Consider the following 144,179-nt stretch of genomic DNA (forward strand, 5'->3'; position numbering starts at 1 on the left):
TAGCAAATGTCTCGGTTAGTGACACCAGCCGTGGCCCTTTCCAATTTACGTGAAAAAGCTCTGCCCATTGGAATTACTTTACAGGCCCAGGAGGGATTGCGCCTGCCGCAGGGTAATTCTACTGGAAGCCGTGCATTCCGCTATGGCATTACGCAACTTGACAGGCTTATTGAGAGGAAAGTGACAAGAACCCGCCGAGGTACAGATCTCGATACCCAGGAATGACAAGGGGAAGGGCCCTCCGTTTTGTCCGCAGCAACGGGAACTCCAAATGAGAAAACAGCGCTCGTAAAGAAAACAAAAGATAACTGCATCTGCCTGAACCGGAAAGGGCCGACACACAGAAAGTCATCGAGATAGTGGGCTATTTCATGACTACCGCAAAAATTAAATAAATAAATTCCGCGCACCAGTGTAGGAAGGTGCTAAAATGCTCGAAAAACGCACAGGACACAGAACACCCCATAGGCAAGCATTTGTCTATGCAATATCCGTTGTCCAAGCTAAAAACCCATAAACTGGAATGACTCTGGGTGCAAAGGAAGTAGACGGAAAACTGACTCAACATCTATCTTAGCCATCAGTGCGCCCGGACCATAACACCTAATGACGTCCAAAGCATCGTCAAAAGACTGGTACACCACCGAGGAAACCTCAACTGGTATGGCATAATTTACTGACGAGCCTGGCGGATAAGACAGATGTTGCATGAGCCTGTATTTTCCTGGAATTTTCTTGGGAACCACTCCCACCGGGGAATCACAAGATCCCTAATGGGGGTTCTGCAAAAGGCCCTGCAATGCGCCTGACGCTAACCTCGCCAGCCACTTTTTTCCTAAGAATGTGAGGCAATTCAAAGGCAGACTTCAAATTTCTAGGCGAATATGTGTCGACATCCCTGCAAATAGGTAAACGAAAACCAAAACTGAAGCCTTTTAACGAAAATTCTGCGTCCTGCAGAACCGGGTACCAACTCAACCATTTTGCTATCGCTGTGACACGGACAGGGGATGGAACTTTACTTAGCACTTGTGCCTTTTGCTGGCTGTGCAGGCTGCTGCTGGGCACCCCCCTTGAAACACTTGGCAACTGGGTGATTGCCACCACATCGCAAGCAGAGGTGACGAAAACGACATTTTCGTCCCTGCGTACAGGTGGAATTATTAAAGGCGAAGCATTTTCCCCAGACGCCTGCTGTTAGCCCTGACGAACTGAACTAGCTGCTTTGCTCGCGTTGTACCCCTCATAGGCAGGACGCGAAGGCTGCGTGACCTCCAGCAATGTATATTTGTGGAAGTAGGAGCATAGCTGAGAATGGAGCTTCCCGGTGATAGCTGCTTGGGGCAGTGATTGCAATAATAAGCTGTGCACCCTGTAGAAATTCACTGTAGCACATGTATTCTGTCTATTTTGTAAGTTAAATGCTCAGAATACAGTATATAATACAATCTCCTCTATTGACTGATAATATGATTCAAAGGAGATAAAAGCTAGATCTAAGGTGCCATACATAAATAAAGCAGTGTCAAAGCCATTACCCCTTACTGTAAGATAACGCATCACTAAAGCATTCTATTCCAATGATACCTCAATGCCCAGCATAATACTGACACTGTTTGCTGCAACTGTTTTCTACCATTAAGAGGGCATAATCAGCACTTAGACCATCTATAAAATACATCATACGAATGTACTGAATGATATAATTCTGGCATATACAGGACCAGCAAACACAGTAAGCAATTATATGTAGAAGTAGGGCCATCCTGTCTGAGCTGAATCTTTTTATTTCATGTGCAGGCTCCATTACAGATCATATGAGCAAGTTGGGGAATCTGGGGGAGGGCAGAAAAAGAAACCATGCACTGTCCTGGACATAGATGCACAGATTGGTCCCCTTATGTACTGGATGGTGTATTATCCAGTATTAATAATTGATCCAATAGGTGATCAATATCAGTGCACCCCGTACAGTGCATGTTTTCCAGATCTAGTTGGTGCACAACAATATTCATTACTGGCTTTTTAACTTTTTCTACTGGCTGACAAATTTAAAAGATCAACAGGGACTGTAGTGCTAGTTATTTCATTTGTGACACTGAGGGGATCCTAAAAAACATGCAACTTTAGTATTATATGCTATTTCTATTGTAGTCATCATGGTGTGGGCTGAGGGGGGGTTTAGGCAAGGCACTCATAAACCCCTCCTGCATTTGCCTATGGTGCTGGCCACTGCAGCCACAAAGATGATATTGACCAGGGGCATTAAGGACTAAAGGGAAGCACCCCTCCCCCGCACTGGCACACCTTCCACAAAGCTGCTGCAGCAGCCTGAGGGGGGATAGAACTATCAATAGGGGAACCACACCTGCAGCCCCTAATAACATGGGGGCACTGTGGAGCCAGGGACCAGGGTCTGGGGAGGCTCATTACTAGGCAGGACATAGCCACCCCACCCCCCAGCAGAACAAGAAATCAGAAAAGACAGTGATTGAGGACAGAAAGGAAAAGTAAAAGCAATGATATGAAGTAAATGAAAAGAATGACTAAATACAATAAGGAAAAGGAGGAGAGAAGGAGGAGAAGCACTAAGAGAGTTTTATTAAGGAAAATGACAACTGACAAAATGCACTTCCCTGTCCTGGAGGAATCTGGAACAAAGAGGCTTTGGCCCACACTTTTATCCCACTATATAATGTTCCTGTTACAAACCCGCCCCTGCTTGCCATAGGCTAACTCCCACAAGTAATTTGCATACATGCCTGCCCCCATCCTAGAGGTTTAAAACACCTCTTTTCTTATGCAATCTTTTGGTTTCTCATCTTGGCAAACTAATCAGCTCTTTCAGATTTCAGTATCATTTGTATGTGGATGATACTCAAATCTACCTGTCCTCCCCAGATTTGTCACCATCTATACTGGTCTGTGTACTGAATGTCTTTCTGCTATTTCATCTTGGATGTCATCTCGCCACTTGAAATTTAATATTTCCAAAACAGAATTAATTATATTTCCACTGCCCAATAGTAGTTACTAACCTATATCTATATCACCATTGATAACTTCACAATCAACCTCATTCCACAAGCCTGCTGCCTAGGTGCCATCCTTGACTCTGAACTGTCCTTTGTTCCCCACATTCAATCTGTTTATAAATCATGTTACATACATCTAAAAAACATATCCAGAATACGCTCATATCTTACACAAGACACTGCAAAAACTCTAATCCATGCACTCATTATCTGCTGCATTGATTATTGCAATAGTCTCCTTACTGGTCTTCCCCAAAACAGACTCTCACCACTACAACCCATTTTGAATGCAGCTGCGAGGGTGATCTTCCTCGTTAAATGTTCATCATCTGCTGCTCCGCTCTATCAGTCCCTCCATTGGTTACCTGCATTCTACCAAATTCAATGTAAAATACATTTACTTACTCATAAGGCTGTTATAACCAAACTACACTAAAATACCTTTCTTCGCTTATCTCAAAATATCTCCTAATCTGACCTCTCCGCTTTGCACAAGATCTGCGTCTCTTATCCACACTCATTATTCACGGTTGCAGGACTTTTTCCGGATGCACCCACTCTGTGTAATGTCCTACCAAGCACAATAAGACTTTGCTCTAGTCTCCAAACCTTCAAGCGTTCCCTGATAACTCACCTCTTCAGACAAGCTTTTCAAATCCCCGGACCGCCCACTTGACCTCCATAAGCTATCCTACCCAATTACACCCCCTCTATTATAGTCTACGCATAACTTTACATATTTTCTGTTTCTTCACTTCACATCCTTCTAGCCCTTGCCCTACATTCCTGTATGATTAGAAAATACAGCCCACCAAGAACCTCTGCAATCTGGCTGGGCCATTATGCAATAGGTAGAGCTTTTCCTTGTGTATCAATGCCCATCTCCCCAAAGATTGTAAGCTTGCGAGCAGGGCCCTCTTACCTCTATGTCTGTCTGTCATTACCCAGCCTTGTTTTACTACTGTTTGTTCCCAATTGTAAAGTGCAATGGAATATGCTGGCGTTATATAAGTAACAGTTAATAATAATTCTTCTAATAATGTACTGGTCCGAGGTGAAAATTAACCTACAAATACTATTACCTGCAGGTCCGGATTTACAGCTACCCATCCTAGGCGGCCACCTAGGGTTCCCCTGAAATCCTGCCCTGGAGAAGTACCTGATGGTTGCGATGTTTGTTTTGAGCATACCATCCGGGGAGAGGAGGCACACACAGGCATTCTGTAAGTAGCAGCACGGGGGAGGAGGAGGGGAAAGGGGGCGGGTACCCCAGAAACCTCCAAATGGCACTATACGGACCAGCACATCCTCCCAATGCTGGCTCCCTTCATGACTCTCAGAACTGCAAATAAAAATATAGTGGTCGCTCACATCCTGTGCCAACTACCCAATGAGAGCTAGCTGACACAGGAGTCTCAGGGGCAGACTAATCCACCATGGCTGTGTTACACCCAGCTGATCCCCATTCCTGTCGATTCCCAGCAATATTAAGCAGTGCTTGGAGGTACAGTTAGGGGCCTATTCTTCATGACATAATTACCACTAGTGCCTCCCTAACAAAAGTATCACTTTCGAAAAGCAGATCTTTTTGCGGAGTCAGATTTCGGAAAAGTGATACTTTTCCCCTGCAGCTGAGGTATCCACAAGGATGTCCTCACTGCTGCATGTCTCTCCCACCCTCCCTCACTCTCTATACCCCTGCTGTGTCTCACCTCCTCCCCCGCGCGGCACCTAATTTCTGATCCGCCCCCCGGGTGTCCGGTGCCCCCCGCGGGTGTCCGGGTCCCCCCCACAGGTGTCTGGTGCCCCAACCGTGGGTGTCCGATGCCCCCCCTGTGGGTGTCCATAACCCCCCTCCCCCGCCGCATCCCCTGTCACCTCTTCCGTCTGTGTCTTCAGCCAGTGAGTGTGGCCACATGTCTGCGGTGCCCCGTAGCTCTCAGCTCTGGGGCTCGGCAGTGCAGACACAGCAGGGAGGGATCTTAATAGATTCCTGTGCTGTGGCTGGCAGGTTATTTCTTCACAGGCTGCCGTGTAAACAGCAGCCTATGAAAATTATCGGGAGCTCAATGCCATCTCAGAGTGACGTTCAGTAACATCAAGTTCTGAAAAAAATGCTTTTTCGGAACTTGATGAATGGCCCTGACACTTAATTTTTACAAAAGTATGTGAAAATGTTAATTTTCACATGCTTTTCTGAAAAATAAGTGATGATGAATAGGCCCCTTAGTGTTATCATGTTATCCGGCTCCCCGCTGGTAGTGTTGGTCTGCGCTACAGCCCCGGCATTGCAACCACCTATGCTCAGCAGTATAGTAGCGACAGAATAGAAGACTAATCAATGTTAGCACCATCCCCTCTGCTGATTGTCTACCCCATCTGTGTCACCCCTGTCTGTCTGCCCCTCGTCTCTGGAATGTAAGCTCTCACGTGCAGGACCCTCTTCCTTCATATGCTTCTCCTTCCCTTACTTATACTATAATTTACTCTTAACTCCCCACAAGGGCACCTAACACTAATGGTGCATACAGACGTAGTGATCAGCCAGTGATACGATATCGCTGGCTGATCATCATGCACCCTCCTTGGTGTGCTGGATGATTGATATCGATCACCCAGCACATCACATACTTACCGGCGACTACAGCGACCCACGATCAACGATCGCAGATCCCTTTAGTAACTTGCAAGTTGAGCAAGTTGACCGACATGCACGGCCGATGGACGATATCGCTATCGTCCATATGTGGCTGCGCATCGCTGGTCGATGGTAAGTTGGTAGGGTCCTTATAAATGAGTGATTTGAACAATAACGGTAATGATAACGATATCGTTGCAACAGTGACTGTGTGCACCAACGTTACTGTGGCCAAACCAGGACAATCATTTATAGGCTACCTCAGCATTGTTTGGAAATAGTCCATTATTCACTGGTACCAGTGTTTACACAATTATTTTAAAGTGATATTTGAGAGAGAAAGAGTATGGAATGCGATTGGTGTGGGGGGGATCTTTACTGGTATAGGGTATATGTTTATGTTAGATAAAAGCACTAGCTAGGGCAGTGGTTCTTAACCTGGGTTCGATCGAACCCCAGGGGTTCGTTGAGTCAATCTCAGGGGTTCGGCGGAGGTGTGTGTCCATTCCGTTCGCCAGGGTTGCCAGGTGCATTAATATACTTTTGGCATTCACACAATACTTTTATGGCATTTTTGTTTTGTTGGTTTTGTTCTTTGAACACAGTGATTTTATGTGCAACTGATGCATGGTTCATTTTGTGCACTAATAAAATATATATCTCTATGTTTTGAATTTGAAAAAAAAAACATTTTATTTTTACAACTATGAAGGGTTCAGTGAATGCACCTATGAAACTTGCGGGGTTCAGTACCTCCAACAAGGTTAAGAAGATCCACTGAACTAGGGCATTACTTAGGAAGTATTTTGGGAACAGTGATCACATCTTAATAAAATTGTGATACATGTATATTCCACTGGGGGGAGTTACTTTACAGTTGTAGTGGTTTGGAGGGAACACATTTTAGTTAAAACTAAGCTTGTCTACACATACACCTGTATGAGGAAAGTGCTCATAGAGTATAGTATGCAAAGGGATTTTCTGAATATTTTATCGGTGATGACCAATTTAACATGTACATATATGCTGAAAGGACCCTGTGAATTCTACAAGCTTCAGAAAAATAAATGATTAATTTCATAGTTTTTGTTTCCTTCGTCCTTGTGTTGTTATGCCATGAGTCCCAGTATAAGAGGAGATACCCTAGCACCCAAGAGTTTTCCCCAAGCCATTCCCTGGTAGACAGAATACAACATAGAGGCTTGGATGTAGGTAATGATAAAAGGAGTGAAAGATGGAGGTAATCTGTTCTACACATAACCACCTGGCATTGTAGGTGATCCAGCGTTACATTTGTAAAATTAAACCACAAGCCGCGCTCCTCCCCTTGATGTGTTTCGCCTTCTCAGATCATTTTCCAGGGGTCTCATTTCCACCTTATACTCCTTATTAGGGGCCTATTCATCATCACTTAATTGTCACAAAAGCAGGTGAAAAAGCACATTTTCACCTGCAATTGTGACAATTAAGTATTCGGGCCATTCATTAAGAAGGTGTCCCCATACACTAGAATCACAGATATCTCCTACTTACCTTCTGTTTGCTGAATGGCCCGCTGTCCCCATACACTAATATCACAGATATCTCCTATTTACCTTCCTCTCCCAGAATGGCCTGCTGTCCCCATACACTAGAATCACAGATATCTCCTACTTACCTTCTGTTTACGGAATGGCCCGCTGTCCCCATACACTAGAATCACAGATATCTCCTACTTACCTTCTGTTTGCGGAATGTCCCGCTGTCCCCATACACTAGTATCACAGATATCTCCTACTTACCTTCTCTTTACGGAATGGCCCGCTGTCCCCATACACTAGAATCACAGATATCTCCTGCTTACCTTCTGTTTACGGAATGGCCCACTGTCCCCATACACTAGAATCACAGATATCTCCTACTTACCTTCTGTTTGCGGAATGGCCCGCTGTCCCCATACACTAGTATCACAGATATCTCCTACTTACCTTCTGTTTACGGAATGGCCCGCTGTCCCCATACACTAGAATCACAGATATCTCCTACTTACCTTCTGTTTGCGGAATGGCCCGCTGTCCCCATACACTAGTATCACAGATAGCTCCTACTTACCTTCTGTTTGCGGAATGGCTCACTGTCCCCATACACTAGTATGGGGACAGTATTCATCAAGCTCCAAAAATATAAAATTTTCGGAGCTTGACTGCGTGGGCATTCGCAATCTTCAGATGGCGAATACCCCCGCTTGGGGTTCGCAACCCGCTCTTCCCTATGGGAAGTAGGTCCAGGTTACGAGAAGGGATCCTTACGGATCCCTCCGCCCCTGTCCGGCTCCTTCGCCGGACGTCGGGGCTATTGTGCGCATGCATGACCTATAGGTCGCGCATGCGCACGGCCATCACTGCTCCAGCAGGAGCAGTAAAAGATTCACTGCTCCGAAAAGGAGCAGTGAAACCGCTCGCGGGGGCAGCTGATTTCACATCAGCTGCCACCACGCCGGAGCAATGCTGAATTGCTCCGGTGGCCGCGGCGAATTACAATCCCCGATAATTAACATCATGAATAGGCCCCTTAACCACTTAATAGATTTTTTTTTTTTTCCCCAAAAACCAGACTGAAATTGTAATTTTTTTTTGTATTTAATACAATTTACAATGTATCTTTAAAACTATATTCAAATATTTTATTTTAAAAAATATGCCTATACCTAGGTTTTTTTTTAACCCCCACCCCTTCCCCAACCATGTCCATAGGCAATCTTTGTAATATCATCTCTCACCTACCCATTACAAATAACAAAAGATCCCCAATATTATGACCCTTCGCCCTGCTAGCAGTAATAGATCCCAGTGGTGGAGCCCCCAATCTCACCCACAGTGTCAATGGGCCCCTACTGTAGTCCCCCTCCTCATGTGTCACTGTATATGTAATTTACGGCCGGTGCCTCCTCATAGGGCGGAATCCTCCAGCGGCACCGGCCACACACTTCTCTGCGCCGGAGGTCTGCAGGAAGAGACCTCCGGCAGTGGAGGGCGCCGCACAGTGAAAGTCGACGTAGGATCTCGCCCTCCCTCCTCCCCTCAGAAGGAAAGGTAAGCACTCAGGGGGGGAGGAGGGGGGCAGAGAGTGAGCGAGAGGAGCAGCAGTGCTGCACAGGGCGCACTGCCGTCCAGCTACGGCGGTGACTCTCTCGGCCATTAATAAGAAAGTATGGGTGGTATACAAACTGTGACATAAAACCAGTATACTTTCATCATCAGCTTCATCTATTTCAAGGTGTTTGGGGTCCACGCATTTCTTGTAAATGGCAATTCTGTGCTCATCTGGCACGGTTACACATTTTCGATGCAAGACCATGGCCCCTTCTTTCTGTTTGCACAAACAATGCTGGGGCCTATTTTTAGCATCAGTAAGTCCATGGGTCCATGGATTGACCATTTGGAGACATGAGAAATCCATTCCCTTAGCCACTAGTTTATACCATGGTTCTGTGGTTCTTCTTTATCGACTCTCTGTCTTTTTTTCCTTCCTGAGCACCATCTATCTTCTTAAATTAAATAAGAACAGTCTACACCTCTGTTCGCTGGTAGAGGTAGATAGACAAATTCCTCTCTACTTCACCCTAAATTTCAATGAAAATATACAAATATTGGTTAAATCACCACCATGACAGCCACCGAACCAAACTCCAAATGTCCTTTTATCATGGAATGTCAAAGATCTAGGGGTACATTTACTAAAGTGAGAGTTTTTAGAAGTGGAGATGTTGCCCATAGCAACCGATTAAGATTCTAGCTATTATCTTTTAGAAGGTTCTAGAAAAGTGTTAAGTAGAATCTAATTGGTTGCTGTGGGCAACATCTAAACTTCTAAAAACTCTCACTTTAGTAAATTTACCCCCTAAACTTTAAAGGAAAATAATGCCCTAATCCATCCACATAGAATAAAACAGTTTACTATTAAAGGATCTTGGATTGAGGAATGTATAGTCTCTTTATATGTTCATATGAACGGCGGTGCAGTTATTATACAATAGAAAACTGTAAATTACAGGACTGAGCACCAAATATTAGATGAAAACGACAGATTTGCCATAGTAAAAATGAAAACGGTAATAACAGATATTTTATATTCATTATCATGTATGGCGAATGCTCATAATCATACTTATTGTCCGATTTCTTTAGATGTGAACTCATCATTCGTGCTATCTACTTCTTTATCCTCCCTTAGTCACTGTCACACTCTGACGTGGCACCACCAGGCTTTCTCTTACCGGGTCTTCTCTCAGCTCTCTCCGCTATGCCAGCGCAGTCCTCTTTATAGGGGTGAGCATGGAGAACTCCGACTGTACTTGTGCAAGCTGCTAGAGTATAAGGCTCCCAAACATACTGTAGCTCCAGCTCTGTTGTTCTCAGTGATCTGCTACTATTCTGTGTCTGACCTTTGGCTTGTTTCTGACCTCCCTCCTGTGTAATCCCAGTGGCTGTTCCAAGATTTTCCAGTGTATGACCATCATCTTGCATAGACTTCTCTTAAGCTGGGTACACGGTAGATGGTTTTTTGAGCGATTTGCCCGATTCTGTCTGTACTCACTATGTCAGGTGGTGTGCACTCCCATGAGGTCGTCAGCCGCATCATCAGGTCGGCCCTACATGCAGCCCAACCTGACGATGTGGCTGACGAGCCCATGCAGTGGAATGCGGCAGTGGCCGACATATCGGGCAATCAAGAACCGGATCATCTATTGTGTACCAGCTGCCCCATATGTCGGCCCGTTGATGAGAGGTCGCCTGTTGGATTGCTGGATACACATGTCGTTTAGTGTGTACCCAGCATTAGGACCTCATTTATCAACGAGTTTTATCATTCACAACGAGTGATAAAACTCGATGCGTATGATAATGGTGTTCCAGCCAATCAGCTCCCAGCTATCATCTGTTTGAAAATCACAGTTGGGAGCTGATTGGCTGGAGCACCATTTATCATACGCATCGAGTTTTATCACTCATTGTGAATGATAAAACTAATTGATAATGAGACCCTTAGTGTTTTACCCTGTAGCTTTAATGCAACCTCACGTGCAGCAGTCCCCGACTGTTGACTATTTTTTAAGCTAGATTGCCACCAGCCTTTCACGCTAGGTACATGTATGGAGTGCTGCTACCTGCATCCAGGGACAAGACTGTAACCTGGGGGCCCACTTATCAATGATCGCTTTTGCAATGCGATCAAGACATGCCAGTAACGCCCCTGATCGCATTGCAAAAAGCGATCCTATTGGCCGGATGTATCATCTGGGACATGGGCTCTGAAATGGGTATGGGCAAAGGTGCCCATCCCTGTGATGTCTCCGGAGAGCTGCCAGCCAGTGCAGGGGGTGGTGTCGGCTAATAGCGCGTAGTGTAGCCCATAGGCTACAGCTGGCTAATGTTATCTTCAGATGGTGTTAGCTGCGGGGGCCAATATCAAGAATGCATCGCATTCCGGATATTGGTAAATTTGGCAGCATCGCATCCCCCATAGAAACCTATGGGATAGACGGCTGCCAGCAGTAATGGAGGGATCATAGGTCCCTCCTTCATACATATGGGAGAGACTTTGTATTTGAGGTAAATCCCCAAGAACGTGTGTTTTCAGGGATTTTACCTCAAATATACTTTGATAAATAGGCCCCTAAGTGCGTGCAAGCAGTGCCACCGCCCAAGGTGCAAGGCACTGCCCCATGGCACCTGCATTTAGATGAGCTGCTGCAGAGCTGAAATAGGACCCTCTGGGCATGGACTCTAAGGATGCCCTGGGCAGTGCTCTCTTCCTGGTTGTTGCCCATTTAGCGTGACATCATTACGTCACATGTTTGGGTGAGCACACAGGGTGCATAGTTACACTGCTACGGTGCGCTCCAGAGTGCAGCAAAGACCAAACCCTCTTGCACATGTCCCTGTCGAGAAAACCACCAAGACGTTAAACTCCATTACAGCTAGCGCTAATACTAGCTGAAAACCTTGGGGGAAATCCCTGCACCTTTCTGCTGCTGTGTCACTGCGGAGTGGCGATCTGTAGTACATACAGTGCTTCATATGTTTATTCCTGATGTGCAACTAGTTTGATAACTTCTCCCTGCATGTCTGAAGATATGATGGAACCTTAATCTGTGGGCACGGCTTAGAGGAGAGTTGAACTGAAGGGTCTGTGACAGCTGTGGGTTGGAGTGAAAGAACAGCTGAGAGAAGAGGGCGACAGCTGTGGAGAGACAGAAGCTAATGAAAGACAGAAGCTGCAAAGACCTCTGAACAATGAGGGCATTATATACTGTAAGAGTGACACCATAGTGTCACCTGGACATCTAGGTATAGGGACTCTAAAAATCATACTATATAGCACATAGAGAGCCTGATTCTGAGTTGCACGCAGCTGTGACCACTTTAGCGTGCAGCTGCGACTTTCTGCTAATGCTAGTATCAGCCCTTCCCCTGGTGTACAAGCCTGCTTCTGACTGTGCAAGGAGACGTCCACTTTGAGTGTCTTCAGTACTGTATTACATTTTGCCTTGTCTTTACACGCACACCATTAAGACTTGGACCAGTCCCACACTATGTGCAGAATCTCCGTCAGAGCATAGTTCCAATGTGAGAGATTTCGCAAACCACTTCAGCGATACGCCTGCAACACGCCCATAAGATTGACCATCTCCCTGAAAAGTCACCTCCAGTCACCACCCAAGAACGCCTCGATCTCAACTGCACCTCTGTGCTTACACACTATACAACACTTGCGCCTTAAGGGTTTTTAGGGATCGTTGCGCACAGGAAAATGCACAGTTCCTTGCGCATCAGCATTGCCTGCAATACAGAATCAAGCACAAAATGGTGAAGCAGAGTTCTGCAGCTTGCCGGCCACTGACTCAAATGAAAACAGCCAGTTGACGCGTTTTACCTCCCAAATGCAGATAACTCAAAATACAGAAGTGGAAACGCCAATGTGTTCAAACAGAAAGGGCCTCAATCTGAGTTTATAACAAAATTGTGAACCGGACATACAGGTAAAAAACATGTCATTTTTTGGGGTTAAAAAAAATGGCCTCAAATTGCCCCAAAATAAACTTTTTTTGTTAGTTTAAGCACCCAAAATTTAATGACAGTAATTTTTGTATTGAAAAATAATTATTTTTTTTGTTTTAATAATGTTTTAAAAAATTTTCAAAGTGCCCTCAAAGTACCCCAAAATAAACTTTTTTCCTATTTTGTTCTGCATTTTTCGTTTCATTCGTTTGAGATTAAACTACATAAATTGTCTTTTTATAATTTTTTGGCATTTTTTTTTTAAAAAGCACAAATCAGCCGTTTGACACCATATAAAAACCTTCAGTACTTTCCTAATGCCCACAAACAGCCTTGTATACGGTCCTACCAAAAAAAATGATCAATTTTGGGGGGTCCAGGATGGTCTCTCCACTTTTTCATCCACTTCTCTCACATCTGCGATTACTGCGAATAGGCATTTTTAATTGGATTGGAGAATTGTCGGGTGCGCGCATTCATGCAAAGTAGTCGAGTTTCATGAAACAAAGTTGCTACTCGCAATTTGCACCTAATTGGTGTGACCCCTAAGTTTATAGCGTATAAAGCTAGATTTAAAGCAGATGCGTTCTCATACCAAATACATCAGTCATGGCAAAAAATAGTGTTCCCCGAACATAACCAGGGCTGCCAGGGTCTGTTAGAACATGGTGGCGCTTGTAGACCAAAAGAAGGAGACGTGGCCACTGCACTTTGATGAATAGGAACTGTTGGCTATCCACCCCTCTCCTAAAAACACACCCACAGTGATTGGCACACTTGGCGCTGGTATATGCATCACTGAAGGGACATCCACCAGTTTGGAATACCTGTTTCTGCCTTGCTCCTTTAACAAACCTATACTTGAACGGGGCATTGCTGGCTTACTGTGAACCACACCTTAGACTGTATATGACGTCATGCTGTACCTGGTTTTAAGACATGTTACTGGTGAGCAGCATTCTATTAAGATATTACTTGGTTGCTCACTGTTGTTTCCATATATTTATTAACATCTATCACAGGGTTCTAATCAATGTTTTTTGTGTATTATACTCATATATCCTTGTAACATAGGGCCTGATTCTGATGGATGGTATTGCACAGCCGCTCTCCTACAATACAATATGCAAAGGCAGCAGGAGGCATCTGTAGTAGGGAGACAACCACTGCAGGCTTTTGTGATCTGCTGCACCTAAGGTTACTCGGGATGGCTGATGTTTTAATGATGCTTCGGGCAGTTAAGCTCCGTCTGAAGAAGCAGACCCTGGCCTCGGCACACCTACAAACTGGGGCTGACGCCACTGTTTTGTAAAACGCTTCCTGTTGCCTCCCCGTCCCCTCCCCTAATCAACTGCAAACTGTTATTCACTTGACATCTGCAGCCGCGGCCCGCGCTGCATCCAACAACGCAGGACCCAATCAGAGCATGCGCCGTATGTGTCCTGTGCGCGCACAGTTCAACAAACATCGGAGATGAACGTCAGTGGCGTAACCAGGGGGGCCAAGCGGGGAATGTGCCCTGTGTCGGACCCAACGGGGTGGGGGGGGGATGTGTATGGGGAGCTGACAGTGAGTGTACTACCCGGCGCAGGTGTGTTTGTTTTACTGTGTAGTGCGTGCACTACACTACTCTGGACCAAACTGATCCGGACCACGGACATGTGAACGGTCGATCGAGGTGAACATCCAGGAGCAGCCAATAGGAGTCAAGCAGAATCTTATTGGCTGCTGCACCAAGGGCCGACACCGGGCTGGAGAGGCGCCACCGCTGCCTATTCCATTTGCTGGGCACCCGCTGAGATTTTTTTTATCAGCGGGCGCCCAGCAGCTCCTTCCATGGAGCTGGAGGCAGAGGCTAGAGCTCACTCCTGAGCTCCGTCTTCCGGTTCCCACAGTGGGTGAATGGAAAGACGTCATTACATCTTTCCAATAGTGCAGAGCGGGAGGAGCAGTAGGACGGCGGCTGACGCAGGAGCGGAGATTCAGACAAGTATAGTGTTGTGTGTGTGTGTCTGTGTTTTTATGTGTAAGGGACTCTACTACTGGGGCACTGCATAAGGGGCACTACTACTGTGGGCACTGCATAAGGGGCACTATTACATGGGACATTGCATAAGGGGCACTACTACTGGGGGCATTAAGGTGTATGTGAAATGGAAAGGAATGTTCCCAGAGTGATGAGAAACGGTGGCATGTCATATTGAATACCCATTTTTCAGTACACGCCCCTTGTGGCATGTTGCACACCCATTTTTTGGCGCACACACAGTTGCAGGGGCGGTGCCATTTCTCATCTTGCCCTGGGTGCCAAGACCCTAGTTACGCCACCAATGAATGTAAACCAATGGGTTTGTGTACATCTCTGAATCAAGCTCACAGGGCCTGATTCAACAGAAGACGCAGATATGGAGACTGAAGATGGATCATTGCCAATGGGATGACTGAAGCAACAATACATTGGTCGCCCATACACGCAAAACATTATAGCGCACAACATATTGTCCAGTGGCCGCATTCAGGAGCATGCCGTCGGCCGCCGGATCATCATATCTTCTGTGAACAACAGCAGACTTGACGACATCACTGACAACCCAAGGGAGCGTGCAATCACATGTAGATATTAGACAATGTGTCCAATATATTGTTCTGATCTGCGTCAGAACGATATATCAGACGATATATCATCTAATGTGTACCCAGCTTAAGGGTATGAGCCCGAATAAAAATGTATCTAAAAGCTCCATCCTAAGGGCCATATTCAATTAGAGGCGAAAAGTCCGAATCCGCGGAAAAGTATCGCGGATGACGTCATTTCACCAGGCGGACAGTTTCCGCCGTATTCAATTCCAAAGACTATTTGTGTACGCGAAAAGTAAATACAATGGAATCAGCGGAAAAGTTTCGCCTATGAATAGCAGGCGGAAAAAAGTGCAGAATTGCGGTTTTGGGGTGCACCCTTGGGACAGTCCCCCAAAGATAAACTATGTAAAAAATGTTTAAAAAGACTTTAGAACACCCCAAAAAAGTACTTTAATTTTGGGGCCGAAAAAGTGCAAAGTTGGGGGACAAACTTAAAAACTAGCAAAATAGACTTATGGGGGGTCCCCAAGTATGGGGCAGGAGTTTTTATGATTGCAGGTGCTTGTGGCAGGTGGATTTTTTACACAATTTAAAAGTTCACTTTAGCAACTTAAAAATATGCCATTTTCATGTACCCCAAATTTGCTGGGAGTAGTTATTTCCACAAAAAAATACTGCTTAATGCTATTCTTCACCACTTGTGTTAAGGCACTAATTGGAACCAATTGCCGCAACTTAAGTACCCCAAATACCTTCATTAGGGCTAATCGGGGGCATCTATAGTGATCCCCAATGTTAGTGCATCTTTTGGGGGGTGTCAGGTTTATTTCCCCATTTTTTACAGGACTTTTCGTTCTGTTTAAGTTTCGCCGGGTGCCGTTTTCGCATCCTTTCTAATTGAATACGGGGAATAGCGGGAGCACGCCCGATACTTTTTCGCATGCAAAACATGCGATGTAGGCGAAAAGTCTGACATGCGAAAAAGTATCACGGTGGCAAAACGAATTGAATAATACAGCCCTTTATCTACTATATATAATAGATGCAGCCCTGCAGATCACTATGGACTATTAATGCACATACTGTAATCCTGCACTTTATAGTAAGTGAAAGTGTCTCCATCCTATACATTAACAATATGTTGCATGAAGTTACAGCCTGCAACTGCAGATACAGGGTCTGCATGCCATGCAATGATGGAAGACCAGCAGAGCACTCAGGGAGTCTGGTCCTCCCCTTCCCAGAATTCACATTAGGAATCGATGGGAGCAACCAGGGGCTGCAGGCCTGTGAGATCACAGTGACGACTGAGACTGCAGCAGCTGCTGGGGTGTGGGAGGGAGGAGGAGGACAGTCCGACAGAGAGTCTCCTGTCTCCTCTTATCCTCCGGGGCTGCACCAGTCTCTCTCCCTGCCAGCCAAGGTCTCTGCCACATCACCCCCTGCCATCCACCTCTGAAAAGTAAGTTCTCATCTCATTCTTTGTTCCTGCAACCACATAATGGGCAGCTCTGCTGCTGGCACCCAGCCTAAACTCCAAGAGGGCATTTACAGGACCTCTCCTGTGTTCTTTGTGGTCCTGCCACACACTGGTGTCACTACTTACAGCGATGTGTCTATTACAGGAAAGGAAACTATCACATATTTGCAAGTTTCTTGAGTGTTTAGTCTTCTGCTTTTCTTATTTTGCAAAAGGATCTATCATCATAAAAATATTGAGAATGGTGCAGTTTAGAGTGAATATATCATGCTCTAGGAAAACAATAGCAAGTATGATATAAAGAAAAATATTTTATTATATTAGTTATGTTTTGTTGTATATTAGAAAACTTCTATAGCATGTCGGGATAAAGCCGTGGCTTGTGCAAGTGCAACTATATTTAACAATATTAAAGTGTTGTTGTTTTATGTTCATTTATCTTTTAAGCGCTGATCATCTACAAATGTAAGTTTTGTTCGCCAGGATGGAGACAATGAAACACCTTGAGATACTGTGATAGACTGGGTGTGTCTCAGGACTATATATTGCACAAAGCACAGAGCTCACTGGGACAACACTAATCAAAGTGACATGAGAGCATTGTGACCTTGTAACGCAGAAGAATTCAAGCTTTTTATATTTTTAATTTTCAAATATTGCATTGTATCCCCAAGGCTTAGTACATAGGAGTCTACGTATCCAGCCTTGGAGAGAGAGAAAGAGGACGGAGGTACCAACCAATCAGCTCCTGTCACTTTGCAGTCTGTGTTTGAAAAATGACTGGAGTTGATTGGTTGGTATTTTGTCTCTCTCCAAGGCTTAGTACATAGAAACCTAAAGGTGCATACACACGTAACGATTTTTTGAATGATTTAACTGTACTGACATCGTTATCGTTCAAAAAATCGTTCAGTTTCTGAGTTATAACGATGAACGATAATCGTCATGCACATTCCCGTGTGTAGTTCATCGTCCATTTCAGATTGACCAACTTAACGATTTTCATTAAGGGAAGGAACATTTTTCGTTTATCGTTGAAAAAAATCATTCACTTTTTCAAAGGAAAAACTGAATGAAAATCGTTCATTAACAACATCGTTAAGTGTGTATGCACCTTTACTCTTATATGTATGCAACCCTAGCCGATGATGGCCCACCCCACCAATACATGCCACACTGTGAGCAAATATGAGGGTAAAAGGTCACACACTATTTCTTTTACTATTGCAGTCACTTCGTTAAATTATTTTGGGAAAGTTTCATACAATAATGTTCAGAGAAGTTTTCAGCTGGGGCCAAACCTTGGGTTAATATTTAGGGGCAAATGTATCAAAGCTTGATGTGAGATAAAATTGTGAGATCTATATCACCAACCAATCAGCTTCTAACTTACATTTTGCAGGCTGTGTTTAAGAAATGATAGTTTGGAGCTGATTGGTTGGTGATATATATTTCACAATTTATCTCACATCAAGCTTTGATACATATGCCCCTTAATCTCATACCCCTCTGCACGTACCTATCCTAATAATAACTAATGATTGGTCATAATGCACTTTTATAGATTGCCATTGTCATTCTACGTCTGCCAGCACTACACAAAAAAGGAGATTATGTTGTATGATCTTATGGCGTGATTATGTGGGTCTTATCTGCAGTCATTTCATGCTCTGCCTTGCATGATGGTGGGACATGGGAAGGGTGGGGTTCCTGAGTGATCCTGAGCCAAACCTTGTTATTTAGACGGATACTGTACCTGGTGCTTTTACAAAACATCTACATGCCAAGGGAAATCTCATCTAGCTGGCTGTGTTATGTACCGTACACCGCAGACTAATGTATTTTGGAATTAGCAGTATTTTAGTTATTGTGTTGCATAACTGCCCAAGTGTATATATATATATATATATATTACACACACAAACACACATGAATTTCACAAGCTGCATACTGTAGCTGCACTGTTACCCAGGGCCGTAGCTAGGGTGGTGCGGCCGGTGCCATCTCACAGGGCAACACAGGTCAGGGGACGCAGTTTGGGCCTGTCAAATTTCTGTTTATAATCATTCTTGCTTGTAGCTTCCTCTTATTTTATCCCCAGCATCTCCTGGCCGCCTCTCCAATCTCTTCCCTGGCCCTTCCCTGTGAAGCCATGGCCCTTTTTTGGGTGCATCATGTCCCTTTGAAATATGAGGGGCGCCAATGCTCTTTCTGGCACAGGGCACCAAAAAACCTAGTTACGGCTCTGCTGCATTCCCCATGCTTGCTGCATGACTTCAGTGCTTACTGTGCAGGCTTGTGAACGTATAGCAGTGTAGCCATGCAGCATGTGTAGTTTATGTGGGTCAGGGTTTGTGTGACTGATTTAGTGACTGTACAGTATATTGCAAAAAATCCATGTTAATGATATACCAGAATTACCTGGAATACATCATCATTAAGGAAGTACTGCAACCCTCTCTATGCAGTCTGATGGACGTCTCCATATTGCTTATAGGAAAACCCTGCTCTTGCTCTGGGGGGAATGGTTGGAGTGTTATTGTGTACCATCATCATTTTAAAATAGTGTAAAGTGATGTTTCTGGAGTGTATGTTAGTGCATACTGTCGTGTTCCTTTGAATCCCAAGGTACCACACCCCTAATGTAAAGCAAAAGCTTTGCAGCCATTAAAGACTGCCTGCGTTTGCTCTTTTGTAAATTTCAAGGCATTTCTGCACGTACTGTATTGATTGTGCTCAGGTTTTTCCTGACATGACCCCAGGACAGGTGGCTTCGTGTGACAGGTGCTGCTTCCAAAAGAACCTTATAAATTATTGCTGTGTTTGGAGGTGGTCTGGCAGGGCGGAGTGATTATGCCTAAGAATCCCTGTGTTAAATAATGCAGCAGAGAATTTACCTGTACATCTCTCAGCAGCTGCGCGTGTGAGTACTCTATACACGCCGTGCATGGATTCACTGGGTGACCTGTGGTATAGTACAATGATTTACATGACTACTCAGGTTTCTCATAGTTGGCAACATTTCAGTTCCAGGGACACTTACCGGCTGTCTTAAGGTGCGTACACACTGGGCGATCAGGAAAGAAAGTGCGATTACGACATCGTAATCGTACCGTCTTTCCTGATCCCATATAGTGCCAACACTGAACGATCAGTCGTTCAATGTAGGCTCCCTCCCTCATCACTGAAAATGCACAATCTGTCATTATCGATAGATTGCGGTGCATGTTCAGCCGATGGATAATGTCGGAAACGACCAGCATGGGCGCGCATCGCTGGTCGTTTCTGTCATTATAGTGCACGATTTGTGCACGATTACTGAGCGATTGCACGATTACGATGTCGTAATCGTGCCATCGCTCAGTAATATCGCCCAGTGTGTACACACCTGTAGTGCTGTCCTAGCAGTCCTTGGATCCCTACAATCCACATTATGACTTATTGGGGATGATTTGGAGTTGGAAACAAATCAAAAAAGAAAAGCAAGTAACTTTGCACTAGGAACCATTGATGAATAAAAATCATCTATGGTTAACCACCGATGGTCAATGGTTTTGCCATCGATAGTGGAGACTCAATTGTTCACCGTTATCGATGGCACAGAGTAGCTCCGCCCCCACTGCTACTTGCGAAGTCCCGCCCCCAAATCTGATTAGCCTGCTGCCCAATAGAGCATGACTGACTAATAGAGTAGGGCTAACCATCGGTGGGCAAAACACGGTCGATGTTAATCACTGATGGTACCATCGACGGATAGCCCAACGATGGCCAGCCCTTCTTTGCACCTTAACAAAACCATGTTGCGCTCAGGTGGGGCAGATGTACAATGTGCAGAGAGATTTAGATTTGGGAGGGGCATGTCCAAATGTTAATTTGTTCATCTAAATTGCAGTGTATAAATAAAGCTGTCCAGCATCTGTGGGCTACATGCAGAAGCAGCCAGTATTTACCCTGCATGAAAAAAACGTATTTGCCATTGATGTGCGGTCAGGTGAGGCAGAGCCTTTCCTGTCATACTTAGGTATACTCCAGAGTTTTGACTATAAAAATTATCCGAAAAATGTAAAGAAAATATTATAAATATCTTCTTTGTACTATCATTTTTATAGTCAGGACTCTGGAGTAAAAAGTTATCGACAGGTGAGGCACTGCCTCCCCTGTCTATCTTTACTACACATCCCTGATCAAAACTCACCAAATTTCCAGCACTATATACTGCTGCACCTTTGTATAATGCCCGCAGGAACCCTCGGGTTCATATATGTATGTGTAAATCTGGCTCTGACACTAGCCTGTGCCTACCCAGCCATTTACCTCACCGCACGTCACTAGTATTTGCAACATGGTTTGTCCAGGTGCAAAACTACTTTTTTTTGTTTTGATTAGCTTTAGAATCAGCCCCATTGACTATAGGGGGTGATTCAAAGTCCCACGCTATTGCTATCGCAGCTGCTACCATTGTAACATCTGCGATAGCACTGTTATGATAATGCAGCAGGAGGCATCACATCTCCTGCATTTATTACTGTTCCCGAGCTGCGTCCATGGATGCTTCATCAGAACATCTGCCTGATCTTCTGCCGGCTGAGTGACCATGGGGTGACCAGCTGTAACACTCTTCCTGAATTTCATTCCCCCTCACACCCGTAGTGTAGCCTGCCCTCCCGGAACTTCCTCACTCCAATTCGCACCCTCCCGGGACTTGCTCACTCCAATTCATCACTGTAGCCCTGATGCCGTGAATCACATAATTTACAATGGGGTCCTAGGCCGTGGTGATGGTAAGCAGCGCCATGCCTGCCCCCTGGACCCCCTCCCCCCTGGGCATCTCACAGGGGACGCATCAGAACGTAGTTAAGTATGAGTACTTCCAAACAAAATTTTTATTCCCCCAATATTTCAAATGCTTTAATACAAAGCTGTAGTAGGGTCTCAAGGGCTCCCTGTGCCCACCCCTGGATCATGTCACAGAACAGCGCACCGGGGAAGCAGAAAGTTTGGCGACATTGCGTGCTATTGACACGCCCTGCACCTTACTAGGTAATGGAGCGCCTCTCCGGGCACCTTTCAAGCTGCAAAAGGGTACCATTGGCTCAGTGAGAGTGGGCCGTCTGCTTGCCATTGCACCCTGTGCCACCTGCTTGCCCATGAGCCATAGGTGGCGGCACCAGACGCACACCCCTCATTATGCCCCTGCTCTAATGCTTTGTATACACTCCAGATATTAGTTTTAAAAACTTATCCATTCACTTTTAATAAAAAAAAAAAAAATGTAAATGCCTCAGAGTATTTTTTTTCTTTTAAGAAAATGTATAGGAGTGGAAACTTTGGTCTACCTCATAGTTCATGCTCCGTCCTGGTTGGGACATGAGTTAAAACGAAACTGGCAGATGAGAGGTGAAAGCAAAAATATTCTTCCACCTTAGCGTTAAAAATGCCACATGCAACTTCCACTATTTTGTGTGCTGTCAAAGCGTAGACTGATTGTACTGGCAGGTTTGTGGGGAACTGCGTTTTTCGCATAGAGCTGCCGGGTATTTTCGCTGTGGTTGCCCTTTATTGGAACGTTTCCCGATGAGCTGAAACATACTGTAGGCCACATGTCTATAAATAGCTTTCCTCTCGGGCTGATTCTTTGCCTAATCTCCTGTGCTGCGTGTATGAGTCTGCAAATCTGGACACTTAAGACACGCAATACACTGCAGTAGGCAACACACCAGATGGAACAATCCCTGTATGTATATATATATATATATATATATATATATATATATATACTGCTCACACATATTACAATTACTATCCAGGGAAATATTACGTAAATGCAGGCCAATTTGATTTCTCAATGTACTGCACCAGTTTCTGTTTGAAGCCACATTGCCACCCAGGAAATGTTTTCCTAAATTGGCCTCTCTCCCAGGTGGAGCCCCGGGGGGCTACCACCTCATGCAGCTAATGTTCTGTAATACAAGAATGGCAAATTAATATTGTTAACCAACATTAAATGGCCGCAGGGGGTGGTAAAAGTGGAAGAAGCAATCACAAGCTACAATCGCTTGATAATGATGAGTGATTGGTCCTACCTCTCACATCTACCCTGGTGTACCCGCAAGCGCAGTAGCGAGACAGGGTTCCAATGGAGAAGTGAAGTGATTGCTAATGCACTTTTTTTTTTAAAGTGGAATGCGCAACTGCGTACACTCCAAAATAATTCTCCAGGGAGATTTCATTCCCTCTTCCAGGGTGGCCCCCGACCTAAGTACTGCGCATGTGCGGTGCGATCTTGTCACTGTGTTAGAGCGCCACAGTGGGAGATAGTAGTTTTTCACTTAGCTCCGCTGAGACCTGTCTTTACTTGCAATCCACAACGTCATCCAGAGACTCTGTACTGCTAATTGCTACCGTCATACACTCACCGGCTGGTGAGCTGTATAACACTCCGCTCAATTCTACCAGTGTATGTAACAGTGAGTACTGCTGTACCTGCAGTAAACCATCACATTGGTTAAGCAATATGAGGTGAACATTGGTGACAACAATATGTCTTTTTTTATTTCATATATATTTGCTGTCACTTATGATATAGAATATGTGCAGCATATTTTATTTAATGCAATTGCACTTATTTTTTCTATGCACAAAATTGCAGCATTCCCGTTCCACATGTTTATGGTCCAACCGCTCAGTCGCTCTACATGACATTTTGAAAATATTTGATCTGAGTCTGAGGTGTGTATATTGGCAACAGTAAAAAAGTCAAAGTAATGTAACTTTTTTCTTAACCCCTAATTAATTTTGGATATTATAGTTACTTTTCCAATGTTACAATTTTTATTCACATTTGATTGTACATATAACTGTTCTATGTTCCTGAATGGCGCATTGAATGTCCTGCAAGGCGCTTAGGACTGATCGCTGTCATATATGAGGTAAGCTATTGTAAAAAAGGTACTTGGGTACTTTATAGACTCAACGTCATCAGCCAGTGTCCAGCGTCATTCCCTACCATCCAAGTGAGCGTAGAGGGGGAATATAACCTTGTGGCGAGCGTAGCGAGCCACCGTGCCCGAAGCGTGGAGTGCACAGAGAGCCCGCGAGGGGACAACTTTCTTCTTTAGGTGGGTACACAAGTACCATTTAAAATATTCATTGGGTTCTCTCTGCAACGAGTCCGTAAAGTACACATGTACCATAAAAAAATATGTTAAATGTGAAGACATCCAGTGTGAAGAGCGTCCAGGAGGACGCTCCATGAAAATGGAGCCCGGCCCTCATGCAGAGCGTGCGCTCTGCTCAGAGCGTACGGCTCTGAATGAGGGCCTAAGAGGTCTATTTACTATAAAGTCTCTGCTTTTAGCCTGCGTGTACCGAATCACAATCTCGCTAGAACACCACAATCCTCTCCTGTCTAACCAGCGATGTCCATTAAAAGACACAAAAAATGGTATCCTCAGCCCCAAATTGCCTCTCTGATTCATTAGTTTGTCTGGACTGGTACAATGCACATTGCAAAGCAGATAGCAGGCAGCTTTTACTGTGCATCTCTGCAGTTATCGCAGCCATAATGTGACTTGCTGTGCATATTTCTGTTTATAAGCAGCGCCATAATGTTTTCATCCTAGGTAAGTTGTAAACAGTTTTGTAAATTGCTATTTGTCCTCATCACCTATAGAGAAGGCAATGTTTTTTGGTTAAAAAAACACTATTTTTTTTTTTACTAAAGAACTAAGGGCCTGATTCAGACCCACTCGCGAGCGGCTGTCCGCTCGCAAGTGGGTCGATGGTCTGCACTGAGCATGCGCACGACGGAGGGAGCTCCGTCGTGCGCATGCGCCAGACACGACGAGCGAAGGACTTTCCTTCGCTCGTTGTGTCCGATCAAAGGGGGCGTGCTGTCAATGTTGATTGACAGCACGCCCCCTTTGGTGGGCGTGCCGGGGGCGTGCCTCCCTGACGGGGGCGTTCCCACGGGAACGCCTCCCGTCAGAAGCCGGCCCACTGACATCACTAGTGATGTCAGTGGGAGTGATTTTGGCTCTGATAGAGCCAAAATCACTCCGGAGCTTGCGGTTGAAAACCTCAACCGCAGGCTCCGGCTCGCAATTTCGATGGTCGCGATGGTCACGACCATCGCGGCCATCAAAATGCACGCTCGTATAGCCTGTGGGTGGTGACCCACAGCTATACGAGCGTCCAGGAGGACGCTCCATGAAAATGGAGCCCGGCCCTCATGCAGAGCGTGCGCTCTGCTCAGAGCGTACGGCTCTGAATGAGGGCCTAAGAGGTCTATTTACTAAGCAGTGTTAGGAGACAGAGTGAAAAGTGATAAGGTGCCAGCCAATCCGCTCCCAACTGTCATCTCACAGGCTGTGTTTGAAAAAACAGTTGGGAGCTGATTGGCTGGCACCTTATCACTTTTCACTCTGTCTCCTAACACTGCTTAGTAACTAGACCCCTAAATATTTTAGTTATTTTGTAAATCTGGCCATTGGGAACCTGATATTTTATTTTTATTATCATTTCTCATTTAAAGTGTCGTGTCTTTACTATAACTGGCATTCATTTGTTAGGTCAATAATCCATCCTGGCCGTAGGTTACCTATAATTCTGTAAATGAGAAGATGAGCTGATTATCATTGTATACAATAGCAGTACTAAATATTTCATTTGCTGTTGCCAGTTATCTTTGTGCTCTTGTCTTTCACACTCAGCTGTTTCAGGATATCAGGAATAGACCCACAGATCACCTGACTCATTCCTCAGAGGGGGGAGTAAGGGGCTGTAGTGAAGGACTATGGGGGTGGGTGTGGTATGGGGGGTGACTGAGGCAGAAAGAATTAAGTGTTAATTCCTGGGATAGCAATGTGAGCACCAGTGATTAAGCACATTAGACTGTTATATCCTATTACTACAAAACAATCTTTGCAATATGTATTAATGGTATAGATTGCATTGATCTCGATTTGTGTTTGATACAGAACTAAACAGTAAAAAATGTGATATCTTTTCAATGTAAAGACATCTTGAATATGCTGTCACTGGGTCATACTTTTAGGGATCATTTTAGAAATTTGCAAATAAGTCAGTCTTATTTTAAGGTTAGAAGCCCTGTATCTAGGAGGGTGGTCTGACTGCTATCCTGGGAGCCAGGGGGTTTTGATGTGGTGACATAACTAGCCTTGTGTGTATTTGTACTGCGGGAGTGGGGGTACATTTTTTTTCTAAAATATTATGTGTTATGAAGGTTGACTTCATCTGTCGTTGTCACACATATTAATGAATGTGCCGGAGAGGAGAAAAAGTATTGGGGGCTAAAAATCTATCCACCCACAAAGATGAAGGTGTCAATTGGGTGTGAATGTTTTAATTACCATATTTTCATGCATATATACGTCATACCAGTATCAATGTCGCACTCCAAGAAAAGACCTTCCCCAAAAATGTATTTTAAACGCTGCACCCCACTATGCAATGTAATGCAACGCAGAGTATCTTTCTGTGCACAACTGTACAAGTCACTTAAAAAAAAGTTCAATTGTTTTTTCGCGCCCGATCTCCAGTCTAAAGTGACGCGTAAAACAGCTAAACTCATGCAAAGTCCTCGTTAGTGCTCCTAAACGGCAATTTAAGCATCCGAAAACCAATTTTTGCAGATTTCTGCCTATGACCTCAGGAGGGTGCGTTACAGAAGTCTGTGCCGTCGTGGCATTTGCACCGGATCAGACCAACAATTGAATTACTCTGTCGGACGCCCAATACTAACAGCCCCATGCAATAACAATTGAATTCCTTCCAATTGGTTAAAAAACTTAAAAGGAAAAGTGCACCTGTAAAGGTAACTATATTGTCTATAATGTACAATCAAAGTTTGGCCCTGATTCAGAGCCGGACGCTCTGACAGAGCGCTCGCTTTGAATCAGGGCCGGCCCTCCTACCTTTTGGAGCGGCCTCCTGGATGCTCGCATAGCTGTGGGTGACCACCCACAGCTATAGCGAGCGGCCAAAATGATGATCGCGATGGTCAAGACCATCGCGACCATCGGGCTTGCGACGAGACCCTGCGGTAGAGTCTCGCTGCCGCAAGCCCAGGAGTGCTTTTGGCTCTATCAGAGCCAAAAGCACTCCCACTGGAGAGGCAATCGGGAAGCCGACTGCCTAAATACCGGCAGCCGTCTTTCCGACTGTCATTTCCCGGCAAGGGTGAAATGCCGGGCGTCTAGATGTAGACGCCCGCATTTCCCCGATGCCGGGAGACCGGCGCCCGGCATCCCGATCGTAGGGGAGGGAGGGTTAGGCACCCCCGGGGGGGACTTAGGTTTAGGCAGCGGGGAAGGGGGTGGTTAGGGTTAGGCACTTGGGGGGGAAGTTAGGGTTAGGCACCCCTAAGGAGGGTTAGGGGGGGTTAGGTTAGTAAATACTTACCTATCCACGATCGGGATTTCCAGCGCTGTCGGGCTTCCGCTGCTTCGAACTCTGCTCCTGTCGGGCTGCCGCTGACCGGAATCGAACCATGCGGCCGGCGGTATTTCATACCAATTCCCTCCCACTGATATCACTAGTGATGTCAGTGGGGTCGGCCCCAGACGGTAGGCGTTCCCATGGGAACGCCTCCGTCTGGGCAGCCACGCCCCCGGCACGCCCACCAAAGGGGGCATGCTGTCAATCACCATCGACAGCACGCCCTCTTTGGTGCGAGACCCATAACGACGGTTTGGCCATCGTTATTCAGGTCTCGCGCATGCGCACTTGGGCACCATCGACCCGCTTGCGAGCGCTCAGCGCTCTCGAGCGGGTCTGAATCAGGCCCACTGTTTGTTCTCTGGTATACCCATTCACTGTCCGAATATAGGGCAGCAGAGTCAAAGGCTAATAGAAAGCTGTATCCTTTAGTTGCCCAGTGATCATTTAGAGGGCCCCTATTTACCAACGAATGTAAATACCAGCAACATTTTTCATTTAGTATCACTGTGATACTAACGAAAAATTCACTGGTATTTACCAAAACTTCCCCCTCCGGCAAGGTCCCGCGAAGTCCTCCTCCTCAGCCAGGTCCTCCACTGAGCTGCCGGCAGTCTATTGCCACCAGTGACGGGGGTCCGGCGTTGTGCAATGGTCCGTCTGCGTATGTGCATGACAGGGGGACCCAGCAGTGCCATGAAGGCTTTGTTGAAGCCAGAGAGGCACCGCTGGGTCTCCATTGCTGGCAATGGGGACCGCATCGCTTTCGCCATCTAAAAGCTGGTTAGAGCGATGTTGTGACAAACAGCGGTAATCTTAGATTACCGCTGTTTGTTAAATGCAGAAACGAGGACATAACCTCTTTTAGCGAGCTCTGAAGGGGTTATGCTACGTTGGTAAATGGGGGCCTCTGTTTTTGTTTTTTAAAGAAAGTAAATCTAGGCACACACCCTGTGCACTGTCCATGTGCTCCAGCGTTTTGCAGGGTTCTGTTGGAACGTCTGGTATTGGATGTGGAACGACACCCTGTGCACTGTCCATGTGCTCAGGCGTTTTGCAGGGTTCTGTTGGAACATCTGGTATTGGATGTGGAACGACACCCTGTGCACTGTCCATGTGCTCCAGCGTTTTGCAGGGTTCTGTTGGAACGTCTGGTATTGGATGTGGAACGACACCCTGTGCACTGTCCATGTGCTCCAGCGTTTTGCAGGGTTCTGTTGGAACGTCTGGTATTGGATGTGGAACGACACCCTGTGCACTGTCCATGTGCTCCAGCGTTTTGCAGGGTTCTGTTGGAACGTCTGATATTGGATGTGGAACGACACCCTGTGCACTGTCCATGTGCTCCAGCGTTTTGCAGGGTTCTGTTGGAACGTCTGGTATTGGATGTGGAACGACACCCTGTGCACTGTCCATGTGCCCCAGCGTTTTGTAGGGTTCTGTTGGAGCGTCTGGTATTGGATGTGGAACGACACCCTGTGCACTGTCCATGTGCTCCAGTGTTTTACAGAGTTCTGTTGGAGCGTCTGGTATTGGATGTGGAACGACACCCTGTGCACTGTCCATGTGCTCCAGCGTTTTGCAGGGTTCTGTTGGAGCGTCTGGTATTGGATGTGGAACGACACCCTGTGCACTGCCCATGTGCTCCAGCGTCTGCTATTGGATGTTGCAAGCACATGCCCTTTCAAAGCCGTAGTCTCATAGCCAGATTTAATGTCAGGTTTACTCCTTACCCTCATTCATTTGAGTATATACATTTGTACATGTGTTTTTTTAATATATTCTGTTAATGGTATAACATAAGAATGTAGGGAGACTGTACGAATACTCTTTCTTTCTGTAATAAACATATGTACTGCATTTGTATTTCTGCCATGGACCTATGTGTCTTTTTTTTTTTAGCGGAAAATGTTTTTGTACCGCACATATGCCCGCAAAAGATTCGCTCTTCTGTCCATGTGCAAATTTGGTTGTATCTTACACTTAAGTCTCTTTACACCTGGAGAGGTGGAATGGAGATGAGACACACTTGCCTACCCTGAATCTCGGGTGGCACTCCCAGTCTCCCTGAGGATGCCCACTGCCGTCCACTTCTTGAGTGAAGCGGGCACTCCAGGAAGCCCCCCCCCGCCCACACACACACATATATCACTCACATACAGTGCCAGTAATTGCTGCTTTGTTTAGTGAAGACGAGACCATGATGACGCAGTCAAAATGTCAGCAACTATGAAATAGGAAGGGGTTAACAGGCGTAGGCATGATTGTAAATACGACTGAAGTAGAACTAGAAACAAGCGCTTATGTGCTGTCAGAAGGAGGATCTCTTGCGGGTTTTCAACCTCTGTTGCAAAGTACGCTGCCGCTTCTGATTGGCTGATTGTGTCTGGACCTCTCCCACGGTATATAAATCATTAGTGTGTCAGTTAAGAATATTCCCATTTGATGTTTAAGGGAAGAGACCAAGGAAGTTTGCATTTAACAGAATTTAATTTGTACCTTTATTTTGTATTTGTTAACCATTATCAACATATTAATAAAAGTTCTTAACATAGGGCCTCAGAGATGTACGCTAATCGAATAGGCTGTATGATAATATGCTAATGCCACACAATGTTACAGAGCTCCCAGAAAACGGGGGCATCAGGCCCCCGCTTTCTGCAACGCTGCCTACTGCCACCTGCACACTGGCCCCCAACAGCCGCAGCCAGGCAATCAGGCTGCAGCATCCAGGGCACCACGAGCGATCTCACAGAACAAGACATGTGCAGATCTCCCACCATCGGAGATGTAAGTAAGCCATCGGATTTGCGTACATCTTTGAATTAGGCCAATAATACAGAATAATACACAACACTTCACAGAGACTGCTTCAGGCACTCACATCAGTCCCTTCCCCAGTGGAGCTTACAATCTATATTCCCTATCGTATTGACGCACAAACACAATAGGGTTATATTTTTTGTTTTTTGTCAGAAGCCAATTAACCTACCAGTTTGTTTTTGGATTGAGGGAGGAAACTGTACCCCACAAAAAAATCGGGGAGAACATACAAACTCCACACAAATAGTGCAGTGGCAGGATCTGAACTCTTGACTTTAGGGCTTTCATATTTATTAATAGCATTGCCCAGACACTATTCTATATGTAACTTCATGACAGGATTATAGTAAAATTGTGTGATGGAAATGAAGGATTACTTACTAACCTGGCCAAACCAGCATATACACAGATATTTGTTTCGGAAACATTTTACCCCTGTGCTGTTCACATAAAATATGTCCAACATGAGCCCCTGTATCTCTCCTATGGATCCCATAGGGGTCCATTTTTTCAGTTTTCAGGGGGTTTACCTCAAAAATGTAATTTCAACCAGATGTATTGAGGAGGGACCGCAGCAGGTATCTCCGATGGAATGGGATTGTATTGCCGGCGGCTGGCCGAAGGGAGGAAATCCCGACAGCAGAGGTAAGTACAGCTAACCCTCCCCTCTTCCCCCTAACCCTCCTTTAGGGGCGCCTAACCCTTATCTCCTTCCCTAGTGCCTAACCCTAGCCTCCCCCTCTTAATGCCTAAACCTAATGCCCCTTCCCTTAGCCTAACCCACCCCGGGGGGGTGCCTAACCCTAAGTGCCCCTGGGGTGCTCTAAACCTAACCCCCCCCCCCCCCCCCGGGGCTAAGAGGACAGGCGCTCCTACTAACCTCATTCGGGCCCACATCGTTCTGCATTCCGGCGTCGGGATTATGACAGGCGTCGGTACCTTGACGCCTGTCATAAATCCCTAGCTGGCATTCCTCTCCGATACCTGCTACGATCCCTCCATTCCCGCTGGCAGCCACATCCCCCATAGGTTTCTACGGGCGATGCGATATATTTACCAATATCGGGAATGCGATACATTCCCAATGTTGGCCTCCTCAGCTAAGCATCTGAGATGGCATTAACCGCTGTACCCTATGGGCTACACTGCACATAATTATCCGACAAACGGTTCCTCCGGAAACCTCTCCGGCTGTGGTCGGCGCACATGTGCAGTCGGCTGGACTGCGCATGCACGGCAGCCCCAGCACTGGCCAGCAGCTCTCCGAGCATATCACAGTGTCCCTGCATGTGCCGGATGACACATCCAGACAATATTGTCGCATATTGCAATGCGATCATGGGCGGTACTGACATGCCCTGATCACGGTGCAGGTGCGATCATTAACAAATGGGACCAGTGAAGAATGTGCAGAAGGCAGCAGTCCTGTCCTTCTAGTGTCTATGGAGAAATAAAAAACTGCTTGTCACTCTTCACAGTTCTTTGGAAGAAGACTGTGCAGGAAAATGAATGGCTGTATAGGGTCCAGCCAGGCTAAGGTTACAGTTCTGTCTGAGCCACCTTTATGCAGCAAGTAGAGCAGAGGCTCTGAGACACTGGGGTCGAACACAAACCCTCTGTCTGTAATCTACCGCAGGGTCTCCAGGAAGACAGCTGAGGCTGAGCCAAGAATTTCCACAGTGTGGAATTATATTCCATATAAGGGTTCACGTGCCTATCGCAGACCCTGGAAGACAGAACTTTTAAACAGTGATCCCAAGCAGTGCACACTTATTACAGGCACAGAATTGGGAAATGGGGGTTACACTGTCTAATTACTTTTTTGACGTCTGTCTTTATTTTTAAGGCAAATTGTCCAAACAGATGTAATAATTTACAGGTCTGTACAATGAAATATATTTCGGGAGTCTCCTGGAGAGTAAGGACTTGATTCTGAGTCGCACGCAGTGTGGATGCCATGCGCTGTTGGCGGATGTTTTAATTCTGCGTATGTGTCCAGGTTGTTAACGCTCAGGAAGGCAGTACAGAATTCGAAGCACGGTCTCTGGAATTCAGTGGGCTTTCCTGGGAGATAACGGGGGGGGCGGCTAAGCAGACACGGCCGCGTCCAATGATGCTCAGCCGCTTACACGGGAGGCCATCCTCGGATGGAGAAACTGCGTCTGCCATAAGGCTGGTGCAGGTTTCGATGATGTATCTAAAGAAGCACCGTGACGGAACTGCGCCACAGCAAGTGGGCGTCTCAGTATTAAGGAAATCGGCTGCAGCGTTAGCATAAGATGAAGACGCGACTGCAGCATATACTTAGGGCAGCATTCAGTTTGGAGCGATGACGTCATTTTCGCCTATTTCAATTATCCCCGTATTCAATTTCAAAGACTTTTCGCCCAAGTGCAAAAAGTCTTTGTTAAAAAATGGGGATAAGTTTTCTTCACTGAATAGCTGGCGAAAAAAAGTGCACAATTGGAGTTTAGGGTTTCAGGCTTAAAAAAAATAGCCTGCACCCCTGGGAGTGTCCCCTAAAAGTAAACTGTGTAAAAAAAAAAAAAATCCTTAGGACCCCTCCAAAAATGTACTTTAATTTTGAGGGTGAAAAAAAATAATAGGGGAACAAAGTTGCAAACTAGCGAAATTGATTCCAGAGGGGTTCCCAAGTATGCGGGAGGTGTTTTCTAGAATGCGGGAGTAGCGGAAGTGCTATTCTTCACCCCTTCTTCACAGGCGAATTTATGCACCTGCCGCGGCTATTTAAAAACCCGACTTTCCTTCAGCAGTCCAAAACGGGGGTACCCATAGTGATCCCCCATATCAGACCATCTTTAGGGGGGCCAGGATGATTTCCCGAAAATTCCCAGGACTTTTCGTTATTTACCTTTCCGCAAGGTACAGTTTTCGCCGGATCCTAATTGAAAACTGGGATAAAGCAGGCACGCGCCTGATACTTTATCCCCAGAAAAAGCAGCGATGACTGCGAAAAGTCTGACCTCTGACTTTTCGCCTGTAAGTGAATACCCCTCACAGCCTTAGTCGTGTCTCAGTATGACTCAGAAACAGCCCTTCCGTGAGCGTAGACAAGTGTGTACTCTATATGAGTAAGTATAGGATGTATACGTGGATTTTGGTGATATTTGTTTCCTACCAATCAGATGCCAGTATAGTAATTTAAATATTCGCCCATATGACCTAAAATAATATAAAATTGAAAATTGAAATTCCTGGAGAAAACGATGCAGCAGAAAGCCATGAACAAGAGTCTGGTTATATGGTTGTAAGTTGTAACGGGCTTGATTAGAAATCTACCTATGTATTGTTTTGTTATGATACCTGCTTAAATTTATTAATATATCTAATATGTGTGTATATATGTAATATTATGCTTTTAATCCACCAGCCAAGGCATTTATATATATATATATATATATATATATATATATACATATATTAGGGGTGAGCGGGTTCAGATTTCTGAAATCCGAACCCCCCCGGGCCCCCCGATCCGAGGCCGATCCGAGTCAGGCTCGACTTTTCCCGCCTGACTTGGATCTGAAATCGAGGCAAAACGTCATCATCCCGCCTTCCGGGTCTCGCGGGTTTTGGATTCTATATAAGGTACCTGCGTCGGCGCCATTTTCTCACTCGGCTGTGGACAGTGAAGAGGGAGGGTGGGAGTTAGGGCTGGCTGGGCTGTGTAGTGTAGTGTAGTGCAGAGTAGTGTTGTGCTGTGCTGTGCTGTGCTGCTGTTGTCCATAGGGGCTGTGTCCACTCCTCCAAAGTCCATAGGGGCTGGCTGTGTTGTGCTGTGCTGCTGTTGTCCATAGGGGCTGTGTCCACTCCTCCAAAGTCCATAGGGGCTGGCTGTGTTGTGCTGTTCTGCTGTTGTCCATAGGGGCTGTGTCCACTCCTCCAAAGTCCATAGGGGCTGGCTGGACTGTGTTGTGCAGTCAGTTGTCCATAGGAGCTGTGTCCACTCCTCCAAAGTCCTGTGTAGTGTCCCAGTCCTAAAGGGGTGCTGTAGTGTTTTTTTTTCTGTGTTTGTGAATTGTGTGCGCAGTAGCCGCACGTGCATCAGCAAAGTAGCGCCAAGCGTGCGCCTGTGTCATAAGTAAAGGGCCGGCTGGCTTGACCGTTAAAGGGTGCTGTAACCCCCAAAGTGCACTCCAAACAAAATAAAAATATATTTTCTGTGTTTGTGAATTGTGTGCACTGTGGCTGCACGTGCATCAACAAAGGAGCAGCGCCAAGCGTGCGCCTGTGTCCCATAAGTAGAAGGCCGGATGGCTTGTCCGTTAAAGGGTGCTGTAACCCCCAAAGTACACTCCAAACAAAATAAAAAAATATATTTTTTTGTGTTTGTGAATTGTGTGCGCAGTAGCCGCACGTGCATCAACAAAGTAGTGCCAAGCGTGCGCCTGTGTCATAGGTAAAGGGCCGGCTGGCTTGACTGTTAAAGGGTGCTGTAACCCCCAATGGGCACTCCAAACAAAATAAAAAAATATATTTTTTTGTGTTTGTGAATTGTGTGCGCAGTAGCCGCACGTGCATCAACAAAGTAGTGCCAAGCGTGCGCCTGTGTCATAAGTAAAGGGCCGGCTGTCTTGACCGTTAAAGGGTGCTGTAACCCCCAAAGGGCACTCCAAACAAAATAAAAATATATTTTCTGTGTTTGTGAATTGTGTGCACTGTGGCTGCACGTGCATCAACAAAGGAGCAGCGCCAAGCGTGCGCCTGTGTCCCATAAGTAAAGGGCCGGCTGGCTTGTCCATTAAAGGGTGCTGTAACCCCAAAGGGCACTCCAAACAAAATAAAAAAATATTTTCTGTGTTTGTGAATTGTGTGCACTGTGGCTGCACGTGCATCAACAAAGGAGCAGCGCCAAGCGTGCGCCTGTGTCCCATAAGTAAAGGGCCGGCTGGCTCATTTCTTAAAGGGTGGTGTAACCCACAAAGTGCACTAGTCTCCAACAAAAATAAAAAATTATTTTCTGTGTTTGTGTGCGCCTTAGCCGCACGTATATATCAATATAACATAAATGGAGGACCAAACTTTCTCCGATAAAAATAAAATAGGGAAAGATCAAGAACCACTTCCTCTTAGTGCTGAAGCTGCTGCCACTAGTCATGACATAGACGATAACATGCCATCAACGTCGTCTGCCAAGACCGATGCCCAATGTCATAGTAGAGGGCACATACAATCCCAAATGACAAAGTTCAGGAAAATGAACTTGAAAAAAACATTTAAATCATCTGAAGAGAAACGTAAACTTGCCAATATGCCATTTACGACACAGAGTGGCAAGGAACGGCTAAGGTCTTTCCCTATGTTCATGACTAGTGGTTCAGCTTCACATGACGATGGAAGCCCTCCTCCCGCTAAAAAAATCAAACGAGTTAAGGCCCTCATTCAGAGCCGCTCGTTAGCGGCAGTACGCTCGTTCCGAGCGATGTTTGCACATCTGCGCATGCGTACGCTTTTTAGTACGCATGCGCGAACCAGTCAGTGCGGTCGAAAATCCTTTGTACGCTATATAGCGAGTGCCTGCTATTTTGAGTGACAGAATGAGGCGTATGTGGGTGGTAACAGGGGAAGGTGCTTGAAAATGGGGAGTGGAGATCCGAACGCAGGCGTGCTTAAAGGTCAAAACGGGCGTTTTATGGGTGTGTATATTTAAAACAGCAGCGTCATTGACCACGTCACTGGGTTATTTTATAGCCAGAACTGCACGCAAATTTGTGGTAGCAAACACCGGCCCTCATTCAGAGCCGCACGCTATTTGCGGTCGTTCGTTTAAAAACAAGGGGTGGCTATTTAAATGATCCGTACGCACATTGCAGTGTGTTCACACCTCTAAGTCTGAACGAACGAGCAAAACATACGCTCGTTTATTTGTTAAAAACGCCCCCTGGCCGCACGCATCCTACGTCATGTCCGCTATTTATTAGATTAATCGAGTACATCGACCAGCGTATGAACTGCTCGCTATTCTTGTGGTTGGTGTTTGCTACCACAAATTTGCGTGCAGTTCTGGCTATAAAATAACCCAGTGACGTGGTCAATGACGCTGCTGTTTTAAATATACACACCCATAAAACGCCCGTTTTGACCTTTAAGCACGCCTGCGTTCGGATCTCCACTCCCCATTTTCAAGCACCTTCCCCTGTTACCACCCACATACGCCTCATTCTGTCACTCAAAATAGCAGGCACTCGCTATATAGCGTACAAAGGATTTTCGGCCGCACTGACTGGTTCGCGCATGCGTACTAAAAAGCGTACGCATGCGCAGATGTGCAAACATCGCTCGGAACGAGCGTACTGCCGCTAACGAGCGGCTCTGAATGAGGGCCACCAACCACAATAATAGCGAGCAGTTCATACGCTGGTCGATGTACTCGATTAATCTAATAAATAGCGGACATGACGTAGGATGCGTGCGGCCAGGGGGCGTTTTTAAAAAATAAACGAGCGTATGTTTTGCTCGTTCGTTCAGACTTAGAGGTGTGAACACACTGCAATGTGCGTACGGATCATTTAAATAGCCACCCCTTGTTTTTAAACGAACGACCGCAAATAGCGTGCGGCTCTGAATGAGGGCCTAAGCTGGCAAAAGCACAGCGAAGAACTGTGCGTTCTAAGAAGATATCACAAATCTCCAAGGAGAGTCCAAGTGTGGTGGCGGTTGCGATGCCTGACCTTCCCAGCACTGGACGGGAAGAGGTGGCTCTTTCCACCATTTGCACGCCCCCTGCAAGTGCTGAAAGGAGCACCCACAGTCCACTTGCTGATATGCAAATTGAAGATTTCACTGTTGAAGTACAACAGGATGAGGATACTGGTGTAGCTGGCGCTGAGGAGGAAGTTGGCGAGGAGGATTCTGATGGTGATGTGGTTTGTTTAAATCAGGCTCCGGGGGAGACAGTTGTTGTCCGTGGGATGAAAAAGCCCATCACGGTCATGCCTGGGCAGAAGACCAAACATTCCACCTCTTTGGTCTGGCAATATTTCTATCCAAATCCGGACAACAACTGTCTTGCCATATGTACCATAATGTAAAGGTGAAATAAGTAGGGGTAGGGACGTTAACCACCTAGGAACATCCTCCCTTATACGGCACCTGCAGCGCGTTCATAAAAAGTTACTGTCAAGTTCAGAAACTTTGGCTAAGACCGTAAGCAGTCCAGGGACACCTAAATCCCGTTGTCCTGTTGTATCCAAGCGCCTGCAAACCACACCGTCAACTCCCTCCTCGTCAATTTCCTCCTTTGTCAGGATCGGAAGTAGTCCTGCAGGCATACATGCCTACCCTCCCGGTTTTCGCGGGAGGCTCCCGAATTTTCGGGTAACCCCCCGCACCCCTGGAAGGGTAGGCAATTCTCCCGCATTCTGCCCACTTCCTAGTGAAGTGGGCAGAATTAGGAGAATACCCGCGGCAATCGCGGGTCTCTGTGAAAGGGGCGGGGCTTAAGCTGTGATTCTGCATGAATCACAGCATTTGGGCCCGCCCCCTATGTAACTTGTGCCCAATCGCGGCAATTTTACCGCTTAATGACGCGAATCGTCAAGCCCCGCCCCCGTCGGCCCCCTGCTGCTTCTCTTACCCGGGCTTCTCCCGGGAAGAGAATATTAAAGGTAGGCAACCCTGCCTGCAGGTCATGTCACTGGCATGACTGACTCTCCTATCCGGGATTCCTCCGGAGGATCCTGCACTGCTACTCCTCCTACTGTCGCTGCTGCTGGGAGTCATTCATCATCCCAGAGAGGAAGTAGGAACACCACTACTTTTACTAAACAATTGACCCTCCAACAGTCCTTAGCGAGGAGGATGAAGTACGACAGCAGTCATCCTGAAGCAAAACATATAACTGAGGCCTTGACTGCTATGTTGGTGTTAGACATGCGTCCGGTATCCGCCATTAGTGCAGTGGGATTTAGACAATTGATGGAGGTAGTGTGTCCCCGGTTCCAAATCCCGTCTAGTGTCCTCAGTGTCCTGAAAAATGCGGTTGTACCCAATGTCCACTTAACCACGGACATGTGGACAAGTGGAACAGGGCAGACTAAGGACTATATGACTGTGACAGCCCACTGGGTAGATGTATCACCTTACGCAGCAACAACAGCAGCGTCACCAGTAGCAGCATCTCAGAAACGCCAGCTCGTTCCAAGGCAGGCTATGCTGTGTATCACTGGTTTCAGTAAGAGGCACACCGCCGACAACCTCTTAGAGAAACTTAGGGAAATCATCGCCCAGTGGCTTACCCCACTTAGACTCTCCTGGGGATTTGTGATATCTGACAACGCCACCAATATTGTGCGGGCATTACATCTGGGCAAATTCCAGCACGTCCCATGTTTTGCTCACACAATAAACTTGGTGGTGCAGAATTTTCTGAAAAGCGACAGGGGCGTGCAGGGGACGCTTTGGGTGGCCCGAAAAATTTCTGGCCACTTTCGCCATTCAGCGACTGCGTGCCGAAGACTGGAGCGCCAGCAAACACTCTTGAACCTGCCCCGCCATTACCTGAAGCAAGAGGTTGTGACGCGGTGGAACTCAACCCTCTATATGCTTCAGAGGATGGAGGAGCAGCAAAAGGCCATTCAAGCCTATACATCCACCTATGACATAGGCAAAGGAGGGGGTATGCACCTGACTCAAGCGCAGTGGAGAATGATATCCGTGTTGTGCAAGGTTCTCCAGCCTTTCGAACTTGCCACACGTGAAGTCAGTTCAGACACTGCCAGCTTGAGTCAGGTCATTCCCCTCATCAGGCTTTTGCAGAAGCAGCTGGAGAAAGTGAAGGAGGAGCTAAGACGGAGTGATTCCGCTCGGCATGTGGGACTTGTGGATGAAGCCCTTCATTCGCTTTGCCAGGATTCCAGGGTGGTCAATCTGTTGAAATCAGACCACTACATTTTGGCCACCGTGCTCGATCCTAGGTTTAAAGCCTATGTGGTGTCTCTCTTTCCGGCCGACACAAGCCTGCAGAGGTGCAAAGACCTGCTGGTGAAAACACTGTCAGCTGAAGCGGAACGTGACACGTCAACAGCTCCTTCTTCATTTTCTCCCGCAACTGGGGCTGCCAGGAAAAAACTTAGGTATCCTAAGCAACCCGCTGGCGGTGATGCAGGGCAGGCAGGACCAAGTTTGGACATCTGGTCTGGACTGAAGGACCTGGCAACAATTTCTGACATGTCTACTGTCCCTGCATATGATACTGTCACCATTGACAGAATGGTGGAGGATTACATCGGTGACAGCATCCAAGTAGGCATGTCAGACAGTCCGTACCTGTACTGGCAGGAAAAAGAGGCAATTTGGAGGCCCCTGTACAAACTGGCTCTATTTTACCTGAGTTGCCCCCCCTCCAGTGTGTACTCCGAAAGAGAGTTTAGTGCAGCCAGGAACCTTGTCAGCGAAAGACGTAGGAGGTTGCTTCCACAGAATGTGGAGAAGATGATGTTCATAAAAATGAATTATCAACTCTTCCAGGGAGACCAACCTCCAGAACGTACAGAGGGACCTGTGGTGGTGGATTCCAGCGGGGACGAGTTAATACTCTGTGAGGATGAGGATGTACACAACACTGAAGAGGGTGAGGAATCGGTGGATGAGGAGGATGAGGACGACATCTTGCCTCCGTAGAGCCAGTTTGTGCAGGGACAGATTAATTGCCAGCTTGTTTTGTGGGGGCCCAAACGAACCAATCATTTCAGCCACAGTCGTGTGGCAGACCCTGGCGCTGAAATGATTGGTTTGTTAAAGTGTGCATGTCCTGTTTATACAACATAAGGGTGGGTGAGAGGGCCCAAGGACAATTCCATCTTGCACCTCTTTTTTTTATTTGCATTATGTACTGTTTGGGGCCTAGTTTTTCAAACTGCCATCCTGTCTGTCACTGCAGTGTCACTCCTAGATGGGCCACGTGTTTGTGCCGCCCACTCGTGTCGCTTAGCATAGTCATCCAGCTACCTCGGTGCAACCTTTTGGACATAAAAACACTATTGTGAGGTGTGAGGTGTTCAGAATAGACTGGAAATGAGTGGAAATTAAGGTTTTTGAGGTTAATAATAGCATAGGAGCAGAAAAATCAACACATTCTGTGATTTTAGCTGTTTTTATGCTTTTTAAAAAAAAAATACAGATCCAAAACACAAAACCCAGAACCCAAAACACCGAAGGGTGGTTTTGGCAAAACCAATCCAGATCCAAAACACGAAGAAAGATCCAGATCCAAAACCAAAACCAAAACACGAAAAGTGGCCGGTGTACACCGCTAATATATATATATATATATTATATATATATATATATATATATATATATATGTATATATACTGAATAGATGTGGTAGTGGTAATAAGCTCTTTTATACAAGCTGGTGCTTACTGTATGTGTAACAATGCTGTTTGCACAATTGTGCTGAAGCTCAGAGCAACCAATTAGACCTCAGTAAATCCGGTCATGTGTGCACCCCTTCACTTAGCTGCTTTCTCAAGCTGTGTACTCTTATGGTTCTCTTCATTAACTAAGCTGCATGTGATTGACTTCTGTTTGCCATTCATTGCATCTGACTCTCCTTCGTACTCCCCTTATGTTGCCCTGACTTTGCTCCTTACTTCATAGTTCTCTTGTCTGAAAAAATATTGTCAGTGTTTTACTCATTTGGGCACTGGTTCCTGTTACTTTGTAATTGTTCTTTAACAGTTCATAGTCGCTCTGTCCAATAACCACATTCTCTTATCTCTTCACAGGTGTCCAGTTAACGTCCACAGATTTGACCAGGAGCATCATGGCGTCACAGGTAAATGTCGGCGAGACGAAGAGGGTGCGGGGCAGGTGCTTTGACCAGTAGTTGTTCATTTTCTGTTTATTTTGCTGAATGAGTCCAATAAGTTAAAGGACATGTTCTTTCTCAGACAAGTGGCATCACTTTTAAATATATTAGAGCAGTGGTTACCAAACGCGGTTCTCAAGGCACTCAAGCAGTCCAGGTGTTAAGGATATCCATACTTGACCACAGGTGACTTAATTAGTACCTCAGTCAATTTGATATAATCACCTGTGCTCAACCGTGGATATCTTTAAAACCTGAACTGTTGGGGTGCCTTGAGGACTGCGTTTGGGAACCTCTGTATTAGAGGCAAACATACATATAAATAGAACAAATGGAGTTAGTACCAGTGTACTATTGTTTAGAAGACGCAGAACTGTGTGACCTCCAGTGGAGTAGTCCTGAGTATTTTTTCTACCCTTGGTAATGGAGATTGTTATGCAGGCTTTAGGGTTATCCCTGTTACTTCTCAGCAGGCAGTATTCAAGCACTGGAAGGGGGGGGGGGATTCTAGTCACCAATGTAATAGAATGCTCTCTCGCCAGGCTCTTAACCTCATCGCTTTCATCGCGACACAACACGTTCTCCAGATGTATTTAATGTGAAACATACAAGTCGCCGGATGTAACAGTCTGCGGGTCGTAAAATAGCTGGAATTGTGCCAGAATAACTTGCAGAAGAATGGATGGGCCAGAGGGCAGCCATCTTGCTGTGCTCCATATGTGTAGTGTTAAAAATAAATAACTGAAAGGAAAACAAAAAAAACACGTAGAGTGTCATCCCCCGCATTCTCCTTTCCTCTGAAATGAAGCAGCACTAGTGCTTGTGCCAAGGATGGTATAGGAAAAACTGGGGGCGGCTGCGGGAGGGGAGGGTTAGGGTTAGGCTGCGGGAGTGGAGGGTTAGGGTTAGGCTGCGGGAGTGGAGGGTTAAGGTTAGGCTGCGGGAGTGGAGGGTTAGGGTTAGGCTGCGGGAGGGGAGGGTTAGGGTTAGGCTGCGGGAGTGGAGGGTTAGGCTGCGGGAGAGGAGGGTTAGGGTTAGGCTGCGGGAGGGGAGGGTTAGGCTGCGGGAGGGGAGGGTTAGGGTTAGGCTGCGGGAGGGGAGGGTTAGGGCTAGCATACTTACCTTCAAGGTGTCTGGATTCTGATAGTCAGGATTCTGATGTTGGTATTCTGACCGCCGGCATCCTGTATTGGGGTTAGGGAGAGAGTTAGCGTTATGCTGCGTGTGGGGAGGGTTAGGGTTAGACTGTAGGAGGAGGGTTTAGGGTTAGGCTGTGGGGGAAGGGTTAGGCTGCAGGAGGGGGTTAAGGTTGGCATACTTACCTTCAAGGTATCTGGATTCTGATTGTCGGGATACCATACCCAACCCATGTGTCAGAGTAGGACCTTGACAATAAAAGTTTTTCCATTTTGTGCTTGTGTAAAGCTGTATACACACGGTACGATCTACACAACCAACGATATCGCTGAACGATCTCCCTTGAACTGTTCTGTAGTGCAGGACAAACGATATTGGGTGAACACACTGATAGATGTCTATGATAGATATCGTTCAGTGAAGTCATCCTGCCACATCTCTGAACATGCAAATCTTGATGAAATCGTCCAAGTTGGCCTGCATGTACAGACGACCATAGATATCGTTATCGTCCATGCGGGAATGCGCATCGTTGGTCGTCACTGCATAAAAATGAATGATATGAACGATTTATCGTTGAACAATATCGTTATCGTTCATATCGTTCATATATATCGTACCGTGTGTACGCACCTTCATTTTTGTACTTTTGTTTTATTAAATCTAGTTTATAGCACATTGCTTTTATATACAGTGGTGCCTAAACATTATATTTAATAGCAGTTACATTCATTACTTATGTATTGCTTTGCAAATGAGCTGATGGGTAAGTGCAATTTGAACTAATAAGTGGATATCAACAAGTCTGAAATTATAATTATTATTATTACTAACAATTATACAGTTAGTAACACTATATATTTGTGTAGACATATATATATGTCCAGCGCTCAGTTGACCCCCAGTCTTGTATTAGTCTAGCGCTAATGCGATAGATTGTTCAATGTGTGCGGACAGAGTGCAGATGCTTGGGACTAACCAACAGCTGCAGTATATTAATTTCTGGACTGTATTATCTGAAGACAGAGAGTTGCGGTGGAATATTAGGTAAGCATAACACCATCCTCAGAAGCAATTTTTTTTTACAAACAAGGAAAAGTTATGTAACCAACGCAGTTCGCCGTCATTCCCATTTATGGCAGTGGTGGCGAAAATACACCATATGTCAGGCGCCGTCAGAAAAATCTCTATTTTCTCAACGGAATGCCTCTTGTTACATTTTGATTAACGTTAATAACATCTTATTTCGGTGAAAACCAAAGAGGGGTTATTTCAGGGATGCCGTCAATATCCCGGCAAATGGGGACGCCAAAGCTTAGAATACCGGCGTTGGAATCCCGACACCTGTCAGAATCCCGCAAATAGTGACGATAAGAAATTATAATGATCGTGTCTAAAGCCTGATAATTAGTAATATGACCTCATATGTGGGTCAGTTGCTCGGTCTGTGTGTCATCCGCATTCTGTGTTCTTATAAACTGATAAATACACAAATTATAAATATTACCAGCATAAAAGCCGACATATGTACTGGAATATTTGGATCATTGGGTGTGGGGACAGGTAAAGCTGCTGAGGACCTGTGCCAAAACACGAGGAGAATGTTACGTCTCCTTTAGATGGGATATTTATAGTGGCGGAATAGATCTCCATGACTCAGAGAAGTGAATGTTACTCTAACAGAAAATCAGGACGAGGTTGTACAGAGAGAACAGAGTATATGAATCACAAAGACCTTTATAAACATTTTAAGATTTTATTGTAAATGTGAAGTAGCAGCTCTCCCTAATCTTATGTCTCTATAGCTCGCCAAATGTACCAATGAGCCTCTATAAAGGCGCAACAGTTTGCCCTGAGGCTAATTGGGTCAACACGGCCCTTTAAAAAGAAGACAGTTAATTTGGGTAATACTGGTGAAGGGACAGTAAGGGCTAAATGTTACCATATGGAATATACAGTATGTATAATCTATATCCATATCATTGTGGAAGATGTGAGTCTTTAAAAGTGGATTTAGTTAATTCAAGCTATTCATTTAAAAGTAATATAGTAAAGTTATAGGCTGCGGATACTTCAGTTACACATTTGGGTCTAGATTGTTACATTCAAAGTAGATAGTGTATCAGGGATTAAAGGTAAACCGCTTGTTTCAGCTATTTACTTAGCGTCCAGAATCAATGTCTATGGTCCAGGTCTCTATAACATTAATTCTTCATTTATTTTTCTAAATACTGTCCATCCTTGCCCAGTCATCGCATCAATACTCATGGCAAGGTAGCCCCGAGTTTGTCACATGGGAAAGAGTTATGGTGCGTACACACGGTACGACTTTTATGAGCGATTTGAACCATTCAAATCATTCACTTTTTTGCAGTCACCAACCTGACAACGACCAATGATTCGCGTTCCCGCATGAACGATAACGATATCTATGGTCTTTCATGCATGCAGGCTAACTTGGACGATATTGTAAAGATTTGCCTGTAAAAAGATAGCTTCATTGATATATCTATCATAGATATCTATCAGTGTGTACAACCAAAATCGTTTGACCTGCACTACAGAAAGTTGGAGGGAAATCTATCAATAATATCTATGGTTGTTCAAGTTGTTCCGTGTGTATTCAGCATTAGGCGAACGTGTTATGGTGCATACACACGGTCAGATGTGTCAGATGAACGATTGAACGATTTTACCAACGATCTGAACGATTTTACCAACGATTTGAACGATTTCTGACTGCATTACAATGAATGGAATCGTCCAAATCTGACTGCAAACACATCAGATGTCAGATCTCGTTATCTGACAATCGGGAACGCGCATCGTTCATCGTTGAAGGCTCACATGTCAGTTTTTCTGTCAGATATGAACGATTGAATGATTTTTAAAATCGTTATTGTTCAGATCTGACAGAAAATCTGATGGTGTGTATGCACCATTACCTTCAAAAGTAAACCCACGCGCATATTGGTGATACGATACGTGCAACGCACTATAGTGTGATAAATATGACCGCATAAGAACGTGGTACATGATGCTGCTGCATGACACCTCTCATCATCAACTGGACGAGCATAAGTGGTGTTTTAATATAGAATTTAAAAAAAACAAAAATAATATATATTTTTTTCTTTTAACACATGACCCCACACACACAAACACACTCCCCAAAAGTCACATGAGCACTAGGGCCCATAGATTAAGATGGCTACCGCAAACAGGGGATGAACTGCACGGGCCGTCCGCAGGCAAAAGCCGAAACCTTCATCAGTCTATGACAGGCTGGGCTGGTCACGCTATAACTGAGAAAAACCTCCGTGTGGGGGTCCCCCTGTCATACAGCCTCAGCCTGTTCAGCAGAAACTGCATTACTTAATGAGAAGTACTGAGACATCACTCATTCCAAAATGCTCCCACATGCCCCTCACTTGCTCCAGTATGCCACCACGTGCCACTCACACCTTTCCAAATGCTACTTAACTGGCTAATTTACAGACTAGTAATGTTGGAGAATGCAGGATAAAGAAGGGAGCTATTTATCAAGCAGTGAAAAGCGTGGAGAAGTGAACGAGTGGAGAAATTGCCCATAGCAACCAATCAGCTCCTACCTATTATTTTATAGACTGTACTTGATAAATTCCCTATAGATTGTAAGCTTGCAAGCAGGGCCCTCTTACCTCTATGTCTGTCTGTTATTACCCTGATTTGTTCTATAAATGTTTCCAATTGTAAAGCGCAACGGAATATGCTGCGCTATATAAGAAACTGTTAATAAATAAATAAATAAATGCTACTTGAAAGCTGATTGGTTGCTATGGGCACATTCTCCACTGGTTCACTACTCAACACTTTCACTGCCTGATGAATAGACACCTGGATGTGCTGCGTGACCTCCTGGTGTTGTGCAGAGAAGGTCACGTGATGCAGGAGCTGGCTTCTCCTGTTCAAGTTTATTCTCTGGGTTGGGTACAAGAGGTCGACAGTGACAATGAGTGGGATGCGTGACACATCGCATTCTTCGCATGCATGCCGGCGTTAGATGCGCTGGTATGCATATAGAGAATCACAAGGGACATCTCTGTCGGTAAGAGTTGTCCTTTGCGAATGAGGGACTTCCGGGTCCATTACCCAGAAGTCCCTCTGGCATCTTTCTGCCAGTGCGCTGAAGGACGCGCACACCGCGGGGGATGCTGGGAGGGATCCCATTGGGTCCTTCTCACAGCACTCTGTGGAGAGAAGCACATACGGTAGGCCTCTATAGGGTAATGCCATCTGAAGATGGCGTTACCCACCGCATCCAAGCAATGCATTCTGGGGCTTGATGCATATGAGTAATGCGGTCAAACCCCCGAAAACTGCATTTTCGGGGGTTTGACCGCATTTCTTCCTTTGCTGCATCCCGCCCCCTGTCACTATTCACTATGTCATCCTGAGTATACCGGTGACGGGATTCTGACACAGTTGAAATACTACATAGAGCATTTTACCCGTTATTTGTTATAACTTTAATCATACCAGTAAGCGGCATGCTTAAAGTGATAACACTAGTACGGGAGTAGGCATCCCGGTGCTGGAATACTGAGGTTGACACAGCGATCGATGACATTGTTACTGTCGACCTCCCAACTGCATATCTATTCTGTTCCTTATAACAAACAGATAATTGATTAGATTGAGGCAGCAAGTGCTGGGTCACTGGCTACCCATGGGGTTGGCTGTTGCCCAACCCTACTGTACAACCAATGGGATGGACACAACTGTAGTGATAAATGTACCCTACATTACAGTATACAGCCTACAAAAAAATCTAATTTTATACCCTAACAAACTACATCCCCTATAGCAGGGATGGGGATCCTCAGGCCTGGGAGCCATATAAGGCCCGCGGAATCATTTGGTCTGGCCCCCTGAGCTTTTTTCTGCTAGCCTCATCTGGCTAGCAGGGTGCCTAGAATGGCACCCTGCAGCCAGAATCTATGCGCTAGTGCCGCCTGGAGCGTCCTTAGGATGCTTCAGACAATCACATTGCTGCCCTTACAGCTGTAATCACCGGTGATTGTGGCCCCAGCCCCACATGACATCACGCTGAGGGGGCGTGGCCTGCACCAGGCCCACGAATAATGTTATATATATCAAAATGGCCCTCGGCAGAAAAAAGGTTCCCCATCCCTGCCCTATAGAGACCAAGGGACTGATACAGACTACAGAGTTGGCTCAGTTACACCCAAAATCTCAGGAGTGATTTGTGTTCATTAGAAAAGCCGCCATTGCGTGCATATGCAAAGCAGTAATTATCTTACGGTGTATGCCAGCTAGCATATACGCCTGGTTTATGCCAGGAACATGTCACATACACTTCTGTCTCACTTGTGCCCATGGTTTAAACAGTATGTGCAGCTCCATTCAGCATCATTAAAACTACTATGCAAAATAAGAGAGGACAATTCAGAAAATGATTAATTTAACTATACATTTTAATTCCTAAAGCTGCACTACCACCTCCATAAACTATTTTGCTTATCCTCCCCCTAGCCGCAGCACCAGGCTCTCTTACATGCAGCCGTTTTCCTGGGGCTCCCCCATTCCCCTGACAGCCTCGGCTGGCACCATTATAAAGTGGCTGGTGGCAGTGATTTGCTGCTTCTGTGTTGCAGAACCAGCAGAGCCCCAGGAAAAGCAGCTGCATGAAGCGTTACCCAGTACTAGGGGGAAGGGATACATTACTGATATGTTTCCGTAGATGACAGCGTATATACAGTATTAAAAATCTGTCAAATCTTGCTGAAGATTATTGTCTGTAAAATTACGGATTATGCAAATATATAGCTGCTATTCGTTGGAACGAAAGGGTTAAAAGCCTAGTGCAGCTGATCCGGGATTGTAGTATTAATACCAGGTTCATCGGTTGCAGAGTTACAGGAATAGGTAATCGGATCCTACAGGCCGGTGTAGCTGAGGTGACTTACAGATTCCTGTCCAAGCATCTAGATTATAGGAAGCCGAGATTTATGTTTCCTTCTTTTAACCACAAATAATGTAGCACCAGGGCCGTAGCTAGGGTAGTGCCACCGGTGCCATCCACAGGGCACCACTGTTCAGGGGGTGCTGTTTGGGCATATCAAATTTCTGTTTATTATCATTCTTGCTGGTAGCTTCCTCTTATTTCATCCCCAGCATCTCTTGGCCTCTCCTATCTCTTCCCTGGCCCTTCCCCATGAAGCCATGGCCCTTTTTTGGGTGCATTAAGTCCCTTTGAAAAATGAGGGGGACGCCAATGCTCTTTCTGGCACAGGGCACCAAAAAGTCTAGTTACGGCTCTGTGTAGCACTAAGGTTATGTATTTGCCCGTGTAGTACTATATGTATTGTTATATATTAGCTATTGCTAGTAAACAATATTCAAACATATAAACTGGAATAATCCCGCATCAGAATACTAATTATTCAAATGTATTGTAATTTGTCTTATCTAATAATGATCCATCCATATATTCTAGATGATAATTTCTCCTAATATTTTACAATATATAATAATGAGGCGCTACCACGCCCACTATAAGATAAATTCATAGACCACAGAAGGGGAAAATAGAGTTACTTATGGTGCACTTAGAGACATTGTTACATTTATATTTTATAAAATGACTCCTTTTTATTGGTATACATTAAAATTCATCCTACTGGTATTCTCATGTATTGACAAAATATAGTATAAAATATAGTGAAGACTTTATACTATATTTTATACTATATTTCGCCAATACATGAGAATACCAGTAGGATGCGTTTCAATGCATACCAATAAAAATGAGTCATTTTATAAAATATAAATGTAACAGAATGTCTCAGTGCACAGCACAAGTAATAGGTTCTGAGATTGCATAACTGGAGTCATTTTGGCAAAATCAATATTTAAGGCTGATTTTGCCCTATAACCGATTGCCGGTTTAAATGTAGCTGCAATAGTAACTGCATGTGAGTTGTTTTTTTTAAATTCAGATGAAATTCACCCACAAATCTACCCACACCGGTTCTTTTGTGTGGGGGGTGGAACAGGAAGTACGGTCACATGCAGTGTCACCCCTCACCCCAACTCATTTAAGTAATCTCATCCATCAAAGTGAAATTTCACCTTTGCACCTAGGTGCACAAGTAGGCGGCCATCAGCCAGAATCGCCCCCCCTTTTCGTTCCTGATTCGTCTTCTTTCCTCCCATTGTACAGTGTAAAATTTTGCGTCCCTGGAAATCCATGTGTTTACCAGGAAAATTAGGAAATTGGTGCATAAAAAAGAAAAACATTTATATAATTTTACTTCTGCATGCCGCTGTGTTGCAAAATTAGTACTGTTCTTAGATACTGTTAAATTCATTCAGTATTGCAACCTCCATACTTCAATTCATTTTCTTTTTCTTATTAGCAAATGCAGGGCCGCAACTAGGGTGGGGGTGCTAAGGGGGCACGTGACCCGGGTGCCGGGGAGAGGCTACCCGGAGGCTAGGTAGCTGCTCTTGTGGGTTTGGAGCCGCATCCTGGCTTTGAGAGGCACAGAAACACTGTCAGTCTAATGTGGTGCTGGTCGCAAGCCAATCAGTGCTCGCGGACCGGCTGCCAATCAGCAGAGGTTGCCGGTCCGTGAACTCCAATTGGTTTGCGAGAGGCTCCACATTACAATGACGGCAGTACTGACAGTTCCCCAGCGTGTGGCAGCCCCATCTTGCGCCACCCCAAGCTCACCCACCGCACGGCCCTGGCAAGTAAGAGAAGGGAGATGGGGCCTTACTGTGGCTTAATGTAAAAGAGGCCTTACTGTGGAATAATGAGTAAGGGGCCTTACTGTGGCATAATGTAAAGGGGGACATTACTGTGGCATAATGAGTAATGGGCATTGCTGTGGCATAATGAGTAAGGGGCATTGCTGTGGCATAATGAGTAAGGGGCCTTACTGTGGCATAATGTAAAAGGGGACATTACTGTGGCATAATGTGTAAGGGGCATTGCTGTGGCATAATGAGTAAGGGGCCTTACTGTGGCATAATGTGTAAGGGGCCTTACTGTGACATAATGTAAAAGGGGCCTTACTGTGGCATAATGTGTAAGGGGCCTTACTGTGACATAATGTAAAAGGGGCCTTACTGTGGCATAATGTATAAAGCCATTACTGTGGCATAATGTATATGGGGTATTATTACTGTGGCATAATGTGTAAGGGGCCTTACTGTGGCATAATGTATAAGGGGTATTATTACTGTGGCATAAATGTATAAGGGGCAATACTGTGGCATAATGTATATGGGGCATTACTGTGGTATAAATGTATAAGGGGCATTACTGCGGCATAATGTACAGTATAAGGGGCATTACTGTGGCTTAATGAATAAGGTGCATTACTGAGGCTTAATGTATAAGGGTCATTACTGTGGCATAATGTGTTGTAAGGGGCATTACTGTGGTAGAATGTGTAGTAAGGGGCATTACTGTGGCATAATGTGTTATAAGGGTCATATATGTGTGGCATAATGTGTTATAAGGGGCATTACTGTGTCACAAAACCACACACCCTTTTCGTCCTCTACGTTGTTTTTTTGGGGGGGGGTCGCCAAATTATGGCCTTGCCCCGGGTGACAAAAATCCTAGTTTCGGCCCTGGCAAATGTAAATTTTTTATGCATAATACATAGGTGGAATTATATTCACCACGACGTGATGATTCCATATTCAGCTGAACACATCACTGTGTATTACAATAGCCAAACATTGCTTATTTTCCACGCACATCTATAGGCTGTGAGGAAAAATTAGCAATGCCTTCACCCAACCGTTGTAGGTCCAACTGCCTTCACCCAACCATTCTAGGTCCAACTGCCTTCACCCAGCCGTTCTAGGTCCAACTGCCTTCACCCAGCCGTTCTAGGTCCAACTGCCTTCACCCAGCCGTTCTAGGTCCATACCGCTGAATTGTATTATTTCTTGATTCCTTTGGAGTTGATGTTCAAGCCATGGCTATGTGGCCCCAGAGCCAGGGGGCCAGCGATGCAGTATGGGGGCTGGCAAGATCTGAAAGTCCAAATAGAACTTTGCTATGCATGCCCCATGTTACACTCCTTGCCTGGACCTCTTCTATGCCTAGGGCCCAGTGATAGTTTTATATAACTTATTATTGATGGCATTTGGGTTTCTCTGTTCCTCTCTTGCAGGGAGGTCGTTATAGAGGATCCGTGAAGGATTACCCGGACTTTGATGCCAGCCAAGATGCCGAAACACTCTATAAAGCCATGAAGGGATTTGGTGAGGGGAAATTTGGTCACATTCTTCATATTACAGATGTTTCCATATACATCTATCCTCTATGCGCTACAAGTCGATCCACACATAACGCGGGAGCTCCGTGTGCCTCGGTAGCGCTAAGCGTCTTTCGTGTGACTTTTTACCTTCGTCTTATTCACACAGTGATGCAAATAGCTAGCACAAGCAGCTTCTGCTGATTAAAATGATATGCGGCATGCCTATGTTCTGTGTGCATTTGCGGGTGTATCTGCATGTGAAATGCTGCGTTACAGTGTCAGCAGCTGTAACACTGTAACATAGCGTTTTGCATGCAGATATACCCGCAGTTGCACACAGAACATAGGCATGCCGCATATCATTTTAATCAGCAGAAGCTACTTGTGCATCCTATTTACATCACTGTGTGAATAAGACGCATTTGAAGGTAGAAAGTCGCACAATAAGATGCTTGGCGCTACCAAGTCAAGCCACGGCATGGCACGATTAGAAGGGCTGTTTAACGCGCAAGGAAGCTAGATGTATGAGGACACATCTGTATGTAATTATTAAAAAAAATATGTATTTATTCACATTCTTAAGTGATTGTAGTTTACATATAAACTCTGGCAATTATCATATTTTAATTAATCAATAGGTCTATCATCTATGTAATGGATAAATGCATTACTAGTATTTTAAACCCGTCATTTGCCAGGTCGCTAGCTACTGTGATTGGCGTTGCAGGGGTCTCCCATCAGCCTTTTCCCCCAGCTCTCTCTTTCCCCCCCACCAATCCTTTCTTTTCTTTCTCATTCCCCACCCCTTTCCCTCTGTTCCCCCGTCACTCTCTATCTCTTTTCCCCCCCATACTATCATACTAGCATAGTTTGTGATGCTGTTTTATTTTTGCCATGAGTCTCTAATTAGGTGTTTCTGTTTCTTTCCTAGGCAGTGATAAAGAAGCCATCTTGGATCTCATTACCCGCAGGAGCAACCAACAGCGTAGTCAAATCATTCAGGCTTACAAATCACTCTATGGCAAGGTAACAGTAATAAGCTTTCTTAAATGTAAGAGATCTTCCATGCATAGTTTAACATATTCTTAAACAGATTTGCCTATTCTCCCGGCAGTTCCTCTGGTGAGTAGACCACCCTCCCAGATCCCGCTCACTCCCTTAGTGAAGAGGGCAGGGGCTCGATGACACAATATACAGCGAACAACGTCAGCATAGCCCCACCCACCACTACACAATGGCACAAATCACTTCATTAGGCAGCAGGGGGGAGTGGCTACACTTTCGGCTCGGACCTCCCCACCGGGATTTCCATAGTGGTTGTATAAAAAGTAGACAGAAATGTTTTTAAATAATTTTCATGGACACTTTGCTACCCTTTAAGTGTATCTAATGCAGGCAATACATCAGAGTCACAATTCCCCCATCCCTCAACTCTGATCCGCCGGAGCAAAGGGGGAAATTCTGCATGATAAAAATCCCTGACTTGCCGATCCCAATCATTTTTGGATTTTCTCCGATCCCCCAACCTGGGAATTGCGGTTATTACTCGCAGATGTATGGGATCCTTAAGCCATACTTGCCCAGATTGTCCACCAGAATCTCAAAGTCTTCTTTCTCGTGGAAGGGGCTGATCACGCCCCTTACACTTGCCCATTAGACTTCTTTGAGATCTTTGGGGGGTGTGGAGTCAAAAAGTAGCAAGTATGATCTAAGTGTGTCAATCCTGGTACTGTTGTCAAGATATGTTAACTGGCTACAGTGATTTTTATTTATGGACACTTTCTTTATAGGTTAAATATAACCACAATCCTACCTATGTGTAACCGCAGTCTCTAGTAGAGTGAATAACACAGTGGGCCTGATTCAGACGGGTTTGGAAACAATTGCAAATTTACGACTGTAGTCATAGTCAACCAAAGAGCCCCCATCCATCCATGGCAAATATAGACGTCATCATTATCGGTCCACATGTGCATCCTTGGTGCTGGAGATCCGACTGAAAGCAGCTGGATCTCTGGATAGGCACAAATCTGAGTAGCCCGTAACGCCGTAAACTTATTCTACGTGCGAACGCCCCCTTGGCGCCGACTATTAAAAAGTGGAGATGCAGTAGAGAGGCTGCGGAGGTGTGGATGGGGGGGCATAGGGTTAGGCTGCAGAAGGGGAGGGTTAGGGGTAGGGTTAGGGATAAGGTTAGAATACTTACCTGTATGCGTTGGGATTTCCACCGTCGGGTTATGTTGCTGGGATTCTGACCGCCAGCATTATCTGTGCCGGGATCGGTTGTTTACCCTCCCAATTCGGCCGGGAGCCTCCCTCCCCCCTGGAAAGAAAGGCAAGCCTCCCGGCGACCACCCCCGCGATAACCTGAGAAACCCTGTAATATAGGCATTGTGTAGCGGGTGCAGGGCCAAAATGATGCGATTGTGTGGCTCCGCTCCGCCCACAAATGACAGTAAGCTGTCTGGCCCCGCCCCCCTTGCGCCAGCCACATATCCCTGCCATGCCGATCTGGCTGCTCCCTCCCGGAAGGGGCAGCCAGAATGTCGGCAACCATCCCAAACCCGCTGATTTGCTCCGAATTTCTCTGTAAATTGTGTGCCCAGTCCAGCGCCTACTCCTCTTACATCCTCTTACCAATGTCTATTGTTTGAACTGAGAAACGCCATTCATCTATCATCTAGTTTAAACCTATTTATGGAAATTTAATCTGCTAAAAATGTAGCAAACATCCATCAAAGTCAATGAACTGATTCTCTCTCTGTTCCCATCCTCTCTCATTCTCTCTCCAATCTCTCTCTCTGCCCTTACTTCTCTCCTCTATTTCCTTTCTCTCCTCCCTTTCCTCTCTCTCTCTTTTGCTCTCTCACCTCCCTCTCTCTCTCTCTTCCATCTCTCCCTCCCTCTCCTCTTGCCAATAGGATCTTATTGACGACTTGAAGTACGAGCTTACTGGTAAATTTGAGAGGCTTATTGTAGGACTGATGCGGCCCCCGGCTTATTTTGACGCTAAAGAAATAAAAGATGCTCTAGATGTAAGTATTTCTCTTATGCCTCACATCAGTTTAAAATTTACATTCATACAAGAATTACATGATGTATTATCATGTACCGACTACTGTACTTGAGTTCCTCTTTTAAAATCCATTTGGTGCCACCACATATACACACAAACAAAAAACTGGGGGGTGTTAATGAAAAATTCAATCACAGGTAAATGTGTACAGAAGGTGCTGTAACCAAAAGCAACCCTTGAGATTCTGGGATAGATTTACAGTATTGAAACATCCACAAAAGAAACATTAAAGTGTTGCCCAAACCCCTAGCTATCATTTTCTGAAATGTTCTAGTAAATCATACAATCTGATCGGTTGCTATGAGCAACTGCTATAATGACTAAACTGTTTTTTTGCAAATCACCCCCTGTTGGTTGTTTTTCTAGTACTAGATTAGAAAATAAAAACAAACATTTGGCTGCTATGGGTTACAGGACCTTTTTTAATTTGCACCAGTTTTACAAACGTCCCCCATTAAATTGTTTTTTTTTGTGTTATTGTTTCCACTAGAAGACAAGGCAACATTTATTAATACCTTAGAAGTAAATGAGAGTAAAATGTTGCATACAGTACATTATTCATATTATACAGGAAAAAAGGCAGTAATAGAGGCGGATTACATATGTTTCTTTAGAAATAGTACAGTGTTGGCTAACCTTGACACTCCAGCTGTTATGGAACTACATAACCCAGCATGCACTGCTACAGTTTTGCTATTAGGGCATGCTAAAACTGTGGCAGGGCATGCTGGGATATATAGTTCCACAACATCTGGAGTGTCAGGATTAGCCAACACTGAAATAGTACATACTTTGTGAAATAGATCATTATCCCATACATAATGGAGGTAGCCATTTTGAGAATATGCCCTTACAATTCACTAGGAATCAATGACATCATTGTCATACCTCAATGATGTCACTGATTCCAAGTGAATTGATTCTCATGACTATGGTTCCACACCACAAAATGGCTGTTTCCAGTGTGTGTATGTGCATTTTATACGTGCCATACTCATACCCGCCAACATGACCCCTTCTACCTAGTACAAATGTATCTGCTCCTGGACTTAATTTAGGATTCCAGCCCCACCTGTGTTTAAACACAATTCTCAGCAATTAACTTCACCACAGCTGACTGCAATGATACATTAATTGGGAAGTGCAGGAAAAAGCATTTTGTACCTGGTGGAAGGGGTCATGTTGGAGGGCCGGCAAACTCATCTGGTTGTTTTTTTTACCACACTGGCCTGATGCAGTGTTTGCAGCCTCCTCAGTGACTACCAAAGTAATTTTATCCCCATTTAAAGGGAAGGATGCATCAAGCATCGCATTTTGGATGCGATGGTTCCCGCTAGATTATTGCATGTATACCAGCGTTTAGTAACGTCGGTTGCATGATGATTTTAGCAAAGGACAACTCTCCCAATAAGAGCTATAGCTGGTGTTGCCATCGGGTCCAAGCTTCATGCATATGGAAAATGCAGTCAAACCCCCGAAAACTGCATTTTCGGGGGTTTTACAACATTTTTAGCTTTGATGCATCCCGTTTAAAATCTGATTGGGTTCTAAATGCTCAGTCCAATGAAATCTGATGGACGGTTTTATTCCTTATATCAGTGGTTTCTACTTCAGGGTCCATAGGGGGTCCACAGGGTTGACCTTTGGGTATAGCTTGGATCTGGATCCACGGGCACCAAACAGTTAAAGCTTTAGCTCCCAGGATGCACTTGGGTCCTCCTCTATACCCCGCCCCCGAGCCACAGGCACCTCAGTTTCAGCCCCTAAGCTTTATTTTTACAGAAGAAAAGTTTTTTATTTTTTCTCTCTTGTTTTACACTTAATGCGGCAGCATAGGACTGTCCTTCTGGACGTCCACGTTGCCGCTCCAACACCCCGCTGGCGCTGCGACGCCAGTACTGATCTGGGGATCGCAGCGGGACTCTACGGGGAACAGGTAAGCCGCGAGGATAAACGCAGTCAGTTGCCGCCGGTCTCTGGGGACAGACCGGCGGCGCTAGTAGCGGCGGCGGGCTCCCCCTCATGCAGGCATACCCCGCGCTCCGCTGGACCACCAGGGTATAAGTTCCGGAGGGGAACAGGCATCCCTGGGGTTAAATACTAGCCAGGGGAGGCAGCCTTCCCTGGTTTAGCGGCTCCTCCCCTCAGCTCAGCGCGCCTTTTCTCATGTGTACTGGCGTCGCTGAGCTGCTCCTCTACTGGCCACTCCTCAGAGCTCTCCGGCGGCCATCTTTAGAAGGCTATAACGCAGGCTCCCAGGCAGGTGCATGGTCAGGTTCCCCTGTGTACCTCTCCCCTACCAAAAGGACAGTGTACACAGCGCTATAACTCCCCCCAGACACTGAATCTGGGTGGTTGATGGTAGCGATTGGTGCAGTAAGTACAATCTTCCTGCATTGTATGTGACTTTGCTAGTGCTGCTGCCTGTACTTATTTTCTAATTACTGTCAGCTTATATCTATCCCTTTGCTTCTCCTACAGCCCGAAGGTGTGTGGGGGAGGGCCTTTTTTCTATTAACCTCACTCTTATAAATCATGTATTTGTGAGGTCAGTCACATACTGTTGTGTGCCACACAGTACCATATTTTTGGGCCTGTTTGTGTTGCATGCTGGTGAGTGCGGGGTATGTCCCGTATGTCCTCTGCTGATAAGTATTTATAGCATAAGTACTATATCATGTCTGATGAGGAGACTGAGCACTCCGGGGCTCCTGTGTTGCTTTCCTGCAGATGCTGTTCTGCTGGTGTTAATGGGGGGGATTTATCTCAGGATGGTCTTTGCGGGCAGTGCCAGCTGGCACCAGGTCCCTCTATACCCCCTATGCAGCAGGACCCCCCTTGGGCGATGTTTTCACAAGTGCTGACATCTATTGCAGACAAGTTGTCGATCCCTACAGTGACCCCTTCTGGGGCATTGTCCCAGCACTCTATCTCCCATTCCCCGGATATTCCGCAGGTATTGCGGTCTCCCTCCGGGGCCCAGACTGTGAGACAGTATTCGGGGCTGCCTGTGTATGTCCAGCCTCCCCCTGTATCACAACAGTCTGTAGTGCCTTTTCAGAGCTTCCCTCAGTCGGCTCCTCCGCCTTGGGTGGATGTTCTCTCCAACTCGGTACAGAGTTTGGCGGCCTCATCCTCGGCTTTTCAGTCATTTTTGCAGGGTGATGTGCCACAGAAGGCGACTAAGCGGCCTGTTGTGAGTTTACTCACTGCGCAGGTATCAGAATCGGATCCCTCTTCAGATGATGGGGTGGTCCATGAGGATTCTGATTTGGATGCTGTGGGACAGGCACCGGTCCCTAAGTCGAAGTTTCCTGACTTCAAGAAAGCAAAGGTTACTTCTGTGTTCCCTCTGTCCGATCAGTTGGTGGATCATATGGCGGCGGCCTGGCAATTACCCAGCAAGAGATTCCAACCGCAGAAAAGGTTGGCTTCTCATTATCCCTTTCCTGAGGATCATTGCAGGAAATGGGAGACTCCACCGGCGGTGGATTCACATGTCACTCACTTGGTTAAAACCGCTACGCTACCATTGCCGTCTATTTCCTCTTTAAAGGATCCAACGGACAGGAAAGTGGAGATTTGTTTGAAGTCCATTTACTCGCTCTCCGGAGTGGTGGCGCGCCCGTCCATGGCCATTTCCTGGGTGGCTAAAGCCATTGAGAACTGGGCCAATGCCTTGGAGTATTCTCTTACGGACGATGTTCCGGATGTTCAGAGCATTAGTGGCACAAATGAGGGATGCCGCTTCCTATATTGGGGAAGCGTCATTGGACGCAAGCATGTTAACCTCCAGAGTTTCGGCTGCGGCTTTGTCTGCTCGGAGAGCCTTGTGGCTGCGGTCCTGGAGGGCTGATGCGGACTCTAAAAAGGGTCTGGAGGCTCTCCCCTTTAATGGAGAATTGCTATTTGGTCCGGATTTGGACAAAATAGTGGATACCTTGGCTAAGTCCAAGTCGGCTTTCCTCCCTTCGGCTTCTGCGCCGGCTAGGGTGAGGAGCACTGCCTTTCGGTCCTTTCGGGTTCAGGGTAAGGCCAAGGGCCAGTCCTTCCCGAGACATTCAGCGACCAAAGCCTCATCCAAACCCAAGAAGCAGGCATGGAATGCTCGGCGCCCCTCTTCCAAACAGGAGAATAAACCTGCTGCCTGACGGGACGGGCCTCTCCCTGGGGGACCCCAGAGTGGGAGGCCGACTTCTCAGATTCGCCCAGTGTTGGTTCAGTACCACCACGGATGCTTGGGTTCGAGAAGTAGTCTCTCAGGGGTACGCCCTGTCGTTTCGGTGCAGGCTGCCCCACCAATTTTTTTGCACGAGTCCTTCGCTGGATGAGTCCAAAGCTTCCCATCTCTGTTTCTGGTGCAGAAACCCAATGGGTCTCATCGCCCTATTCTGAATTTAAGGTCTCTGAACAAGTACCTCAGAGTTCCCAAGTTCAGGATGGAAACATTGCGGTCCATCATCCTGGCGATGGAACCAGGGGACTTCAGGGTCTCCCTCGATATCCAGGACGCCTATCTCCTTGTGCCCGTAGCACCGGCACATCAGCGGTACCTGAGGTTTGCTAACCTAAACAATCACTACCAATTTCGGGCGTTGCCTTTCGGTCTTTCCACGGCTCCGAGGGTTTTCACCAAGGTGATGGCAGTCATGGCTGCCCACCTTCAGGGTCAGGGTATACGGCTGCTGCCGTACCTGGACAATCTGCTGCTGCTGGCGAGCTCCCTGGAGGTGCTTCTTCATCATCTCCACCTGACAATTGCTTGTCTTCAAGCACACGGGTGGTTAATAAATTGGAAGAAGTCGTCTCTGATCCCATCTCAACGGATGGTCCATCTGGGAGCACTTCTGGACTCCAGTCAACAAAGGATTTTCTTGACTCTGGAAAAGGTATCCTCCCTACAACTGAGGATACACGGTTGCCTGAGCAGTGGCAGGGTGTCAATACATTCGGCAATGAGAGTCCTGGGGTCCATGGTGTCGGCAGTCGACATGGTGGAGTTCGCCCAGTTCCATTCCAGACCCCTGCAGGGGCAGATTCTTGTGGAATGGAACGGGTTGTCCCGCCGGATCCGATCCCAGATGCTGGTATTGTCCCCGGAAGTGCGCCGGTCCTTGGCGTGGTGGCTGTAGTCAGCTCATCTCAGCCAGGGTCGCCCCTTTTGGATTTTGGACTGGGTTCTGCTCACGACAGATGCCAGTCTCCGGGGTTGAGGGGCAGTGACCGGCTCGTTGTCTCTTCAGGGCCGTTGGTCGGCGGAGGAGGCCGTCCTTCCCATAAACATTCTAGAGCTACGGGCAGTGTACCGTGCTCTTCTGGCGTCAGGCACCGTTCTTCTCGGAAGAGCAGTTAAGGTGCAATCAGACAATGCCACCACGGTGGCATACATAAATCACCAGGGAGGAATCGCAGTCGAGCTGCGATGTCGGAAGTGTCCCAAATCCTGACTTGGGCGGAGTGCCACCTTCCAGCAATATCGGCAGTCTTCATCCCGGGAGTCCTCAATTGGGAGGCAGACTTCCTCAGCCGTCACGACGTGCATCCCGGGGAATGGTCGCTTCACCCAGAGGTGTTTCAACTTCTCGTGGACAAGTGGGGACTGCCGGAATTGGACCTGATGGCCTCTTGTCACAATTACAAGTTGCCCATATACGGCTCAAGGACAAGGGACGCAGGCGCAAGCCTAGTGGATGCGTTGTCAGTGAAATGGTCGTTTCACCTAGCGTATCTGTTTCCTCCAATCTCCCTGCTCCCTCGGGTACTCAGAAAGATCAAACGGGACGGAGGCACATTTCTGCTGGTGGCTCCAGCGTGGCCCAGACGTCCTTGGTACTCCGATCTCAGGGGCCTGTCTGTAGACGCTCAGTACCTTCTGCCTCAACGTCGGGATCTGCTGTCTCAGGGTCCCTGCCTTTACCCGGATCTGGGTCGACTGTCTTTGACGGCGTGGCTCTTGAGACAGCCGTCTTAAGGTCCCGGGGCTTTTCAAGCTCTGTCAACAGTACCATGCTTAGGGCACGTAAACCTGCCTCTGCACAGATTTACCACAGAGTGTGGCACACTTACTTTCAGTGGTGCGAATCTAGAAGCTATGACCCTCAGGTGTTCAGAGTTTCTAGGATTTTGGCATTTCTGCAGTCATGTCTTGACCTGGGCTTACGGCTTGCTTCCCTAAAAGTTCATGTATCAGCCCTGTCAGTGTGGTTCCAACGAAGGATTGCCACACTGCCTGACGTTCACACCTTGTTCCAAGGTGTGCTGAGGATCCAGCCTCCCTTTGTGCCTCCAGTGGCTCCGTGGGACTTGGCGGTGGTTCTTCGGGTCCTGCAGGGACCTCCTTTTGAGCCTCTTGAGTCGGTTGACCTCAAGTGGTTAACACTTAAGACTGTTTTTCTCCTGGCTCTTGCTTCGGCCAGGAGGGTATCCGAGTTGGGGGCACTTTCCTGTAGCCCCCCCTTCCTGATTTTTCATCAGGACAGGACTGTGCTTCGCACCCGTCCTGAGTTTTTGCCTAAAGTGGTTTCTTAGTTCCACATAAATCAGGAACTTGTGGTGCCAGCTTTCCAGGCTCCGGGTCTTACGGCTGGCGAGGCTTTGCTGGACGTGGTCCGGGCTCTCAGAATTTATGTTGAACGGACGGCCTCTGTTAGGAAGTCCGATTCGTTGTTCATCCTCTTTGGTTTCCATAAGAGGGGTTGGCCTGCCAACAAACAAACTTTAGCCCGTTGCCTTTGTTCTGTTATTAGGGAGGCTTATATACAGGAACGTTTCCCTGTTCCAGCCTCGGTTAAGGCTCATTCCACTCGGTCTGTAGGCCCTTCTTGGGCTGCTAGACGTGGTGCCTCCGCTGTTCAGCTGTGCAAGGCAGCCACTTGGTCTTCAATTCAGACATTTTTGAGGTTTTATGCGTTTGACACCTTTGCCTCTCAGGATGCATCCTTCGGGCGCAGGATTCTCCTTTCTGCTCAGGAGCGTCCCCGCCCTTAGTTGAACTGCTTTGGGACATCCCCAAGGTCAACCCTGTGGACCCCCTATGGACCCTGAAGTAGAAAACAAGAGATATGGTAAGAACTTACCTTTGTTATCTCTGTTTCTACGAAGTCCATAGGGTCCACCGGGCGCCCGCCCTGACGCACCTGGCTTCAAATGGGCTGTGGTACTGGTCACCGGTGTTTCCGTCTCCCACTTCTGTGAGTATGGTTTCTTGTGTGTTCCAGTCTTCCTTCTCTCTGTTTAGTCTCCTCCTTCGGCCTAGGCTACTTACCAACTGAGGTGCCTGTGGCTCGGGGGCGGGGTATAGAGGAGGACCCAAGTGCATCCTGGGAGCTAAAGCTTTAACTGTATGGTGCCCGTGGATCCAGATCCAAGCTATACCCCAAGGTCAACCCTGTGGACCCTATGGACTTCGTAGAAACAGAGATAACAAAGGTAAGTTCTTATCATATCTCTTGTTTTCCAAGCTTTTTTAGAACTTCTCTTCTCTGCCACCCCGATAAATTAACTATTTTGTCTAATTATGGTAAAGTTATTAATCTCTGAATATGGAACAGGGAAGAAACGTGCATCTTTAGCTGTCATGTAATCTGCCTCTCTGTGATTGGCTGCATTTCAGGGTGTCGGCACTGATGAGAAATGTCTGATTGAGATCCTGGCCTCTCGGAACAATCAGCAGATTCATGAACTGGTGCAGGCCTATAAAGACGGTAACTGAATAATAGATCCTTCCATAGTAGATGGAGTGATACTATGTCTGCAATTGAATTGAGCACCGATCTATGTTATCTGGCTCTTTGCAGCTTATGACAGAGACCTGGAGACAGATGTCGTCCAAGACACCAGTGGTCACTTTAAAAAGATGTTAATTGTTCTGTTGCAGGTAAGAACCAGCCTGTTACTAATCTCAAAAATACCCCTTTTCCACCTAAATTCCGGGTCTGACCCGGAGTTGGAACAGAGTTCCTATCCGGATCAGAACCGGAATTTAGCCGGCGCCAACTCGGGATATTTCCGAGTCGGCGCCGCTCACACCGCAGACAGGTCTGCATAGACCCAGCTTTCCCAGCGTGAAAGTGGACGCTTGGAGATGACGTCATCTCCAAGCGCCACTGAAACCGGACCAATCGGCCGGCTAGCAGCGCACTCCAGGTCATCGTGACCCGGAGTGCGCTGTTCTCACAGCAGGGTTTCACGGGCTACTCCCGTGTTACACCCTGCAAGTTACCTGGGTTGGATTGCCGGGTCACTCGACCCGGCGATCCAACCCTCACCCCTTTTACACCAGGGAGCTGCCCGGGTTAACCCTGCACTAACCCAGGTTTTAGCTCCGGTGTAAAAGGAGTACAAGTCTGTATTGAAGTCTTTTAGAAACGTACAGATATGTCCTGCTACATCTTTGCTGATCACGCTAGAAACGTGCGCACACATCACGACATGCGATTACCCGCAGCAGCATATGCTATGGCACGCACTGCGATCGCACCATGCATTCCTACGGCGGCACGGGTGCGAACGCAGTGCCCATATACGCTCGCGGGCACACGCCTGGTGCCATGCATGGCGCGATTTGCTGCGTACACAGCAACACATCTGTAGCAGGACACATCTGTATTTTACAGTGGTGATTGTAAAGAGTGTGCTGAAGGGAGGGGTCCCCGGCTTTTTGTTTATGATTCTGCTAACTGGGAGTGGGAGATTATTGTAAAAATATTATATTTGTGCTAGTATCTCTTTAAAGCAATATGTGCATCCATCTATCCTATGTTTTACGTATTTGTGCCTTGTTGTCATGGGCATAGCAGGAGGTGCCATTTCTGTGGGGTACAGTTTGACTAGGGGGCCCCGGACCCAGGTTATATAGTTGTCTACCAAGTTCCTGGAATTACCCGCTAAGCAATTGGCCCGTTACCCGGCCTGAAAAGGGGAACTCGTCAGAGCTCATATACAGTAGGTGACGGTCTCTATCTCTCCCTATCAGTAATGCTTCACACTGATATTCTCTCTCTCATGCTCTTGTATCACCCTCACAGGCAAAGTTGAGCTAATCCAAGAGCTTGACACTGTCAGAGAATAGGCTTCTCCTTGATTGGAGTCTTTGTAAAGTGAGCTGGGAACGTAGTGAGCAATGTGGCTTAGGGCGGGATGTACTAAAGAGGAAAATGCGGTAAAACCCCCGAAAATGCAGTTTTTGGGCGTTTTACCGCATTCCCTGAATGTACTAAGGCTTCGTATCCCTTCAGGTGGCGTTACCCAATAGAAGCTTATGGGCTTCTTATCGGGACACTCCTGGCTGGGGGGATCCGATCGGATCCCTCCCATGAGCCCCCGCGGCCCGCTGCCCTCTGCGCATGCACAGAAGGACTTCTGCGTGTTCATCCCGGAAATCCCTCTGCCCGGCAGCATCGCAAAGGACAGCTCTTATCAAGAGAGCTGTCCTTTGCTAAATTCTTGGTACATACCGCTGTAATGAACCGCGGTATGTACCCGAAGTCAGGGGGGATGTACCGCATCGCAGAAGCGATGCTTAGTACATCCCATCCTTAATGTGAATTGGGGGCACTGTTTGGCATAACGTGTACCGGCAGCAGTACCATTGGCATATTGTGAAATGGCGGCACTAAAATGTGACATACATAGGGCAGGATGTACTAAAGGTAAAAATGCGGTAAAACCCCAGAAAAAGCAGTTTTGGGAGGTTTACCACATTCCCCGAATGTACTAAGCACCAGAATGCGATCCATTCCAGTGCTTCGTCCTGATGGAGGTGGCATTACCCAAGAAGCCTATAGGCTTCTTATCGGGGCGCTCCAGGCTGGGAGGGGTCCGACCGGATCTCTCCCATGAGCCCCCATGGCCCGCGTCCTTCTGCGCATGCTTAGTACATCCCGCCCGATATCTCTACATACCATTATATAGATTAGGAAGAGAGATGCTAGGTGGGCTGAGAGTTGGCAGTATATCGTCCCAAACTGACCTACACCCCATACATATCTTGTGTGGAACTAATAACTGCAGCTAGATGCTCTATAACCAAGGGGAAGGCCAGAGGTGGGGGATTACTTGTCATATGTCTTGTACCCTTTGGAATGTTGACCCTATGTGAGTATGGAGAGATGTCGGCAGCTTCCAAAGTCAGGTCAAACATGTCCATGAGATTAAGTCAGGAAAATGGATCATAGAGTTTTTTGTATGTTTTTTTAAGACTATATATTATGCATCAAGTCAGTAGCACGAGTCGCCCCCCCCAGGGATGAGACCCAGTTCTGCACATATCTGACATACAGAAACTAGTGCACGGATCACATATATGTTTTTGTGGCATCATACAGCCTCTTGCTCAGAACCTCCCAGTTACTATTTATATTCGCCTCTGTTTCTAGCACAATGGGATCATAAACTGTGTATATATCAAGGCTGACAGTCTGCAGGAAACCAAAACAGCGACTCAACACAGATGTCGGGTTCATGACTTCAACATCTCCAGCCAAAGCACTAGCTGCGCACCGTCTTTTTATGTATACAATGTACAAATGTGCTTCCTGGCAGCGCCGAGTCACCATTTTGGAATGACATCTGCTCAGAACCTTTCCTCTTTTTAAGCCACATTCACACTAATGGAAGAGTGCCTGCTAGAATGAGGCCCTGGGGGGAGATATAGTAAGCGTGAAAAAAAGAGGGGGGGTCCCTATCCGCACAGGTTTCACAGATGTTAGTATAGGAATATTAGTGTATAGAAATAGAGAATTGGTTAATGTTTACTGTTTTTTTTAGACTGATAGTGATTGTAAACTATGTATCCATACTGTATAATGATGGGATGACGTAGAAAATCCTATTGGCTGACAAAATACTTCACTTATTATTTTTATTATTGTTGCCAATAAGCTGTTATGCCCCTTGTGATACAGCCATTCGGCCCACACACCAGATCTTTCCTAAATGCCTCTAAATGTAGCCAAACAATCTACAGGTCGAGTTATTGGGCAGTCGTGACAACCTTTTAGGTGGCCAGCTATAATCCTACACTGCGCGACACCAACTGGCCCAATCTGACTGGCTCATTTGTCCCAATTTACCAGAGGTTGGGAGGTATCTCCTGCCAGTGCCGTAACTAGGGTAGTGAGGCCTGTGCAATGGCACAGGGCACCGCAGGGCATGTCAATTTTCTGTTTATTATCATTCTCACTTGTAGCTTTCTCTTATTTCATCCACAGCATCTCCTGGCCTCCCCTATCTCTTCCCTGGCCCTTCCCAATGAGGCCATTCCCCTTTTTGGGTGCGTTAGGTCCCCATTTGAAAAATTAGGGGGTGCCAATGCTCTTTCTGCCACAGGGCACCAAAAAGTCTAGTTAAAGCTCTGTCTCCTGCAACAGCAAAATGGTGTCTTTGGGCTGAGCACAAACACCGGATGAAGGGGCTTGTGGTTAACATCACTATGATTTAAGTAGACCCCATTAAACCAGAACCCCATCTTTCCCAATTGATCATATATCACTGTTGGGAAATATAGTCTAGGAATTTTGAACTGAGATAAAACCAGGCTTGCCTACCCTCCCGATTTTCGGGTGCTGCTCCCGGCCCCCCGGAAAGGCAGGCAAGCCTCCCGGAAGTCTCCGACCTTCCCGACCTCCTCCCTGAAAAAAACAGAAACACCTGCAGCGGGGGGGCCCGGTGTCTCGATTCGCGCAGAATCGCGTCATCGTGGCCCCTCCCCCTGCTTCACAATGCCTAAAATAATGGCATTGTGAAGAGGGGGCGGAGTGACGATGATGCAATCGTGCGGCCCCGCCCCCAGTGTGACACCAACTGGCTGCCCCCGACCCCGGCTCCGCCCCCAATGGCCGTCCCCGTCCCCTGCTATTAGCCGACAATCAGCTCCCTCCCGGAAGGCTGGAGCTGATTGTCGGCAAGTATGGATAAAACTAAGGTGCAATCACCAGAGTCTTATATGATATTATATAAGACGTTGCTTGTAAAGGTTCTACAGTATGTCTATTTTGCCTTCCTCTATGTTGTTAGTTAATGTTTATTTGTATGCATTTTCTACCATTACTTTCCTAATTCAGGGGCCTGTGGGCCTGATTCAGAGCTGAACGCTCTGACCAGAGCGCTCGCTCTGAATCAGGGCCCTCCTACCTGTTTTTGGAGCGGCCTCATGGACGCTCGTATAGCTGTGGGTTACCACCCACAGCTATAGCGAGCGTCCATGATGATGGTCGCGATGGTCTTGACCATCGCGACCATCGGGCTTGCGACAGAGACCCTGCGGTAGGGTCTCACTGCCACAAGCCCTGGAGTGAATTTGGCTCTATCAGAGCCAAAATCACTCCCACTGACATCACTAGTGATGTCAGTGTGGCCGGCTTCAGACGGTAGGCGTTCCCATGGGAACGCCTCCGTCTGGCAGGCACGCCTACCAAAGGGGGCGTGCTGTCAATCAACATCGACAGCACGCCCCCTTTGGTGCGAGACCCGGAGCGATGGAGAGCCCGTCGCTCGCCGGGTTTCGCGCATTCGCACAACGGAGCTCCCTCCGTCGTGCGCATGCGCAGTGTGGGAACATCGACCCGCTTGCGAGCGACCTGCGCTCGCGAGCGGGTCTGAATGACCCCCTGTGTTTGTTTGGGTACATGAACGTTACTCCTACTGCTTCAGCGTATACATAAACCTCATCACTTCCTCTTGTTTCAGGGTACACGGGAAGAAGACGACGTAGTGAGTGATGAACTGGTGGAACAGGATGCCAGGGTAATGGTCTAGGCTCTCTGATCTTACATATTGGCAGATTTAAGAGGAGGGTTAAAAATAAAAAAAATAGTCTCCCTCATTTTTATTGCTGACCAACAGAAGTAATTATAGAGGTAAATAAATGTTATTACTATATTGCATGTTTGTAATATATTTCTATTCTAGACATTTAGGGGTAAATTTACTAAAGTGAGAGTTTTTAGAAGTGAGTTTTAAAAGTGATGTTGCCAATAGCAACAATCAGATTCTAGCTATTATCTTCTAAAAGGTGCTAGTTAAATGTTAAGTAGCATCTGATTGATTGCTGTTGGCAAAATCACTCTTAAATCTCACTTCTAAAAACTCTCACTTTAGTAAATTTACCCCTTACAGTGATTACAAATTATTATTATTTTTTTTTATTTGGTTTAAAAACATGGACATCTACAGCAGTGGTGGGTTGGTCTTATATTTTAAATATATCCTGCGAACGCTCTTGATATAAAGTTTAGGACAAAAAAAGACCACATTTCAATTTAGCCCATGCCACGCCTCTTTCAGGGAAGTCCACGCCCTCAATCTAGCAGGCCACACCCCTTTTGGCTTACATACTTCTGGACTGTTGTCAGTAATGTTCCTTGCTGTTGAGAAGATGCAGTTCAATGACGTGTGCTTTATGGCATGAGGGGAGATGGATCCAGCCTTTGAGAGCAGAAGAGTGGTGAAGTTGCCCAAAGTAACCACACAGCTTTTGGCTGTCATTTATCTAGCACAGTCGGTAAAATGACAGTTCAATGCTGATTGGTTGCTATGGGTAACACCTCCACTTTTTCGCTCTCGAAGGTTTGATACATCTCCCCCATGGTGCGTTATCCTGCCAGCAGTAGCCATAAGAAGATGGGCAGACTGTGGCCGTAAAGAAGGCACATGGTCAGCAAACAATACTCTGTGGCCTTTAAACAATGCTCAATTCATAATAAGGGGCCCAGTGTGGGCCAAGAACATATTCTTACCCTCTTACACCACCATCACCACCTGCAGACTGTACTGCTCACACAAGGCATAATGGATCCAATATGTTGTTTACACCAAATTCTGACCCTACCGTCTGGATGTCGCAGCAGAAATCAAGATTCAACAGACCAAGTGACATTTTTCCAATCTTCAATTGCCCAGTGTTGGTGAGCCTGTGTCCACTGCAGCCTCAGATTACCGTACTTAGGTGACAGGGGTGTAACCCGTTGAGATCTTCTCCTGCTGTAGCCCATCCACTTTAAGGTTCATTGTGCTGTGCATTTTGAGATCCTCTTTCTGATAGCTTGAATCAGTCTGGCCAATCTCTTCTGACATCTCTCGTTAACAAGGCGTTTTCGCCTACTGAACTTACCACTCATTGGATGTTTTATTGTTTTACACACGACTCACTGCAAACTCTCGAGACTGTTGAGCGTGAAAATCTCAGCAGAGCTGCAGCTGGCACCGATAATTCCACGATCAAAGTCACTCATCACATTTCTTCCCTAGTCTGGTGTGTGGTCTGATCAACAACTGAACCTCTTGACAATGCCTGAATGCCTTTATGCATGGAGCTGATGCCACCTCATCAGCTTATAAGATATATGCCTCATCGAGCAGGTGTATCTAATAAAGTGTCTACTGAGCATATGTTGTAGGCACTTTTCTTGGTGGTGTAAAAAAGAGGCCCCCCTATATTTCTTTCCTACCAATGTAATTTCTCTGTACATTGTGACAAGTAAAGCTATGGAGGCACTGGCCTGAGGTAATACTATTCAGGGTGCATCTTTATTGTACATTTTATAATACTTATAATTTGGTTTGTATTGACTTTTTTTTATAATTGCCCGGGGCATCTGAAGGTGGCCTGAGGTAAATGTGACCACTTTCTGTGCCGGAGTGTAGTGGATAATGCATGTATACCATTGTGTTCAGGATTTATATGAAGCTGGTGAACAAAAATGGGGCACAGACGAGGCTCAGTTTATCTATGTATTGGGAAGCCGGAGCATGTCGCACCTTCAGCTTGGTGAGTGATTATTATTATATAACTACAATACTGGTTCCGGGAGATTTGTTGGTTTGATGTCTTCCATGGCTGAAGATTTTCTTAATAACAATTTTGGTCCAAGCGTTAAGATCATCAATATGCTGTTATTTTTGGGAAGCCCTTTCATTTTAGCCATTCATATACAGTATATGCACACGTGATGTGTCATTAAAAAATAATATAGCTACGAACAGTGTATAACTATAACATGGTTATCTTAGCACACCACATCCAGAGAATACGCACAGCTGGGAATGTTACAGTGATTGGCTAATTATTATTTCAAGTAAATCCCTGTGTCTTGCAGTCTTCGACGAGTACGAGAAAATCGCAGGGAAGAAACTGGAGGAGAGTATAAAGGGGGAGCTCTCTGGGGACTTTGAGAAGCTGATGCTGGCCGTAGGTAAGTTCTTTGCTAACTTTGTTTTTGTTTTTTTCCATCCTACATAATTAATGGGTGGGCTATATTTATGGAGAGAGACTGTAGACAGACTGTAGCACAAGACACCAATGATGGTCATTTAAGCCACATTCATTGGTATAAAGGATGTTCCGTGTTTATGGTCTTGCAAGGGATTTATAGATTACACAAAGTTGGCAATAAATATACAGTATGCATTCATGATACAGAACCATGGTAGTGTTATAGTGCAGTCGCTATGCATACCAATACTGAGCATTACATCCAACATAAAGAACAAGATAAGTAGTAATGTACAGTGTCCATATATACAGGATAGGAACAGATACTGAGAATTACATCCAGCATACAGACTAAGATAAGTAGTAGTGTGCAGTATCCATATATACAGGATAGGAACAGATACTGAGCAATACATCCATCATACAGACTAAGATAAGTAGTAGTGTGCAGTGTCCATATATACAGGATAGGAACAGATACTGAGAATTACATCCAGCATACAGACTAAGATAAGTAGTAGTGTGCAGTTTCCATATATACAGAATAGGAACAGATACTGAGCAATACATCCATCATACAGACTAAGATAAGTAGTAGTGTGCAGTGTCCATATATACAGGATAGGACCAGGTAATGAGCATTACATCCAGCATACAGACTAAGATAAGTAGTAGTGTGCAGCAGTGGCGTAACTATGGAGGGTGCAAGGGGTGCACTTGCTATGGGGCCCGGCGGCTTAGGGGGCCCGCCGGCCCAGCAAGCAAGCACTCCCTGCACCGTGCAGCCTTTCCACTGTTTATTAAAGCTCGGCGGTAGAGCGGGCGGCCGTGACGGGGTGGGAGTGGGGAGCGAGTAACTCACACACACTTGGCCCCTCGACGGGCTTAAAGAAAGGGCCGGTGGACAGGAGGCTGGGTCAGTTCCCCTCGGAGCCCAACAAGTCGGCTAGTGGTGATCGGAGGGGGAATGAGGACACCGTCGCACTCCCCTCCCCGGGCTTAAAGAAAGGGCCGGCGGGCTGGCAGGATAGAGGGAGCCCCGGCTGGTTCACCATGGAGCAGGTCCCTCAACTGGACTTAAGAGTCTACTGACTCACCTCACCAGATGGGGGATAGGGGACTCCCGGCGGCCGCAGGGCCGGCCCGATACTCACTATACAGGCGTGTGGAGCGCCATCCGGCAGAGAGCTGATTAGCTGCCAGACCATAATTCAGTCCCCGCTGGCACACAGACAGAGAGAGTACCCCCAGCTGTTCATTCACCCTACCTGCCGCCCTACCTGGACCCACCAGTGCTGCACTCTGCCTGGCCTGCCACCCAACCAGGACCACTCAGGGCTACCCCTCCCTCTGTACACCCGGGCCCACCAAGGAGTGAGTAATATATACACATATAGATATATAAGTACTATATATATATGTATGTGTGTGTGTGTGTGTGTGTATATATATATATATATATATATGTGTCCAAGAGAGCGGCACTCCAAAAAACAAATAGATCCAATTCCCTGTTGCCCTCCGTAAGAAACCTCCGTGGAAGTTCCAAACATATACATCCAAAACGGCGGCACTCAGGTATGAAGAAATGCATTTCTTCATACCTGAGTGCCACCGTTTTGGATATATATATATATATATATATATATATATATATATATATATATATATAATGTGTGTATGTTGCTTTTTCATGTCCTGACAAAAATGATGTAACTGAAACGTTGACGAGCAACAGCTCTGTGTTATTCTTTTGCATATATACTCTGTGTGCCTCCTAATATTTTCTGGAATATATATATATATATAATATATATATATATGTGTGTGTGTGCATATATATATATATATATATATATATACAATGTATGTATATACAATTCATATGGGATGTAATCAGCATCCCAACGGTTAGGATACCCACACTGCTGTAGACCCGAGTCGGTGGGGGGCCCTTCACAATTTTGCTATGGGGCCCGCAAAGTTCTAGTTACGCCCCTGGTATGCAGTGTCCATATATACAGGATAGGAACAAGTAATGAGCATTACATCCAACATAAAGAACAAGATAAGTAGTAGTGTACAGTGGGCCTGATTCAGAGCCGAACGCTCTGATCAGAGCGCTCGCTCTGAATCAGTGCCCTCCTCCATGAAAATGGAGCAGCCTCCTGGCCGCTCGCATAGCTGTGGGAACGCCTCCGTCTGGCAGGCACGCCCCCGGCACGCCCACCAAAGGGGGCGTGCTGTCAATCAACATCGACAGTACGCCCCCTTTGGTGCGACACCCGGAGCGACGGAGAGCCCGTTGCTCGCCGGGTCTCGCGCATGCGCACGACGGAGCTCCCTCCGTCGTGCGCATGCGCAGTGGGGGAACATCAACCCGCTTGTGAGCGTCCTGCACTCGCGAGCGGGTCTGAATGACCCCCAGTGTCCATATATACAGGATAGGAACAGATACTGAGAATTACATCCAGCATACAGACTAAGATGAGTAGTAGTGTGCAGTGTCCATATATACAGGATAGGAACAGATACTGAGAATTACATCCAGTATACAGACTTAGATAAGTAGTATTGTGCAGTGTCCATATATACAGGATAGGAACAGATAATGAGCATTACATCCAGCATACAGACTAAGATAAGTAGTAGTGTGCAGTATACATACATACAGTCAGGTGCATAAATATTGGGACATTGACAGAATTTTCATATTTTGGCCTCTGTTCACCACCGCAATGGCTTTGAAATTAAACAAACAAGATGTGCTTTAACTGCAGACTTTCAGATTTAATTTGAGGGTAATTACATCCAAATCAGGTGAACGATGTAGGAATTACAACGGTTTCTATATGTGCCTCCCACTTTTTAAGGGGCCAAAAGTAATGGGACTATCAACTCAAAAGCTATTTCATGGACAGGTGTGAGCTGTTCCCTCGTTATTTCATTATCAACTAGGCAGGTAAAAGGTCTGGAGTTGATTCTAGGTGTAACATTTGCATTTGGAATCAGTTGCTGTCGACTCTCAATATGAGATCCAAAGAGCTGTCACTATCAGTGAAGCAAGCCATCATTAGGCTGAAAAATCAAAACAAATCCATCAGAGAGATAGCAAAAACATTAGGTGTGGCCAAACCAACTGTTTGGAACATTCTTAAAAAGAAAGAACGCACCGGAGAGCTCAGCAACACCAAAAGACCCGGAAGACAACGGCAAACAACTGTGTTGGATGACAGAAGAATTATTTCCCTGGTGAAGAAAAACCTCTTCACAACAGTTGGCCAAATCAAGAACACTCTCCAGGAGGTAGATGCATATGTGTCAAAGTTAACAATCAAGAGAAGACTTCACAAGAGTGAATATAGAGGGTTCACCACAAGATGTAAACCATTGGTGAGCCTCAAAAACAGGAAGACCAGATTAGAGTTTGCCAAACAACATCTAAAAAAGCCATTACAGTTCTGGAACAACTTCCTAAGGACAGATGAGACAAAGATCAACTTGTACCAGAGTGATGGGAAGAGAAGAGTATGGAGAAGGAAAGGAACTGCTCATGATCCAAAACATACCACCTCATCAGTGAAGCATGGCGGTGGTAGTGTCATGGCGTGGGCATGTATGGCTGCCAATGGAACTGGTTCCCTTGTATTTATTGATGATGTGACTGCTGACAAAAACAGCAGAATGAATTCGGAAGTGTTTCGGGCAATATTATATGCTCATATTCAGTCAAATGCTTCAGAACTCATTGGACGGCGCTTCACAGTGCAGATGGACGAATACCCGAAGGAAACTGCAAAAGCAACCAAAGAGTTTTTCAAGGCTAAAAAGTGGAATGTTATGCAATGGCCAAGTCAATCCCCTGACCTGAATCCGATTGAGCATGCATTTCACTTGATGAAGACAAAACTGAAGGGAAAATGCCCCAAGAACAAGCAGGAACTGAAGACATTTGCAGTAGAGGCCTGGCAGAGCATCACCAGGGATGAAACCCAGCGTCTGGTGATGTCTATGCGTTCCAGACTCCAGGCTGTAATTGCCTGCAAAGGATTTGCAACAAAGTATTAAAAAGTGAAAGTTAGATTTAGGAGTGTTTAGGTTGTCCCATTACTTTTGGCCCCTTAAAAAGTGGGAGGCACATATAGAAACCGTTGTAATTCCTACACCGTTCACCTGATTTGGATGTATTTACCCTCAAATTAAATCTGAAAGTCTGCAGTTAAAGCACATCTTGTTTGTTTCATTTCAAAGCCATTGTGGTGGTGAATAGAGGCCAAAATATGAAAATTCTGTCAATGTCCCAATATTTATGCACCTGACTGTACATACATAAAGATAACACAAATTAAGAATTACAACCAGCATCCAGAACAAGAGAAATGATAATAATGTGTAACTATGCTATGAACACAGGATAAAAACAGAAACCTGCATCAAGATTGCAATGAAAATAATAGTGTATTATAATAACGTGTATGATAATGATAAAAAAAAAATGCATCTACTAATAAAATAAACCTGCACAAAGAGAAATACATTGCATCAAGGTTTTCAAATAATGTTTTTAAATATAACATGAAATCTGCACCCAGCACTTTGAGTCCTTTTAGGACAAAAGCGCTATATAAATAACTATTATTATTATTATTATTATGATTATTATTATTATGATTATTATTAGTTCACAGATGAGCACATTTGACCTTATGATACCTGTCTGGCAGCCTGGTTACCACAATAGTAACAATGTCTTCCTTCTTTCCAGTAAAATGTATTCGTGGCATTAAGGACTACTTTGCTTCCAGACTGTACAAATCAATGAAAGTAAGTTCAATAATACACTATAATCACTATCAAAGAAGTGCATTTGCCAATTTGTATGGGGGCAGCGTAGCGAGTAGAGAATCATCGCCAGTACCCCCCCCTAACCCTTTGGTCCCATTTCCCTGATTTGGATTTCAGTCAATGGGGGAGGAGAGATATAAATTATAAACCAATCAGCCTCTAACTGTCATTGTGTTTAGCACAGCCTGTAAAATGACAGAGTTGATAAATCTCCCCCTGTGAGAAGAATTCATGCCAGAAAATGTAGATATAATTAAGGGGCAATCTAAACAAATTCATCTAGGATTAGAGTCAGAGTGATGCTTAGTATTCTTTTCATATCTAAAAAGTTGATATCAATGTATAAATCGCTGTCTGTAATATGACACATATGGGGGAATTCAATTCAGCGCGATGATGAATAGCTGCGGGAGGTAGCTCCCGCAGCTATTCGATTTAATGCGGTGTGTGCCTTGTCGGGAAGCAGGTAAGTCAGAGAATGCCGGTCCTCGCGACTTAACCTGGGTGTTAAGGCGCGGCAACCGGCATTCTCCAACTAAAGTGCTGGGCGCACAGCTGTTAGCCCCGAGCTAAGCCGGCACTTTTGTTGGGTGCGAGAAGAAATCCTTTGCCCGCCCAAACAGTGCGGTTTATTGAATAGCTGCAGCTATTCAACATCGCACTGAATTGAATTCCCTCCATTGTAAGCAAAGCACATAACAGTTTTCACTAATATTATTAGGGGTATTCAATATGGAGCGAAAACTCAGTTTCTGCGAGGTTTTCGCTCGGATGACGTCATTATCGCCGCTTTTAGTTTTACACCGTATTCAATTTGGAAACTTTTCGCCGGTGCGAAAAGTATATTGCATTCGACCCTGCGGAAAAGTATGACCAAGGAATGGGGGGCGAAAAAAGTGCAGAATTGGGGTTTTGGGGTGCAACATTTCGGAAACCACCCTGCAACCTTCAGACAGTTCCCCAAAGGTAAACTGTGTCAAAAAATAAAAAAAAAAATACCTCAGAAGACCCCAAAAAATGCACTTTCATATTGGGAGCGACAAAAAAAATTGGGGGGTACAAAGTTAAAAACTAGCGAACTACAATCTATGGGGGTCCCCAAGTATGCCCCAGAAGTTTTTTTCAGTGCAGGTGTTTGCGGCAGGTGGATTTTTCACGTTTTTGAAAACCACTTTACCAACTTTAAAATATGCTCACCCCCATTTTTAAGTACCCCAAATTTGCTGGGACTACTTATTTTCTGCAAAAAAACCTTCTAAATACTATTCTTCACCACATTCCCAAATCCCCAAAATAGCAGCTTTCGAGCCTGTTTAAAGACCCCAAAAACCTTCAGCAGGGCTAATCGGCGGTGTCCAGAGTGATCCCCCATGTCAGAGCATCTTTTTGAGGGTGTTAGGGTGATTCCCCAAAAATCAGCGAAGTTTTCGCTGATTTCACTTTCGGCGGGTGCCGTTTTTCGACGTTTTCATATTGAATACGGGTATAAGCGGGGGCGCACGCGATACTGTTTCGCCGGCAAAAGCTGCGATGTGCGGTGAAAACTTTGATGGCCAGTTTAACGTTTCATATTGAATACCCCTCTATATGTCCAAACGTCCCGGCAGCACTTTGCAGACATCGCCCACGATCGAGTACTCGCCCTTATTTTTAAATCTGGTATAAATTTTAATGCAGTTTTGTATAAACTTGGGACTCTGGCATGTCCAAAAGAGTTTGGACATCCCAGAGCTGACATTATCATCTTCCTTCCAGGGCTTGGGAACAGCAGACAACACTCTGATCCGGATTATGGTTTCACGCAGTGAGGTTGACATGATGGACATTAGAGAGTCATTTAGAACCCACTATGAAAAGTCCCTGTACTCCATGATAAAGGTAAGTCCCCAGCGTGCCACCCTGTAATACAATCTATCTTCACAGACCAGTAAGCCTGAACTACACGGCAATTTGATGTGAAAAGTTACCATAAAAAGAACCCTTGTTTAGCACAGTCTGAGCCTGATCCTTAGATGGACGCAGATCAGACAACTGGTGCGTCCTTGTACGCAGCGGCTGTTAGATAGTATAATAATTCAGCGGCGCAGGAGTCATCTCTTGCCATTTTCTTTGACTCGCTGTTGAGTCAGAGGACGCAGCATTGGATCACCTGTGTGACCATCGATCATCTCAGTAACCCTCAGGTTACTTAGGATGACCGGGAATTCATGCTGCTGAAGCCAGCGAAGCTGCGTCCAAGGGCACAGCCACTGGCTTCTGTATGCCCAGAAAACAGAGCCCCCGTTTTCTGTGACGCTGTCTGTCACCGTCCCCAAAAACCAGCAGCATGTCAATCAAGCTGCGGCTTTGTGAGAGCGACATTGCAGCTCTGGATCTGCAGGTGCGCCATGCGGTTTCTGCGCATGCGTAGATCTAAAAACATCGGAGATGTATGCAAACATTGGTTTTCCGTACATCTCTCAATTATTCCCTCTATCATTAGTTTGTATGCTATAGGCTCTGTGCTGCTCCCTGCAGTGTTATTCAATACTTGGGAAGTATTCTGGGCACAAGGGGGAACATATAAGACAACTCTGTAATAAAGAACCAGTGACATTCTATGTAAATGAGGGCAAAATGTGACAAAAGCTGAGCTGGTGTAGTGACCTTGTCCATCAATGTCATTGGGTTTGGAATTATTAGGGATTTAACCCTTCTATACTGTAGCATGCAATATGCTTTTTAGTAGTAACCCATCTGATGCTCCTTTCAGAATGACACATCTGGAGAATACAAGAAGGCTCTCCTGAACCTGTGTGGGGGCGATGACGAGTATGTATAGCCACCTACAGTGTAATATTATAATTAATATTCATTTTATTTATATACCACTCTTCTTCAATTGGACTCAAGGCGCTTTATACATCATTGTAGCACAATATGCGTACAGGTTTCACGTCCTAGTTTTCTGCTTTCTCTTGGTTTATATATTTAGCAAGATGGGACCAGATACACAGCGACGCGATATGGTATAGATTATTTCCCCTTCGCGCTAGGAACCTGGAAGTGACGTGAGTGAGGGCAGAAGTGCTGTTCTATGCCCATAAAGGCCCCCTAAAGAAGAAACTTGTCCCCTCGCGGACTCGCCACAAGATTATATTCCCCCTCTATGCCCACGTGGATGGTAGGGAATTACATTGGACAGTAGCTGATGACGTCAGGGTCACTACCCAGGCAATATGCTACAACACTATTTGGAGAGATTTCCAATATATAGAATAGAGTAAAAAAAAAGAGTTTGCACACCACCTAGTGGCCACCAGAGCCGTAACTAGACTTTGTGGTGACCTGTGCCAGAGACAGCATTGGTGCCCCCCCCCCCCCATTTTTTAAATAGTGATAGCGCAACTGAAAAAGGTCATGGCCTTATGGGGAAGGGCCAGGGAAGAGGTAGGGGCAGCCAGGAAATGCTGGGGATAAAATAAGAGGAAGCTACAAGTGAGATTGATAATAAACATGAAAATTGACAGGCCCAAACAGCGCCCCCTGCCCTATGGTGCCCTGTGCCATGGCACAGGTCGCACCACCCTAGTGGAATAGCAGATTTTTTTTTTCTTTCATTTCAAAATAATGCATAACTGCCTACAGATATCTGAACACAGCCAATGCAGTGAATATATGCATATATATTAAGCATAGCCTTACCTGCACCGATTGCCTACTGCAGACATTTGTTTTGAGACAGCAGTGAATGTTCATGAGACTACAACTTCTTTTATTTACTATGAACTTGTGATGCCACGTTTTTCATTTTAAACCGAGGTGGCATTATTCTGAATATAAAAGCTTATCTCAATTTTTGGTTGCCTCCCCCGTGTACCATAGTGTGTGCACATGAGGTGGGTCGTACATTGACAAATAGATCATCAAATAACAGGAGATGTTGCTGATTTGTTGACACACACCTTGTGGCCCAAACAGACCTGTCCGTCTGCTGGGGAGTGAGGCCGGCAGATGACTGCACACACGCCAGCCAGTCAGATTGTCCAGCCTGAACTTCTGTCACTGAGGGCTTAAGGGTGATCTCCACCTTTGTAGAATTCCATATGTGTGTGTGTGTGTGTGTGTGTATGTATATATATATATATATATATATATGTATATATGTACTGACAAGCCCTGCTTAGCTGCAGGTGACATGAATCTGTCAAACACGGAGGATATAGAAATCTTATCTAACAGATACTGAAAATTGGATATCTGATGACTGCATCCCACGTGGTTACCAGTAAGGGAGATTTCAGTCTGAAGGGCTATTCCCATATATGAACACAGCAGTGGTTTATACCACCATTTTAGGTACTCCTTTACCCTATTGGTGATTGATGATTGGTGGTGGAGAAATTCTTACATATGATATTGCACTAGGAGGCGCTTTTTTTCTCATCTTTTTTTAGAGATATATATATATTGTTTTTGCTCAACATCGCAAATATGGACAAGTGTATGTAATGAAATATATAGCGGTGTGCTTTATCTGCCTGGAGTTTTGGAACCTGTTTATTGAATGAGGATGAAGTGACAGGCGAATCGGCCATCTGCAATGATTGTTTCCTGTCTTTGGTATACCAATAATAGTTTTATTCTACACCTTATATATCACAGGCCCCAAGTGTGAGACAATGATGTGTAAATACTTTAAAGCCCACTGTACAGTATAATCACCTGATTACAGACTTAACCTTAACTTCACATGTGAGCTGTTCCTTTCCTTCTTATAGCGCCGCTGGGGAGTATTTCCCAGAAGCCGCCCAAGTCGCCTATCAGAAATGGGAGCTCAGTGCGACCACTGCTTCACGCGTTGAGGTTGGACCAGAACACAGTATTCCCCTCCATCTTGCCACACCTGCTGCTGTTTGACGTTATGGTCAATATAACCCCGCTAGCAGCTTCCCAGCATCCCTTTCTGCCGCTTGCTTGCCTCACGTTAGCCAAATCTAAAATGCTTGATTCAACTAACCAGCTAATTGTTTTTGTTTCCAGTAGATATGCTGCTAACACTTTTCTTCCTCCTAAAGTAGCACTGGTAACTTTATATTAATTACTCCTGGTTTTCTGTCTCTCCAATGCATTCCAGTGCTAGCAAACTATTGTAATGCATTGTCGCCTTTCTTCTTGGCTTTACACTGAAGAGCCAAAAGTCATGGTACTATAGGTGCACAGTATCTTGTAGAACCCCCCTCTAGCGCTGCAAAGTACAGCAACTCGACGTGGCATCAATTCCACAAGGGGACCGAAGACCTCTGGAGAGATGGTGACCCATGCCGTCTGGATAGCTTCCCACAGCTCCCTGATATTTGTAGGTGCAGGATATTGGGTGCGAATGGACGTCTCCACCACTTCCCATAAATGCTCGATTGGGTTCATGTCAGGCGAACGTGGTGGCCACATCATTTGTCAGAACACTCTAGAATGCTCCTCAAACCAATTCTGAACAACTTGGGATCAGTTACATTGTGCATTATCCTGCTGGAATATTCCATCGTTATGGGGGTCCATGAGGTCCATGAAGAGCTACAAATGGTCAATAAGCAATGCAACATAGTGGTTACTGATCAATGACGTGTTCAGGCGGACCCATCCTATGCCACGTGAAAACGCCCCGCACCATTGTGGAACCCAACCAGCCTGCTTGGTACATGGTTGACAGTTGGGATGTATGGCCTCATATGGCCTGTGCCAAAGCCTACACTAGGCCCAAAACAGCTGGAACCATGACTCATCGGACCATGCCACATGTTGCCAGTCCACCAGGGTCCAATTAGCGACGTCACAAGCCCAGGTGAGGCATTGTGTCCAGTGTCATATTGTTAACAGGGGCACGCTGGTGGCTCTTCTGATCCCATATCCCATGGAAGCTAAAGAACGCTGCTGTGACCTGCTGGCTATGCATCTGGTACCTCCAGCATTGAATGTGGATGTGATTTGAGCCAGTGTCTCTTGTGTTACCACGGACAAGTCTGGCCAGACACCTCTGGTCACGATCATTAAGCACCCGTGGTCGGCCACTGTGCTGTCCATGGTGGGTGGTAGTGCCGTCCATGAGGTATTCCACGTGACACCGTAAAACAAGGAATGTTCAATGTTTGCACAACTTCGGAAATCTAATGTCCCATCCGTCAGGCACCCACTATCATGCCCCGTTCGAACTACCATAATTCACATCGTTTTGCCATGAGCAGCCTAGCTGGTGTTCAAACTGACTCGCGAGATGTCAGATTACAACTGCTGCAGGTCTGGGCATTTCCAAACCATCACAGTACGGTGACGCCATTTACCATTACCTTTACATACTGCTGTCCCATTACTTTTGGCACTTCAGTGTATAATCACACTAACTGTATTCTACTTTCCTTTAGCAACATGCTATATATTGTGGGGGAGGTTATGATTCAATGGAAAGTCTAACCAAAGTATATTGTTAATAGTATTCAAGATACAATAACTTTTAGATTGGTATATTTTATTTACCATCTGTGTAATACAACAAACCTTTTTAGACACAGCGGCTCTGTCGCTATACAAACTGATGCTGGCAACAGTAATCAGTATTGGTTCAATAGTGGCATACAGTAGGCACAAACACATGAAGTGAGATAAGCTTGCTATGTTGGAGGAAATGGTAAAAAAAAATTATATATAGTAATAAAACAGAAAATTGTTCTAAATATAAAAAAAATTTTTTTTAATAAAGAATAATATATTTTGAGTGGACGTCCCTCTCTTTTTCCTTTTAAACATTCACTATTGTATCTTTGTTTCTAACTGATGGATAATGGAAAAATCCTAAAAAATTTAAATAAAACTGTGCCACCTACTGGCGGATGTACATTAGTGCAGTCTGCAAACAAAAACATCTATATAAACATTTATATAAATCGAAACATTATTATCATGTATTCATGGAGTCGCCACAAAGTATAGCATCATACAAATATAATACAAACATCTATATATTCAGTAGGAATAATAAAAACATGTTTTGTCCTTTTCCATGTTGAGATTTTCTTATAGGGTACTAAAATAGATTAAGGTGCAAAGTTATTGGCTAAAATAATTATTTAAATTTCAGAAAAAAGTATATATTTAAAAAAAAAATAAGATTTTGTTTATAGCAGTACAAGATTAGAGCTCTTTGTAAATTCATCTGTATTTTATATTTTTTTTAAATACAAAGAAAGGTTAGTTTAACTACTACAGTATTTTATTAGTATTGAAAAACAAACAATGCAAGAAAGGGGTTGAGTGTAGATCAGGGGAGTCAAACTCGGGCCATCCAGCTGCAGTGGTACTACACATCCCACCATGCCCTGTACAGTTTTAGCATGCCCTAATAGCAAAACTGTTGCAGTGCATGCTGGGATCTGTAGTTCAACTGCAGCTGGATGGCCCGTGTTTGACACCACTGGTGTATGGGGTACGCGGGTTGAGGATTTTTAAAACACTCAGATAGCTCAGTATAATTCCTGATACAAAACAAAATTCAACATTCATCAAGAATTTGTGTTACACCAATATTCTAGCCTAGAACGTAATACATAAACTGCACGATTACAGAATAAGACTATATACCGCTGTATGGAAAATGCTTTTATATTTTATAATATTTCCTCTAGTTGAAAGGAACCATACAGCCTGCGGCTGACTTCAATGCGGACAGTGATGGAAAGGCTTTGAGGAAAGCAATGAAAGGATTTGGTAAGGACGCTTTATGGTTGGAAATATTATTCTTCATTATAGGAATGTTCTAATGTGAGTCTTCAGCACAGAACCTTGGATGGGCTTACACATACCTCCCAACATTTGAAATTGCCCAATCAGGACAAAATAGACCCCACCCCCAATCTGCCCAGAGACGCCCACTTTTTCCCAAAACCCCACCCCTTTCGCGGCGTGGGAATTTGTAATGTCTTGTGATTTTCAGGATCATTGGGATCCTGTGCTGCATGAAATCATTTCCAGTATAGAGTTTCTGATATAGGGTGTAGGTTCCCTAATTTGCTGGGAGAGGTTATCTACCCTCTAATGATGTTACTTTACTACCTTGTGTATTGCCTCCTGCCAGTTATATCCCTTTTTATTATAATTTTTTCAGCTGTTTATTGTAGCAGGCCAATTCATTTCTGTTGCCTTGGGATACGACATAGATCTGCTCTGCTCTGTAAATTGCACACAGTGTACCCAAAAAGCAGCTTTATGTCATATCCAAAAACAAAAACATGGAGGAGACTAGAAACAAAATGTACTTATAATAAATAAATAAGCCCGTACTATAAATTGTGATAGCTCCATGGTAATATAACTGCCCTATATTGATACCAAGCAAAAAGACAATTGAGTGAAACTTTTATAATAATAATAATAATAATACAAATAAAATCTGTGCAAATGTTATCTCTGGTCAGTGTTTTAAGCACATACTTCTATGGTACTAATGTGAGTACATTCCAGGGTCAAACAATTAGAAATATATGAATTCTCTGGAAATTTGGCCCAGAATTTGTCAAAATTGTGTTGAAACTTGTAATCTCTATAGTAGAATATGATGCCTCCACTTCTAAAAAATATTTGTCAAATTGGCCAGAACATTTGTCTCCCTTTGGGGTATATAGATTGCTATTTCAAACTATGATTGCACATTTTTACACATTTATGCATGTCCCGCAGGCACTGATGAGGATACCATCGTTGACATACTGACCAAACGCACTAATTCTCAGAGGCAGGAGATACTTAAAGCTTTTAAGTCACACTTTGGTCGCGTAAGTCTTGTTTTATTTATTGTAAAATTGTCTTTAAAATAGTAAATTGTTTTTATTTATTTTGCCTTTTTTTTAATTTATTTTTTTACCTTTTTCATACCATTTCACTTACAAGCAGGAGAGAGATCTTGTGATATCTTTCCTCACGATCCGGGGACACTGTGTCTATGCACAGGAGTCTCTCACAAATGTGAAAGACTCCTCCAAAATGCTGGGGATGCAGCTCTCAGGGAGAGCAGTGATCGATACTCGCTGTCCCTATGAGTTTTCCTTAGTTTATAGTGCGATAATTTGATTAAACTTGAAAAATATCTGCAGCGAAATCGCAGCAGTTCCGCGATTATTAATACATAGGCCCCTTAGTGATATAGTAACTAAAACCTCTAAAAAGGGGAAGTGGCATAGCAACCAATCAGAATTCGGTTATCATTTTCTAGTCTGAAGATAAATGATAACTACAGTCTGATTGGTTGCTGTGTACAACACCTCCGATTTTCTTTTTAGCAGTTTTAGTGAATCTACATAATACATATTTATACTCACAGATCACCTTTCGTACTAGGTATTTGATGGAGTCTGACACCAGCTGCTGGCTAGGCAACGGCAAAAGCCGGATATTCTTCTAAGAGCTACATGTATGGAATTGTAAACCTGTGTTTTTCATAAAATATATTATTTTATACTGTTACCGTAAGTTGTTATATTTGGATTTCATGGTGACACGATTCAGCCTGACGTTGCGCTTATCTTATATTTAGGACTTGATGGCGGATTTGAAGTCTGAGATCTCTGGATCATTGGCCAAGTTGATCCTTGGACTTATGCTGACACCTGCTCAATTTGATGCCAAGCAATTAAATAAAGCCATTGCGGTATCTACAGTTTCTTTTTTGGCTATCCCCTACTAATACCATACAAATATGTCCTATAGCTACCTTGGTGCCTTTTATCCGCTATAGAGATCCCATGAATGAGTCTATATTTACCCTGACGACAAATGATCGTAACTGCATCGGCCTCAGCTGTGCTTGTACATTTTTCCATACTGCTCCAATGGTCCCGAACGCCACTGATTGCCATGTCCAGTTACTGCTGGAGATATATGGTCTACCATTGTTTGTTGCCCTAGCTAGGAATCAATGGCTCAGCCAGTTAGTTAACCTGGCCAGGTGGGGGTGGGGCTTACTCACTGAGAAAAGATCAGAGCCAATCCAGGTTAACGTGAACCTGTCACCTACATACAGTGCAAACAGTCTTTTTGTGAGTTTGTCTAGCTATGTAAAGTATCTAATTGTACCTGTCGTCTGCACACAATGGGGGCTGCCATTTTGTAGACTACCTGTACCTCCAGTCTGTGTAAGTAACAGCTACACTTTATCTGACAAAAAAAAACAGATTATGATCTGATGTGACAGCATTGATTAATTATGGCAGTGTGTATAGAATCCTTGTATAGCCATACCTGCTAAAAGTCCAGATTTTTAGTCCAGGAGGAGCAGGACCTTCCCGAAAGGGTTTTACAAAATGGGAGCAGTTTGGGCAGCTCATGTGTGTGACTTATTAGGTCTTGAAGCACAAATATAAATGTCCACACGTATGCCCTATCATCACATGAGAACGGTTTAGTGAAAGTCCTTTGGATTTGCTGTCTCTGTACAGTTGTTGATCAATCAGTTTTTTTATTATAGTAGAATGTCCATAAGTTTTATTGATTTGCAGGGGGCCGGCACAGATGAAAAAGTCCTAATAGAAATCTTGGCTACAAGAAATAACCAGGAGATCCAAGCTATTAATGAAGCTTATCAAGAAGGTGAGCAGATAGAACATCGTGTTGCATCCGTCCAGCTACTAGGGGTCATTTATCACTAGAATAATGAGTAGTGACAGGGAGACTTTAAGGCAATGAGCCCTGTGATGGGAATAGTATCCAGCTAAGCCTTTCCAAGAGAGGGGACTTCTGGGGTTTACCTGGCAGCTCCCGGGTTCCGGACTGTAGACAGAAAGTAATTAGTTAGACAATGTCTAGATATACACCAGATGTTAGACAGTTAATAGTTAGACAAGGATAAAGTTCGACACAGGCAAAAGTCAGACACACTAAAGTTAGACATGTAAAAAGTTCGACAGGTACATAAGAGCGACAGGGTCAAAATTTCGACACGAAAATGGTCGACACATTTTTTTATATATTTTTTTTTTTAGGGATAGGGTTAGGCACTTACTGAAGGGTTAGGCACTTACTGGAGGGTTAGGGTTAGGCACTTACCCAGACGGTTAGGGTTAGGCACCAGGAGGGAGGGTTAGGCATCAAGGGGAGGGTTAGGGTTAGGGTGAAGATTAGGGCTAGAAAACTTTAAAAAATAATTGTCGACCATTTTTGTGTCGACCATTTCGTGTCGAACTTTTGACCCTGTTGACCTTTTGTACCTGTCGAACTTTTTACATGTCTAACTTTAGTGTGTCTGACTTCTGTTTGTGTCTAACTTTTTTCCCTGTCTAACTATTGACTGTCTAACATCTGGTGTCTATCTAGACATTGTCTAACTAATTACTGTCCATCTCTTATACCACACCCGCAGTTCCTGCGGACAGATCAGTTTCATCCTACTTCTAACAAGTCCCTATACTTTCATTGCCCTAGTGATACTGCTTCTAAGGCTCTTAGAACACTGACGATCAGTAAGATGTGTCTGGCATAGACAAGGCCATAGCAGGTCTGGCAGGATGTATTTGCGGGTGGATGTTCTCAGTTAGCTGAATCCCATAGCTGGCAAACTATGAGAATTGTTACCCCAAAGACATTGCAGATAAGTACGTGCATCAAAGCATGTCAGGATGGCAACTAAAATGCAGAGAAAGATTAGTTGTTCAATTTTAAAAATAAAGTAAAAAATATTAGATTTTCCAGGTAAAACATTTTTAGTGAAAAATCTTTAAAACCTGGAACTTTCACTGGAAATGAAAGTCCCTTCTCTTTTTCGGGAAGTTTATTTGAAGGATAATGTGAAAGTGCAGAATCTGCACCTTTTTATACAGTAACGGAAGTGCAGTGTTTGTGCCTATGATTGCAAGAATGTACTTTCCTTATGAGGAAGCTCAGGGATTTGCAGGTGTATGTATAGTCGTCCAATTTTTAGCATACAGTGTTTATACAACCATAATGGAAAAAACAGATTTCATTTTGCAGGAAAATATTTAAATGAGACCTAAGAGGTGGAAGATGATTTGGGGACAGCAGTGCTTTATGGGAACCACAAAGCATTTCTCCTGCTGCAAAGGAGCTTGGAGATCTCACATGTTTGGTACAGTAGGTGGCAGTAGCATAGAATTCGATGACTATTTCCACATGCCTGAGCCAGACCTGTATGCATAAAATAGTGTATATAGCGTAAATTCCTATGTTCGCAGCCAAACGTCTCCGGAACCTCGTGCTTAAATCTGCCCCTTAGTCTACATAATTACGTGCACTCAGTTGCGTATCTATAATGGGTGCAATGTACACGGGCCCCTGGGTCCAGGGGGGCCCACACCACACACCCTGCACCGATTTCTTCATTACCTACAGTACCTCTCCGGAGTCTCGCGTTGGCAGTGCCAGCGCTGCAGAAATCACCCGAAAAGTGGAGTGGTGGCCATTATTCCAGTGTTATGCGCATGTGCTGCAGACTCTAGCACAGCACCACAGTCTACTAGTGCTCATAATGGCACTGAAAGAGCCTAAGCCTAACTGTCCCCTCCCATAGCCTAACCCTAACTGTCCCCTCCCATTGCCTAACCCTACGTCCCCTCCCGCAGCCTAACCCTAACTGTCCCCTCCCATAGCCTAACCCTAACCGTCCCCTCCCGCAGCCTAACCCTAACTGTCCCCTCCCATTGCCTAACCCTAACCGTCCCCTCCCATTGCCTAACCCTACGTCCCCTCCCACAGCCTAACCCTAACCGTCCCCTCCCGCAGCCTAACCCTAACTGTCCCCTCCCATTGCCTAACCCTAACCGTCCCCTCCCGCAGCCTAACCCTAACCGTCCCCTCCTGCAGCCTAACCCTAACTGTTCCCTCCCATTGCCTAACCCTAACCGTCCCCTCCCGCAGCCTAACCATAACCGTCCCCTCCCGCAGCCTAACCTTAACTGTCCCCTCACTCAGCCTAACCCTAACTGTCCCCTCCCGCAGCCTAACCCTAACTGTCCCCTCCCGCAGCCTAACCCTAACTGTCCCCTCCCGCAGCCTAACCCTAACTGTCCCCTCCCTCAGCCTAACCCTAACTGTCCCCTCCCTCAGCCTAACCCTAACTGTCCCCTCCCGCAGCCTAACCCTAACCCTAACCGTCCCCTCCCTCAGCCTAACCCTAACCGTCCCCTCCCACAGCCTAACCTTAACCCTCCCACACTATTGCCTAACCCTAACTGTCCCCTCCCGCAGCCTAACCTTAACCCTCCCACACTATTGCCTAACCCTATCCCCAATACTCACCTTCGGAATCTGTCGCTATTGTGACTGTCTGGATCCAGATTACATCCCGTGATCAGGATAGAAAATGACCTGATTTAGGTGCGTTCTGCGGGGAAAGCAGTGGGTGTAACACAGGCATCTCGTGTATGATCCCTTAGCTAATTTGGAATATGAAGTAATTTATTCTTTCTTGAAGGTGATGTGAAATTGATTTTGTGGTTTTATTACAGCAGGGAACGTCAGTCATGTGTTAGCTGGAACTCTCCATAGTAAGTGTGTATCTCTATTCTTCTTCTCAACAGCTTACCACAAGTCACTGGAAGATGCCATAAGCTCGGACACATCCGGACATTTCAAGAGGATTCTCGTCTCCCTGGCATCGGTTGGTTAACAAGTACATTCACACAGGGGGAGATGCATCAAGCCTTGGAAAGAAATAATGTGGGGGGAGGGGGGTTGCTCAAAGCAGTCTTTGAAATGACAGAAGCTGATTGGTTGCTTTGGGCAACTTCTCCACTTTATCTCTCTGCAAAGCTTGATACATCTCCCCTACAGACAATTGCACAGACACATACACCCTCACACAGAGACACTGACATTCACACAGAGACACTGAGGGGTACATTTACTAAAGTGGGAGTGTTTAGATAGCAACTAATCAGGTTCTAACTATTATCTTCTAGTAGGTGCTAGTTAAATGTTAAGTAGAATCTGATTGGTTACTATGGACAACATCTCCACTTCTATAAGTTCTCATACATATTATGCATAAGTACTTTCCTATTATAGATCAGTGCTTCTCAAGTCTAGTCCTCGTACACACTAACAGTGCATGTTTTCCAGGTCTCCCCGTAGAATCACCAGTAAAATAATTAGAACCACCTGTGGATCTTTTAAAATGTCTCAGGGGTCTATTTACTAAGCAGTGTTAGGAGACAGAGTGAAAAGTGATAAGGTGCCAGCCAATCAGCTCCTAACTGCCATCTCACAGGCTGTGTTTGAAAAATGACAGTTGGAAGCTCATTGGCTGGCACCTTATCACTCTATCTCCTAATACTGCTTAGTAAATAGACCCCCTCAGTCAGTTATGTATACACCTGTGCTCCAGCAAGGAGATATGCAAAACATGAACTGTTTGTGTCTTCCGAGGACTGGATTTGAGAATCACTGTTGTAGATGGCATTCAATGAGACCATGGCCCTCATTCAGAGCCACTCGCTAGCGGCAGTACGCTCGTTCCGAGCGATGTTCGCACATCTGCGCATGCGTACGGTTTTTAGTACGCATGCGCGAACCAGTCAGTGCGGCCGAAAATCGTTGGTACGCAATATAGCGAGGGCCTGCTATTTTGAGTGACAGAATGAGGCGTATGTGGGTGGTAACAGGGGAAGGTGCTTGAAAACGGGGAGTGGAGATCCGAACGCAGGCGTGCTTAAAGGTCAAAACGGGCGTTTTAAGGGAGTGCATATTTAATACAGCAGCGTCATTGACCACGTCACTTGGTTTTTTTTAACTCAGAACTGCTCGCAAAATAGCGGTTGAAAACACCAACCACAAGAATAGCGAGCAGTTCATACGCTGTACGATGTACTCGATTAATCTAATAAATAGCGGACATGACGTATGGTGCGTGCGGCCAGGGGGCGTTTTTATCAAAAAAACGAGCGTATGTTTTGCTCGCTCGTTCAGACTTAGAGGTGGGAACAGACTGCAATTTGCGAACGGATCATTTGAATAGCCACCCCTTGTTTTTGAACGAACGACCACAAATAGCGAACGGCTCTGAATCAGGCCCCATATCCATAACTGGATGAGTTGTACCCTCTAAGTAGAAAAACAACTCACAAAAAAATCCGTAAGTATCTCTAATAAAGTTTCTTGTGTTATTTTTTCATATCCATACTCATAATCCTTTGAAAGCATTATTCAGGTACAGTTTAATGTTGGTATAATTTTTATTACCTTTTTTTAAAATTCACTGGTAAAAAGGACAGCTAAAATCTGATTGGTTGTCATGTGATAGAAAATATATTTGCCCAATGGGACTGATTTACTAACATTGTGCAAGGTGGACAAGAGTTCTGTAACAAAGCACCAAATCAGATTCTAGCTGTAATTTGGTTATGCGTGCTAGAAAACTGACAGCTATAATTTGATTGGTTGCTGTACTGTAGCTTACATCACATTTACAGTATAAAACAAAAACACAGTTGTTATCAGCGCTTAGGACCTCATTCAGAGGCGGTCGGAGGATGCAAGCGGTCGCTCAGAAACTGGGCGGCCACTTGCATCCTGACCGCCCGCCTCTGTTTCGGTCGTTAGGCTGTGGGTTAACACCCACAGCTCTAACGACCGCTCCGGTGATGGTCGACATTGGGTTGTGAATGTGAATGTTTTGATCTAAATATGAACTAATACCTCATACTTTAATATTGTTCTATATACGCAGATTTGCAATAGTTACGGTAAGTGCAGGCGACACTGGTTTATTTATTTATACCCTGGACAGTATGGGATTTAGCAGGTGCAGTTTTATTTTGTTACTATTTTCCATCACATTATTTCACACTATACTGTGTTAGTGAATAAGCATCAATAAGCAATTACAGCTATGACGGAGCATCCATATTTGTCTCTCTCTCGTTAGGCTAACCGTGATGAGGCGGGTGAAGACTTTGAGAAAGCCAGCGAGGATGCTAAGGTAAGAATGGGGGTATCCAAATTTACACATTAAACGCGGATTATTCATACTCACCTGGAAAGAAGCAATGATATGTATTAGAAAGTAATGTGGGGTAATTCAGTATGGTTGTAATCACAACCCAGTAATGACAATCACTTTAGGGGGGAGCAGGGGAGGGGAGGTTATAAAGTGTAGGTAAAATTACTTACCAATAAGGTCAAATTCCAGCATATACTATAACATACAATACCACATTCGCCTCCAATTTACCTCCACTTTCCGGCTATACACTACAGGTTAATTCACTATATTTTTCAATTTATTTGAACTCTTTTTTTTTTTTGAGCTCTCCACTTTCATAGAATGGCCCCTTGTTTGCTTATTGCAGCCACATATAAAGTTTATACAGGATGTTGTACTCTAGATGGCAGAGTAATTCCTACAATAGGCTTCCTTTATCAGAAGTAGGCGACCTGTGGCTTATTAGATGTCTCAGGCAGGCTATATATAGGGCTTGTAGTTCTGCAGCAGCAGGAGAGCAATAGTTTGCCTTCCCCTTATTTATCAAGTGAAATTAGGTTCCTGCATCAGAAAATTTTCAGTAGCATTGTCTCTATGTGATAAAGTTACTAAGAATCGTTTTTGACTTCTAAACGAAATCGCTGGACATTGTCGGAACGTTTTCCTCAAAATCACAAATTTACTAAGCATTGTATTTGATTTTTTTTCTAGATCCAAGGGTGATACTAATAATGGATCTGCTAACAGTCGTATTTATACTGATCTGTGCAGGCTTTGTTGTGTTAAAAAGTAAAGAAGTGGTTAATAATTGAAACTTTTTTTGCGCAGGGTCTCCCCTCAAATAACTATCACTGGGCTGAAGCAGCCGGGGGGGCTTACACTACAGCAGGGAGATACACCGCATGGGGACCCCCTGCCATAATGTAAAACCAGCACCAAACTTGTCAGCCCAGGGCTGGAAATCCCATCCCGGCTGGTTTGGCCCAGTGCTGTTTACTTAAAAAACAGGGGGGACCATAAGCTGGATTTTTCCCAGATTTTCCAGTACCAGAATAGGCTCTTAGGTCCAGGGCTGGTTGTGATTTTTTTTTTTTTTTTGGGGGGGGGGGGCAATTTAAAAAGATATATGAACCCTTTCACAACAGAAAAGCCTGCACAGATCACACTGATGTGTGCAGTGCTTCGGACACGTGGACGGGTCATTTTATTTCTTTATTCGGATGTGATTTTGATCACGTTTGACGACACAATTCTTAGGGGATCTGTGATTTCTATTCTTGTCTAAACCATACGATGTTTGTTCCCAGGGCCGTAACTAGGGTGGTGCGACCTGTGCCATGGCACAGGGCACCGCCGGACAGGGGGGCTGTTTGGGCCTGTCAATTTTCTGTTTGTTATCATTCTCACTTGAATATTCCCCTTATTATATCCCCAGCATCGTCTAACCTCCCCTATCTCTACCCTGGCCCTTCCCCTTGAGGCCATGCCCCTTTTTCGGGTGTGTTTTGTTCCTATTTTAAAAATAGGGGGGCACCCATACTCTTGCTGGCACAGGGCACCAAAAATTCTACTTACGGCTCTGTTTGTTCCCATAGTCTCATGAAGTCTATTGCCGTCTAAAGTCCTGCTTCTCATGCGATTTTTATGCGAGTTTGCTTTCGGAGGATATCACTGAAAAAGCCCAAATTGACCAACAACAACTTTGCCCTGAGTGTAACCTATCCTCTAACCTATCCTCTAAGTCAGGGGTCTTCAACCTTTAAGACAGTGTGGGCCACATTAAAAAATTCAACGAAGCCCGAGGGCCACTAAGCTCTACGGTGGTATTTAGACTCTGCCCCCTCCTCACACAATTATGTCCCATAACTGCACCCTCCGACAAATAGGTCCCAGAACGGCCCCCCTCCTCCCACAATTATAATTATGCCCCATAACTGTCCCTCCTCAGATAATTGGCCCCCTTCCTCAAACAATTTTGTCCCATATCTGCCCCCCTCTGCAGTGCCCCCAGTAGTGCCCCTTATACAGTTTCCCCTGTAGTGGTCAACTCTATGTAGTGGCCCCAGTATTGGTGCCCATTATGCAGTGCCCCAGTGGTAGTCCCACCTATGCAGTGAATACATATAGGGCGCTGTCTTTTTAAGTAAATTTCAAGGTAGAATCCAAGTGCAGCTCTCCGTAAGGGGTGGCTAAACCTTAAATCAGGAAAAACAAATGTGACAAAAGGGAGCACAATTAGGAAAAGACATGTTCAGGATGAAACACATTTAAATTGAGTCACTATAACTCAGAAGAATCACATTGATACAGTTACACTAAATAAATGTCTAAAACATACAAAATAAGTACAAGTGTCAACAGATGTCAAATTGTTCCAGATACCCAGTGATCTCATATGATTCGATAGAATTAAAAAAATTCCTTCATGAATTAAGACAATTGTCTTCTTCCATAAAAATTTGCCTCTGAGGAAAAGGCCGGACATACTGTACAAGACCCGAGAAACGCGTTAGAATACCTTATTTCTATTTCAATATACAGGTATGGAGATCCATTACTAAGGGACAATCCAGAACTTTTGATGGTAATCAGTACCACTACTATCCAGACGAAGTGGAAAGATAAGGAGCAGCTTGATTTATCTCCACAGTTATCTCCCTGGTGCCTAGGGACTGAAGTTCTTATCCATGTACTTATCCTAATTAGAACTTATTAATATTATATTAAACATTGCTATTGCTATTGCTCTCCCTTTTGTCGCATTTTGGTCCACCTATGCAGTGCCCCCTATACAGTGCCTCCAGTAGTAGTCCCACCTATGCAGTGCCCCGAGTAGTAGTCCCCCCTCCAGTGCCCCCAGTAGCAGATCCACCTATGCAGTGCACCCAGCAGTAGCCCCCCTATACAGTGGCCCCAGTAGTTGTCCCCCCTATGCAGTGCCCCTTAAAGAGTGCCCCCAGTAGTATTCCCCCTATGCAGTGCCCCCAGTAGTAGTCCCCTCTATGCAGTGCCCCTTGTATAGTGCCCCCAGTAGTGGTCCCCCCTATACAGTGCCCCTAATATAGTGTTCCCAGTAGTAGTCCCCCCTATGCAGTGCACCCAGTAGTGCCCCGCCCCTATGCAGTGACAGTGCCCCTTACATATATAGGACAAAGACACACAAAAAAAACACAACACTTACCTGAATCCAAGCTCCCTCGCCCATCGCCTTCCGCTCCTCCATCCTCCCAGCCCGCTCTGCACTGTGGGAGAGATGTCATGATGTCTTTCCCATCACCCACTTTAGGGGCTAGAAGGTGGAGCTCATGAGTGAACTCCAGCTCAGCTCCGGCTGTGGGTGCAGCAGCCAATGAGAGTCTGTCTGACTCTCATTGGCTGCCAAAACAAACACACCGCCGCCGGCGGCGATGTGTTTGTTATTGTGTAGTGCAGACCACAGTCACTGCGGTCCGCGCTACACTAAATGAAACGGACCTGGAGGGGATGACATTAGGGTGTGCCTGCACACCATCAGCGGGCCACGGGGAACAGCTCCACGGGCTACCCGTGGCCCACGGGCCATGGGTTGAAGACCCGTGCTCTAAGTGCCCCTACTATCTAATGATGTGCATGGAGGGTCTGTCGTCTACAGAGAAGACCCTGGTAGAGAATACTGCACCCTAAATGAAATGGTGGCTAGTGGAAGGGGGGGTGGCTAGGTTGACTACAGATGTTTGTATTTAATTGAACTTAATTGCTAATTAGTATAAAATCTTATTATATGATACATCATTAAAGAGCAATAATGTATATACATTGTGTACTGTAACTTTAGCATTTGCTGACAACACTCACAGGCTACATCTCCTGCCATAAACTTGGTGCGTATATTACTGTTCTCTCGTAGTGTAAACTGGCGCATATTCTAAACTTGCAGAACTGGAGAAATTTTGATATTTATCCAGCTCTGCAAGCTGCGCACTGTGCACCTCTTTTTGGGGGCTTTTTACGCCTTTGTTTCTTGTTTTCCAGCTCTACTCAATGGTCATCCGACTTGTGGAATGGTGGATCAGTCACCCTCCTAAAGCCATAACACAGGAAAGCGGTGGATAGCCATTTTTACCCACTGCTATTACTTTCCTGGTTTCCCGTTCCTAACGGGATGCAATCGGGAAGCCGGCTGACATTATGCCGACAGCCGGCTTCCCGACTGTCATATCCCGACGAGGGTGAAATGCCCGGAGTCTAGATGTAGACGCCGCTCATTTCACCGACGCCGGGAGACCGGCACCCGGCATCCTGATCGAAGGGATGCCGGGTGCTGCGAGCGGACAGCCGTGGAGGGGAGGGTTAGGTTTAGCGCACCCAGGGGGGACTTAGGGTTAGGCACCCCCCCAGGAGGGTTAAGGTTAGGCTAGGGGAAGGGAGGAGGGTTAGGGTTAGGCACCCCCCCAGGGGACTTAGGTTTAGGCAGCGAGGAAGGGGGGGTTAGGGTTAGGCACTTATAGGGGGGATTAGGGTTAGGCACTTGGGGGGGAGGTTAGGTTTCGGCACCCCTATGGAAGGTTAGGGGGCTAGGTTAGGTAAGTCATTACTTACCTTACGACGATCAGGATTTCCAGCGTTGACGGTCTACCGCTGCCGGGATCTGTTCCAGTGTCGGGCTGCCGCTGCCGGGAATCGAACCACCGGCCATGCAGACGGCGGTATTTCATACCGATTCCCTTCCTAACAAAGGCGTCCCTACCTCATTAGACACCCAGGTGCGGCCGGCACCCCCATTGTGACATCACTGCTTCCTACAGATAAGAGGGCCTGAGATTAGTGTATAAGGAAATAAGGGAAAAGTAAAGGAGAACTCCAGGCAATTTAAACAAAGTATGTAATATCTCTGTAGCCCCAGCTAGATAAGCTAATCGGTCTAATGTTTGGGAATCCAAGCTTCATGAACTACTCTATACTAGGGATTGACATCTGAAGCCAATAGATCGCAACCATCAATGTTCCTGATCTGATGGAAGTACTTTTTCCATCGAATTGCGGGTTTTCGATTGTTACCAGTATGTGCGCATGCAAGAAGCTCTGACTGCTTCAGCTTTAGCGCACAGTATGAATATCGATGGTTATACCGTTAATATACCGGAAACCCAGCAACCATTCGATACCAGGCTTCCGATGTCCATCCCTGCTCCACAACTCAAGCAACAAAACCAGTTTCGGCTTCAGGACTAGATTAATGTGATAGTAGGCAGGGTGCACGGAACATCAGCAGTTTAATTGCGTGGAAATTCTAAATCAACAGTTTTTGACAATTTTAAAAGTTTTTCGGCCAATCCAGGCCACCTTGTGGCCAAAGTCACCTGCCGCACAGGTAGTCCATGCACCTATTGGCATAATTGTAACTGTTCTGCCAAAAATGGAATTATTTAGAGGTGTGGTTTTATTTACATTTTGATATCGTCTGGAATTCACCTTTTTGAATTAATTTTTTTTTTTTTTTTGTGGGAGGTTTTCTGACAGTTATCTAGATTATCATTTGATAAGTGTGGATGTCAGGTCTGCTATAAACAAGTATCACTGGCAGCAATTATATTATTTCTTCAACCCTATATAATGCTTTCTGAACTGCTGGGGAAAGTCCAATTTAACAAGTTTACTTCCGGTGTCTTCTAGAAAAGCCAAATCAGTGGTTTCCTCACGTGAAATCAATTATAAGCAAAAATATTTTCTTTTTTCTTTTTCTTTTTTTTTTAAATATGTATTTGGAATTTACCAAACTATCCAGTCACATCATTTACGGGCTTCTAAACGTGAGGCCGGCAGCGCAACAGTATTTGTTTTTCCTTTTAGCCCATTTCTTGGTGCACGTCCTTGGAATTTGCCGCTCAGATAAACAGTCTGCTCATGAGTTCTTTTTATTTAAGTTTTTGTGTGTTTGAAGGACTATATTATATTATATTGATCATACAAAAATGCGACTGAAAGGTGACCCGCTAAAATTGCTGGACTGAAACGCAATCGGGACTGTGAAAAATACAGTGTGGAAAAATGGCTGTGCCCCCTCCCTCAAACTTGCGAATGTCCCTTTAAATGTGTCCCCTCTACCCCTTTATCTCACTTGAATACCCCTGTCCGGCCAAACGAAATCTTGTTTTTGAATGTGGTCGAGGCGTTAGACACAGAGAGGTGCCTAATCTGTGCTGAATGATGTAATCACCTGAGGCAGCCATCTTGGCATGAAAATCGGCGCGCTCTTCTGCATAAATGTGTGCAAATGCATGAAAGTAGCCTCTCTTATAATATCCCCCTTCTCAGCAACCCCCTTATTTCCAACTCTCGTTCTTTACTAATGTTACTCTGCTTACTCATCAGTTTTGTTATTCTTGTCATAAGACTCTTCTAACTTTTATTTATGATGAGGTGTAACTCATAAAAAAAGGTGACTTTCTCCTCTAGTGACACATGGGCGTAAATGGAGAAAGCTCCTCCCCTATTGCACCTGAGGGCCTGGTGCTGAGCCGGACGCAGACCTGGCAGCAGCTGCATCTATTGCCGCAGTCACATCTGTGCTGTGCAACTTCGATGCATGCGCAGACTTAAAAACATCGGCCAACTGCTTGTGGCATCGTCACTGCGTCCAACTCAGAACCAGCCGCAGGAGAGCGCATTTTAACCCTATTTGTTTCCTTAGGACCTCACACCATGTGGATAACACAGGAATTACCTACAGTACATGCCTTGTTGATCTGTCCCTCTACTATATTTGGGCAAATTTTAATTATTCTTCATTTCTCTCTTTCATACCACAGATTATTGCTTCAGTCCTGGTGAGTAATAATTTGTGTCCATTAAATTGTGTCTTCTGATTATAAAAAAAAATATATAGATAGATATATATAAGGGAAGCATCAGCTTCATGTAACATAGCACTTTGTTTTGTAAAATGAATATTTTTTAATTTCACACTTACGTGTTATGTGTTGCCTTTTTGTTTTACTCAGTCACCCCACCAGGGGCTAAATGTAATAAGAGTGCGGACCGGCGCCGCTGAGGGAATTCTTTAAAACTTCGGGCATACTTACATGTATTCCCTCAGCGGTGCCGGTCCGCACTCTTATTACATTTAGCCCCTGGTCTTTATTGCACACAATAAAGATCTAAGGGCCTGATTCAGCTTGGATCGCAGATGCTAATACTCACTCAATCGTCCGATTGCTGCGTTCTGCGCATGTGTATGCATCGCAGTGCGATTGCGCAAGGCGGGCACTGCTATACGAACTGCGATCGCAGAGGCTACGCAGAACCATCACAGAGTGATTGACAGGAAGTGCCGTTTGTGGGGGGTGACAGGGGGGTGGTTGGGTGAACGCAGGCGTGCCAGTGCGTTTCAACGCCGTTGCAGGGGCGTGCATAAATTATGACGGCCTACGCAGTGTGAGAACTGATAGCGTGCATGGCTGTTAGCAATTTCTGAGCAAGGTCAGGGCTTGTGCAAGTGTGCGTGTGAGTCCGATGGTACTCGATTGTACCGATGGTTTTGCTATTCTGCTAAGTATTATGGATGTGCGTATGGCACCCTTATGTTGTGCTGAGTTTGCATTGCGATCGCAGTTGAACTGCGTGCATACACAATATTGCGATCCGTAGTGAATCAGGCCCTAAGATAATAGGGTAACCAATACAAAGAGAACAGGATGATAAAATCGCACAGAGATGATGTTGTAGAATCCTGCAGATTTCCAGCGTGTCTGTGTCTCCCCGTGTGTGCGTGATGGCACCGTACTAGCTTGTTACCACTGCACCACAATACTTCATATAGAAGTCAGGGCATAAAACAGAGGCCCTGATTCAGAGCCGGACGCTCTGACCAGAGCGCTCGCTCTGAATCAGAGCCCACCTCCATTAATATGGAGCGTCCTCCAGGGCGCTCGTATAGCTGTTGGTCACCACCCACAGCATATACGAGCGTGCAGGATGATGGTCGCGATGGTCTTGACCATCGCGACCATCGAAACTGCGAGCAAAAGCCTGCGGTTGAGTTTTTCAACCGCAAGGCAGGAGTGATTTTGGCTCTATCAGAGCCAAAATCACTCCCACTGACATCACTAGTGATGTCAGTGGGGCCGGCTTCAGACGGTAGGCGCTCCCTTGGGAACGCCTCCATCTGGCAGGCATGCCCCCGGCACGCCCACCAAAGGGGGCGTGCTGTCAGTCAACATCGACAGCACGCCCCCATTGATGAGACACTCCGAGCGAAGGAAAGTCCTTCGCTCGTCGCGTCGTGCGCATGCGCAGACCATCGACCCACTTGCGAGCGGACAGCCGCTCGCGAGTAGGTCTGAATGAGGGCCAGAGTTTGGTGACAGAAAAGAACCTACAGGTCTACTTTGCCCCTTTTTTGGGGTGTTTTTTTTTTTTTTTTAAATTCAATATTTTATTAAATCTAAACCTCTTTAACTTTATTACTCTCAACCACGACAGCTGGAAGACTGTTCCATAGATCAATAACCTTATGTAAAAAGAAGTTTTTTTTCCTAATATTACTGTACCTATCAGTCTTCTTCCCTCCAATCTGAGATAGCCGCATTGCCAGCTGCCCATCCGGTTGTCCAATGTAAATATAATTCAAACTCTTGTGTATTATATATTTGTGTTGAGCTGACTTTATCTCTATGGCTGTACACTGTTCCCTATTACACATTGCTCGGTCACCACGGCGATGCTGGTATAAACGTTCACACTGCGCCGGGTCTCTCTCTTTTGTGTATACAGGAAGTCTCCGATTCAGGATCCGGTGACTCGACTTCCTTAGAAACGCGTTTTATGACAATCCTGTGCACCCGTAGCTACCCGCATCTCCGAAGAGGTGAGCAGGACTACCTTTATGTTAATCTCAGTGATGTATTTATGTATGCTGTTTTATAGCGGGGGCATGTGAATACTTTCATTTTAATCAGCCTTTTATTGTACTTTCTTTATAGCGGAGGATTTATTTTAGCACCTCTTAGCCCACCTCATACTAGCCTTAATGGCTGTTCCGTACGTATGTATACCATCGGCCTGATTGAGATGTGGACGCTAATGCCGCTGCGATTATGACTTTTTACGCAACTCGACAACAGTCTGACTCTGAACATGGCCTTAGCGTAAAAAGTATCAGTCCCCTCCTGCCACACACCTACGTCATGGCAGCCACCTCCCTGTTACCACCCATAAATGCCCACTTAATTCCACCTCTCTGTGTCCAAATAACGCTCTGTGTCCCCTGGCGGTAACCATCGGAACACATGTGCAGTGCGACTCTGATGCATTCACAGATTGAAAACATCGCCCACTTGTGTCAGACATCAGCACTGCGGCCACCTGTGAATCATGCCCCCTGTGTTCCTGTACAGTAGACCTTATTGGTCTATATGTCTTGTACAGTGTATGTCATGTAGACTGCATACCAGATACATTATTTTGGTGAATGCTGTAGCTTTTATCATTTGATGTATTTTACTTGGTGTTACTGGACAATACACATACTTCTTTATTTGACACCCTCTTTCCCCTTCCAGTGTTCCAAGAGTTCATTAAGCAGACAAACCACGATGTTGAACACACCATTAAGAAAGAGATGTCGGGGGATGTCAAGAGTGCCTTTGTGGCTATCGGTGAGTACTCGCCTTCCCATTGATGCTGGAAAATTATTTGTGCAGCTTCTCGATGCCCAGGACATCTCTGAGTCCTTGATCCTACATTACATACTTAGGGGAGTTTTTTGGTCACCACTTGCCTCTGTTACTCAGAAGAACCAGCCTCATGTTTCTACCAGGATTAGACTCCCCTTCTACTGGTTGGTGAACCACTGAGGGCCTTTCACATTCTGATGGATCCACTTCTCATAACAGGGAGAGATGTACTAAGCTCTGCAAAGTGATACATTTGAAAGTGATAAACTACCAGCCACTCAGCTTTTGTCATGCCGCAGGCTGTGTTTGAAATATGACAGGAGCTGATTGGTTGGTAGTTTATCACTCTCCAATTTATCACTTTCCAGAGCTTAGTACATCTGCCCCTATGTCACCACATAATACCAGGGGGAAAGATTTTGTTTTCATTGAATAATATCCAGGATCTTATTCTCCTTACACTGGGGACCTTTCTGTGAGCCCTTCCCTGTCACATATGTAAATGGAGAACTTCCTGTGCTAGAAGACAATTTGTGAATATAATCGACACACTGCTGTGAAAAGTTCAATAAATGTCCTGGATTGACATCAACATGTAGTAGGAGGTCCTGTTGCAGTGGAATTACGTTACACCAGTGGTGTCAAACTCGGGCCCTTCAGCTTTTGTGGGACTACATATCCCAGGATGCCCTGCCACAGTTTTAGCATGTCCTAATAGCAAAACTGTGGCACTGCATGCTGGGATGTGTAGATGTGTAGTTCCACTGCAGCTGGAGGGCCCGAGTTTGACACCACTGCTTTATACCATACTTGCTTACCCTCCTGATTCGGCCTGGAGCCTCCCGAAAATCGGGTGCTGCTCCTGGCCCCCCGGGAAAGGCAGGCAAGCCTCCCGGTCCCCGCAACCTGTCTGCACCACCGCACCCCTCGAATACTGTATAATCCCCGACAGTGAGAGGGGGGGGAGCGGTATCGTGGCCCCGCCCCCTGCTTCACAATGCCATTAATCTCGGCATTGTGAAGAGGGGGTGGGGCCACAATGACGTGATCGCGATATCACACCCATGCTCCTCCCCGATTTTCGTGTCATTTGCCAGGCCTAACCCCTTTTTCACGCGACACGCCCCCCCCCCCCCCTCCCTGCTGAGGAAGTCCGACAGCTCCCTCCCTGAAGGAGGGAGCTAAAAGTTGGCAACCATGCTTTACACCCCTCACTCCCCAGGAGCACTTACCCCATGTGCTTGATGTGAATGATAAATATTCCCTGTAAAGTTCTGCATAGATAGTGGTGCATGGCGCGAGTCGCGTACCTGCGAACGAGTATACGCACTGCGTTAGTAGAATTCCATAGAATTGTATGGTGCGAATGCAATGCGTGGCATGGCGTAGCGTTTGCACATGGCTGCTGCTAATCGCATGGCGCGATGCGTGCGCACGTTTGCAGCATGATATGTCTCACAGTCACACCGCAGTCCAACTAGTGTAATTAATAATTTGGGCCAATATGGTGTATTTATAATCAATATGTAGTCAGCATAGAAAACGGGTCAAGATGGATTAGGAGAAAAAGTACAGAGGTCTGCAAATAGAAAATATGCGTTTGAAATATGGTATAAATAAAGTTTTATATTGGTAAATCGTCACTAAGTCGACATTGACGCTGTCGACCAATGCCTGATCAACCATTTGGCTGATTAAGATGTAGCCTATGGTGCCATAACTTAGGGGGTGCCACACAGTTGGCAGCCGGGGATTAAAATTTAATTATTATTTATTCCATGTTGGCGGTGGCTGCACGTCTTTATTAAAGATTAAAGAAACTTCTTAGTCATCCAGCCATCCCAAGGCAGTGATGTGGGGAACGTTCCTAAAGTAACTATATCCCGTTATATTTTACTTATTTCTATGCCAGTAAAACCTTTTTACATTCCCCTAGATCCGCCTAATCATTGCCTCAATATGCCCGCCCATATCCCTTATGTGACCCAAACACATCCATTTAGAAAGGGTATAGAAAAAGAAAATAGTTTTCAGCCATCAGTTACGTCACTTGGTGGTTTAAACCCTTTATTGATGTTTTTATGTGGAGTTTAAAGCGTGCATTTCTTAATGTAGCATTACGACAGTTCTATAGAAATGTTCTTTGTACCATATCTTGCTAAATACCATAGAGCTATATATACATCTTTTTGTCTGAAACAATGGGGGTCATTCAGACCCACTCGCGAGTGGCAGTACGCTCGCAAGTGAGTCGATGTTCCCCACTGCGCATGCGCACGACGGAGGGAGCTCCGTCGTGCGCATGCGCGAGACCCAGCGAGCGAAGGACTTTCCTTCGCTCGGAGTGTCTCATCAAAGGGAGCCTGCTGTCGATGGTGACTGACAGCACGCCCCCTTTGGTGGGCGTGCCGGGGGCGTGCCTGCCAGACGGAGGCGTTCCCAAGGGAACGCCTACCGTCTGAAGCCGGCCCCACTGACATCACTAGTGATGTCAGTGGGAGTGATTTTGGATCTGATAGAGCCAAAATCACTCCTGGCCTTGCGGTTGGGAAACCCAACCGCAGGCTTTCACTCGCAGTTCCGATGGTCGCGATGGTCAAGACCATCGCGACCATCTTTTTGCACGCTCGTATATGCTGTGGGTGGTGACCCACAGCTACACGAGCGTCCAGGAGGACGCTCCATATTAATGGAGGTGGGCTCTGATTCAGAGCGAACGCTCTGGTCAGAGCGTCCGGCTCTGAATCAGGGCCAATGTTACCAATGCAAACTAGCCTTGGGCTTCAGCGTTTAACAGCCATCGTATATTGTCAGATCCTTATCGGGCAGAATGAGATATTGCAGTAATGCAGTGTTTGCTCTCTCTGACTATTCCTCCTTCTTCTTCCTAGTGCGCAGTGTGAAGAATAAGCCAGCGTTCTTCGTGGAGTGCCTCTACAAAGCAATGAAGGTGGGAAGCACTTCTATCACTTGTGCTAGCGAAGATGAGATACTTTGGGGGAGACGTATCAAGCTTTCTAAAGAGTGGAGAAGTTGCCCATGGCAACCAGTCAGCTGCTGCCTACCATTTTATAGAATGTACTTAATAAATGTTTTGAAGCTGATTGGCTGCTATGGGCAACTTCCCTACTCTTTAGGAGGATTATATATATATATCCCTCTTATGGTGTGTACACACGCAGCAATTTAAAAAGACGATTTGAATGATATCGTTACCGTTATCTTTCAAATCATTCTTTTAAATAGTCTTTACCTACTTACCATCGACCAGCGATGCGCGGCACCGTATGGATGATATCGTCCATCGGCTGTGCATGCCTGTCAACCAGCTCGATTCGAGCAAGTTACTATATGGACCCACGATCGACGATCGCGGATCGCTATAGTCGTCGGTAAGTTGGTGGTGTGCTGGGTGATCGATATTGATCATCCAGCATACCAGGGAGGGTGCATAACAATCTGCCAGGGATACTGTATCGCTGGCAGATCGCTACGTGTGTACGCACCATTAGAGAGAGTCCTATGTCTTATTTTTGTTTTAGTGCTTTGCTAGGTGATTTTCAAATCACCATTGCAGAGCTCCACTTTTTTAAACCCCCAGAACTAAAGCGCCATACATCATTTTGAAGTGTAGAGCTGGGGAATCTATTAAAGGGTGATTTCCAAAATTGCCATCAAAATCTCCAAAAATAATCACTATTTAAGAGACGAGTGAGATTTCTCATTAATCCCATAAGGTTGGGAGCAGACAGATCTTAGAAACAGGGGCATTACTGGGGTAGGTGGCATGGGGGGAGACGTATCTAAGCCTTGGAGAGAGATAAAGTACCAACCAATCAGCTCCTAACAGTCAGCTTACAGACTTGTTTGAAAAATAACTGATTGGTAGGTACTTTATCTCTCTCCAAGGCTTGGTACATCTCCCACCGTTGCGGTAAGTAAACCCTCTGGGCCAAAAAGGAGGTATGGCCTTGTCGGGAAGGGGCGTGGCACACCCCTGGTTTCATCACTATGGAGACATGCCGGGCTGCCCCCAGAGACTCTCCCCGCACTGCTGGCTCATCCTCAGTAATCGGGAGTCAGGTCATGCTCACTAACATCACAGTGCAGCTCCCGGTCACTGAGGAGCAGCTGGCATTTTGGTGTCACCCCCTCGGAGGGTGACGCGAGGTGTGGTCCGCACCCATATGGTGACTTCACTGCTTAAAAATACATTGCGAATTTAAATTAATGGGAACATTTTCCATTTGAATAATTTCATCATTGGAAAAAAAGATGAAATTCTACTATGGAACTACAGATCAGAGGAGCCAGGACAGGCAAGAACAGTTCCGCACTAATTCATAGCTTTGCCGTTAAGCTAATGCCTTTGTTTTCTTTGTAGCTGGAGATCAGTACCATCTGAACTTGAGTTGAAGCATCCAGCATGTAAACAAATGCTTGTGATTGGCTGAGGTGCTCCTTCATTTATATGGGCAATGCATTTCAGTGGGCTTTTGGCACCTATTCAAAATGCATTATCTATTCAAATGAATGGGAAAAGCAGTAATTTTGGCTTTACAGATTATAATCACCCCAAATTGTCTGACTTTAAAATACAGTAGATGTTTTTTTTAATAGTTTGGAGGGCTTGAAGAATGAATCTTTGTTTGGGATTTTTTTAAGGTGATGAGTTTGTTGATTTTGACTTTAGAACAAGAGATTCGTTGATAGATTTCCTCCTGGGTGTAAAGCTGGGTACACACTATACAATGTATCGTACAATATATCGTCCTGACACGGATCGGAACGATATATCGTTTCCATTCTGAATATTTAAATCGGGTCAATTCGGTTTCTGAATATGCAGAACAAACTTTTAAAGGCTAACACATTATAATGTCAGGTCAGTTGGCTTCAGTCTGGCCAATAAGCTGTGACCGTGTGTGATCAGACTTAAGCTGCATACACACGTAAAGATTTCCTGTCCAACCATCCAGTTGATTGGTTGGAATAAAAATCTGGTAAAATATGAAAGCAAATGACAATCATCAATTTGCTCCCAAATGCCGGAAAATGGACAAAAACAAACTGTTTAGATCAAACATTTAACAAACTTATCCGAACTACCATTTTCATCTGTTTTCTGGCATTTAGGAGCAAATTGCTGATCATCATTTACTCCCATACATTACCAGATTTTCATTCCAACCAATCAACCAGTTGGATGGTTGGACAGAAAATCTTTACGTATGTATGCAGCCTTAGCGTCATAGAAATACTATTCTGTAATATATTTGTTTCCAGGGAGCTGGGACCGATGAGCGAACGCTGACCAGGATCCTGGTATCCAGAAGTGAAATTGATCTGTTCAACATTCGCCAAGAGTTTAAGGCTGCGTACGAAAAGTCTCTGCACCACTGTATTGAGGTAATTAAGCTTAAAGGGAGAGATTGGTGATGTGCATATAATTTACATAAATTGCTGAGGTGCCTATAAGATACGTAGGGAGCTAAGAAACCTATATGATCAGTACTGTGCATCACCACATGTCATCCTGGCTTCATAGTTAGAATTAGGGACATTGCTGAAAGTGTACTTTATTATTAGGGGGCTGTTTTATAGAGCGTGATTTGTGTTTTGCACTGTGCATGCTCCAGATCCGAGCATTCACGAGTATGGGTCATACAGATTTCACTTACAACTATGGGAGAGCTTCAGTTACCTATGGGTTGTACAGTAAAACGCGGACTCTGCTCCCTGGTAAAGTGCTGGGGGCTATTAAATTAGAGGCCTGCTATCAACCTGTTACTAGCCCCGAGGCAGCACTTAACGAGTGCGGAGGTGCAATCGAAAACCCTGTTGAATGCTGCCCCCCCCACACCCGCATTTTTTAAATAGGGACATAGGATAGTGCACCTGAAAAAGGGCAATGGCCTCATGGGGAAGGGCCAGGGAAGAGATAGGGGAGGTCAGGAGCTGCTGGGGATAAAAGAAGAGGAAACTACAAGTGGGAATGATAATAAACATGAAAATTGACAGGCTCAAACAGCGCCCCCTGCCCTGTGGTGCCCTGTGCCATGGCACTGGTCGCACTACCCTAGTCACGGCCCTGGATGAATGCCCATCTCTGATGGTTAGGGGTCTGCGCCTACGCAGGACACGTTCTTCACAAGTGCAGTACGGGTCCTGCGATCTCGCTCACAGACCCCTCCCAGGCCGCAGCATGATTGACAGGTTCCTGGCCTCTTGTGTGACTAGGCCCCGGCCAGGCTGCGGGAAGCTTCAGCTCCTATAGCCTGACCGAAGGAGCAACCATTGCTCTGTGTGCAGGTAAGAGTCAGTCACTTGCAGTTAAAAAGATACATGACTGAAAAATAATGAACAGGCAATGTGCCCCCTCCCCAAATCCTGAACCAGCATTCTGCCTGAACAGCCTGGGCTAGTACCCACTAAAACCTGTACTGACCCATTGCCAGGCTGCTCAGTATAGGACTGTTACCTATATGGGGTGGTGGGCAAGATCTCCCAGAGACTTCCAGCCTGTGAGCTCTTCCCAACCCTTGGTAGTAATGAACAAGTTCATACCCATAGACTTTATATGAAAAGTACAAAATAAATATACATTTACAATGCAAAATACACTTCAGTTGAATAAAATAATCCCCAAGCCAGAGCTAGAAGACAATATGACGCCTGGTGCTTGTGTACTTGTTATCACGCTATTTTATACTCTGGTGGAATTCCCCAGCTTGTAAAAATCCCTCTGACATTATTTACTTCCTAATAGCTTCATGACCTGATCTCTAGATTTATTGATTGGTGGGAAATCCCTAAATCAGACAAGGCGCAGACTCCAGGAGATTATATTCAACAAACGGGAACATATTGTCCAGATTCACGATTACTGGTTGTTTTTGCTTTTTTTTTGTGTGCTTTGGTTCCAAGTAATTGCAGTGAAATAATTAAAAAAAACCTTATTTTGAAAACCTGGATACAATAGGGAACATATCACATACGAAACCTGGTGCACAAGCTGTGCAGATGACGTGCTATAATCCATTGCACCCAGGAAAACATTGGTTTTATTTTCTAAAGTATTCTTTACAAATGGCAATATCTAAATTGTCGCTCTGGGTGACAAAAATGTGTCCTTGTGTGTCTGTTTTGAATTAAGGCCCTGATTCAGAGCCGGACGCTCTGACAGAGCGCTCGCTCTGAATCAGGGCCGGGCCCTTTTTTTTTGTGAACGGCCTCCTGGCCGCTCGCATAGCTGTGGGTGACCACCCACAGCTAAAGCGAGCGGGCAGGAAGATGGTCACGATGGTCAAGACCATTGCGACCATCGGGCTTGCGACGAGACCCTTGTGGTAGGGTCTCGTTGCCGCAAGCCCCAGAGTGCTTTTGGCTCTAACAGAGCCGAAAGCTCTCCCACTGACATCACTTGTGATGTCAGTGGGGCCGCCCCCAGACGGTAGGCGTTCCCATGGGAACGCCTCCGTCTGGGCAGACACGCCCCCGGCCCACCCACCAAAGGGGGCGTGCTATCACTCAACATCGACAGCACGCCCCCTTTGTAGCGAGACCTGGAGCGACGGCTTGCCCATCGCTATCCGGGTCTCGCGCATGCACACGACGGAGCCAGCTCCGTCGTGCGCATGCGCACTGGGCCACCATCGACCCACTTGCGAGCGGATCTGAACCAGGCCCTAAATCAGGTACACACTAGACGATATGTTGTCTGATCCGGTGGATCGGAAGACACATCGTCCACATCCGGCAGTGTGTACCTGCTATGTCACTGACGATGCGCCCTCCCACGCGTCGTCATTGATATCCCCGACGGACGATATCGTCAGAGAAGGCCATGCTGCTGAATGCAACATGGCCCCCGTCGTCGCTACTGGCATTGGCGAGTGCGTACACGCCGGCACCCCCGCCGCTAATGATACCGGCTGGGTACACATCATTACGTGTGTACCCAGCATTAGTCAGGCATGGCTTTATTGTGGGATTGTCCAGTTTTCACTGCTGAGTCAAAGTTGTGCGGAGTATTGATAGCAGTGTGGGCAAATTTAATTGGACATGTAATTGGATTAATCGGGGGCATGGTTTGATGGAATAATGGAGGTTCTGGCGTTGTTAGAGGAGGGCCCAATTTTCTTTCGTTGTCATGGTTGTCAAGAATACAAAAGGCTGATTAGTTGTAAATATAGCACTGACCAAAGCGATGTAAGAGTATGACGTTGTGGATAATTAGGTCCTATTGGGGTCTATGCATAAAGATAACGAAAAATGAATGGTTACTTTTCACTATATATCGCATCGGTTCAATGCGATATATAGTTTTGTTAAGTAGCAAATCATGTACCTCTCCGACTTCTTCATGCTCTGTCCAGGGGTCCGGCGGTCCTCTCTTCCGCTGCGGTCCAGGGTGAGCAGCCGGGAGGTGAAGGCAGGTCCTTCCTGCACATACCCCGGCGGCTCAGGTCCAGGGGAGGCGGCAGTGGCTGCTGGGACATCAAGGGGGCGGAGCCAGCACCTGGAGCTGGGGACTGTCTGCGGGCAGAAGACAGGGAGGTAGGCAACTTCCCTGCCCGCTTCGTGGTGGTGGTCAGGTTTCGCCATCTCAGGATAGCGTAATCTGAACACAAAGGAGAAGCAGAAAGGTTAGCAGAGAGCTAGGGGAAGTTCTCTTGGAGAACAGCATCATTACTTTTATCATCTCTGTTCCAATGTGCACTTATCATTTTTCTCATCATTTTCTACAGAGCGAGACGTCCGGGGACTATCGCAAAGCCCTGTTGGCCATCTGCGGAGGTGATGATTAAAGCGCAGACCCTAAACATTTCCGAACCAAGTCTGGGGCTCCTGAGGGGCTCATTCACCAAATGTCTGTGGTAGATAGCATCATGAATCTGCAGAGAACCTGTAATAAAAGAGATCTTCACCAAGCAATACAGAAAGCGCACCAAAGAAATACATAGAGGGGGTCGGGATATGGGAGGGCAGTTTGGGTCAGGGGGGTGGTAAAGGCGAGATCACTTGATCTCTGGAAATTTCGTGGAGGGGCATTATATCGCCTTTCTAGAGCAGATGTGTATGTGACGGAGAGCTGGGCCACGCCAAAGCCAATGTTTAGATCTTTTACAACATCAGAAGGAACTAATTAAGATGAAATAAAGTGTCTTAATGGACGTGCATCGCTCACATGATCTTATTTTGTCCGGTGCGAAGATTAAAGAAACCCAAAAACTAATTGAAACGTGTGCGTGCGTGCGTGTGTGCGTCTTACCAAGCATGCCTTGCCTATAAGGGAATGAGTTACAGGGGGAAATGTATCAAGAGTGGAGAGATTGCCCGTAGCAACCAATCATTTTATAGAATGTACTTGATAAATGCTACCGTGAAGCTGATTAGTTGCTATGGGCAACTTCTCCACTGATCCACCTCCCCCTCTTTACACTGCTTGATACACCTCCCCCACAGTCATTTAGGGTGGCTTAGTAACAATTTGCCTAAGCAGCACCTAGATAGTCCCCTTTACACACTTTGTTGTTATCTGGGTAATTGTCCATGGATAATGTACATTTCGCACATTTGATCTGCGGAAACTGCTAGTAGTTTGGTAATAGGATCTGACTTCCAAGAAACCAACATGCAGATTTGTAACACGGGGGCTGTCGGCAAAAGGAATCTGGAAGATTACGGGGGCCCGTAGAGTCTGACACATTTGCGCCTCGAGCAAGAATAGACACGTGCATGGAAAAGCACATTTAGGAGCAGACGTTCAGCCAGACACATCTCCAGAACAAAAGTGTGTATACTTACATAGCGATCATAGCATGGAGGCAGTGTAGAGATGTAGCCTGACAGCGCTAGTAGCACATGCGAAAGTCGCATTCCCGTATTTGTAGACAATATAACAACGTAACAAAGTGTCATATTAGCAAGAGGTAATAGTGTATGGACAAGATATTCTTAAATGCAAAAGTTAGTTACTATAGTAAATATAATAAAAAAAAATGTCAAACTAATTTTAATACAAAAATCTGTTTAAAAATTTATTAAATATTAAATAATATGACTGTATGTCTATAACCTCATCTAATATTATAGCAGTAACAATAATGAATAACATATTATCAGCTAGAGAGGTCAATCAGCCAATCAGAAGCGTAGTGCTGTTCACTGTCATAATTGTCATTGTGCCAGTCCTCCAGGACCTGCAACAGGTCCCGACAGGTGTATACATATTCATCTGCGTCCAGGTCTACTTCGCCAGAATTGCACCAATGCCTACATCTCGCCGGCTATTACATTCCCCCCCAGGTATTTTTCTATGACTTAAGTTTTCCTTTACAGTACACTATACTGTATTTGAATATCATTTGATATTCAAAGGAATACATCTGATCTGACCAAACCGACGGACATTGGGATTATAATTGAATGTCCAAAGTGAATAACACATTTATAAAGGCTGAGGGCCTGATTCAGACCCGCTCGCGAGCGTATAGCGCTTGCAAGCGGGTCGATGTTTGGCCTCTGCGTATGCGCCGCCTCCGGCGTACGCATGCGCTCGCCCCAGCAAGCGACGGCGGGAGGCAATCGGGAAGCCGACTGCCTAAATACCGGCAGCCGGCTTCCCGACTGTCTTATCCCGGCATGGGTGAAATGCCGGGCGTCTAGATATAGACGCCCGCATTTCCCCGACGCTGGGAGACCGGCGCCCGGCATCACGATCGTACTGATGCCGGGCGCCGCGAGCGGACAGCCGCGGGGGGGGAGGGTTAGGTTTAGGGCTCCCGGGGGGGACTTAGGGTTAGGCACCCCCCCGGGAGGGTTAGGGTTAGGCTAGGGGGAGGGAGGGTTAGGGTTAGGCACCCCCAGGGGGGACTTAGGGTTAGGCACCCCCACGGGGGACTTAGGTTTAGGCAGCGGGGAAGGGGGTGGTTAGGGTTAGGCACTTAGAGGGGGGATTAGGGTTAGGCACTTGGGGGGGAAGTTAGGGTTAGGCACCCCTAAGGAGGGTTAGGGGGGTTAGGTTAGGTTAGTGGATACTTACCTATCCACGATCGGGATTTCCAGCGCTGTCGGGCTTCCGCTGCGTCGCACTCTGCTTCTGTCGGGCTGCCGCTGACGGGAATCGAACCGCCGGCCATGCGGCTGACGGTATTTCTTACCAATTCCGCGACGGCAGCTCCATCGCTCCGGGGCTCACGACAAGACGGGGCGGCTGTCGATGGTGAGTGACAGCTCGCCCCGTTTTGTAGACGGAGAGAGGGGGTGGCTGCACAAACGCAGGCGTTCCCTTAGGAACGCCTGCCGTTTGTGGGCGGCCCAACTGACATCACTCGTGATGTCAGTAGTGGACTTCACTCGTGATGTCAGTAGTGGACTTCCTGCTCTTTTAGAGCAGGAAGTCCACTCGGACTTGCCGTAGCCGAGACCCTCCCGCAGGATCTCGCCGCAAGCCTGATGGTCGCGATTATCCACATCTGTGTGAGCGGCCTGGAGGCCAGATAAAAAAAAAAGGAATGCCCTGATTCAGAGCAATCGCACGCAGGCCCTGAGTATGTTCATGAAGGATTTATTTGGTCCGATTCAGCATAATGTGACAGAAGACACCATGTTGTTTTTCCTGTAACCCTTTCTGAGTATCCAGAGGAACACCTACCGGAAGGTTTGGAATTCACCAGTGCAATCTGCAATCATTGGCGGGTAACGGTGCAATATTACATTGAAGAATTGGTGAGCATAGATCAATTTGAGGGTGTGATGTACTAACACTAAAATGCAGTCAAACCTCCGAAAACCGCATTCCTCATATGTATCAAGCTCCGGAAACCAAGACTTTATGGAGCTTGTAGACGATAGGCAACTCCATTTATAGACCTATGGGCTTCTTTCTGGAGCATGCCCTGAGAAGGATCCAATAGCACCCCTCCCAGGGTAGTCCTCAGCTCACACATCTGGTGGGCGCGCAGGCGCAGCAGGACTCCAGGGTCATTAACCCGATAGTCCTCCCATCGTAAAGGACAGCTCTTATTGGAATAAACGCTATGCATGTGATAAGTGGCGAGATCATCCGTAATACTTAGTAAGTTTGTGAAAACATCGGTAACATGGAGTACCATCGGAGCCTCACGCACACTTGCACAAGCACTGACCTTACTCAGGAATTGCTAACCTCACTGCACGCAGTGAAAGCCCGAGCTGCGTATGGCATCGCAATAAAGAAAAATATATTGAATATCTGCGCTAATAATAAATGTAATTCCAAGAGAATTAATATAGGCAAATCATTACCAATACAAGATTTTTAATGTAAAAAGTGTTTTAATCCATTATGACCGGTCAATATATACACAGCAAAAATAATCACATACAATTAGAAATAAAAATTAAAAATAAAAATAAATAAATTATACAGATGAAGAAACTACATAAGACAAATATATAACCATATTACTATATGATGTATTATTTATTGATAAAAAGAACGCTGGAGGAGGTGGATCCAAAAAAAAAAAAATATATATATATATATATACATACAGTATATATATTTTAAAAACATATATAGGCCCTCATTCAGAGCCGTACGCTCTGAGCAGAGCGCACGCTCTGAATGAGGGCCGGCCTCCATGAAAATGGAGCGTCCTTCTGGACGCTCGTATAGCTGTGGGTCACCACCAACAGGCTATACGAGCGTGCATTTTGATGGCTGCGATGGTCGAGACCATCGCGACCATCGAAATTGCGAGCCGGAGCCTGCGGTTGAGGTTTTCAACCGCAAGCTCCGGAGTGATTTTGGCTCTATCAGAGCCAAAATCACTCCCACTGACATCACTAGTGATGTCAGTGGGCCGGCTTTTGACGGGAGGCGTTCCCGTGGGAACGCCCCCGTCAGGGAGGCACGCCCCCGGCACGCCTACCAAAGGGGGCGTGCTGTCAATCAACATTGACAGCACGCCCCCTTTGATCGGACACAACGAGCGAGGGACTTTCCTTCGCTCGTCGCGTCTGGCGCATGCGCACGACGGAGCTCCCTCCGTCGTGCGCATGCTCAGTCCAGAACAGCCGCTCGCGAGTGGGTCTGAATCAGGCCCATTATTCCTTATTGTCCGCATCTGTAGTTGGTAATCTTTTGCCTATATCATTCTCTTGGAATTACATTTATTATAACGCAGATATTCAATATATTTTTCTTTATATCTTTAGGTGCACCTGGTTGCCAGGTGTATCTTTTTGTGTGTTGCCACAGGCACATTGATAATATCTGCTGCTTAAATTATATAAATATCTTGATGAATATTTATATTTTATTTATAAACATCGATTATCTGCTGATTTCTAACATATTCAAATAGCGCTGAGTTTTTTGTTTTTTTTACATATGGCAACGCAATAGCTAATTTATGCACGCCCATTCAACGGAGTTCAAACGCACGGGCACACCTGCGTTTCACTGACTTCCCCCCCCCAGCCCCCATCACCACCCCCAAATGGTACTTCTAGTCAACCACTCTGCGATGGGTCTGCGTAGTCTCTGCGATTGCAGTCCTGATCACGGGATGGTTCGCGCATGCGCACTGCGATGCAACAATCGTCCGGTTGCGTGCGTAATCGCAATTGCCATCCTTGCTGAATCAGGCCCAATGTGCACAGTGATATACTGTGCGCACATTTTGATGTGTGTTTTACACAAATGAAACAGACATACAGCCAACTGTGCGTTACATCAGCCCGTATCCAGAACACCCGCATTACTGGCGGCCATGGCAAAAGCTGGAAAAGGTAAGACCCACGAATTGTGTCCACACTGCACAATCACAGCTTGCCAAGTACAATATGCAGTGAACATGATAAAAAATAAAACTTCCCCTTTAATATACAAACTATTGTGCGTGTCTGGCAATAAGGTAACAGAGTTAAGCAGCATACACATTTGGCGATATTAATGAGCGATTGAACATATTGCGACATCGTAATCGTTCAATCGCTCATTAATCGTGCACTAGAATGTCGGAAACGACCAGCGATGCGCGATTGTCTATCATCGTCTGAACATGCTGGCCAATCTGCCGATAACGACAGATTGACCCCATGTTCAGGGATGATGGAGGGTGCCTGCACTGAACAACATACCGATTAGGTTACACCCCCACAATACCAAACCCCATTCCACCCCCATGAACCATGGGCTGTAAGTCAGTATTCATTTTGCATCCATTCCATTTCAGTGGTACAATCAAGTTAAATGGTCATAAATAATATTGTATGTAACATGACTTCTGCAATTCATGAGTTATACATAATTATTTGTATTTATTTATATTTTATCAGTATATTACATTACGCATTACAATTGGGAGTAAACACAATAATAAAAATAAACTGGGTATTAACAGACAGACAAACAAACAGGTAAGAGGGCCCTGCTCACAATCTTCTAATCTATAGGACAAAATAGAAGTTTCATACTTGAGGTCAAGTGCTACATATTGCATATTGTTCCAGACAGATTGCAAGGGTAAAGAATACTTGGGGGCAAAATGATCCAGTCACGATGTTATGTTGGTCTAAGGGTCAGAGAGTTGTTTGAATATAGAAAAAGAACATATGTAAATTTTGAGTGAACCGTGTAGAGGGAGAGATAAGTGGGTAGAAGAGCATATGGATGTAATGTGTGTGGTTCAGAAATATAAGATTTCAGGAGGAGCTTAATTTTCAGGGAACGCTTGAAGGTTTGGAGACTAGAGGAAACTCTTATTGTGTGTGGGAGGGCATTCCACAGAGTAGGTGCAGTCTGAAAAAAACCTGTAACCGTTAATGGGAGCACGTAATGCATGTTGATGTGAGACGAAGATCTTGGACAGAATGAAAGGATTTCGTTGATGTAATTATGTCAATAACCTTGGATATTAGTCAAAATATTTTATATTGTATTTGGTAAAATAAAGGCAACCAATATATGGACACAGGACCTCATTAGGACCCGCTCGCTAGATGCATACGCTCGCTCGAAGCGTATGCAAATTCGGGTAAGTGACAGCAAGACAGGCAATCGCACGGCAAGGCATAAGCACACCCACTATGTCTTGGCGTGCGTATGCAGACGCTCACCAGCCTGTCTTAAGACGCCCACTTGCGCATGTCATCTACAGGAAGTGTATGCAACCATCGGGTACCATCGGAAGCGAACGCAGCACTTGTGGTTGACCATACCCTACTGCGAACATTTCAGTGTAAGATTCAGCCAGGTGACGTGTACTATGACGATGCCTCTTAATTATGCACGCCTCTGAAACGGCGTTAAGACGCTCAGACACACATGCGTTAGCACAACCACTCGCCCGTTTCTAGCGTCAAGCCCCTGTCACCACCCACAAACCTCCTGTCACTCACTCTGCTGGGCAGTCTAGGCGCAGCGAGCGGACGCTTACCAATCTCTCGCACTGGTTCGCGCACGTGCACTGCGATACGTACACATGCGCACAATGTGAACCATCGGCAGCTACGAGTGAACGCAACCTAGCCAGCGGGTCTGAATCAGGTCCACAGAGCGGAGTAGCAGTAGAAGAGCATTTTGTGGGGAAGAGCAGTCAGAATAGATTGTAGAGGTGAAAGTCTGTTTAGGGAAAGGAGACTATTGCAATAACCAATGCGGGAGATAATGAGTACATGAATTATAGTTTTTGCGTTGTCTTGTGTGAGATATGGACGTATGCTGGATGTTTCTTAGATGTTTGCAACACGATTTGGATACTGATTGAGGGTGTGATATGATATGTCGACAGTCATAGTGCCGACACGAGAATGTCGATATTCATCATGAAGCCACTGATGAAATGTTAGAATGTCAACATATCGTCCCTGGTGGCCCAGTAGTGACTTACCTGCTCCTGGCGGCTGCAGCAGCTTCAGCGCAAATTCTGGGTCTCACCAGTCATGTGACCATTACTTCCAGGTCAGAGCTTCGATCCTTCAGCGTCCTGGTAAGTGTTCCCTAATCCAGGAAATGCCTTATGATTCAGGTACTTGTGGAGAGGGTGCTGCTGCGGGTTCATTTTGGAGACCTCTGGCCCTCATTCAGAGACGGTCGCAAGAAGCGATCGCTCTCTCTGAATGAGGGCGGCCGCTTCCTTTTTTTTAGTGCGGCCTCCTGGTCGCTAGCTAAGCTGTGGGTTACCACCCACAGCTTAGCGACCGACCAGGTTGATGGTCGCGATGGTGAACACCAGAGGTTGGGTCTCGGCAACCACAAGCTCCAGGGAGCTTCCTGCTCTGATCGAGCAGGAAGCTCCCCACTGACATCACTGATGATGTCAGTGTGGCCGCCCACAAAATGGCAGGCGTTCCTTAAGGAACTCCTCCGTTTGTGAAACCACCCCCCCCCGCCCCGCCTACAAAACGGGGCGAGCTGTCGATCAACATCGACAGCTGCCCCTTTTGTAGAGAGCTCCGGAGCGAGAGAGTTTCTTGGCTCGGGGCTTGCGCACCCGCAGTGTGGCTGCTGCGTGTGCGCAGGGCTAACCATCGACCCGGTTGCGAGTGCATCAGCGCAATGGATTGGCCCTTTTAGGTATAAGTACCCTTTGTGTGTTCTTTAATGAGATTTTAACTAGCAGGTGGAAAAATTTTTATTGCTCATGAAAATGTCCCTAATTCTGTTACTAGACACAAGAGTCATAACATAATTTGTTCAAGAATGTCTAAGGGATGGGTACACACCTGAACGATATTTGCCCGATTTGCCCAAATCTTAGTGACAAATCGGGCATATCGTGCAGTGTGTATGCCCGATTTTTGCGAGGTCGCATGCGATATCGCATGTGAGGCTGTACATATTAATGAAGGATGGAACAGTGGGCCTGATTCAGACCCACTCGCGAGCGCTAAGTGCTCGCAAGCGGGTCGATGTTGGCCCAGTGCGCCGGCTCCGTCGTGCGCATGCGCGAGACCCGGGTCTCGCTACATAGGGGGCGTGCTGTCGATGGTGAGTGACAGCACGCCCCCTTTGGTGGGCGTGCCGGGGGCGTGGCTACCCAGACGGAGGCGTTCCCATGGGAACGTCTGGAGCCGAAAGCACTCCAGGGCTTGCGGCAACGAGACCCTACCACAAGGGTCTCGTCGCAAGCCCGATGGTCGCGATGGTCTTGACCATCACGACCATCTTTTTGGCCGCTCGCTATAGCTGTGGGTGGTCACCCACAGCTATGCGAGCGGCCAGGAGGCCGCTAAAAAAAAACAGAGGGACGGCCCTGATTCAGAGCGAACGCTCTGTCAGAGCGTCCGGCTCTGAATCAGGGCCTGTGATCGTTCTGTCATTGATTAAATCTTTTAAGTGTGTACCAGCAATCATGCGATGTCCAGGGTGAAGGCAAATCACCCTGAACATCGGCACGATTGCCGGTCGTTTAGATGTGTACCCAGCCTGAGTCTATGGATTTAGATTTCTGATTCACAAATTGTGTCTGAGGTGAGGATGCCACCAATGTTTTTTCCTGTCTGGCAAAGTATCGGGTAATTATGCCCAGTGATACCTCTGAGACGGACGCAAAGGTGATTACGCACGCAATCTAGCAATTGTTTGCCATTGCGCACTTGTATAAGCCGCACTGCGCGTGTGCATCGATGGCACTGCGATTACGGACGCACAGAAGAATCCATCGCAGAGAGAGTGACAGACTGTCAGTGTTTGGTGGTGGTGACGGGGGGTGGTCTGAGAAATGCAGGCGTGCCTGTCCGTTTAAACGCCGTTACATGAGCGTGCATAAATTAGCCACTGCGACTGCATACGCAGCTCTGTCTGTCAAAAGAGCCCCCAAGAGTGCGGCAGGTCAGACCTGCCACAAGGGTAAGATGGCCGCCGATGTGCATCGATGTTACCAATATTTACGCTGGCATGCGTCATAGCACACAGGTAAGAAGGCAGCAGTGAGCGTCTTTATATGCTCGGGTGACCTTTGCAGACTTTAGCATATTTTTGCTGCGTTACATACGAAATCGCAGCTGTGATCGCATTAGTGTCCACCTCAAGCCCCCAGTCATCATATCTAATACTTCTTGTTTGGGCTTTAACAAACTGGGCGGGTGAGTTAAGTTGTCAGGTTAGTGTGGTAACATAACAGGCTTCAGCAAGATAAGGTGCAGTTGCAGCAGTGTGCCACTGGGGGCTGTTCTAGAGCAAGAACATGTATAAGTCACTGTTAAGACTGTGAGTGGCCACAGGGAGGCAGCAGAGTTCAAATTGAAAGTGATGTTATGAAACAGTGATCACAAGAAATAGGTGTAGATATTACTTTGTTATCCTGGTTGCCAGACTGTGGCTGCCGAGTAACCGCCTGTGTCTTTATGCTAATGCTGCTGCTGATTCTGAGCCTGCTGAGACGCCCACTGGTGCTATTCCGTCTCGTCGCTCATATAGAAGCAATATCAGCCGCAACATCAACGCTTGCACCAGCCTTATAGCAGGTGTCATTTCACCAATGTGGGCCCCTGTGTCAGCGCCCACATTTGGCGAGTCACCCCCCCTGTTACCTCCCAGATACACCCACTAAGAATCACTCTCTGCGTCCAAATTTATTCCGCGTCTCTGAGCGGTAACCATTGGGACGCACGCGCACTCCAACTCGGACGCACGCACAGACTGAAAACATCGACTCTTAAGTCCAACATCATCACTGAGTGCACCTCTGATTTAGGCCCATTAAGTTGAAGCGATACACAGGACCACACTGCCTGATTCAGAGAAGTACGCATTGCCGATGTTTACGTATTTGAGCAATTATCGGTAAAACCGCGCATGCGTGTAAGTCACACTGCGCATGCGTCAAGGTACATTACCGCAGTCGCACGCAGCAACTTTTTACTTGCAGAGATTGACAGGGAGCGTTGGGGGAGGTACCTGGGAGTGGCGGCAACTACGTAGGCGCGTCACAACAGTTTTGGGGACGTGTCAAATCCAGCATCTGCGATCCTTTACGTAAGAAATATGGCTCCGGCATCTCAGTCCCCGCAGCCATTCTGTGGACGAGGACTGCAGCAATAAAGTGATCTGCGACCGATGCTGCGTCTTTGTACACAGATGCTACGACATTTTACACAGATGCTTGGATTTGCAAGGTGGGCGTCTCAATACATCTCCTGCCGGCTACGCCATTTTTTGCATAGCAGCAGCTGCGGCATTAGCTACTACTCTGAATCAGGCCCCGTGTCAGCTGCTATTGAACTCTGTAACTCTAGATTGTGTGTTTCGGAACTCAACATTCACTAAGAATGTTACAATATTAGTTTCCTGCTACCTGGATTCAACAAACACTGGAACTCGGGGCTGGTTTATCATTGGTGGTAAAGCCAGGTGCTGTCTCCTGAAGCTTCTGTGGATCGTACTTGGGAGTGACCCTTCCTGGGGGTGACACCAAAGTGCCGGTTCCTCCACAGTAACAGGGAGCCAGGTGCTGCACTGTGACATTATGCTCAGACCCTGCTCCCGATCCTGTGCTGCATCTCTGAGCGCAGACTTTCGGGGCGCGTGCATTGTGTGACTCAGAAGCACGCACAGACTTAAAACATCGGCCAACTGCGTGTGGCATCGACACTGCATCCATCTCTGAATCAGGCCCTAAGTCCCTATTTTCGTCAGCAATGATATGGGCTGGGTGGTGCCCCCTGGGCCGGACATTTATTAATTGCTTTGGGGCCAGCTATGGGTCACCTGTGCATGGCTGTAATGGACCCTTCACTATGGAATCACGTTCCGATAAAGTTATGATAAAATCTCTCCCTGTGTAGGGGCTACTGCTGCTCTCAATAGAGGAAGGTGAGCTTTTCATCAGGTCAGCATGGCTGGATGGAGGAGGCAACAGGTTCCAGTACTTGATGGCGCATCCTCTTTTGTAATTAACAGACTTTTACATAATTTTATGCATTTCACACAACTGCACCTCACGTGCAGCCAGTTTTATAGGGCTGCGATATGACAGTCTGGGACCCTCTCTTCCTAATGTGTTTAAGGGGCATGTTACAAGTTATATCTGACTAACCGCTCTACTGTACATGTGAGCGTTCAAACTAAAAAGGCGGAAACGGGCTATCAGAGCCGCAACTAGACTTTTTGGTGCCCTGTGCTAAAAAGAGCATTGGCGCCCCCCTCATTTTTCAAATAGGGACATAACTCACCCAAATAAGGGTCATGGCCTCATGGGGAAGGGCCAGGTAAGAGATAAGGGATGCTGGGGATGAAAGAAGAGGAAGCTACAAGTGAGAATGATAATAAACAGGAAAATTGACAGGCCAAAACAGCGCCCCCTGCCCTGCAGGGCCCTGTGCCATGGCACTGGTCGCACTACCCTAATTACGGCCCTGCGGGCTACTACAGGACGTTCTTGGGCAGGGAACGTTCGGTGACAATGTAAATTCACATCTCCAAATGGATTTGTGATTTGTAATTTATTGTTTATAACATTTCTGGTGCAAAAATAATCAAATGAAAGTTGTATCTACCTAGCCTATCTACTTGTGAGCTTTCAGAATAAAGAGGCAGAAACAGGATGTTACAGGGCATTCTTATGTAGGCAACATTTAGTGATAATGTACTGTATGTTCACATCTCCCGAAGGATTAGTGATTTGTCATTTAGGGGTCTATTTACTAAGCAGTGTTAGGAGACAGAGTAAAAAGTGATAAGGTGCCAGCCAATCAGCTCCCAACTGTCATTTTTCAAACACAGCGGGGTATATTTACTAAAGTGCGGGTTTTTAGAAATGGAGATGTTGCCCATAGCAACCAATCAGATTCTAGCTATTATCTTCTAGAAGGTGCTAGATAAATGTTAACTAGAATCTGATTGGTTGATATAGGCAACTACTCTACTTCTAAAAGCCTGCACTTTAGTAAATATACCCCAGCCTGTGAGATGACAGTTGGGAGCTGACTGGCTGGCACCTTATCACTTCTTAGTAAATAGACCCCTTATTGTTAATAACATTTATGCTTCCCTCTGGTGCAAAAATAATCAAATGTAAGTTGTATCTAAGTAACCTATCTACTTGTGAGCTATCAGACTAAAGAGGCAGAAATGGGATGTTACATGATGTTCTTATGTAGCCAACATTCAGTGACAATGTATATTCACATCTCGCAGTGGATTAGTGTTTCATAATTTATTGTTTATACTGTTTCTGGTGCAAAAATAGTCAAAACTGTTTCTACCTATCCTATCTGCTTGTGAAATTTCAGACTGAAGTGGCGGAATTGGGCTGTTACAGGATGTTTTTATGTAGGTCAAGTTTAGTTTAGGATGTATATTTACATCTCCCTATTTGTTATCTCATCATTTGAAATCTATTGTTAATAACATTTCTGCGGCAGAAAGGGAACTATAAAGATATAGTAGAGGGCGCTGTCGTGTGTTGCTTATCCAAGCAGCTGCTGGGGAAGAGGCAGTCAGCCTCCTAAACAACAATAAATACAACGGAATAGCAGCGCTGATAGGATTAAAAAACAATTTAATGTGAAAAATAATAAATAGACAATGAAGAACAATAAAACCTCAGTACTGAGAAATCAAAAAAATCATCACATAACCATATGTGTAAGTAAAATTCAGTTTTAAAGGCAAATAGCTTGTAACCCTGTAGGCACTGGATAAATCAACATGACAAATGAGCCTGCACCATAGTTCCACGTCATATACGGGCAGCACAGTCCAATATTGGTACCAGCCTGTAGTCACGATAATGAGTTCTTGTAATTAGCGATGGTTTTCATAAATGATATGGTCCAACGCACACAGATGAAGTCTCGTGGTGATCAGGTACTAGACGGTGGTATAAAGTCCCAAATTCCAAATAGTGCTCCCAGAGGGTAGGAAGGTGCTGTAGTCTAAAATGATGAGTGCCAACTGACAGGGTAGTGTCACCTATAACATTTCTGCGGCATTCTAGTTAAATAAATACAGTTTTATGTGACTAACCTATCTACTTTCAGACTGAAGAAACGGAACTAGGCTGTTACAGGATGTTCTTAGGTAGTTAATGTCCAGTAAGGATGCATCAACGGAATTGCGGACTATGGGGCTTATTCAGCAGAGGACGGAATTGGAAAGCCGCTCACAATCAGCTTTGCAATTCCGTCCTTGCAAATATGGAAATGCAGCAAGAGGTGTCTGACACCCCCCTGCTGCATTTGCAATCCCAGCACTGGGATCATTATCTGGGACCAGCGCCGGCCAGCTGAGTAAGAGACCGTGGATGCAGATCCTGGCCTTGCCACTCTCAGAAAATGGGGCCCGATCAATGCCTCTGTCTGTCACTCAGGCAGGGGCATAGCAGGGGCTGCGTGTGATCACCTGTGCAGAACGGGTCCTGCACGCGCACAGATTCCCGATAATCGGGAATCTGCGTTCAGCGTTGCACTTACGTACAGTGCTTAATCAGGCCCTATGTACAGTTGGCCAGAAGCATAAATATGCATATATTCAGACTGATCTTTTCACCAAGGATAGGACCGATGCAGGTGCACAGTGATGACGATGACAGGTATCAAACCAAGCATACTGATAGGGGCAGTCCATTCACAAAGATGCGTACAGCTCTACATCCAAGAGAAAATATGCATTCAGGTCACCCACAACTGTGCGAGCGGCCTGGAGGCGGATTTTTTTTTATTTTAAATCCGCCCTGATTCAGAGTGAGCACTCGCAAATAGCGAGTGCCTCTAAATCAGGGTGGATTTAAAAAGAAAAATCCGCCTCCAGGTCGCTTGCACAGCTGTGGATGACCACCCACAGGTTTTGCGAGCAGCATGGCGATGGTCACGATTATCGCGACCATCGGGCTTGAGACGAGACCCTTGTGGTAGGGTCTGTGGACCTCATTCAGAGCCGGACGCTATTTGCGCTCGCTCGTCCAGAAAAAGAGGCTGGCTATTTAAATTGACCGTTCACTCTTTGCGGTCTGTTGATGCCTCTAGGTCTGAACGAGCGAACAAAACATGCAGACATTTTCTTCTAAAAAACGCCCCCTGGCCGCTCGCATCATACGTCATCTCCGCTATTTATTAGATTAATCGAGTACATCGAAAGGCAAATGAACTGCTCACTATTCTTGTGGTAGCATTTTCCTACCGCAATCATGCGAGCAGTTCTGGCTAAAAGACACCCAACTGACGTGGTCGATGACGCTGCTTTGTTAATAATGCACACCCATTAAACGCTCATTTTGACCGTTTGGCACGCCTGCGTTCGGATCTCCACTCCCCGTTTTCACTGACTGGTTCGCGCATGCGTACTGAAACCCATACGCATGCGCATCGCTCGGAACGAACAAGCGGCCGCTTACGAGCGGCTCTGAATCAGGCCCTCTGTACCCGCAAGCCCAAGTGAACTTCCTGCTCTAATAGAGCAGGAAGTTCACTACTGACATCACGAATGATGTCAGTAGGGCCGCCCACAAACGGCAGGCGTTCCCTCGGGAACGCCTCCATATATCCAGCCACCCCTCCTCCCCGCCCACAAAATGGGGCAAGCTGTCGATTAACATCAACAGCCTCCCTGTTTTGTAGCGAGCCCCGGAGCGAGTGAAGTTCTCACTCGCTCCGGGGCTCGCGCATTGCGCACGCCGTGCATGCGTACTGGCCGACCATCGACCCGCTTGCGAGCGCTATGCTCTCGCGAGCGGGTCTGAATCAGGCCCTCAGTTCCGTACACAGCATTTAGTTCCATGCAGCTAATGCCCAGTTGGTCAATTCTGCATCTGCCCCTCAGCATTTTATGTAGGAGGGACTAATATTGCATTGTTTATCAGATTTTGGGGTCTATTTACAAAGCCTTGCATGGAGATAAAGTGAACGGAGATAAGGCACCAGCCAATCAGCTCCTAACTGACATGTCACAGGCTGTGTTTGTAAAATGACAGTTAGGAGCTGGTTGTTTGGTACTTTATCTCCGTTCACTATATCCCCGTCCAAGGCTTAGTAACTAGACCCCTTTGTTTCCACGCATAATACTAACAGTTATGTAGTAAATACAATTGTGATTATCTCCTGAAAGTGACATACTTTCTTTGTAAATAAAAGATGTCCAATACGGTAGTATGAAATTGTTCCTAACATACTGGAACTACCATAAAGGAACCCCCAGCTATCAGTAAATGGTCACATAATTAGCTGCCTGCAATCCACAGATTTGTCACCAGGGTCTGTCAGGAAATCTCACAGCCAGCGGGCGCTCTTACTGACAGGCAATCAATTATGCAAATGACAAGGATGACGGTACGTTCCTGGCAGACTGCGTTGCCTTATCGTGGGAAACAACTTCCCTCATAGATGAACTTCACCAATCCACTGAATGCAAGGTGATTTACCCAGCTGACATTTACTTCCTCACGGCGGCCTTAAAACATTCAAACATTTAAGAAATCAATTATCAGTTGTCAGATATTTTCATAAGCTAATTATACAATTGAACTAAGGGCCCGATTCAGACCCGGTCACAAGGCAAAGGAACACGCGCAGCCGTCCGCAGTCAAAGTATGCAAATCCCGCGATCGCTAGCAAGACTCTAGCATGCCCACTATGGTTTGCCGTGCGATCGGGGTATGAAATTAGATGACCACCAGCCTGACACAAGACGCCAACTTTCCCTTAGTAACATACGTCATCTCCAGGAAGTGTATTAAACAATCGGTAACATCGGCTGACATCGAACCCATATGCACCACTTGTGGCTGACCATACCCTACCGCAAGCACTGCGAGTGCTGCAGTGTGTAATTCAGCCATGTGACGTGTATGCTGACGATGCGTCTTAATTATGCAAGCCACTGAAATGGCGTTCCAATGCACAGACCCGCCTGCGTTCGCACCACCACACCCCCATTACCATCGACCACCCCCTGTCACCACCCACAAACGGCACGTCCTGTCACTTATGCTTGCGGAGCATCTGTATAGTGGCTGCGATCACTTCCTGATCACAGTGACTGGTTCGCGCATGCGCACAACAACATCGGCGGTTAGCGAGCGAATGGAGCCTTGCGACCGGGTCTGAATCAGTCCCCAAATGCACTAACTGGAAATCTGAAAAGAAGGTGTCAGGTCACATATCGAAGACCAAGACCCCCAAATCTCCTCCTCCCCTCCCCCTTCCTTCCCATCTACCACCTTCTCTGAACTACGGTTCTAAGGAATTGCTACTTTTTCTTCATTGGAAATTTGAGCATGTTGTAATATCAGAAGTATCTCCAGGCTCCGCTAGCCAGCAGCAGTTATTACATTGCTCAATAAGGAAATCATACAGACGCACACTTTCCTTTCTTAAATATGCAACAATTAATAAACGTACTTCTAAATGGATCATTTGACAGAACATATTGCAACAGTTTCCTCTTGTGGATCAGTTTCCCATCATTGGGTAAGGTGACCTTTAAAGAGCATCTACCATTCGCTAAATGACATTGGGCCTGGTTCAAAGTTATGCTATGCCAATATTTTTGCAACTGGAGGAACTGAGTCACACTGCGCAGGCATCAAGGAACATTACTGTAGTCGCACACTGCGAGTCTTTATTGGCAGTGTGATTGACAGTCAGGGAGCGTTTGGGGGGAGGTAACGTGGAGCAGGGGCGCCGAGAGGGGGGGGGAGCGGGTACAGTTTACCCGGGCCCGGGCTTCCAGAGGGGCCCGGCGGGGGCCCGGGTCTTGCGCCGCCCCCCCCTCACTTCCTCCCTCCCTCCCTCTGCAGCAGCCCAGCGCTGCAGAGGGAGATTGCTTGCGGCTGCTAAGTAGCAGCCACAGCAATCTCCTATGCCTGAAGGGGGGAGCGATCACACTGATCGCGCCCCCCACTGGCTTTGCGCCGGGCTGAGGGGCTCACAGCGCCCCCTCCCCGGCGCGCAGCTCCACTTCGCGGGGCTGCAAAACTCTTTTTTTTTTTTCAAGGGGACGTGGCCACGCCTTCTGAAATTAGGCCACGCCCCCTCTTTACCGGGGCCGGGCGTGGCTCTCTACGCCCCTGACGGGGAGTGTCGGCAAAAAAATGCAGGCGTGTTTCGGGGGCCTGTCACATCCTGCACCTGCGATCCTGTATGTAGGAAACAGGGTTCCGGCGTCTCAGTTACAGAGGCCATTCTGAGTGGCTATAGACTCCCCCAAGGAGCTGCGGCAACTCTGTACAACCCTGAATAAGACCCAATGTACTGTACATAACACTGCAATTTGTGCCTTATGTAGGAACAAAAAGCACAGCCCAAAGTTGGTACTCACTTCCATGCAAAGAGATAAGGGCTTTATTCATCAATGGATGCGATGCCGATGTTTACTCAGTAGAGCGATTATCGGTAATGTGTGTATGAGTTGCACTAGGCATGCGTCGTTTCATCACTGATGTCACTTGCAAAGGGATCAACAGACAGGGGCCGTTTGTGGGCGGCAATGGGGGGTGGCTAAGAAAATGCCGGCATGTCGTGTTGTTTTCGGGGTGTGTCTCTGCCTGCGATGCTGTACGCAGCAAAAATGGCTTCAGCATCTCAGTTCCATCAGCTATTCCCTGCAACCATAGATTTACTCAGAAGCAGGGGCGTTTTAAGAGGTGGGGGCCCGTGTGCAGACTCAGGGCTTGCAAGCGGCTCCATGTTTGCCCCCTGCGCTTGCGCCACATCTGGCGTGCACATGCGCGAGCCCTGCCAAGCGACTGAACTTCAGTCGCTGCGGGGCTCGCTACAAGACGGGGCAGCTGTCGATGGTGAGTGACAGCTCGGTCTGTTTTGTAGGCGTTTGCACAAATGCAGGCGTTCCCTTAGGAATGCCTGGAGTTTGTGGGAGGCCCAACTGACATCACTAGAGAGCAGGAAGTCCACTCGACCTTGCGGTAGCTGAGACCCTACCACACGGTCCCGTCGCAAGGCCGATGGTTACGATAATTGCGACAGCCTCCTGGACGCTCGCACAAGCTGTGGGAGGTCTCCCACAGCTTAGCGAGCGGCCAGAGAAAAAAAAGAGAAACACACCCATTCCATGGATAGTGTGGTCCTTCGAGGGATGAATCAACCTGTACACACTAATGATCTATGAGCCTGATTCAGCAGTGCACGCTGAACGCAGATTCCCGATTATCAGGAATCTGTGCGTGCACCAGACCCATTCTGCGAGTGTACAAAATGGGTCCTGCCAAGACGCACGCAGGCCCTTGAATGCCTCTGTCTGATTGACAGACAGAGGCATTTAAGGGGCAGTGCGGGGGTGGGGGTGGTCAGCGTTCCCGGTAACGGGGTCTGTCCGCCCCGTTTTCCCGGAGTGGCCAGCCTAGGCACTGCGTGGACATTGCACAAAGCTAAACCTGTTTTCAGACAGATCTCTTGCATCTAACATGGGGCTGATACAAATATGTACTGCTGGTGATTACGGCTATCAAACCAAGTGCACGGATACGGGTGGTGCAGTTGCATAGATGCATACTTGCCGACATTCAGCTCCCTCTTTCCGGGAGGGATCATCTGAACCTCCAGATCTTACTGCCGGTTCAGTTGATCTGGGGGAGCAATGTACGATCCCATGCAGCGCCATGCAGGTGGGGGAGAGGAGTTCCAGCATATCAGGCGGTCGGCCATCCGGTTGCTCCGTGTGTGGGGACTGCCCCATATGTCGGCCACCGGATCGGCCGTCACATCGCAAGGTGCATATCACACCGTGTATGGGTGCTTTAATTTGACCCATGCTTGTACACCAGGGGAAGGGCTGATACTGGCACTGTATACAGTCCCCGAAGCCATTACAGCAAAAGATGCTAAAGCCGTCGCAGCAATTCAGAATCAGCCCTTCAATTCTGCGCATGGAGTGCAGCCGTAACTACTGTACAGCCGACTTGTTTTCCAGCTTTGCATCAGCCACAATGACCTTCTGCATGGACATTTGCTGATCGTACTGAGCCAATAATCTTTGTTTGTTTAGAAATGTTCCGCTGCTCCGCTGGTCTTATGTGGCCTGACGTGAAATCCAGAAACAGGAGAAGGTGATCCGTTTCTTGACAGTTTGATGAGCGAGGCAGCAGCAATTCTGAAGCTGCATACACACACAAAGATTTTGTTACCAACAATTTTATGAACGATTTTCTGTCAGATTATCTGTCAGATTTTTTAAAGTGTAATGAACGATTTTTTGAACTACAAACAATTTTTGCATATTCCCTTAATGAAAATTGTTGAGTTGACAAGTCTGACTGAACTACAAAGTACAAACGTGAACGCGCATGAACGATAATTGTTCATTGTTTGACTCAGAAAGTGAACAATTTTTTCAAACGATTATCATTAAACGATATTGTTTAACGATAATCGTTTAAAAAATCGTTGTGTGTGTGTATGCAGCTTTAAGCTGCATATACACACACAACGATTTTTTGAACGATTATAGATAATCTGACAGAAAATCATTCATAAAATCGTTGGTAACAAAATCGTTGTGTGTGTATGCAGCTTTAGTGTTTAGCTGGCTGCCAATCATATGTGCATGTGGAATAATAACCAGCACCTCTTCTATGTATCAACTTGAAACCCAGGCTTGCTCTCCAATGTATCAGTATCAGGCCCGGATTACGGGCCACTTGGGTCTGGGGCTAAAATGTTCCAGAGCCAAGAGCCTATGTACGCCCTGTCACAAATCACAGATGGATAATGAAAGCTAGCCCCTACTTCGGTATTGGCTAGACCTACTGTAGTACTGAGGCCCGGATTCTAAGGTGCAGGTGGTATTCACCAGGGGAATCGGTATGTAATGCCAGCGGATAAATATCCGCTGGATCAAATACCGACAGCAGAATACCGTTGGATCCAAATGCTAACTGGGGCTGGTAAGTACCCTATCCCTCCCCTCTCCCTACCCTAACCCTCCCTTAGTGGTGCCTAACCCTAACCTCCCCCCGTTGGTGCCTAAATCTAACCTCCCCCCGTTGGTGCCTTACCCTAACCCCCCCCTTTCCCTAGCCTAACCTTCCCGGGAGGTGCCTAACCCCAAGTCCCACCGGGGGTTCCTAAAGCTAACCCTACACCCCCCCGCGGCTAGAACCTAAGACACCCGGCTTACCTTCGTCCGGTATGCCGGGTGTCGAGATTTCGTTGTGCCTATCTTTAGTCCCATGTCGGGCTTGTAGTATCGCGATTTCGGCGTCTGGGATAGCGGCCGCCGATATCCTGACTGCATCCCTCACCGGGGACCCCCGCAAGTAGGTTTGGATTTAGCTGCATCTGACACGCAGGTCACGGCCCTTAGACTTGGTTCCCTTGTACAGGTGTCCTCTGGATTACAGCGGAGTACAATGCAGGCGTACCATGTAGTCGACAAGCCGGGTCAGAACCAAACGGACAAGAAGGTACCAAGGGGCAGACGTGAACAGGTCACGGAGAAAGCCAAGGTCGAAACCGGAATACCAAGCGGAATACCAAGGAGGAGAGGGAAACAGGTCACAGACAAGACCGAGGTGAGAAGCGAGCAGTAGTAATCACTGGGAATGCTGGGGTATGGTTTGGGAGTCTATACTCAGGCACAGGAGTACACCCAGGGACTTCCTTATATACTGTAGGGAGATTATTGAATTGGGTGTCTCCTGTGACGTCACCAACAGGAGTGTTTGACCCTTTAAATTTTACTCATGTCGGCGCGCACGCCCCCAGGGGAGCTGCGGCCGCCTGCACCTCGCCGCCGGATGCCGGGAGAAGGAGCCAAACTATGCAGCAGTGGGCCCCGGGGACTCCCCACTCGCTGCCCTGCTGCTGACTAGCGCTGCCGGACCCGGTAAGTGTGTGCAGGCGTCCGGCACACTCCCTACACCAGTGGTTCTCAAACTCGGTCCTCAGGATCCCACACAGTTCACTTTTCCAGGGCACCCAGCAGGTGCACAGGTGTAGCCATTACTCACTGACACATTTAAAAGATCCACAGGTGGAGATAATTATTTCACTTGCGATTCTGTGAGGAGACATGGAAAACATGCACTGTTGGGGGTCCTGAGGACCGAGTTTGAGAACTTGTGCCCTACACTATAATTTTGTGAGAAAACTAGAAAAACAATTGTAATACTTATAATGTATGGCTGACTATGAGACCAGCTAGGCAGTCTCTGATCAGTATTTGTGTAGTACTATCATACATGCATAGATTATGACCCTAACATGCTAACTGGAAAAAGGGAAATATGCAAAAAAAATGACTTCCTTCTTGATTGCAAAATGTGCTTCCCATTGCACGCTCTGCCATGGGATTGTAACACTCTCGTAGTTTTATCTTCTTTATGGTTGTATTAAATTGCATCATGTACAGGGAACACATTGTTCCATTTTTTGTTTGCATATGATGTGTAAATGGTTGTAACTGTCATTCAAACGACTGTATTAAACTGTTAGAAATAAAAGGGTCTATTTACTAAGCAGTGTTAGGAGACAGAGTGAAAAGTGATAAGAAAGTGATAAGGTGCCAGCCAATCAGCTCCCAACTGTCATTTTTCAAACACAGCCTGTGAGATGGCAGTTGGGAGCTGATTGGCTGGTACCTTATCACTATCTTATCACTTTTCACTCTGTCTCCTAACACTGCTTAGTAAATAGACCTCAATGCCTTGATTACCTTTCTAGTTAACGATAATGACAAGGAGTTTCCAGGATCAAAAGGCAAACATAAAAATATCAATCATGCAACATATATTACATGAGGTTTATTTCTCATGAAATTACGCCCTAATAGTACTGAGGGGCAAGACCAATACACTAATGGCAATTTGATAACTAATCTCATTAATTATTGGGGTTGAACAATGTAAGAGCCTGAGGTGAAAATACTGTACACAATAAATTTATAATTAAAATTGTGACAATTAATTGTGTTCTACTTCCAAGGCTACTTAATCCTTTAACTCTTATTTGAATAAACTACTGCCTGTTCGAGCTACTGCTGGGCATTAGATGAGTCCCTAGAATAAGACGTCTAGAGGTCTTCACCTATAGCAATCCAACATTCCTGTAGAGAGTTATACGCTCACAGGTATATGAATGCCTCCAGAAGTCCAGCTCAGAGTATTTATCTAAGTGTCAGCTAGTGTCAGAGTAAGGAGATGAACAAGGTACTCGATGGATTGCAGGATGAGTACTACACTGGAACCAGGGCTGGTGAATTAAAGAATAACCAGAAGCTGGCTAAAGGTCAAGACAGGCAGCAGACAATGGATATTTGTATAAGGCAGAGAGCGTATTCCAGGAAATATGGCCAAGATCAGCACAAGCATCAGACAGCATATACAAGTAAACAATACAGAAATCAGTGCCAAATCACAAAGAAAATTTTACACAGATGCAGGGCAGAGTGACTTCTGTCACTGACATGGACATTCTGCACTCCTTATCATTTAAACCCCAAAAGCCAATAAGAATCGCATTAGGAGTGAGCCCCCTAGCCAGGACTAAGAATCAGTCATCTAAGCATCAGCAACCTCAGCAGTGGCGTCCCAGTTGCGTAGCAATGGGCAGTCTGTACAGAGAAGATAGCTCCCTGCATTTGAGCTGCCGCTGATGGGCACTGTGGCTCCTGAAAGTAGCCTCCCACTTTGATGAGGGGTTGAAGAACCCCTAAATCCTAGTTCATCAGAAGATTGCTTATATGAAGTCAGCCTCAGTCTGTCCGAGTGTAGGTCCTTAGCAATCATCTAAGTTGTCTCCTTAAGGTTAATCCTCCAGCAATCCTAGTGGACAAAATGATGAATCTTTTCATGGACCAAAGTCTTCTTCGCCAAGAATTCTTGATGACCATCAATGATTACTGGAGAAGGATTAGGAGGAACTGTAAGCACAAATTACATAGAAACAAAGCTGCCTGAAATAAGGAGCAGTGGAAGGTTTCAGGAAATGTTAATGATTTATATAGATATAACTGAAAACCACAAGCTTAGGGTCAAACTTACACAAAGATGGCTCGAGTCTGATATTGTGTGTGGGCAACGGCACCCTATCACCAACTTTAGAATTGAAAGCTTTGCGAAGTTAGCCTGCAAAAAATGTTGTAATAACCACAGCAGTGACATCCTGTTTGCTTAGCCACGGGCAGCAGCGATGGGGAATAATAATGCATTAGCACCCTGAACGCGAGCTGCCAATGATTGGAGCTATGACTTCTTACACAGCGTTTTTTACACTGGTATGCATGAATACTTACCTGCCCGGGACAGCCCTTCCAATATAGAGCTGTATCAACGAAGAAGTGACTTCCAGGTTTATAATCCAGAGGTTCTAATGCACATGCATGGTCTGGAGAGGGAACCAAAGGGCTTTTTGAGGAAAGAAGCCCATAGGTTTTCATAGGCAACACCATCTAAAGATGACGATGCCTATCAGACAGAAGCTCTGGAAAGTTATGCTTTCTGGAGCTTTCTGCATATTATGGGCACATTGCAGCCCCATAAAATTCTATGGGGCTTGCTGTGCCGAGTATACAAAATCTACTGCAGACCTTTTTAATAATGTTTTACCACATTTTACTGTTTGATACATCCCGCCCTGAGTGTCTGGGCTCCTCAACTTGGACTCCCTCTGGTTAGCAACTGGGTTTATCCAAGATTAGGTTCAACCTGATAAGGCCGGCTCAAGCAGTCCAGTACACGACCTGTACAGGGGACAGCCTTGCAGAATCCACTCCAGATTCCCAACCTGGAATAGCACTTAGGGCTCTCTGGCCACTGGCCTTTAAGGCTAGAGGACCAAAGAGGTTGCTCCATTATTACGGGCCTCATTAAACCAACTAAGAACATTTATGATCCATTACCCCTTGCAAAAAAAAAAACATCCAGGGGGGCAAATGGATGCTAGGTCTCCGTTCCCCTTTCCAGAAGAAGGGCCAATGTATTCTCAAACCTGCAGAAGCTCTTTGGGGCAAGGGCCTACAGGTTTCACTGTCGCAAATCCATGGGAGCTGCTCACCGGTGATCCTGGAATCCTTCAGCTTCCTCTGAAAAAAGAGCCCTCAGAATCTTAAGGGAGGTGAGAGCTGAAGGGCCACCATCTCACCTTCTGCCATGTAGGGAAAATCATCAGCCTCATACAGAAAACAGTACTAGTAACTTAGGTTTTAGGCACCTTTGCTTCCAGGAAGATACTACACCTAAGATGCAATCAACTGCTGCTCTTAGGTCAAACTACAATGGCTGTAACTCTTGTTCCATATTTCTACAACTGGCAAAGCTGTATTTTACCCTAGGGAGAGTTCGGTATGGGATTGCAGCCACTTGTTGGTCCTTAAAATTTACTATGATCTGTATTTATTTAATCATTAACAGTTATTTATATAGCGCACACAGCTCGTTTTAAGACCAGACGTCCACACATGTGGCTATTGGCTTTTATTAAAGACATGCAATGCCAATATACTTATTACATGGTACTATAAATACACTGTGAACTCTGCTTTCTATCAACATACCACCTATCATTATTAAAAATGTGGCAGTGTCATGCTGGGGGGCATGGTTACTTCACTTTGGGATGTGCCATGTTCATTTGAAGCATGTTGAACACTTTTGAAGGGTTAGACCGCCGCCAACACCCCCCACAGTTCTGCAAATGCAGTCCTGCAATGGGGCACACATCTACCAACTGTGGAATGTGTTTTATTTATTATTTTAATAGCAGCCAGCTTCAGTACCAGGCATTTACAGTGCATCCAGAAAGTATTCACAGCGCTTCACTTTTTCACATTTTATTATGTTGCAGCCTTATTCCAAAATGGAATAAATACATTTTTGTCCTCAAAATTCTACACACAATACCCCATAATGACAACGTGTAAAAAGGTTTTTTTTAGATTTTTGCAAATGTAATTAAAATACACAAACTAAGAAATCACATGTACATAAGTATTCACAGCCTTTGCTCAATACTTTGTTGATGCACCTTTGGCAGCAATTACAGCCTCAAGTCTTTTTGAATATGATGCCACAAGCTTGGCACACCTATCTTTGGGCAGTTTCACCCATTCCTCTTTGCAGCACCTCTCAAGCTCCATCAGGTTGGATGGGAAGCGTCGGTGCACAGCCATTTTCAGATCTCTCCAGAAATGTTCAATCTGATTCAAGTCTGGGCTCTGGCTCGGCCACTCAAGGACATTCACAGAGTTGTCCTGAAGCCACTCCTTTGATATCTTGGCTGTGTGCTTAGGGTCGTTGTCCTGCTGAAAGATGAACCGTCGCCCCAGTCTGAGATTAAGAGCGCTCTGGAGCAGGTTTTCATCCAGGATGTCTCATCTTTCCCTCTTTCCTGACTAGTCTCCCAGTTCCTGCCGCTGAAAAACATCCCCACAGCATGATGCTGCCACCACTATGCTTCACTGTAGGGATGGCATTGTCCTTGTGATGAGCGGTGCCTGGTTTCCTCCAAACATAACGCCTGGCATTCACACCACAGAGTTCAATCATTGTCTCATCAGACCAGAGAATTTTGTCTCTCATGGTCTTAGAGTCCTTCAGGTGCATTTTGGCAAACTCCAGAAGGGCTGCCATGTGCTTTTTACTAAGGAGTGGCTTCCGTCTGGCCACTCTACCATACAGGCCTGTTTGGTGGATTGCTGCAGAGATGGTTGTCCTTCTGGAAGGTTATCCTCTCTCCACAGAGGAATGCTGTAGCTCTGACAGAGTGACCATCGGGTTCTTGGTCACCTCCCTGACTAGGGCCCTTCTCCCCCGGTCGCTCAGTTTAGACGGCCGGCCAACTGTAGGAAGAGTCCTGGTGGTTCCGAACTTCTTCCATTTACTGATGATGGAAGCCACTGTGCTCATTGGGACCTTCAAAGCAGCAGATATTTTTCTGTACCCTTCCCCAGATTTGTGCTCGAATCAATCCTGTCTCGGAGGTCTACAGACAATTCCTTGGACTTCATGCTTGGTTTGTGCTCTGACATGCGCTGTCAAGTGTGGGACCTTATATAGAGTGGTGTATGCCTTTCAAATTCATGTCCAATCAACTGAATTTACCACAGGTGGACTCCAATTAAGCTGTAGGAACATCTCAAGGATGATCAGTGGAACCAGGATGAACCTGAGCTCAATTTTGAGCTTCATGGCAAAGGCTGTGAATACTTATGTACATGTGATTTCTTAGTTTTTGTTTTTTTTAATCACATTTGCAAAAATCTCAAAAAAACTTTTTACACGTTGTCATTATGGGGTATTGTTTGTAGAATTTTGAGGACAAAATGAATTTATTGCATTTCGGAATAAGGCTGTAACATTACAAAATGTGTAAAAAGTGAAGCGCTGTGAATACTTTCCGGATGCACTGTAAGTGCATAAGCAAAGATCATTTCAAGCAGGTTCGGCTGGGATTTTCCAATCAAAGCAAGTACATTGAGAGCGTGGCAGCAACACAGGACATCTTTGCTGGGCGAGCCCCAAGGCTGATGCTCCAGTTCACCCACTCTCTGATTGTTTATTGCAGTCAGCTGTGACCACGTTGTGTTGTGAGGGTTAAGAATCAACCCCACTGCAATTTTATTTTTGGACCATTTATAAAAGTGTTAACGTTGCAGTTTTTTTTTTTCGAGAAATAATTAGATCTGTTGCATTTGATTTTTTTTTTTTTCTTGGCACCATGCCAGGCGGCACATGAGCAGTGGTGGCGCTTAGGGGGCAAAGCAGGAAGTAATGCGATCGCATTTCTTCTCACCGATCGCCAGGCGGGAGGTCTCCTATAAGAACCACCGTCCTGGCGACTCAAAAATGACACATTCCAGCGAATAAGGATTCCCTTTTTTTGCCGCAAATTGCAACGATAAGGAATCCTTATTACATTGGGCAAACCGCTAATTGTAATAAATAAATTGTAATAATAAATATGCCCCTAGAACAGGGAATCCCATCTGATAAGCAAGTCATATTTATACGTGTTGCAATTGGAATGTAAATCAAGACCTTTGGGTGGCCGTAATATGCTGTTTATTAATAAAGAGACCATGGGCCTGATTCAGAGCCGTTCGCTGTTTGCGAGCGCTTGCTCTGAATCAGGGCGGGGATTTATTTATTTTTTCAGCCTCCTGTGGTAGGGTCTCAGCTCTGGCAAGCCCGAGTGGACTTCCTACTCTAATAGAGCAGGAAGTCCACTACTGACATCACGAGTGATGTCAGTAGGGCCGCCCACAAACGCCAGGCGCTCCTAAGGGAACGCCTGCGTTTGTGCAGCCACCCCCTCTCCCCGCCTACAAAACGGGGCGAGCTGTCAATCCACATCGACAGCCGCCCTGTCTTGTAGCGAGACCCGTTGCGATGGAGCTGCCGTCGCAGTACGGGTCTCGCGCATACGCACGCTGGAGGCTGTGCATGCACAGTCGGGGACCATCGACCCGCTTGCAAGCGCTGTGCGCTCGCGAGCGGGTCTGAATCAGGCCCCATGTTAGGTACCTTGGTAGAACTTTTCCATTAGTCAGTAAAATATACCCTGATTATTAAAGCTGCATACACACACAATGATTTTGTTACCAACGATTTTATGAACGATTTTATGAACGATTTTCTGTCAGATTATAGGAGCGTACACACTAGACGATATGCTCCCTGAGCGATATCATCTAGTGTGTATCCAGCAGGGTGTGCTCAATGTCGTTCATGACATTGAGCACACCCGCTGAACGATATCATTAACGATATCGTTCAGCGCCGGGCTATCTCCCCCATTCCCCAACATGCAGCAACCTGACAATATCGTCAGGTTGGCCTGCAAGTTTACCCGATGAGCGATAATGACGAACGACCCGCGGGAACGCGCATCGTCGAAATCGTTCATCGTTTGGTGTTAAAAATGGACGATAAAGTGGACGACTGAACGATGTATACGCACCTTTACTGTCAGATTATCTGTCAGATTTTTTAAAGTGTAGAACAATTTTTTGAACTACAAACGATTTTTGTAACTTCCCTTAATGAAAATCGTTCAGTTGGTCAGTCAGAATGAATTACAAACTACAAACAGGAACGCACATGAACGATAATCATTCATCGTTATAACTCAGAAACTGAATGATTTTTTCAACGATTGAACGATAATGACGTCATAGTTAAATCGTTAAAAAAATCGTTACGTGTGTAAGCACCTTAAATGATATGTCCACATACCTTAGTAAAACCTTAGTACTGTGTAGAATTACAGTAGGTGAGATATATTACAAAAAGAACAGTAGCTTGCCCCCCTTACTGTCCTGTTCTGGGTGGGAATACAGTAGGTGAAGTGCAGGTAACATTACATTTTCTTACACAACATTCCTCAACATTGCAAAAATACAAAAGTTTTCGCTTGGGGTAAAATTCTCCTTTATAGACCAGACGTGGATATAGATTTTTATTGTTTAAACGAGTTTGAGGGGAAAGTCCAAAACATGACACCTTGTTTTTTTTTTTTTCTTTTACATTTCAGAGATGATGTATGTTTTAAAAGAAATCAATCTTTAGTTTGCTTCGTATAGTTCACTATAATTCAGACTGTTTGAGAGCTATCAGAATATATACACACACACACACAAACATATATATATATGTGACGGACGCTGACAGAAACCGGAAGTAACGAGCCGGAAACCGGAAGTCACGTGACGGAAACCAGAAGTCACGTCACACCGTTGCCGGCCAGTTACTATGCAGTACGGAGGATCAGATGAAGCGATTCGCGTTAAATCGAGTCATCGAAGCCCCACCCCCCCACTGTACAGTACCTGTGTTATCGGCTCTGCACAGCGGGGGGCGGCGCCAGGATGACGCGATTGAGCCCGCTCCGCCCACCTGCTGTGTTCAGAGAGCCGACCTGGCTGTCCCCTCCCGGAAAGGACAGCCTAAAGGTATGCAAGCATGATTTAATTATTACAGTGATATTGTTGTAGCTTATAAATAAAATGTAAGCACAGGCAAATTTCACTGTTAATTACCGGCTCCAAGGACGTACGTGCAGTAGAGGAGCGAAAGATAGTTTATAGGCAGGGCTGCTGTGTGATTTTCTGGCAAGGCTGGGTGGGAGTCACTCGCTCCGCCATAGCATAGATGCCGTGGGTAGAACCACAGGGAAGCACGTCAGGCGAATGCTGTAGAGGCTGCAACAATCACTTTAGGTGCTTCCCTGTGGCTCCACCCACAGCGTCAACACCACGGGGGAGCATGAGCCAGAGGTCACTTCCTCCTAGTTTACTCGGCAGTACTGCAGCTAGGTGGGCTAGCAAAATTAAGACCGCGAGCTACCGGTAGCTCGCGAGCTACAGGTTGGAGACCACTGGTTTACATCCTGTGATTCTGCACAACTGTGGGAACAAGTACCGATAATTAAATATATATAAATATCAAACATGACTATAGAAAACTGAATGCAGGCAGGAAAATATACAACAAAAAGGAAATTATTAATCCATAAATGACCTTGGTCAATGGATATACCTTTAGAGTCATACTAATTACGTGTAGTTACCGGATTCGGTATGATACACTGCCGTCTAGAAAGCAAGTACTTACTAACCTAACTCTACCCTCTAACCCTCCTTTAGGGTGCCTAACCCTAACCTCCACCCCCTGTGCCTAACCCTAATCCCCCCTCTAAGTGCCTAAACCTAACCCACCCTTTCCCCGTCGCCTAAACCTAAGTCCCCCGGGGGGTGCCTAACCCTAACCTTCCCCCGGGGGTGCCTAACCCTAACCCTCCCTCCCCCTAGCCTAAACCTAACCTCCCGGGGGGGTGCCTAACCCTAAGTCCCCCCCCTGGGAACCCTAAACCTAACCCCCCGCGCGGCTGTCTACTGCTCGGCGCCCGGTATCCCTTCGATCGGGATGCCGGGCGCCGGTCTCCCGGCATAGGTTAGTTAATCCTCGCCGGAATTCTGTAGTCTAGATGCCGCCGGGTGGCATCATAAACATATACCGTAGTTACCTAATGACTGACTGTATCAGACCATAAACAAGGCATCATGATAAGGCAAATCTGTGTATAAATGAAGATAAACATCAAAAAATATATATCAAAAGAGAAAAAAAGTAAGAAAAATACAAAAGGAAAACACTACATAAACATACTAAATTACCATATTAGATTGATGACCCATGCTCCCTATATACATCATAAACCAGATTTTTATTTCAAGAATATATTCAAGGGGTTGGACTCATTAAGGCCTCCCGGTGTCATAGTTCCAAGTCTGTTAATCCACCAACTGTCAAGTCTTCGTAGCTGTAATGCTCTATCACCTCCTCGAATGGGAGGGTATAATATATATATATATATATATATATATATTTAAATATATATTTATGCACACCGTATACAGTATGGGGTACATTTACTAAAGTGAGAGTTTTTAGAAGTGGAGATGTTGCCCATAGCAACCTATCAGATACTAGCTATTCTATATATAATGATTTTTTAAAAATGACCAGAAATGTTGTAGATATACACTAGTACATGTTTGCAGTCAATACAAAAAAAGGTTTTTTTTAACAAAAAAGCTAAGTATGGATAGCAGTGAAATACCCATAAATTATACACAAACTATAAAATATGTGTAACCCCTTGCCAGTGTGTCGCTGGTATAGGCTGCATGAGTAGATAGCTCACATCCTTGCTGATGCATTCATCTACCCTGGCTAGCTTACGGGTGTGGGCAAATAGTGACTAAGGGGACTTTGCTGTAAGTAGTGCAGGATGTCACATGATGCTGCTGCAGGGCATCGGTGATGTCACATGATGCTGCTGCAGGGCAAGGTGATGTTATGTGGTGGTTGTGCAGGTCACAGGTGATGTTACCTGTTTGGTGTGCAGAGCAAACACAAAAAGTTGTTCTGTCTTGAGGTCACGTATGCACACGGCCGCAGTGCGATAGCGGTGGAGACATCCACTTGGATACCTCTTCGCAGCCCCAACTCCCATAGGAAGCAGCGGGGCTTTGGCTATCAACGCCATCTGAAGATGGCGTTGATTTCTGCAAGCAAACCATTTGCTGAATACTAGGCGCCCATTAAATCATCTGCTCACTCCTACGCCAGTAAATACATTTTATCGGTTTTGCTCAAGTCAAACTATTAAAGCGAGTATCTGGGTTTCTATGAACAAGTGCCAATATTGTACCTAAAAGTAAGGTTTGTAACTGTCTTACATGAACTATCTGTAAGAACAAGGAGTTACAGTTATAACTTTTTTCTTTTATTTTTATGTATCAACTTTTTTTGAAAAGATTTTCCAACAAAAAATATGGGAAGGGGTAACGGGAAAAACAGAAGGCAAGAAAGGGAGGGGGGATACATCCGAACATGACATAATCACAGACAATATGGGAAAGGTAGTCAGGTGCGCTCTTTGAAAGTGTGTGATGGGGGGGGGGCAGTTGGAAGGAGAGATGTTGTGCTGTGTAGTAGGTGGTGGATCTAATTGTGGGAGGAATGAAGACAACAATGAGATGAGGACCAAACCGTTTATTTGAGTAGTCACAATGCTGCTCCGGAATGCTGGGGAGTCGGCAGGGATGGGTGTGGGGGGGGGAGATAGATGGTATCTTGGATGAGGGGCTGTGGGGGGGTAGAGGGGGTGTAGTACCTCGACTGGCTGTGGGTGGGACGGTCGGTGGACCCTTTAGGGGGCTCCTTACTGTGCAGTTCTTGACCAGCACGTATTCCCTGCTGGACCTTTGGTCTACAGACTTGTGCGCAGTCGGTGATGGTATATGATTGACAGTGGGGGGCTGCGGTGAGGTCTGCGAACAAAGTCTCTAATAAAGTCTCGGGTGTGGCGGCATCCCGCACGGTGGTTCTGCAGAGTTCTTACCCACTGGTAGGGCTTTTGTAGAGTGGAGCTGCAGTCGACTGGTTAATTGCTGTGTTGTGATGGGGATCCGCAGCGTGGAGGCAGGTGTGCTCCCCACGCCCTCCCCCACTCCCCCACCCCTGCCTTACCGCAAACACCACCAAAACGGATACACAAGCATTGAGGACACCCCCAAGCGCCTTTCAGGCACAAATCTGACTCTGCATTAACTCAGCAAACCGTGCACCGTATCAAGCACCGGCACCTCTCTCTGCAGGCAGCGGACAACCCACCGCACTTACATAGAGGGGAAGGTCCGACGCCATCCACTGGCCAACCAACAACACCACCAGCTGTTGGCAACATCTGGCCCAGGACAGCGCAGACTTCCCCCACCCTGCGGATCCCCATCACACCACAGCAAGTAACCGGTCGACCGCAGCTCCACCCTACAAAAGCCCTACCGGTAGGTAAGAACTCTGCAGAACCACCGTGCGGGACGCCGCTACACCCGAGACTTTTTTCGCAGACCTCACCACAGCCCCCCACCGTCAATCATACGCCATCACCGACTGCCCACAAGTCTGTAGACCAAAGGTCCAGCAGGGAATACGTGCTGGTCAAGAACTGCACAGTAAGGAGCCCCCTGAAAGGGTCCAGCGACCGTCCCACCCACAGCCAGTTGAGGTACTACATCCTTTCCACCCCCTCCCACAGCCCATCATCCAAGATACCATCTATCCCCTCCCACACACCTATCCCTGCCGACTCCCCAACATTACGGAGCAGCATTGTGACTACTCAAACAGTAGGGTCCTCATCTCATTGTTTGTCTTCATTCCTTACACAATTAGATCCACCACCGACTACACAGAACAACATCTCTCCTTCCCCCCCCCCAGCACACATTTTTGAAGAACGCACCTGACTACCTTTCCCATATTGATCCCAAGCAGGACCAGGTACTCAAGCTTACAGGTGCAGCACTTCTCCCCTCCCCCCCTCCACTTTTACCTCCCACTACACTTCAACTCCCTGCCCCCACCCCAAATAATGTTCCCACCACCCCTGGCAGGGGCAAACGCAGGATTTTTAAGGGGGGTTTCCATACATTATATATATATATATATATAAATATATATATATATATATATATATACATACATCACTCAGAGACTACATGTCCCTTCCTCAGGATGCACAGTACAGAATAAGAATAATGTATTGTGCAACCTGAGGAAGGGACATGTAGTCCCGAAACGTTGATGTTTCTGCATTAAATCTTCGCCACCTTTTTTGCATCTACAAAGTTCTCTGAGTGCCGCCTCTGGGGGTCATTCAGACCCGCTCGCGAGCGGCAGTACGCTCGCAAGCGGGTCGATGTTCCCCACTGCGCATGGGCACGACGGAGGGAGCTCCGTCGTGCGCATGCGCGAGACCCGGGGAGCGACGGGCTTTCCATCGCTCCGGGTCTCGCACCAAAGGGGGCGTGCTGTCGATGTTGATTGACAGCACGACCCCATTGGTGGGCATGCCGGGGGCGTGCCTGTCAGACGGAGGCGTTCCCATGGGAACGCCTACCGTCTGAAGCCGGCCCCACTGACATCACTGGTGATGTCAGTGGGAGTGATTTTGGCTCTGATAGAGCCAAAATCACTCCAGGGCTTGTGGCAGGGAGACCCTACCGCAGGGTCTCCGTGGCAAGTCCGATGGTCGCGATGGTCAAGACCATCGCGACCATCATCATGGACGCTTGCTATAGCTGTGGGTGGTCACCCACAGCTATACGAGCATCCAGGAGGCCGCTCCATTTTCATGGAGGAGGGCCCTGATTCAGAGCGAGCGCTCTGGTCAGAGCGTTCAGCTCTGAATCAGGCCCTCTGTGTGATGTATGTCTTGGGGACGCCGTTCCCCCTGAGGGGGGCACCGGAGCATATATTCGGGATTTTCATACAGTGAGTGCCGGATCATTTGTGCTTGCTATATATATATATATATATATATATATATATACACATACATATATATACATACATACATACATACACACACCCACATAACATACACACTCAAGCATGCACACATACACATGTAAGTATATTTACCCACAGCACACATACACACACATGAGCACACTTACTCACAGCATACATACATACATACATACATACATACATACATACACAAATAAACACAAACATGATTACACACAGCATATATACACACACACACACGAAAGCAAGCATACTTACAAAACCGGGGGCTGAGGAGGGAAGAGGAGGGTCGCTGCCAGGGTCCAGCGGAGCTGCTGCTGCTACTCAGCAAGCGGAGCTGCTCCCACCTCGGCCAAATTCTCTGCAGAGAGCTCTGCCAATCAGAGCTCTCTATCTGAGGAGCGACAGCTCCGTCGCACCCGGCACCGTGGGTGACCCGCGGCCAATGCATGCCAGCATTCAGAGACGGAGACAAGGCTGTCTCCGTCCCTGTGAAACAAATTTAGTCTGTCAGGGGGGGTTTCTGAGTACTCAGAAACCCCCCCTGCGTGCGCGCATGCCTGGCACCACCATCCCACCTTGATTAGAGCGGCTTCCACCCACCTTTTACATAATCACAGACAAAATGGAAGACAATAAGTAAGTCAGTCGGTAGGAGTTACATATACTATCCAGAACATTATTACATGGTCAGACACAATCTATCAGGTATATATACCCACACTATCCCGAACTTTAGTAATAGAGGGAAAGGATCGTAATGAAGCAATATCAGTTAAAAACAATATACCCTGTTTGATCCAATGATGAAAAGCTCTATGGCTAAACCCGGGAAGAAAATCTGGGTTATCCCATAAAGGATGGAGGGAGGGGGCGATGACAAAATATCGAAAGCTTATGTAGTTCATTCCCAGACCACTACCATAAAGGCAAGGGCGTCACTAGGTATTTAAAGGTCCCATAGCAAAAGTTTGTAAATGCCCCTATGGACCACCCAATAGTGAAAAATGTATATAACACATTTAAGTTTGACAAGGAAGATGGGCCCCCCTAGACTCTGGGCCCCACTGCAGCTGCACCCCTTGTACCTATGGTAGTTACTCCGATGCGTAAAGGCTATTGCAGGAAACTTTAACACAGCGATAGACTGAGGAAGCCAAAGTAAAGCGGAGATGGATACGGATTGCGATAGATCAGATTCAAGTTGAACCCATCTTCGCGCAGTGGAGTCCAAATGCCACAACACTCCCTGAGCTAGATGAGCAGCATAAACGTAGAGCCTGAGATTGGGAATACCTAATCCACCCCATTTAGCCGGAGTATGCAAGAATTTCAGCCGCACTCTAGGGGGTATATTCACAAAAGT

At 46.0% G+C, this 144,179-nt stretch overlaps 1 protein-coding gene across 2 annotated transcripts; it reads left to right on the forward strand.

Moving 5' to 3' along the window:
• The first annotated feature begins 16,610 nt into the window (after window positions 1-16,610).
• On the forward strand, window positions 16,611-109,287 carry ANXA6 (annexin A6). 2 transcript variants are annotated; one of them, XM_088478235.1, is made up of 26 exons: window positions 16,611-16,755; window positions 40,806-40,855; window positions 51,223-51,313; window positions 52,241-52,335; window positions 54,231-54,344; window positions 61,998-62,088; window positions 62,182-62,261; window positions 67,073-67,129; window positions 69,059-69,152; window positions 69,481-69,576; window positions 74,362-74,420; window positions 76,197-76,319; window positions 77,194-77,252; window positions 79,202-79,286; window positions 82,097-82,178; window positions 83,148-83,242; window positions 84,001-84,114; window positions 84,962-85,052; window positions 87,995-88,074; window positions 90,340-90,393; window positions 97,185-97,202; window positions 99,148-99,241; window positions 99,936-100,031; window positions 102,941-102,999; window positions 105,336-105,458; window positions 108,800-109,287. In XM_088478235.1, the coding sequence occupies exons 2-26, from the start codon at window positions 40,844-40,846 to the stop codon at window positions 108,857-108,859; spliced, it is 2,022 nt and encodes a 673-aa protein (XP_088334361.1). In that variant the 5' UTR covers window positions 16,611-16,755; window positions 40,806-40,843; the 3' UTR covers window positions 108,860-109,287. The 2 variants fall into 2 exon arrangements, with proteins under 2 accessions (XP_088334361.1, XP_088334362.1); XM_088478236.1 differs by lacking the exon at window positions 97,185-97,202.
• Window positions 109,288-144,179: the final 34,892 nt, after the last annotated feature.

This window comes from Taudactylus pleione, unplaced genomic scaffold (assembly GCF_031769625.1).
Source record: "Taudactylus pleione unplaced genomic scaffold, aTauple2 ptg000212l, whole genome shotgun sequence".
NCBI lineage: Eukaryota > Metazoa > Chordata > Amphibia > Anura > Myobatrachidae > Taudactylus > Taudactylus pleione.

What these genes read in the sequence shown, in the direction of transcription:
- ANXA6 (XM_088478235.1), top strand. An exon ending in TGGTGGAACAGGATGCCAGG is followed by an intron (nt 67,130 to 69,058) that starts GTAATGGTCTAG and finishes CATTGTGTTCAG; the next exon opens with GATTTATATGAAGCTGGTGA. An exon ending in GACTGTACAAATCAATGAAA is followed by an intron (nt 74,421 to 76,196) that starts GTAAGTTCAATA and finishes TCTTCCTTCCAG; the next exon opens with GGCTTGGGAACAGCAGACAA.